Source organism: Lutra lutra, chromosome 16 (genome assembly GCF_902655055.1).
Source record: "Lutra lutra chromosome 16, mLutLut1.2, whole genome shotgun sequence".
In the NCBI taxonomy this organism is placed as follows: Eukaryota; Metazoa; Chordata; class Mammalia; order Carnivora; family Mustelidae; genus Lutra; species Lutra lutra.
The window spans coordinates 20,826,774-20,967,922 of NC_062293.1; the positions used below are offsets into that span (position 1 = coordinate 20,826,774).

The window sequence follows — 141,149 nt, forward strand, 5'->3', positions numbered from 1 at the left end:
TTACAAACAAAACTAATAGAAGCTGGATGAGAAAAAAATACCACCAAATTTAGCATGTATAATATAGCCTAGAGTTAGCCCTCCTTCATTTATTTTCCTAAAATGGAAGACAAGGCTTCCTGAGCTCACTAACTGGGGGCAGAATAAGGTGACTTCAAGAATAAACTGAGCAAGGACAGTCACTGAATTTCATATGTAATTAGAGGATCAACTTACAGATGGGCCAGGGTCCAGATTTACCTATGGGGCCTCAAATACCAGATATTTCTACTAAACAAAGATCAGAGATAGAGAAGTAGTCCAATACAAGGAGAAAGGGAGCAAATTGCTGACTTGGCATCTGGTTGTTGCTTATTCTGGTGAAGTGAAAGCTGGTGTGAGTCCTGTCCTGGATCCTAAGACACATTGTCATAGGGAAGCCAGTTAATCTTTGGAATCAAAGTTGCCTCAGCGCCCAATGGCAAAATGATACCCACTAGGAGTGCTTTGCTAGACCATGAGCAGAATGAGTAGAGGGGCGGAGTCTAGTTCATCTCTGAGGCCAGAAATGAGCACAGTGAGCAAATGAGAATTCTGGTTGGTGAAGGAAATGGGAACGAGGGGCAGCTGAGAGGGGATGTCCTTGGCGTCCTGCTGACCTTGCAATTCCTGTGCTGGAAGGCATGAGAGTGAGCTCTCCCTACGCCAAATGGTGGAGGCAGACATGTGTGGGATGCACAAGCTCATGGATGACCTGAGCCTGGCCAAGGCTGACCTGGAGGCCCAGCAGGAGTCCCTGAAGGAAGAGCTGCTCTGCCTCAAGAAGAACCACGAACAGGTCTGGGCCCGGGGCTGCAGACCCTTGAGGGAGGGCGCTGGGCAGGAAGGAGAGCGCTGCTCACCTTGGGGCTCTAGGATTCAAACCTGGGCTCAGTTGGCATCAGGATGAAGAGTTGATCTGGGTCTGGGAGTCAGGCTGACTGTGTGGGAGGTGGTGGAAGGAGAGCTTCTTGTCTGTAAAGGTTTGCCTTGTCAATTTAGGAAGGCGTCCAAATGGGCTCTTCCCAATGGACCATGGGCAAGACTTTTTACATCAGTGCACGAGTGGTGGCACCCCTAAAGCTGTTTGTCTGGAGGAGGGGTTCAGGTGCCATCTGCTCTGTCAAAAGCCCTTTCCTCACTCAGGATGTGGGTGCTTCTGTTCCTGCAGGAAGTGAGCATTCTGAGGAACCAGCTTGGGGACAAGCTCCAGATTAAGCTGGACGTGGAGCCCACCGTGGACATGAGCAGGGTGCTCCAGGAGATGCGGTGCCACTATGAGGCCATGGTGCAGACCAACCACAATGATCTGGAAGAGTGGTTCCAGGATCAGGTGAGGGCACTGCTTCGGAGCAGGGAGGGACCCTGGCTTTCCCGTGGGAAGGTTGCTGATCAAGTCTCTGTGCCCTTGTGCTTCAGTCTGAAAGCATCAGCAAGCAGGACATGTCCTGCTCCGAGGAGCTGCGGTGCTGCCAGTCGGAGATCCTGGAGCTGAGACGCACGGTGAATGCCCTGGAGGTCGAGCTTCAGGCCCAGCACAGCCTGGTATGGTCCTACACCCTCACCACATTGCTAGTGCCACAGACCATGGCCTGCTAGCAGCATCTCTCAGGAGTCCCACTCATCAGTTCCACTGACAGGCAGAACTCAGGGTCTGGGTCCCTCTGTCCTTGGGGAAGGTGTGTTGCTATTAAGGTTAGTTTGATCCTAAAAAGCGGTTCCTTTTACAACTCAACTCCACTTTCTTTAGAATAACATGTGGAGGTTCAGGCACTCATTCATTCCACAAGTTTTCACTGGGTTTCTACATTGTCAGGTATTGGGAATCCAGGGATGACCAGGACACTGTTCCTCAAGCTAGATTTTTTTTGTGAAAAGTCATGGTGATGTTGGCGGTGATTCCTCTAGAGTTGTGGGAATGTCCTGTCACCTCTTGGAATGTTCCCCATGGTGAAATTGGCCATGATTTTCACTGCTGAATTTTGGGACATCTCGGTCTCTTACCCCATTATTTCCCATTACAGAAAGACTGTCTGCAGAACTCCCTGTGTGAAGCTGATGCCCGCTTCGGTACCGAGCTGGCCCAGATGCAGGTGCTGATCAGCAACGTGGAGGAGCAGCTGTCTGAGATTCGGGGTGACCTAGAGCGGCAGAACCAGGAATACCAGGTGTTGCTGGACGTCAAGGCCCGGCTGGAGTGCGAGATTGCCACATACCGGAAACTTCTGGAGAGCGAGGATTGCAAGTATGTGTGATCTAGGCACTTGGACATATCATTTGCTCAATTCTCATGAGATTCTCAGGGTAATAGCAGTGTTGTCTACAAAGAAGAAGGCAGTCTATGCTTCTGCTGAGTGACCCATAGCTCTGTCCACTGCTCACGCTGTGCATTGTTGAGAGAATGTGAAAGGATTGACTGTCCACTGTCCATTGCCAGGTCTTCAATGGGGCTGCTTGGCTTAGCCACTGACTGGGGAGAGCAGCTATGTAGACATGTGGCTACATTTCCAGCAGGAGATTTGAGTATAGTCCCCAGCAAGACTTGCTTTTGCTCTCTTGTCAACCCTTCTTTGTATTTTCTATCCTGTAGGATAGAACCTGATTCTCATATAGAAAACCTCATTCTGGAAGGCATTTTAAGATCACTCAGTCTAGTCTTAGGGGTGCACAGTAGGGGTCAATGGCCAGGGCTTCTGTTGGGTCCCGGTCTTGTAGCTTTGGAGTGGGGACTCCTTCTTTGTTCTCCATCACATATCACTCATTTCCCATCCCTAACTTTGTTCACCTTTTCTATCTTTCCACAGACTCCCTTGCAATCCATGCTCCACCTCTGCCTCCTGTGTGACTACCCTCTGCACACCTCGTCCAAGCTGCACACCCTGCAACACTTGTGTGCCTGGACCAGCCTGTGGAACCAGCACTGGGAGCCGGTTCTGAATGCCCATGCACCAGCAGGGGTGATTAAAGTGAGGGGATGCCAAGGAGAAATGTTTATTATACATCCAGGCAGTATGGTTTCTAACTATTGCTGACTTTCTCTATTCAGAGGCCTTTCAAAGGCCCCAAGATATCAGGAGAAGTGGAATCTTAGTTGAGAGTCTTCCTTTTTAGCTCTGAATTTTCCCAGATCAGTTCCATGACCTTAGTGGCTGGATCCCAGACACCAGTGGTGGCTTAGGGATATCTACATTGGAGAGACTCATGTATAGGATCAGATTGAGGAAGTATCTTGGAGGAGAGGATAGGGTGGGACCTGAGATTGCATTTGCATTTCAAATACCAATTTTAGTTTGAAAACTTTTCAGTTTGTGACCAGGAAAGTGAGGAACAAACTTCTGTGTTTGGGATTCTCCCCAATGTACTAATTATCACATCTCCAGCCTTGGGTAATGGTTCTTGCAAGGGGGCAATGGAACTAGATACTACGTATCTGACTACTTCCTCTTCTACTTCCTTTCTTCTATCCTCCTGCCTCCCTGCGTTGGAAGTGGCTCCATTTCCTCTCTAGGGTTAAATGGGAACTTCCCTTGTATCAGATTTGAGCCTCTTCACTCAGAGTTCTATCTCTGACAAAGGACCAGACTTGCCTCTTGCTATGTAAAGGGAACTTTCAGATTTAAAAAAAAAAATCTTCTCCAGAAATCTTGACTCTCCTAACAATTATCTGGTTACACCTATCTTTTCATCTAATTTTACAGTAAAATTTGAATGCTGACTTTATTTTTTCTATTACTTTCTCCTGAAATATTAAAACCTATTGATTCAATAGGTCACACTGTCAGACATGATGATGTAGGGTAATCGAAAATACAGCATTACAATTGTTTCAAAATTTTTAGTCTTGCTTACCTTCTATGCCCCCACATCATGTCTTCCCACCCTCTCTTTCCTCATCATGATGCCGCCACATTGGCCAGTGCATTCCTTGGACATGCCTGAGACTGGTCCCTGTTCTTCTTCCTCCCTGGAATGCTTTCTCCCTCTTTCTTGTTATTCAGGCCTCAGCAGAAATGTCACTTCTGAGAGCGCCTGCTTGGCCATCGGTCCACAATGATCACAGCCTTGTCACCCTCTGTCCAGCTTACTGTCACCATGGTAGCTCTCAACAACTAAAATGCCTGCTTCTCCATTGTTTTTTCATTAAAATGCTTCCTGGAGATTAGCGTTTGTCCACTGCTGCTTCCCCAGAGCCTAGCTCACTGCTTGGTAAAGAGTAGATGCTTAATAAACATCTGTTGAAAGAACGAATGTGTCTTCCTGACTTTATCTCTGACTTGTTATGGAGCTTGAGAATCATCATTTAATTCAGCGTTTTTCCCCCTGCTATAAAATGAAGGTTATGTCATCTTTCCTACTTACATCCTAGATCTGTCATGGATTCTATGGGTAAGATGACAGAAATTTAAAAAGTCTGAAAAGGAGAAAGCACCACATTAATTTCATCCAGAGCCAATGTCATATAATTAGGAATGTGAGTGCTGAGCCAAACTGCTCAGAGTTCACCCATGGCCTCGGGTTTTTTCCTCTGGGCAGCTAAAATGAATTTCCTCCAGCAGCTAAATACAATCAGAAACAAAATGGTGCACTTAATAACTTGCTTTCCAGAGCAAATTTTATTTGACTATTTGCATTAGTTCAAAGAAGAAAACTTTGCTCCAAGGGGTAGATAGAGCCTTCTTAGCAACTCCTTTATATTGAATCTATCCAACAATAGGGGCCCAATTTTGTGGGTGCTCTTATTTCCTTTTTCTTCCTTTGGGTCCACCATTGTTGAAGTGATGGGAGAATACACTCTAGTCCCCAGAGGCACTCAGTAATTCTAAAGGACACTGTGATTCTTGTAGAACTCCATTTTGGAGGCTTTGTTTGGGGGGAATAGAGATTATTACCATTTGCAGCCCTGCCTTCTAAATGTGGTTAACAGCTAAAAAAGAATAGCTAAAAAAAAAAAAAAAAAAAGAAAAAAAAAAAAGAAAAAGAATAGCTCCTATTAGTCTCACTGCTTCTCAGGTCTTGTACCATCATAAAAAGCAATAAGGAGAAATGAAGTCACTTTGACCACCCACGTCAGAGTAAAGACTGGGATGGCTCAAGGCAGCCATGGGGACAAACTGCTTGTTGGCATTTTGGGCTACAGATACCAGTCCTGAGTGTGTCCTGGTGCTGAGGGGTGATGCTCAGGAAGAACTTCTTATGATATCAACTCACCATTTTGTCTGAAGTGGATTGACTGGCCTGTGTTGGGGCAGGAACAGGAGTCTTTCCAGAAACTGGTTTGTTTTTTCTTCCCATGAGCTGGAAAGCTTCCTCTGCAACCTTTGCTTTTTTCTGAGAAGTGAAATGAATGAGATGGGACCTGCTGTATTGGTGCTCACCACTGGAGCACTGCCTTTCGGGAAAGATCCAGTTTCCTACTTTTGGCCAGCTTCAGTCCCCTCACTCTGTGGCTCGTGCATTTCTTTCCTTCTTGTGAAAAGCAACATCTACATTGCACAGAGCCTGCTTTGCTCTCCCCTGTCTGATGGTTAAATATTTGAGTATAACTGCACAGTTTAATTTTTTAAAACTTTTTTTTCTTTTTAAAAAATTAATTTAATTTGTGTGTGTGTGTGTGTGTGTGCGTGCGCCAAAATTTATTGTTTATGCACCTCACCCAGTGCTCCATGCAATAGGTGTCCTCCTTAACACCCACCACCAGGTTCACCCAACCCCACCCCCTCCCCTCCCAAACCCTCAGTTTATTTTAACAGCACAGTTGTAAAATGGAGTTTTATATAGTTGTGTCTTCCTCCCATCTGATGTTAAATGCTGTCTCTTCTTCCCAAGAACAGAATACCACTCTCCACCATTCTTGTAGGGCAGATGTTATAACTGCTTTTAAAATATGAAGCAGTGATGCTCACAGAACTTAAATAGCTTGACTATAGATGTAATTTGGCAAGTGGCTGATCTAGGACTCAGATCTAAATTTCACTGGCTGTAAAGCAACTCTCATTTTATCACTTAACACATTTTTTTAATTTTTTTATTTTTTAAATTTATTTTCAGCATAACAGTATTCATTGTTTTTGTACCACACCCAGTGCTCCATGCAGTCTGTGCCTCACTTAACACATTTATCCTCTGTTACTTTGAATGAGTGAGCCGCCTTTTAAAGAGAGACACTTATGAAAGAAATTGAGGAGGGCACAAAAAGATGGAAAAACATTCCATGCTCATATATTGGAATAATAAACATTGTTAAGATGTCTATGCTGCACAGAGCAATCTATGCTTTCAAAACAATCCCTATCAAAATACCATTGATATTTCTCACAGAGCTGGAACAAACAATCCTAAAATTTGTATGGAACCTGAAATGACCCTGAATCACTAGAGGAATGTTGAAAAAGAAAACCAAAGCTGGTGGCATCACAATGGCTGACTTCAAACTATATTACCAAGCTGTAATCATCAAGACAGTATGGTATTGGCACAAAAACAGATACATAGATCAATGGAACATAATAGAGACCCCAGAAATGGACCCTCATCTCTATGGCCAACTAATCTTTCACAAATCAGGAAAGAATAGCCAATGGAAAAAAGACCGTCTCTTCAATAAATGTGCAGGGAAAATTGAACAGCCACATATAGAAGAATGAAACTGGACCCATTTTTTTTTTAGGCCATACACAAAGATAAACTCAAAATGGATGAAAGACCTCAATGTGAGATAGGAATCCATGAAAATCCTACAGGAGAACATAGGCAATAACATCTTTGACTTTGGCCACAGGGACTTCTTTTTAAGACACATCTCTAAAGGCAAGGGAAACAAAAGCAAAAATGAACTTTTGGGACTTCAAGATAAAAAGCTTCTGCACAGCAAAGCTGCAAATGGTAATAATGTAATGTAATGTAAAAAAACTAAGAGGCAACCCACAGAATGGGAGAAGATATTTGAAAATGTCAATACAGATAAAGGGCTGGTATTCAACATCTATAAAGAACTTCTCAAACTCAACACTCCCCAAATAAATCATCCATCAAGAAATGGGCAGGAGGGGCGCCTGGGTGGCTCAGTGGGTTAAAGCCTCTGCCTTCGGCTCAGGTCATGATCCCAGGGTCCTGGGATCGAGCCCCGCATCGGGCTCTCTGCTCAGTAGGGAGCCTGCTTCCTCCTCTCTCTCTGCCTGCTTTTCTGCCTACTTGCAATCTCTGTCTGTCAAATAAATGAATAAAAAATCTTAAAAAAAAAAAAAAGAAATGGGCAGGAAAAGAAGACATCCAGATGGCCAACAGACACATGAAAAAGTGCTCCGCATCACTTGGCATCAGGGAAATACAAATCAAAACCACAATGAGATACCACCTCACACCAGTCAGAATGGCTAAAATTAACAAGTCAGGAAATGACAGATGCTGGCGAGGATGCGGAGAAAGGGGAACCCTCTTACACTGTTGGTGGGAATGCAACTGGTGCAACCACTCTGGAAAACAGCATGGAGGTTCCTCAAAAAGTCGAAAATAGAGCTACCCTATGATCCAGTAATTGCACTACTGGGTATTTACCCTAAAGATACAAATGTAGTGATCTGAAGGGGCATGTGCACCCGAATGTTTATAGCAGCAATGTCCACAATAGCCAGACTATGGAAAGAACCTAGATGTCCATCAACAGATGAATGGATAAAGAAGAGGTGGTATATATATCCAATGGAATACTATGCAGCCATAAAAAGAAATGAAATCTTGCCATTTGCGACAATGTGGATGGAACTAGAGGGTATTATGCTTAGTGAAATAAGTCAATTGGAGAAAGACAATTATCATATGATCTCCCTGATATGAGGAAGTAGAGATGCAATGTGGGGGGTTTGGGGGGTAGGAAAAGAATAAATGAAACAAGATGGCATTGGGAGGGAGACAAAACATAAGAGACTCTTAATCTCACAAAACAAACTGAGGGTTACGGAGGGGGGAGGGAGAGGGTGGTGGGGTTATTGACATTGGGGAATGTATGTGCTATGGTGAGTGCTGTGAAGTGTGTAAACCTGGTGATTCGCAGACCTGTACCCCTGGGGCTAATAATATATTTATAAAAAAATAAAAATTTTTTTTTTTAAAACCAAAAAACCAGACCCTTAAATACAGAGAATAAAAAACAGAAAAGAAATGGGCAGAAGACATGAACAGACACTTCTCCAAAGAAGACATACAAATGGCTAACAGACACATGAAAAAATGTTCAACATCACTAGCCATCAGGGAAATACAAGTCAAAACCACAATGAGATACCACTTCACACCAGTTAGAATGGCAAAAATTAACAAGATAGGAAGCAACAAATGTTAGTGAGGTTGTGGAGAAAGGGGAACCCTCTTACACTGTCAGTGGGAATGCAAGTTGGTAGAGACATTTTGGAAAATAGTGTGGAGGTTCCTCAAAAAATTAAAAATAGAGCTACCCTATGACCCAGGGATTGCACTACTGGGTATTTACCCTAAAGATACAGAAGTAGAAAAGAAGGGTCATATGCACTCCTATGGTCATATGCACCACAATATCCAAACTGTGGAAAGAGCTGAGATGCCCTTCAGCAGAAGAATGGATAAAGAAGATGTGGATAATATACACAATGGAATATTACTCAGTCATCAGAAAGGATGAATACCCAACTTTTGCATCAACATGGATGGTCCTGGAGGAAATTACTAAGTGAAACAAGTCAATCAGGGAGAGAAAATTATCATATGGTTTCACTCATGTGGAACATAAGGAATAGTATGCAGGACCACAGTGGAAGGGAGTGAAAACTGAATGGGAAGAAATCAGAGAGGGAGACAAAACTATATAAGACTCTGGACTCGGGAAACAAACTGAGGTTTACAGAAGGGAGGGGGTGGGGGATGGGGTAACTGGGTGACGGGTATTAAGGAGGACACGTGTTGTGATGAGCACTGGGTGTTATATGCAACCAATGAATCACTGAACACTACATCAAAAACTAATGATGTACTATAAAAAATAGATACCTTCTTTCCTCAAAAATTTAAAAATAGAATTACCATATGATCCAGTAATTCCACTACTGGGTATTTAACCAAAGAAAATGAAAACACTAATTTGAAAAGATATATGCACTTCTATGTTTATTGCAGCATTATTTACAATAGCAAAGATATGGAAGCAACTCAAGTGTCCTTTGATAGACAAATGGTTAAAGAAGAGGTGGTATATATACACAATGGAATATTATTGAGCTGTATAAAAGAATGAAACCTTACCATTTGCAACAACATGAATGGCTCTAGAGGGTATAATGCTAAGTGAAATAAGTTAGTCAGAAAAAGACAAATGCCACATGATTTCACTCATATGTGGAATTTAAGAAACAAAACAAATGAACAAAGGAAAAAAAAAAGACAAACAAAAAACCAGACCCTTAAATACAGAGAATAAACCAGTGGTTGGTTGCCAGAGAGGTTATAGATGAGGAGAGGGTTGAAATAGATAGAGGAGATTAAGAATGCATTTATCATGATGAACACTGAGTAATGTATAGAATTGTTGAATCACTGTATTATACATCTGAAACTACACTGAATCAAAAAACAATACAGGGAGACCCTGCCATGTGAGCCTTGGATAGCCCCATTTTTTATACACAGGGTCATTGACATAGTATAATTTGGAAATGGTCACTGAAACCATGTAAACCATTTGATTTATTTAGTATAAACCTTACAGGACAGTGTATTAGTTCCTGAATGAGCTAATCTGCCCCCGCTCACTGCTGCCTAATTCCTCCTAAATGCCTTGTCTGTTTTGAACATTTCATGGGTCAAATCAGTTATCTGAGAAGGGGTAGAGGATGACTTTGAAGGGGGGAATATGTCATTAGCAGAGAAGGACTATTCCCAGTACAATCAAAGTGATTGATTCTGTCATTAAATAATTCTATTCTTTTCCCAAAAGGACATGGGCTAAATACATAATTCAGTGTGATCTGCTTTTGAATGCTCTGTAGGACTTTTCATAGAAGTATGTTCCTAGATGAAAACAAATGTTATCTTGATTTTGATTTGATTTAAGATGACAGGGTTTAGAAGTCAAGGATTTTCTGTCCTTGGGGCAAGAAGCTATTGTTTGGTTCATACTACATTCATTCATTCATTCATTCATTCATTCATCACATAATTGCTGAGCATCACCATGTACCAGGCACAGTGGAGGATAAACTGAGTGTGATTGGCTCTGAACTGAGTTCATTTAGTTATTTCTTTCATGTTTTCATTGATTGGGCATTTCCTATGATTTCTTGTGTTGGGAATTACAGAGATGAACAAGACAAAAACAATAAGGCAAAATCCCTGCTTCCAAGGGTCTTCCGCATATGCTGGCAACAGAGCACACTATGGAGAGGGCTATGTTTAAGGTAAACTGAGGATTCAGAGTGAGTGGAGAAGAGGAACTGACTGAATGCTCTGGGAACCTGGACAAAGCTTTCTCTTGAAGGCAACTCTTCAGTTGAGAAACATGAATTCCCAGAGATACACTTGACCCTAAGAATGTTTCAGAATTAGGGTATTTAATGATAGGTTTTCAATGTGAAAAATAATGCAGAGTTGTCAATATTTACCTATTTTTAAAGGTTTGTTTATTTATTTTTTTTGAGAGAGAGAGAGAGAGCGAGAGCAAGCAGGGGGAGGGCAGAGGGAGAGGAAGAGGGAGAGAGGAGCAAACAGATTCTACACAGAGAACAGAGCCTGATGCAGGGCTTGATCTCACAACCCCGAGATCATGACCTGAGCCGAAATCAAGAGTCAGATGTTCACCTGACTGAGCCACCTGGGCTCCCCAATATTTACCTATTTATATTGCATAAAAACTGTGAAGTGGACCAAATAAATAGTTGACAATGAGTTATTCAGAATTTCATATTTTCCCAACTTCCTAAATCATCCACTCTACAAGTTTCTACAATTGCATTTTTCTCCTTTCCATTAAACATACCTTTGCCCCAGAACCAAGTCAGTGAGAGATTTGTTAGCTTCACATCCATAGGACATGGTACCCCGAGAAGCTCAGAGAAATGGACTCCCAACATTGGGGGGAGGGAAATCCACAAGCCTTTGGGGGCACAGGATAGAGGACATGGCTCCTAGCCTAATGTCCCAAGGACCTCATCAACCAGAATCACCACTCAAAGATGAGACTGTGGAGGGCAAAGGGGCCTTTGAATGCTGGGCAGAACAACATCTGAACCCAACCAGTTCAGCACAAAAGTCATAGATTCCTGAAAGGGGAAATGGACCCCAAGGGTGTGCAAACTCTCACAAAACACCAAGCATTTTTTTGTTTGTTTGTAGAAAGGCTTCTTAAAAAAAAACTAGCTTACAAAAATTATACACATAGAACATACATCTTGTGAAAACTTGAAACAGAGGTGAAACCTACACCATGGAAATAGTCCTCCTCCACAAATTAAGTTTCTGTATGTATACAGAGGAGAGGAAGCAAATTTTGAGGTTCTAACAGATGATCATCACTATATTTCTCGTACCCTGGGCCCTTCTAATAGCTGTAGCCCAAGCAGCTCTCAGTGATTTGGGAGAAGGATGGCATAGCAGAAGACAGGGAAGAGGTTTTGAGTCTCATGAGTCCAAGCCCTGGGTTGACAAGAGAATGGACTTGGATGAGATGAGTAAGGGGAAACGTCCCACCTTCCAGTCAGAGGAAGGCATCTGGGATTGAGGAACAAAGCGGAGGGGAAGGGAAGAGAATTTAGATGCTGGTAGATCCCCTGTTTGTCCCACCCCTTTACCCAGGCTGGGATACAGAGTCAAGGGGCAGAAGGGTAATAGGTTGGGGAATGTAGGACCAGAGGGCATCTGTTCTCCTTTTCCCAGGTAGAACTTGGAGAGGCAACAAGACCCTAGGGGAGAAATAGTTCATGGGGAATCTGGACAGAGGGCCTGAGAAAATATAGACAATCCCGAGGCCCAGGATGGTACTGAAGCTGAGACATGACTCTGTGGATCAGAGAGTAGCACAAACGGAGCAAAGGGAGCCCCGAGAGCTCAAGGGCCATGTGGGTGAGGATGACGATACCATGGCAACACCGGGGTGTTCTGATAGCTGAGAACTGGGCAGGAGGGCCCACATGGGTCTCTCTTACAGTGTGGATGGAGGAAAATACCAAGGGCTGGTCCCTGCCCACCTCCTGTCTCCCAACATCCTGGAGAAAAGGCCCCTGGAACTCAGGGTCACCTCTCGGGAAGGGGTCCTCAAGATGATTCTGCCACTTGGTGTCATGTGGGATGAAGATTAAAAGTACAATTTAGTTCAAGCACAAGAAAGTAAAGCTACATATCTTTCACACCTAACTTTATGGTCTGAGATTCATTCTCACCATAAATGTATTCCCCTTTGGGTAAATATAAAAAGTAGCATACTGGGTATCTCGTTGAGCATTTGACCTTTTCTTCACTGAAGCTTACATTGCAGGTGTCATTTCTATGTTACTATATCTGTATCTCTGTATATCTACCTCATTATTTGCAATGGTGGCAAGCTTTTCCCTATATGCATATACTACAATTCACTTACCCAGGCTTCTTTCAGTGGGTGTTTCATTTCTCTCTAGTCTGCTATCATTCCCCAGATATTGCAATAAATACTCTTGTTATTCTTATGCACGTGTCTATGTAAGTGCATCTGGGGTAATTCCTGGAAGTGGAATTATTGGGTCACAGGGTATGCACAATTGCTATTTGCATAGATGTTGCTGAACTGCCTTGAAGAGGCTGCATGATTTACTGGCCCACCCAACAGTGTTTGACAATGCCTGTTTTCTATTCATTGCCAACATTGTGACATCAACCTTTTTGATCTTCGCTCCTTTAAATAGGTACAAAATGGTAATTTAATAAGCATTTTAAAATTTCAAATGATGTGAGCATCTAAACCGATGATTAAAAGCCACTGGAAAAAAGCCAGCTAGCACTTATTTTAGAATTTACTCTGCCATGTGTCGGACATTATTTTAAATGGTTTACAGAGATCAAACTCTTTAATAGTTAAAACAAGTCTATGAGCTAGATGCTATTACTGCCTCCGTTTTGCATATGCAGAAATCTCAACACAGAGAGGTCAAGCCACCAGGCCAAGTTTTCACAGCTAGTAATAAAGGGTAGATCCAAAATCTGAATCCAGGCCGGCTGGCTCCAGAGTTCTTGGCCTTCACCACACTGCTATGTTGCATTAAAGGGCTTCATAATGGGCCTGGGTAGGAGATAAATAAGGGCAAATGTGCTGCCCTAGAGTGTTATAAAGGAAACCTGTTATCAGGGGATGGAGAGAGGAAGTACAGATAATTGTTTTTGTCAGCTAGTCTCTGATGCCCTAGAGACTTGGGATAAGAATAAAGCAGAAACTATTAATAAAGACCCTTAAATCAGGGGCACCTGGGTGGCTCAGTGGGTTAAGCCTCTGCCTTCGGCTCAGGTCATGATCCCAGGGTCCTGGGATCGAGCCCCACGTAGGGTTCTCTGCTCGGCAGGGAACCTGCTTCCCCCTCTCTCTCTGCCTGCTTCTCTGCCTGCTTGTGATCTCTCTCTCCCTCTGTCAAATAAATAAATAAAATCTTAAAAAAAAAAACCCCTTAAATCAGACTTAAGATTTCTAAGTAATCATATCATAAAATCCCACTTAATAGAGAAGACAGTGGCAACTTTTGGTCTTTTTCAAAGCCTCTTGAGGTGGCCTTCTGGGTGTCTGTCCTGGAACCCCCTCGTCCAGCATGTCTGAGGATGTACGGACACAGCTGGGTCAGGACGGACCACCTGCTGTGGTTTGACATCTTCCTGGTGTAACACACACACAGCACGCTGCATGCGGACAGCACCTGCTTCCTTAGACACCCTCAGAATCTCCCCTTGGCAACAGATAAGGTAGCTGCAGACTAGATCCTAACCCTGGGCTGCTCCAACTTCACTACTTTCTCTTTCACAAAGAGTTGTCTCGGTAGGTCCCAGCGCCGGCATTGAATGATACTGTTCTGGACCCAGTGCTTCACCTCCCCCTGAAGACAAACTATAACTCCAAAACTTGTACTCCCAAAGAGCGAAAGGGTGGCCCCTGTGAATGAAGGAGAGCTGCTAGAGTGCCTCTCTTTTCACAACTCATCGCCAGGACTTCCCTTCACACAACCTGGCCCATATGTTGCTCTCAGGGTCCAGGGTCTCTTTACAGGGAGTGAAAGGAGGCAGACTGGGATGTCAAGGATGGGCTCCTCCCCAGCTCACAACATCTCAAACACCTGTCTCATGTCTTCCACTTACTACCAGTTCTTTTGAGACAAAAGAAAATCAGCAGAACCCTCTTCTCTAAGAGCAACAGGTGGCATCAGTGTCATTATGTAAAACAGACCACGCTGAGCCCAAGCCAGGACTTTAGAGAGGGGTGTCAGGGAGGGCATCAACACTCCAGCTGTGAAGCCTAAGAAGTAACAAGTGGCGTGTGTCCTGAGATGGAAGGAACCATAATTTCAGTCAATGGGATAAATCCTTCCAGGAAGTAGGGCCACAACGTGGAGCCTATTTAGCAAATCAAAGGAAATGACTGTAATGGTCCAATTCTCTGGATTAAAGTGATGCATTGGGATGAGGCAAGAGAGAAATAAAGAGGTGTTTGAAGATGGAACTTATGCAGATTGGACCTAGAAGCCTCTGAAGGATGGGAAGGCCAAGCCTGGTGATGTCTCCTAATTATAGTGTTTGTAAGGGGTTATTCACTGGTGACCTCAGGGTAACTGGCACTGACCCCACAGTGGGTTTTCCTTTTGGGAAGAATTCCAGATTTCTTTATTTCTTTTTGAGAGAATTCTAAGATCCCAGGTCTCACCAATACTCATACCCACTGCCTCCCATTTGGTTTTCTTAGAGATGCTTTTTCTTGAATTTTAGGAATTAGAGAAAAGACCCATTTATATTCTCCTGGGGTGTTCTCTGATTAACTCTTCCTCCATTCTTCGGTCCGTCTACTTTCCCTCTAGCACTCTGGAGGGGCGACCTCTGACCTCACAGCCCATTGTTGCTTTGGTCTCTAACAAAAATCTCTGGGATGTGAGGCCCACTTTAGACTCTTGACTTTTTATATGACTTTCTGCGTACATCTTTTTTGTCCTTTCTGCTCTGTGTCTAGGCATCTTCTTTTGCTGGAACACAAGGACCCTCAGATATTTTAGTTCTTTTCACATTAGCTTCTTGCCCAACAACTAAGCCTGCGACAACTAAGTCCAACAACTAAGTTGCCCAACAACTAAGTCTTGTGACAAAGCAACAACACAGGCAGTACATAAGTTGTTCTAACTGGGGGTCATGGCAGGGTGGGAAGAGAATGAATGGGCCCTATAGACCTTAGACAGAATCAAGCTCTTGACAATTTATTTCTCTGTGAATTGGAAGATGGACTTTAGTTTCTTCACCTGCACACTGAGGCTATGACTAGCTGCCTCATAGGTAGTAAGGATTAAATAAGAAGGAATACCACAGTATAGCTATTGTATCTTACATCTTCATAAATGTTAGTTCTTGAACTTTTCTTTAGATATCCTTTGAGCTCTGGTCCCAGTTCCCTTTTCTGCAGTCAAATGCTCTACCACTGAGCTATACCCCCTCCCAGTTCCCTTTTCTGGATCAAATAAAGTTTCTTTTAATTGTTGTTGTTTTGTTGTTGTTGTTGTTTGTTAGTAGCTTCACCTAGATACTAGATACATCCTTGGTTAGGACCATGGATCCTCTCTTTCACCAACTCCCATTGATCAATGGTTCTCATTCAAGTTTGTTGAAGATATCCTGAGGTTTCTGGGGTACCCTTTTCTCCTGAAGAATAGGGGCCATTGCATGTTAAAAAACCAGCACACTGCCCAAGTTCTAGGAAATGTTGAGGAAACATGCTGAACAAGTGAATGACTGAAAACTGATTCTGACTAGTCAACCAAAACTTAGCCAGTTCTAATGTTTCTGGATGCATTAATGCTTTTAAGCTTCTCAAGGGGAGTGTGCAGTGTAAAGGATAGAAGAAAGAAGAAATCAGACCTCTCAATAATCAAGTGTCTGTAGACTTACCAGTTTTATAAACTAGTGTTTCTCTTCCAAGGAAAGTCTGCCTGAGTCTAAGCACAGGAGTCATTGTCCCTTCTGCTACAAAGATCACTGGCTGAAAGACTCAATCCTTGAGTGTGTCCACATCCATAGAGATACTGGCCCAGTCCAGAGAGAGGACGTCTGGAAGTTGAATTAACTGCTGGTGATTGTTGGGTAGAAATAGAAATCTCTGACCTTTTGTCAATAGATAACCTGATATGAAAAATCAAAGGACACCACAAATTCATCAACATTCCTATAATGAGGCGGGGAACTCTTAATAGTAAACTAAACAGCTGAGTAACAGGATGACCGTACAACAATAGGGAGAGAATCGAGGCACTGAGGTCAAAGCATGGAGCCAACACCCACCTGGGATGGGGTATAAAAGGCTCAGGAGGAAAGGAGGTTGTCAGACTCAGTGGCTTGACCTTTCCAGCTGCTCTCAACCTTCTGTGCAACCTCAGCCTAACACCATGACTTCCTGCTACATCAGCTCATCCCAGTGTCCGGGCAGCACCAGGTTGCCTGCCCCAACAAATGTCTATGGCCCCTCCATTGACATTGTGGGCCAGCCTGGGGCAGAGGCCAGGGCTGCCTCCCTGTGCCTGTCGGCCACCGTGGCACATGCCAACCGAGCCCGTGTGGGGGCAACCCCTCTGGGCAAACCCAGTCTGTGCATGCCCTTCAGTTGCTGCACCGCTTGCCCCTTGCCAGGGACCTGCAACATTCCCGGCAACATTGGAGTCTGTGAGAACTATGCGGAAGGCGCCCCGAATGGCCATGAGAAGGTAACCATGAAGTTCTTGAATGACCGTCTGGCCAACTACCTGGAGAAGGTGCGCCAGCTGGAGCGGGACAACGAGGAGCTGGAGATCAAGATCCGAGAGTCGAGCAAATGCCATGAGTCTACCATGTGTCCAGACTACCAGTCCTACTTCCAGATCATCAAGGAGCTCCAGCAGAAGGTGAGGTTTAGAGTAGCTTGGGGTGCGCTGGGTCTGAGGAAGGTGGAAGGGCATGGCATTTTTCTCCTTTCCATTAAACATACCCTTGCCCCAGAACCAAGTCAGTGAGAGATTTGTTAGCTTCACACCCAAAGGACATGGTCCTGAAGGCTCAAGGAGCTTTGGGTTCTTGGATTCTCTTGAATATGAGTGTAGAGGCTACCTGTAGAGCTGGAGCCCAGAGTATGATGTTTTGTGTGCAAACTGTCTTCCTGCTTTTCCTCAGATCCTTTGCAGCAAGGCTGAGAATACCAGGATGATTATCCAAGTTGACAATGCCAAGCTGGCAGCTGATGACTTCAGAATCAAGTAAGTAGGGCCAGAAGAGGGCTCAGAGTGACTCCTCTTTTTTGTTCTATTTCTAGGTGCCCATCATGGTACTTGCCTAAAGTAGATGTTTGAAAATAGTTACTGGCTAGAAGCATTAATGGATCAATACCTAAGTGTTCACATTCTTCCTTTCCAAACCATAATTTAACCTATTACTAGAAATTGTCCTTATATAGGAGAAAGAGAACAAAAGCATTGAAACAAAAAGAGGAAGAATCATCTAGATTGGTCAGGTCCCATGTCATTTTCTCCCCACATCTAGAAGATAAGAGAACTTGGTGTTAGAGCCAGAAACAAAATCAAGTCATTGTAAGAATAAACTTTCAGTGCATTGGCTGTTGACAGATGCACTGACTCTTGGCCAAATTCATCGGTGGGAGAAATTGTCACTGTAGTTCCTTGTTTTCAAGAGTTGCAATTGAATGAATGAGAAAGGTGTAAAAATCCTGCAAAATGATTAATCCATGGGATAAACTAGAAAGCTTTAGGTCCAGAAGGCTTACTTTTAAGCCATTCTTTTCCAGCTGAATGATCTTTTTTTAGCAGTATGGACACTGCATTCTTGTTTGAACACTTTGGTTGAATCTGTGTATTTACTATTGACCAAGCAGACAATCCTGGAATATCCATTTATTCTTTCTGAGCCTCAGTTTCCCATTTCATCCCATCCAGTGGGCATAATGATAGTTGTCCTGACCATGAGCTCTGTAGCTACAGGATCCAATAGGGTGAATGTTGATGAATTGAGGAAATGAGGATCCACGTTGGTGGGAACCAGGGGCAGCTGAGAGGACATGTCCTTGGTGTCCCGCTGACTTTGCATTTCCTGTGCTGGAAGGCACGAGAGTGAGCACGCCCTGCGCCAAGTGGTAGAGGCAGACATGTGTGGGATGCACAAGCTCATGGATGACCTGAGCCTGGCCAAGGCTGACCTGGAGGCCCAGCAGGAGTCCCTGAAGGAAGAGCTGCTCTGCCTCAAGAAGAACCACGAACAGGTCTGGGCCCAGGGCTGCAGACCCTTGAGGGAGGGTCCTGGGCAGGAAGGAGAGCATTGCTCAAACTGGATTCAAACCTGGGCTCAGCAGGCATCGGGATGAAGAGTTGATCTGGGTCTGGGAGTCAGGCTGACTGTGTGGGAGGTGGTGGAAGGAGAGCTTCTTGTCTGTAAAGGTTTGCCTTGTCAATTTAGGAAGGCGTCCAAATGGGCTCTTCCCAGTGGACCATGGGCAAGACTTTTTACATCAGTGCACGAGTGGTGGCACCCCTAAAGCTATTTGTCTGGAGGAGGGGTTCAGGTGCCATCTGCTCTGTCAAAAGCCCTTTCCTCACTCAGGATGTGGGTGCTTCTGTTCCTGCAGGAAGTGAGCATTCTGAGGAACCAGCTTGGGGACAAGCTCCAGATTAAGCTGGACGTGGAGCCCACCGTGGACATGAGCAGGGTGCTCCAGGAGATGAGGTGCCACTATGAGGCCATGGTGCAGACCAACCACAATGATCTGGAAGAGTGGTTCCGAGATCAGGTGAGGGCATTGCCTCAGAGCTGGGAGGGACCCCGGCTTTCCCGTGGGAAGGTTGCTGATCATGTCGCTGTGCCCTTGTGCTTCAGTCTGAAAGCATCAGCAAGCAGGACATGTCCTGCTCCGAGGAGCTGCGGTGCTGCCAGTCGGAGATCCTGGAGCTGAGACGCACGGTGAACGCCCTGGAGGTGGAGCTTCAGGCCCAGCACACGCTGGTGAGTTCCTTTGCGCAGAGGCCTAGAGGCCTCTGTTTGGCTCCCACTCCCAAGAGCAGTTCCTGGCTCAGTACCGGCCTCCCTTAAATACAGACCAGGACACAGTTCAAACCTTGGCTTCCTTGCCTGTGCAAGAACCTTCTCATAGATGTGGATGCTGGGGAATGAACATTCGCCCATATGGGGTAGGTCCTGCACACTTGTCCTGGGTCTGCAATGAAGAGCAATGGCACATTGTTAGTTCTTCTAACTGAGGTCTTCTAACAGGAGCTAGATTGTTCTCCAGGTCTGGCAATACCTTGGGGTGTCACAGTCTTACTGGAGAGACTGAGAGCTGCAGTCCACAATTTTCCACCTGCCTCCCCCTTTGCCATTACAGAAAGACTGTCTGCAGAACTCCCTGTGTGAGGCTGACGCCCGCTTTGGCACTGAGCTGGCCCAGATGCAGATGCTGATCAGCAACGTGGAGGAGCAGCTGTCTGAGATCCGGGGTGACCTGGAGCGGCAGAACCAGGAGTACCAGGTGCTGCTGGACGTCAAGGCCCGGCTGGAGTGCGAGATTGCCACATACCGGAAACTTCTGGAGAGCGAGGACTGCAAGTATGTGTGATTGGATCTTTTTCTGCCCAAGATACATACCTGATGGTCAGGCGGGTCCTCAGAGATAACTGATGGGGTTGTGGAAGGAGATGTCATCGGAAAGAACAAGGCTCCCTGTGCATGCTGGCTAAGGGACGCACTCAGCTCTCTGATGTGTGCAGACTGCCCTGTAGGGCGGTTGTTATATGAAGAGCTGATTCCTAAGCCGAGTACCCCCAGAGGGCTCCTGGATGTGGAAAGACATAGATGAGGGTGGACGAGGAACTGGTCATACAAAGTTCATGCGGCCCTGGGACTTGGTGGTAGACCCGTCCTTTACCTGTTTGGCGTTGCCCTTTCTGTGCGTCCCTGAGACACCTTTGCACCTCTCGTGTCTAACTCTTCCTCTCTCTCTCTCCCCCCTGCAGACTCCCCATGAATCCCTGCTCTATGGCTGCCTCCTGTGTCCTTTGTCCAGGCTGTGCCCCTGCCACCTGTAGCCCTCTCTAAGCTGGTGGCACCAGCGCTGAGACCCGATTCTGAAGGTCTGAGTGCCAGCGTGGAAGGTCAAGACTGGCTGCCCTCACCTGCTTAGTCTTCCTTCCAGGAAGACCAAACTCACTGGAGGCATTTTCACTGAATCAAAATGTAACAGAAACTTCTAAGCAGTGGCTCCCTGTGCGACCCTAGGCTGTGTTTCTCCCCCAAAGCTGTAATTGTCTTTCACTTAAGCTATTGTTTGTTCCCAGTACCTCTTCTGGGATTTTGGTTCTAGTCCAATGCTTCAGCCTCTCCTAAGATGTAATTGGATTCCTGTACAAAATGGCCAATAAACCTCCTTCCTGCATTAATTTCTATACTTCTGGTGTTTGGCAATGTATGTGGGGAGATAAAGAGCTCTGGCCCTCAAGACCTTGGGTGGTCGCAGGCTCCAACATGTCTCGTTGCTGCCAGGATCTCTCTGGGGCATTGGGGTCTTAGCCTCTGGATGAAGGCCCTTTGCTGACATGGGATGTGTACTTACCTTGCCCATCAATTCCTATGGACTGGTGAAAGCAAACCATGCTGGTTGCCAGGTTTGAATTCCTTTAGTACAGCTCAGAACTAACATGTCTCTATCATGCTTTTGGCATCTTCAGACTCTTGGTATTTTGTCCAAGAGCAAAATCACACAACTTAGATTTCCAGGCTAGCCAAAGGGAGGTCATGCTGAGAACTGCCCTGGCCAGGTTGCCAAGTTCTCTCTCTCATTCAGATTGTCCCTTTTATGGAGGCATGGCGTTACCACATGCTGTCTTAGATTGGGCTCTGGGGACAGATCTCTGGGTCCTGGGCATATTTTCTTCCAGAGAGATGTGTGCTGGTCTCCACTGCTGTTGCCTTTGGAGCACCGATGCTGACTGAGGAATGCAGTTGGTGTGAGTGCTCTGTATGCCTGTCTGCCTCTCTTGGACATGGCTTTGACCCAGACTCAGGTGGGTCACAGCCAGGCATGTCAGAAGAGCACTTGTGAGATTATGTGCCTTCTTTGCTGTCCAAGTCAGTTTAGCATCTGGCATGGGCTGAGCGTGTCCAAGAATGAAACTCTCAGATTTTGGCTCCCCTGTGTACCCTGGTCCAAAGACCAAGGCAGATTCGGTTCTTCTGTGCGGTAGCATAGTATTGTGGAAAGAGCACTTGCTCTGGAGTTGGGCCGATCTGGGCTCAGATCCCACCCTCTGTGACCCCAGTTCAGTGGCCAGGCCACTACACTCTCTTGAGACCTACTCTTCAGTTGTCAAAGTAGAAAAATGTTATTTCCCCTTCACTGTTGTTGAGGGATAATTCATACAATGCTCTTGGCATAGAGAAGGTGTTCAGTGGATATTGGCCTATGGGGCTCCCTGGGAACCAACAGGGATGATCTTTTCCTCTTAGAAGGAAAGCGGGACTGAAGAGTTGATAGCAGAACCCATTAGCAGGATCAGGGGCCATGTATTTCCAAGTTGGTGGTCTGGAAGTTTGACCACCCTCCTTGTCCATTTCTAAGCAATAAGGAAAACCAACCACTCTTGTTACTGGAGCTTAGTGTTTCTCTCCAAATGGCCTAACCCAAACCAACCAACCAACCAACCAACCAACCAACCAACCAAAAGACATTCTTTGGGCTGTTAGAGGACAAGTGGGCTCTTGTGAGCCTCCTTCTAATGAGTAACTCACAAGAATCGTATGTTATAAGGAGCGGCCAAAACTTTTTCATGTAACATGGTCGTGAAAATCTGGCCTGTTCCTGCCTTGACTGGTCAGGTCACAATCTGCATGCACTCTAATTTGGGACCCCCACGGTTAGTGGGTGTGATAGGAAAGGCTATTCCGACACAGGGGGGACTGCAGGCTAGGGAAGCTGGCAGGTGGCTATCTAGCTGGCAGGTGGCTATCCTGCCTCGCCCAGGGCACCTGGACACTGGTTTTACAATCATCCACAATGATGCCCGGCAGCTCAGGGCGCCCTCTGGTGCCAAAACCCAAGCACTTCTCCATTCACAGACTGGTTTTCGTGTCTGTACATTCCACGCTGGGCCCTTCAGCCTCCCTTGGTTCCACTATCCTCGCATATTGGACTGATAGGAACCCTAGATGCAGTGTCTAGTTTTGTTTTGGTCACAGTGATTTCAATGAGGTTGATTATTTTTTTTCCCCTGAGACTACTGCTCTCTTGGCTTGGAGCCAGATCCTCTTTTGAGCCATCTAGTTAAGTTCCAAGTCCACTAGTTTTCAGATTACTGCCTCTGCACTACCAACGTGCTGATCTGTAATATTTTTTTCCAGACTTCACACAATAACACCAGGCAGGCCTCTGCAGGCCTCTCCACTCTTTGCCTGTTTTTTACTCCAAATGCCATTTCTCCCAAATACCAGTAAAGTGGAAGGAGTGAGGGTAGCTGGCTACAGGCCCCAGGACAGAGGCTGGCAGTCGCTAGGCCAGCTTTGGGGAAGGGCCCACATGTCTGCTCCCACCACTATTTGCTCCTGGAAGCCAAGAGCATTGAGATGGAATTCTGGACTTTTCCAAACAGGAACATTTTTTATTTAGATACTATTTTTTGTGTGTTGTGGTCCATGACATGTGATCGCTAACGCTTTGCCTCACCACTCCTTCATCCTCCTCCCTTCATCTTCCTGACTGAGAACAAAAGCAAATCTGCCCCTTCTGTTGGCCACTCATAATAATCTTCCCGAGTTCATTTCATTGAATCATTTCTTTGTTTTCTTGTCACCTAATTTTGTGTTTCTCAGCCTTTTTTTCTTCCTCATCCGTGGCTTTTCTTTAACAAATATTAAAAAAACAAAACAAACCCCTCACTTCTCACTTAATGTTGTTTTAGCTCTCAAAAATATGAATACCGAGCCCTGTCATAGCTAAAAGCTCATTGAGAACACAGGCAGTTTGTTTTTAAATGACACTCCCTCTAACCAAAATATATTCCTCACCACGTCCCCTCTGGCAGGGAGAGGGGACTCTCCCTTGGAGAATCACTGCCTGGTTCAGATAGGAGCCTCTGGGCTAGCTCAACCCAAGCTCTACCTGCCTGCCAGGTGTAAGAAATCTCAGTGACTCCGGAGAGTGTCTCAGTGAGTCCAAGCCATTCAGGTTGCTCTCGTCTGGCTCCAGGCCTTTCCTTCGGTCCTCCTAGTGGGCAGTCCTGCTGGGCTACATTTCACGTTCTCAAAACTTGAAGTCAGCATCTTCCCCCTCGAGCCAGCTCTTTGCCTTGACTTCCCGGCTTCCCTTACCACCCCATTCTTGTCCCAGGAACCCAGGGACCTCAAAGACTTTTGATGTCCCTCTCTCCTTTGACCCCCATATCACTCAGCCCCGTAGTGTTTTGGTAGAGTCCTCTTGTAACATGTCTGCCCCCTTCTCTTCCTCTCTGTCGGCACTCCTGATTTCACCACATGCTGCTAGGGGTCTTGTAGGAGCTTTCTCCTCTTCCATCTGCCCTGTCTCCTCTGTACTGAGTTTATCCTGCACACACTCCAGTCTTTCACCATTTCATTTAACAGTTCCTGGGTATGTGTTATGTACCAGGCACTGCACTAGGTGCTGGAGATTGTGCAGAATGGAAATTCAGCGTTTCCATCCCAGGGTGCATTCTGGGCGCTGCTTTTCCTAAACTACCCTTTGGTCATCTCTCTTGTCTACTCAAAACCTCCAGAGGACTCTGTCCTTTCCCTGCTATACTTCTAGCTCTCTGGATGGGTGTGCAACCCGGAGGGGACTGCGGCACTGGTTCAATGAGTGGAGCACGTGGATGGAATGGGTGTCAGTGGTGGCTGGCAAGAAGCCTTGGCTTGGGTTTGAGGGTCTTGGTCGACCTGAGCTAATGTTTCTCGGACTTCCTTTTCTAGTTTTGTGAGCACAGACAAGTAACCTAACTGCTCTGAGCTTTTTGCTTATTCTATAATGGGATACTGGCAACCACTTTGCAGTGCAGTGTGATTGAAAGGATTAAAGCCTGAGGTACAATACTGGGGAGCACATAGTAGGTAGTCAAACGTGAGAGTGTGTCTCAACTCTGAATGTGTGTGTGTGTGTGTGAGAGAGAGAGAGAGAGAGAGTCATGAAATTCTGTGTGACTGCCAAGCCAAATTCCCAGCACCTAGTAGATATTAATCAGTATCACTTCACTTGACCTTCATCTGTCCGCTACAGACATTGTTTCTTGTGGACAGACTTCATACCCACAGGTTTAACAAACACTGTATGGGTTTCCCCTCTGGTCCCTCCCTTCTCCTTCTGTCTTAGATGTTCTTATAAAACAAACCTTTGTGAAGAAGAGTAAACTAGGAAGAAGAAAACAAACAGAATTGCTTATTATATTAAAGACAACCCATGCTAACACATTTCAAGTATGCGCAAACATTGGCCCCTCCTGAATGCATCAAATACCAATGTAGCCCAAGCTACGCTGGGCTTCATTTATATAGGATGACGGCCACCAGGAAGCTCTTTTCTTTCTGTAGAACAGAGGTCCTGTTCTCAAAGTGTGGTCCCCAGACCCAGAGTTGGTATCACCTGAGAATTTGTTAGAAATGCAGACTCTTGGGCCTGACCCCAAACCTACTGAATCAGATACCCTGGCATGGGGCCCTGGCAACGTGTCTTTCTGCAAGCCCTCCAGATGATTCTGATACAGCCTAAAAGTTTGAGAATCACCTGTGTAGAAGTTATAAAAATATAAGGAGACCACATTTTTTTTTGCATAAATTAGTATAAATTCCACTTCTATAGGCTTTAAAAAATACGATTTGACTCGGGGTCTACATTTTTCTGTCATTCAAAGTTATCTCTGTTGGGACAGGCCTCTGTTGGCTGCCTGCTCGCATTCCTGAGGTTGCACCCCTGCTTCTTTGGAGCCCACCTATTACGGTTCTGCTTCCGAGTGTGTGCCTGTGGTTATCTTTGTTTTCTAGAAATTCTTTCCGTCTTTCCTCTGCCTGTCCAAATCTTACCTGTCTTTCAGGCTCCAGATGAAGTCTCTTGATGTCCAACTCCCTTACCCCATGCCTGCAGCTCTCTCTGTGACTTTTCTTTCCTTTGAGTGACATGACTATTTCTCTTTCTGCTCTGAGCTTTTTCAGAGATGGGCACTTCTCTGATTCATCATTGCAATCCTCATGGTGCCTTGAAAGGGCTTTGAACATTGGAGGAGGTTATACGAATATTGAATCACTTGGAGTAGCTCACTGGGACAAATTCACAGATGGTGGTAAGCCTCTGTCTTGGTAAATATTGCCCATATCTGTACATAGAGAATTAAGGGGAAGTGTTCCCATGGGTCTCACTGATTGTATATGAGACATGATATTGTAGATGAGAGTTGGAGGGATCAGCATAGAGCACCCAGGAGTCCTGGGCGAGAAGGTTTGCTGGGCCATTTGTTGGCAGCCTCTTAATGCCAGCTCATCAGAAATTCCATTCTAGGGTCCTCACTTAAGAGTCATAGAGGGGGCGCCTGGGTGGCTCAGTGGGTTAAGCTTCTGCCTTCGGCTCAGGTCATGATCTCAGGGTCCTGGGATTGAGCCCCACGTCAGACTCTCTGCTCAGAGGGAGCCTGCTTCCCCCTCTCTCTCTGCCTGCCTCTCTGTCCACTTGTGATCTCTGTGTGTGTGTGTCAAATAAATAAATTAAAATCTTTAAAAAAAGAGTAATAGAAAATAAATAAAAATCTTAAAAAAAAAGAGTAATACATCCATGGGATGTATTCATAGGAATGTATTCAGGATGGCAAGGGGATTAGAAAGAATTAAAGGTCTGCCATGTGGCCAAATGATTGATTTATCCTCTGTGGGACCCCATGGGTAGAACGAGAAAGTAAATTAACTAAAAGGCAAACTCTCTGACTTACTTGCTAGCATACCACCAGCATCCAGCATCAGAGCCTGCCTGGCACAGTATGGGTCCTCACTCAATGTTTATTGAATGAATGCAGGAACAAATGAAAGCAATAGCTATAAATAGCACGGAGGTAGATATGTCTTTCTGCATAAAGGACATTCTAACTCTCCTGTATTATAACTCCAGAAGACAGAGCTAGCTGTTTTTATCTCTTGACTCCAGCATCTTGCTCAAAGCCTGGGAAACTGAGCCACAGGGGCCCAGTTGGCCAATGATGGGAGGGGCCTTCTGGGGAGTGGTGGACTGGACAATGAATTAGAAGGTTATCAGAAGACATTTAATGCCAAAGGGCTTTAGACTAGAGGACTTTGAGATCTCCTTTGGCTCATATTCCATGTTTTAGAGCTACCTAAAACATGTAGCTACTGCCTCAAGGGCCCTCCTGGTGAATTCATTCATCTCAGGAATGGGGTCAAAGCAGCGTCTTCGTTAGCATAGCCTAGAAGCTGGCTGGCTGCCCTTTTCCAGAGCTTACTGAACAACTGGCCACTGGCTTATTTGTTTAGGAATAGAGGAGGCCATAAAGCTTCTGATGCGCTGAGTGTGTCTGAAGATTAAGGAAATTTAAATTTTATTTTACAGTCTGCTAAGTAAAGGACCATAAAGGTAGGTGCATTTCAAAGAAATGTACGAAGTTTCAAAAGATGGAAGATCAAAGTTCTTGAGTACGTATCTTCTTAAACAAGGTGAAGAGGGAGTCAGTGGGTGAGAGGACCAATGTCTTACAAGGAAAGCTGCCGGAAAGGAGGGGGAGGTGCCTGAGAACAGACACCATAAAATACTAATCACTGCCTGCCTTAATTAGCCTATAGACTCTAATACACAAAAACATAATTTTATTTCTTGAGAATCACAGATTACCCTGTTTCATTCATGAAGATTTTTTTCCCCACTTCCCAAGATAATTTATCTCATGCTTGCACAGGGAAGTCTTAATTGCCCAAATCAGTTTGATAGGTGGTATTTTCATTTTAATTCAGTTTAAAATACTTCAATTTCTCATTACCCTTTGACCCATGGTAATTAAAAAGTGTCTCTTCAGTTTTCAGACACCAAAATCAATTTGCAAGTTAGGTTTCTCTTTTGTTGTTTCTGGTCTGATGTTGTTCTCTAATGTTGATACTGGAGACTTTCATCTCTTCTCTATTACTTTCCTTCCTAAGGAACATGGATATTTATTTTTTCTCATATTTGGGGAGAGTCAGCTTCCAGGGACAGATTCCTACCTTTGATTTGGCTTTACTTGAAGGCTGTATATGGGATGGTCCTGGCATTCAAGGCTTCCCACAACCTGGACTGAACACAACTTTCCAGGGCTGGTGTATGTGTCTTCCTTATAAATGCCAGCACAGTTATACTATCTTCCATTTCCCAGACACGTTTGATTCTGTTCATTTTGGTCTCTATGAGAGATGGTCTCTGTCCCACTGTATCCTGGAAACTATCATTCAAAACGCATCTTAAATGCTCCCTGTTCCATGAAGTCTTTTTCTAGTTGCACAGTGTGCTCTTTTCTTAAAATCTATGCAGCTTTTTTTTTAAAACCCCTTCTATTATTGCATTTATAATAAAGGTCATTTACTTTTTTATTCCTTTTACTAAAATCTAAGCCCCTCCCTCCAAGCAGGCTAAGCCGTGTCCCACAGTGGAGATCTCTATACACACCTGCTGAAAGAAACTAATTGTGATTTGTTTTGCTTTCCTCAATGTGCCTGATTGATGACCATTTTAGACTTTGCCATGATGGGAAGATTTGGAGGCAGGAAAAGAATACTGGAGTGGGAGAGATTTTGAGGGGATTTTAGGAGACTCTGGTTCTTGATTATCTCACAGACATAAGCTGACAGAGGGGAAAGAGACAAAAGCCACAGAATGTGGGCCATTTGAAGAAGACTTCTTTTTCTCTGTGTTCTAGGACCCTGCAGTGAGGGGAAGTATCCTGTGTGGGTGAAGGCCTCTTTCATGAGCTCATTAACTCTTTATAAGAGACAAAAATCCCTGACTAATAGAGTGATTGTATGAGAATCAACATAAATATTAATGAGGAAAATGCCTATTTTCTTGTACCAACACCCACTACAGACCTATATAAGGTCTGGAGGAAGAAGGCTTCTACTTCAAGCAAATCTAACTTTAGGCAAAGCACACGTCTGGCCTTCAGCACCATGACTTCTCATCGCTGCAGTTCTCTTCTCAGTGGACAGGTTCCAGAGACCAAGGCTGCCTCTCAGTGCCTGTCAGCCATCCTGGCACATGTTAACCGAGCGCGTGTGGGGGCAACCCCTCTGGGCAAACCCAGCCTTTGTATGCCTTTCAGCTGTAACACCGCTTGCCCCTTGCCAGGGACCTGCAACATTCCCGGCAACATTGGAGTCTGTGAGAACTATGTGGAAGGTGCCCCGAATGGCCATGAGAAGGTGACCATGCAGTTTCTGAACGATCGTCTGGCCAACTACCTGGAGAAGGTGCGCCGGCTGGAGCGGGACAATGAGGAGCTGGAGACCATGATCCGAGAGTCGAGCAAATGTCACGAGTCCACCATGTGTCCAGACTACCAGTCCTACTTCCAGACTATTGAGGAGCTCCAGCAGAAGGTGAGGTTTGTGGTGCTTCAGATCAAGGGTTGGTAAACTATGGCCCACTTGGCCTACTGACTGATTTTATAAATAAAGTTTTATTGGTACATGGCCATGCTCATTCATTAATGTATTGCATATGGCTGCTTCTGTGCTCTAATGGCAGAGTTGAATAGTTGTGATAGAGATTCATGGCCTTCAAAGTCTTATATATTTACTGTCTGGTCCTTTATAGAAAAAGATTACTGACACTTGCACAAAATTTTCAGGGCCTGGATTGGAAGTGGAAACAGCCACAGTTGAAAAAAATTTTTTTTGGTTGTGGGAAGATAATTTCTCAAGTGCAGATGAATGGGAATATGTAAAAGATGAGATGTTGGATTTGACTCTCCAGGATTCTGAGTCTATGTTTACTTAGTCTTGGTACTTAAAATTCTAACATTGGGGCACCTGGGTGGCTCAGAGGGTTAAAGCCTCTGCCTTTAGCTCAGGTCATGATCCCAGGGTCCTGGGATCCAGCCCCACATCGGGCTCTCTCCTTGGAGGGAAGCCTGCATCCTCCTCTCTCTCTCTGTCTCCCTCTCTGCCTACTTGTGATCTTTCTCTGTCAAATAAATAAATAAAATCTTAAAAAAATTCTAACATTATAGTTGCAAAAACAGTGCAACCTAAGTTCTGGCGCAGTACAAGGCAGCGTATTCTAGTGTCCTTTATGAACCAATATATGTCCATTCAGTAGCATTTGTCTCTTCTGCATACTGGCCCCTTTGGAAATCAATCCAATGCTTCTTAAGAAACTACACCTTTGCTTTGGAGATAGGAAGGCAAAGCATGTCAAATAGGGGCCACAGAAACCTGGATAGATTCACAGAAGACCTTTGGGGAAGTTGGCCAACCAGCATAAGGGACTTCTGATTGAGAATGTGTCCCCCTTCATTTAAAGCTTTCATAACCAGCTCATTGTTCTGTGGCCTAGATTTCAGATCTTGTTTATATCAGGCTAAGTATCATGGCTGGCAAAATAAAATTAAGTCTCTGTTATATGTTCAGTTTGCTATTCCTTTCTATCTCCCAGTTCTTTTGGCTGTATGTCTTTTGCCTCTGCCAAGCATCCTCAAGCGTAGCCCCCACCCTGTATCACAGCAGCATTTCTTACGTGTTTGGGAGTTTGTGTTGTCCAAAGGGATGTTGTCGTTTGAATCTCAGCCAATGCAACTTCTTTTGACCCGAGGCCATTGATGGCTCTGGGGATAGTGACTTACTAAACCTACTTTCTTTCCCCAGATCCTATGCACCAAATCTGAGAACAATAAGCTGGTCGTGCAAATAGACAATGCCAAGCTGGCGGCAGATGACTTCAGGACCAAGTGAGTTGGGGTAGAACAGGCAGAGGGAGGAGGCAGGTGCCTAGGCTAACTTCTTATCTCTTGTGATGCAGTTGGCATCAGAGATATAATTGACCAAGATCCCAAACCGAGAGTTACAGCAGGAGAAAAGAGAGGGCATGATGTCCAAGGTCTTGAAAGAACACTCCTCTGCCCCTCAGTTGTTTAGCTTTTATAGTTCACGGCATGTTTGAGAATACATCATACACTTGCTGCTATTGTTCCCAGGACCTGGGGAGGTAGGCAGGGCAGTGATGGCTCCATCCTTGTGAGAGTACCAAAGCTCAGGGCCCTGAAGTGACCTGTCTGAAGCCACGTGGCTACTGAGTGGTAGGACTGTAACCGGCACCACATTTCCTACCCCGAGGCCATTTCCTACCAAATTCTGCTGCCTCCCAGCCAGTTGTGAGCACTAGCACTAGGAACTCACAACAGACATCATGCTCCACTGTCTATGATGGAGGCTTGGGAAGGTCAAAAGATTTATGCCACCTGAGAAGGTCCAACCCAGGAACAGGAAGGAGCATTGTGTTTTATTGTCTTTCTTCAGAGCTCTGTAGAAGCCTCACTCCTCTGGGGCTAAAGAAAGCCATTTCCATCTTCCCATCTGGTGTTTGGCTTCTAATCTGAGACAGGACCCAGAGTCTGCCTTAGTAGGGGGCATGGAAGAGGAGGGTCTGTAGGGATCACCTGGCATGGCAGTTGTCAGATTACTCTGCTCCCTTGCCTTTGGCCCATCAGCCCATGAGGGCAGATGCTGACCATGTGTCTACCCCAGCACCCTCAGTACTGACCACTCTGCCTAGTGGTGCTTAGTGTCAAATGAATGGGGCATACCCCATTGCTTTCTGGGCTGGGAGTGTGCCACCTACAAAATGCCAACTCACAATTAGACTGCGGAAGGATGCTGGTGGAATGGTTGCCAGTGTCCTGGGGTGCCTCTGCTCTCTACTCTCTACTCCTGTATCATTCCTGCTAAAGGTACCAGACGGAACACTCGCTCTGCCAGCTGGGGGAGGCCGACATCTGTGGCCTGCGCAGGGCACTGGATGACCTCACACTCGCCAAATGTGACCTGGAGGCCCAGCTGGAGTCCCTCAAGGAGGAGGTGCTCTGCCTTAAGAAGAACCACGAGCAGGTACATGGCCCTTTGTGTAAGACTTTCTGGGGATGAATTCGGGCTCGTTTGGGGGAAGCAGTGAAGCTCTTCTTCCTACTCAGGATGGAAGCTCTGCAGGCTTTGCCCTGTGGTTAAACCTCACAAGCTATGGAGGTGAGCTCCAGCTTTCAGTAGGAAATTGCTATTCATCCACAGCATTTGGAAGTTGTTAGGCTAATGCTAGGTTACTGCCTTATCTGCAGAGGAGCACAGGGAAATCACTGGGGAAGGTAGATTTGCGGGAGATGAGGCTTTGGGATGGAGGGCAGTGGGGACTCCATGACTGGGATGTCCCCCTCCTGTGCCCACAGGAAGTCCACATTCTGAGGAGCCAGCTGGGGGACAAGCTCCAGATTAAGCTGGATGCTGAGCCCACCGTGGACCTGAGCAGTGTGCTCCAGGAGATGCGGTGTCACTATGAGGCCGTGGTGCAGACCAACCACAATGATCTGGAAGAGTGGTTCCAGGATCAGGTGAGGGTGCTGCCTCAGAGCTGGGAGGGACCCCGGCTTTCCCGTGGGAAGGTTGCTGATTATGTCTTTGTGGCCATGTGCTTCAGTCTGAAAGCATCAGCAAGCAGGACATGTCCTGCTCCGAGGAGCTGCGGTGCTGCCAGTCGGAGATCCTGGAGCTGAGACGCACGGTGAACGCCCTGGAGGTGGAGCTTCAGGCCCAGCACACGCTGGTGAGTTCCTTTGCACAGAGGCCTAGAGGCCTCTTCTTGGCTCCCACTCCCAAGAGCAGTTCCTGGCTCAGTACCGGCCTCCCTTAAATACAGACCAGGACACAGTTCAAACCTTGACTTCCTTGCCTGTGCAAGAACCTTCTCATAGATGTGGATGCTGGGGAATGAACATTCGCCCATATGGGGTAGGTCCTGCACACTTGTCCTGGGTCTGCAATGAAGAGCAATGGCACATTGTTAGTTCTTCTAACTGAGGTCTTCTAACAGGAGCTAGATTGTTCTCCAGGTCTGGCAATACCTTGGGGTGTCACAGTCTTACTGGAGAGACTGAGAGCTGCAGTCCACAATTTTCCACCTGCCTCCCCCTTTGCCATTACAGAAAGACTGTCTGCAGAACTCCCTGTGTGAGGCTGACGCCCGCTTTGGCACCGAGCTGGCCCAGATGCAGATGCTGATCAGCAATGTGGAGGAGCAGCTGTCTGAGATCCGGGGTGACCTGGAGCGGCAGAATCAGGAGTACCAGGTGCTGCTGGACGTCAAGGCCCGGCTGGAGGGTGAAATCAACACATACCGGAAACTTCTGGAGAGCGAGGACTGCAAGTGAGTACCCCAATGTTTGTGCCAATGTCATGTATAAAAACAGAGCCCTTTTGTGGGGATGATTTGAAAGGAGGGGTGGCACGGCAGATTGCATCTCTGGGGACAAACTTGCTACCTGGTAAGCCTGGTGAGCTTCTTGGACATAAGGGAGGGTGTGAGGGAACTTTTCAGCTCATGCCATCCATTTTGCTGACCATGTTATATTCCCAGATGCCAGTCACTGCCACAGGGGGGCTCAGTGTATTTAGGTTTTGTTAAATTCTCTCTGGAAGAAGTATTCTAGTAACAGGGATTCTTCATGCTCAATGTTAAAAAACATTGCTAAGGGCATTTGCAACCATTGTTTCATTTTGTCCTCCCATTGTGCTGTGCAAGAGGTAAGGTGGATAGAACACCCCGTTAAGCAATAAGGAGCAAGACTGGGTACTGTGTGTCAATCAGGAGGGCGGCTGAGCCGCTTTTGCTTGGCCAGCCTTTCTGCCTTTCTCGTCCGTGTTCCTTTGCCTGCAGCCGGAAGGGCTGGTTTTGCACAGGGGCACCACGAGCTCTGGTCCCAGCTCCACTGTGGATTTTCTAGGCCTAGCAGGAACTCCAAGGTCTACAATCCCCTTTTGCTTTTCCGATTTTGAAATGCCTGTGTACTTTTGTCTTTCATGCACTTCTGACATCAGTGTTTCAAACACGTTTTTCTCTCCGCAGGCTCCCTTGCAACCCATGCGCGACCCCAGCTTCCAGCACGCCCCACCCAACCCCTGTAGCCTGTACCCCCTGCTCTCCCTGCCTGTCTGGGCCTCCTCGGGCCTCTTGTGGCTCCAGCTCAACACCTCGATGCTGACACACTCCTCAGCCTGAGGACTCAGGAGATGGGAACCGTCTGCAGCTCTGCTGTCTCCACTCCGCAGGCCCGCCCCCCCGAGGGCTTGCTCCCTTGGCCTATAGGGCAGGAGACTGATGCCCAGTGACCCTTCTCTGCTGATGGGCTTTCTAGTCCAGCGGCTCAGTTCCAGCCCCTGGATTTGGGCTTCCTCTCTTTAGGGTGTCCTGAACACTTCTTTTGCTCTCTCCTGTTGCTTCACGGTCTGAGAAGTGGTAGGTAGCCTTGTTTTTATTTTGCTAATAAACCTCACTTCAGCAGCATGAATAGTGCAGGGCCTGTGGTCAGTGTCTCCATCCTATGCCAAGAGTGTTGCCGAGGGGCCCCTTGAGACAGCTGTTCTCACAGAAGCAGGGGTTGGGGGCTCCCTCCCAGGAGGGGTCCTGGGAGATGGCAAAGGCAGCCAGGACCACAGTTAAAAATCAGCCTGCAGCAAAATGACACTGTTGACAGATACCCAGCTGTAACTGGGTATCCATAGGTATCTAAAGCTTATTAGAGCTGGATTCACAGAGCTTTTAAAATACTCGCACCAGCTAAAATCTCCCCTTATCAGGATGAAGCCTTCATCCTTGTGCAAAGGAGAAGCTCAGGTCAGAGTTTCTGCCAGGACCCCTAGAATGCTCTACTTAAAGTAAGCTTTTGTGATCACAGGCCCATGGCAAGCAAGGCACAGTCCTGGGACTTCAGAGATCTTGTGACAACAGGGGTCTGCCAAAGCCCGCAATGAGGGAGCATCTGGTGGCTGAATCAAGACTTGAACCCTGGTCTCCCTGAGTTAGGCCCAAAGCCCATACTTTGGAAGCATTGAAGGGAAAAAAATTAAACATGAGAAGTTTTGAGGTAGTGGTTCTAAAAGTGTTCCAACCAGTAGAACCACTTGGGGACTTTTAGGAAATGCAAAGTCTTGGGCCCCACCTCCGACTTTCTGAATAAGCAGTCTGATTTATTGAGCCTTCCAGGTGATTCTATGCATGCTCAAGTTTGAGAATCACTGGGTTAGGGCATTTCCTTGGCGACTGAGCCCCTCACAGGCCAGATATGATGTAGAAGGAGTTGGCTGCGGCCTCCTATAGATACCGTGTGTGAGCAGTGTTTCATCGGATCAAGGCAGCGCCTTTCCCCTGCACGCTGTGAAATGCTGAATGTATTAAAGGATGATGGTTGTGGAGCCTGTCAGACTAGCAGTCTAGAGAAGGCCGAATGGATCCACCCAAGCTTCCTCACGGGCTCCACTAGCAAGCTTTCTGGCAGCTGCTTGGCTTGGACCTTCCTTGTAGGCAGTAGACACATGAACCAGAAGCTCCATGTTTAGGCGGCCATGGCCAAGAACAGCGTGTCTCCAGAGAGCATTGTCAGAGCTGCCCAGGGATGGGAAGCAGTGAGTTCCCCATCACTGGAGACATACAAGCAGGTCTTTATAACCACCTGGTGGGGGTGTTGAAGAGGATACTCAGGCGTCTGATGGGGCTGGATGAGATGATTGTAGAGGGTATTCTAGTCCCCAGATTCTATGACCCCCCTGAGGTCTAGGTCTTATTCATTGGGGAGGTTCCAAGTGTTAAAGCAGAGCTGACACACCAACCCCACAAGCTGGTTCTTGTCTTCTCTCTGCTCCATGAGCACTCCAAATCAGAGTAGCCTGCTGAGAAATTTACAAAGTCCAGCCCATCCTGGTGAGGAGTGGCCATAGTCCCAAGCCTGAAGGGTGGAGAGATCTTAAGCCAGAGCCTGGTTTTTGTGTCTCCAACTGCTCTCAAATCCAAAATCCTACCTGTTGGCCACCATCTGTGTGGACAACATTGATTTGCTTGGAAAGCACCAGGACTTCCAACACAGGGAATCTGGAAGGGTCAGAGGCTGTCACACCCTTCCCTCCCTTCTCCTCCGCTCTGCCTCTGTTCTTTTTTCTAAGCTGTATAGGTATTTGGGTACAGGTGACATCTCTCTCTCTCTCTCTTTTTAAGGATTTTTTCCCCAAGATTTTATTTATTTATTTGACACAGAGAGAGAGATCACAGGTAGGCAGAGAGAGGGGAAAGCAGGCTCCCCACCAAGCAGAGAGCCTGATGCGGGGCTCGATCCCAGGACCCCGAGACCATGACCTGAGCCAAAGGCAGAGGCTTTAACCCACTGAGCTACCCAGGCATCCCTTTAAGGATTAAAAAAAAAAAAGATTTTATTTATGTGTGTGTGTGTGTGTGTGTGTGTGTGTGTGTGTGAAAGAGAGAGGGGGAAAAATAATGCACAAGCAGGGGGAGTGGCAGACAGAGCAGGCAGAGGGAGAAGCTGACTCCCTGCTGAGCAAGGAGCCTGACATGGGGCTCGATCCTGGGATCCAGGTCACCATGACCTGAGCCGAAGGCAGACACTTAACCCACTGAGCCACCCAGGTGTCTCAGGTGATACATCTCTGAGGATAGGTCCCAATAAGAAAGAACAATCTTGGTAAGTCTTAATTTAGCACCTGGCCAAAATACCTTTGCTTTTCCTTTGTACTTAAAAAGCACCTTTCATCCAACAAGTTCAAAGCAGTCTAACAAAACAAACCCACTTATTCTTGTACCATGACAGTAGGTAAGCATTGTTTTTCCCTTTTAAGGAGAGGGAGAGAAGGTGAGTCATTGAGTGGTTGAGGGATTCTTCTGGTGACATGAAATGAGTCAGTGGGGCCCCAGGGTAATTGACCTGTGCTTCTTAAGTTCATGTCCAGCCCCCTGATTATAATTAAAAGAGGAGCTTTGATGAGACATTGTGTGTGTCTGTGTGGTACATAATGTATGTGTGAAGTGGTTTGGGTTTCCTGGGAAGAAATGCTTGGTGGAGGCATCACTCTGCTTGGGGTGTGTGTGAAGAGCTTCCTCAGAGACCAAACAGTCCCTCATCACCACCATCATCACCATCATCGTCACCAACACTGAAGCTCACATTCATCGAGCCATGGCACTCATCTAAGTTACAGATAAATTTATGTATATAAACTCATATAATCCCCGTTTTGGAGTGAGAAACTATGGCTCAGAGAGGTTAAGGAACATGCCCAAGGTCACACAGCTAGTAGGTGGTGAAGCCAGGATTCAGATCTAGGCTGTCTACCTCCAGCAACTGTACTCCTAACCACTGTGCTGCACATAGCCCAAGTCTCCGATTGTGTGGGCAGGATGACAGAACCATAATGACCCCATTGTTTTGGTTCCTTTTCCTTGAAGGAAATGGTAGAGTGTTTATGCTAGCAGAACCACTGCTAAGAATCTCTGCCACAAAAGGCAGTACAAGAAATAAAGGTTGTACCTCATTTCAAAATAGTCTGAGAACCATGGCAATTTTAATGACTGCAAATCATGAAAGAAGGTCAACTCACCCCCTGCCATTGTTAAAAACACTCTGTCTACTGAGGAAGAGGAGAGAGAAAAACTGTCAGAATCACTTACCTATCCATCCCTTCACCACTTACAATGTGCTTTCACACAGGCTATCCAGTTTGAAATGCCCCAGACTCCCGGGAGAGGCAGAGCAGGCTCCACAGTCCCCATTTTGCAGGGGGGCAAGTTCAGGGTTGGGAGGGAAATGAGCCTGCCAGATCTCCCTGTGGTCTGTCTCTCAAGCCCTTTGCCCCGTCCCTGCACGCAATTGCTAAGGGCTGGAGGCAGATCTGCCTAAGACTGCCCATTCAGACCTACTGTCTGATCCTGCTGTGAGGTGGCTGGGATGGATTTTACAGGGCCTGGGAATCTCCCCAAGGAGAATCTTCCTGTGTTTATTCCCATCTTGCCGGATCCTCCCCACCCCAACTGCATTTCAGACCAAGATTCTGTCCTTTGGCCGTCCCCTAGCCTTCTTCAGCTGAGGTTCCCCTTTTATGCTGGACTTCGTGTCTAAAGCTCCCTCCCTTGCCTCTCCCTCTCCCTGCTGGGTTGCCGGACATACTAAACACATGCCCCAAGGCCCTCCACCAAGATGCCTCTCCCCGTAGTAGATCTCTCTCATCCCAAGTGTGGCCAGCGTGTGCCTGCTCACCAGCTGGCTCACGCTTCACCCCCATTTTCCCACGTGAGTCTCAGGCCCTTTGACACTTCCTCTTTCACTTGCTTGATTTAATATTGCTTCTTCTTCTTCTGCTACCCCATACTGTGTCCTGGAGACCTCTTCCACGTGCTTGGAAGCACACCCTAGTACCATGATGCCTCTGGGGATCCCACGGGGCAGCCAGACCACTCAACTGTGGTGTCCAAAGCAAAAAGAACAAACTACCAAAAAAAAATAATGACCAGACCTCGTGGAAGACAGGATTCTTAAAGGAATTAAGGCTCTGAGGAGACTGCTTGTTTGAAACCTACCCCTGAGTCACCTAGGGAATAGGGTTTACTACTAAGTCTCCTTCGGGATACAGGTAAATAATCTGAAATGGTCTCATCCCCCATCTCCAGGCAGAGAATCAGATACTGGTTTAAAATGGTCTGACTGGAAGCTGGGACAGGTTTATGTGTGGGAAGAAGTGAAGGAGTAAGGAAGAAACTTTTGGGAGGGTAGGGCCCAATGATATCACCTTATACTAGAGGTTGTTGTGGGCCCATACGTGTGCTCAGCAGGACTGAGAGCTCACAGAGGACTGCAGCATATCATCTCCCCACTGTCCCCGTGTCCCTCTCCCTGTCCCCAGCCCTGGGGCTGGGCCAGGTGTTTGCCAGAGATTCAGTAAATGACTTCTGCCCTTAATCTTGTATATGCAATTTCCTAATTACATTAAATACAAACACATTTCCAGACATGTCCATCTTACATCTCTTAAACATCTCACCATTTTGTTTCTCAGATATTTTGGGGACCCATATGAGCCTGAATTGCTCATAAAAATATAATCCTCTACCAGAACGATGATTCTTCTGTTCCAATGTAGCCCTGTGCCCAGTATGGAGAAGCTGCACCATACATGTGCTTTGAATAAAATTGATCTAAAGAAAGAACGTGGGCTTGATTGTCCCTTGACCACTCAGTTTCTCTTTGAGTGAGTACAATTTACAGATATTTCAATTAGGAAATCAAGAGAGTACACAAAGTTGACTCCTAGCCCGTGTGAGTTCTCGAAGACCTTATAGTACAGGAGTCCCTTTCCCCCCACTAATTCAAGAAGCAAATTCACTCAAGCCTACTGGAATTTTAAAAAACACTGCAAGGCAGAGGCAAGATTTACAAGGGATGGCAGCATTGTGTTCACTCACCAGTCACTCCGTCTGCTGTCCCTCTCCTGAATCCTTGTGCCATTGCGTCTACGGGGTGGCCAGCAGGGAAAAAGGAATCTCTGGTTGTAACCTGTTCATTCCTGTGTCTTTGGTGTGGTTGCTGGTTGGCCATGACCTGAAGCCAATGCAGCTCTGTCCTCCTCTGCTTCTTTCTTCCTTTCTTCTGTTCACACCTTACTCATTCAGGAACAGGAGGCATTGTCCCCTTCTGACCTTATGCTGCCTGGTATAGACAATCCTGTATTTCTCAGCCACAGACAAATCTCAGACAGAATTGTGGAGGTGATGCTCTGGTCTGGGCACCTCAGGAAAGGTCACTTCTTTTGGAGGCCTCAGAAGCTGTGATCTCATGTCTGTAGATCTTTCCTGAATCATCTTGATTTACATCATGTGGGACTCTCAGCAGGGTGGGTCAGTCTTCTGCCCATGGATTTGGGTCGTCTTGGCTACTTCTCAGCATTGCATTCTCCAGGTCCACTTATTTGAAGATGGGCTCACTTTGTTGGAGCAGTGTGGCTGCAACGGTTCTGAGGATTCCTTCCTTGCCTCTCCGGTCCGTTGTTACCTCTTATTCAATGCACTGCTCCTGGTTTCCATTTCTCTGGTTTCTTGGCATTGCATGCAAACTCTAGTTCTGCTTTTTTGTTGACCCAATTCTTGAATCTTCTCTTTCTTAGACCTAAACACTCTCCTTGGACTAAAGCCCCCGTGAGGCTGTGCTGGCTAATCAGTGGGCTCGGCCAGAGAACTTGAAAGACTGCGGCCATTGTTCTGTGCTCAGGGGCCAGTGTCCTTGGGTAGGGAGGAAGGCAGGGGTGAGGAACAGCTCTGGGCTGGAAAGCCAGTGCTCTGGAGCAGGCTGACAAGAGGCAGGAAGCAGGATGCCAGTGCTATTCCCTCTAAGCAAACACTCATCAGTCTGATGGACAGGCCTTTGCATCTGTCCCAAGCCCAGCTCAAGTGAGACAGATGCTCCCTATGCCTGGCCTTGCATCCTTCCTCTGGAAAGTCTCAGTGGTGCCTGCCTCAGGACCCACCTATTTCTGCCCCTTTAATTGCCTGGGAGGAAAACAAAGAAATTTTGGTTTTATTATAAGTCTGGGCTTCTTTGTAGTGTGGTGGGGCTTTCCATCTGAATGCATTATAATAAGTGGTGAGATAATGGCTTTGGAGAGGGTAGATGGAGGACCTTTTATCTGGGACCCAAGCGGAGTGCTGCATGAATACCATCATGAAAGCTTGTTGGGGAGAAGGACTCCAATAAGTTGTCAATAAAACTACCATTCTGGCTGGGAGCCAAAGCCACAATGGAAGTTGAGATGCTGCTACCCAAGAGGCAGGGGGTACCCCAGTGGGGCCTATAATTATGCAACCTTTATATACTCAGAACTTTGGCCACCCCTTTCCACAGACCTTCTGGTGCCTTCCCTCCCCTCCCAAGTCAACCCCGTATGACTTCAAGCTTGTTCTGCCAAACTTGCTTCTGCTCTGTCTCAGCAGTTTCTAGTCCTGGTGCCTTAGTCCTTGGATTCAATTATACCACCACAGAGCCCTCCTTGGTGCCTTTTAACATTTGGTTCTTAAACCAGATTGTGTGTAACTCAGTAAGGCTGGGGATGGGAGCCCAGGACAGGATGTGGTCCATCTTCTGGGTGTGTTGATTTCACTGAGAAGATTGGGCAAAAATCTTAGAAAGTTTAACTGGAAATTATAAAACTGTTCTTTAAAAATATTAAAGCCAACATGGGCATATGATGGAATATAAGGTCAATTCACATGAAGTTTTAAGATCAACCTCCTTGAACAGGCTTCTTTGGGCAATCTCTCGATTTCCCCAATTATCTGCTCATGCTGGTCTAAAGCTAGACCAGTGGTAAGGTTTGACTAGCAGTGCCTTTTTCCTTTCCAAGCCAGTCCCAGATACTTCTCCTGGACAGTTAAAATACTTTTATATGGTTCTCTCAGGAATCCTTCCAAATGATCTCTTCCTCCAGAACCTTCCCTGTTCTTAAAGCAATTATCAGAGCCTCTTCCTTTGAAATGCTTCTATAATCCATGTATACAAAATATAGGAGGCATTCCAAACAGCTGTCCATCCTTCTCAGCCATGGCCCAACTCAGTCCTTATCCACATCAAGGCTTACCAGTCTTGGAATGGTGCACTGTTGAAGGATTCTTCCCCTAAAGTAGATGGAACGGGAGTTCAATGAAACTTCTTCTTTGACTCAATCCCAGTCCCTCCCTAGAAATGCCAGGTGGGCCAGGAAATGAGTCTGAGTATGGGTTTACAGGATCACATAACACAGAAGAATGTCATTGGATGGACCAACTCCCAATTAACAAGGGCAGATACCTGGGCCAGACTGTGTGGCCTCTTTTAAGATCTACCACAAAACTCTGATTTTATGGGTATACTGCCTGAAGAGGAGTCCTGACTTAGCAAGAAACCCAAGTAAAGAATTTTATGGGGCAAGGGACTCTTCTGAGGAAGGCAAATAACAGACTGAGGGAAGGGCATTTGAAAACTAGAGAAGACATAGAGAGAAAAAAGACATTACATACCATGTCCACACCCTCTGTGAAGGGAATATAAATCCTCCTCAGAGGAAGGAAATCCACAAGCTCCTTGGAGAACTTGGACTCTGTGTTCAGCCAGGTGCCTTGCTCCCTCCAGCACCATGCCTTACAACTGCTGCCTGCCCAACGTGAGCTGCCGCTCCACCTGCTCCTCCCGGCCCTGCGTGCCCCCCAGCTGCCACACCTGCACCCTACCCGGGGCCTGCAACATCCCCGCCAATGTGGGCAACTGCGGCTGGTTCTGTGAGGGCTCCTTCAATGGCAGCGAGAAGGAGACCATGCAGTTCCTGAACGACCGGCTGGCCAGCTACTTGGAGAAGGTGCGCCAGCTGGAGCGGGAGAACGCGGAGATGGAGAGCCGCATTCGGGAACGGTGCCAGCAGCAGGAGCCCTATGTGTGTCCCAGCTACCAGTCCTACTTCCGGACCATCGAGGAGCTCCAGCAGAAGGTGAGGGGGTCTTCTGTGGGGGTGCAACAGCAGCTGACTGTCTTTGAACAATAAGACCTTCTTAAGTTCAAGCGGCCCTCACAGTAGAATCTTGCTTTCAGATTCTGTGTGCCAAGTCTGAGAATGCCAGGCTGGTGGTGCAGATCGACAATGCCAAGTTGGCTGCGGATGATTTCAGAACCAAGTGAGTTGTTCAGATTTCACACTGATGTCATTCCTTTTGTTTCATCTCTGGTTAAGTGAAAGGGATTTTCCAAAGCTTTACTGAGCCACGCTTCCATCCATTGGTTGTGAAGAATCCGATAGGGATTGAGGAGAACCAAGTAAAGGAATCACAAAAATAGATGAGGACTCAAATCGTTCTGTTTATTTTTGGATCAATATTTGGTCTGGGCTGAGACTCCAGAACCCTCTGTCTCTTGGGTCTACTCATTGAAAAAGTGGAAAGGCTAAGTGCGTGGGGGCTATCAAAGATCATTTCTGTTCGTCTTGGAGGTCCGCCGGTCACTGATTTGACCTTGTCCTTGTGCAGGTATGAGACGGAGCTGGGCTTGCGGCAACTGGTGGAGTCGGACATCAATGGTCTGCGCAGGATCCTGGACGAGCTGACCCTGTGCAAATCTGACCTGGAGGCCCAGGTGGAGTCCCTGAAGGAGGAGCTCCTGTGCCTCAAGAGGAACCATGAGGAGGTGAGACCAGAAATGAAAAATGAAGTACCCTAGCTCAGCCTCAGGCTGAAGGTGACTTGAACCATTTGGGATGGCAGAAACTGGAATAGGAGATTGGGGCTGACTTTATGATTTTCCTTTAAAAACACCAAAACTTCAGGATGAATGAAAAAACAAGAGATGAAACCTATCCATGTTCTCAGATAAGGTGTATCTTTCACTCAAAACTGGTACGTCATGTGAGTTTCCTGGAGTCTCTCCATCAGCTTCTGATTGATCACTGAGCTGTAGAAAGAGCCTCAGCGTTGCTGTATTCATGCTGTACCAACTCATCTCTCTCCCCAAAGTTCACAGAATCAAGCCTGGTAGATCTAAATCTCCACTCTTTCAAAGTCTTATTGAAAAATGTTCTGGGGCTCCTCCTTTCTCCTGGAGGGGCCATACCATGATCTTATTTGATGGCAAGAATTTTTTGCTATACAATCTGAAATTGTACAGTGAATTCTTTGTATTATGAGGTCTTCTGCAGTCAGTCTGCAAATTGGGAACATTGGGAATTAGTCCATCTTTTGGAGGCATCTGAGCAAATCCTCGGATTTGAGCCCAAGTGCCATGGCACGGTTGTGTGAGGAGGGAGCTCTGCCACATGAGGCACAGAGCACTTTGCCTTGAGTTGTCACAGACTGCTCCACTCAAAGTCTCTTTTCCAAGGAAATAGACTAATGGGGCTCAAGTTTATTCTTCACCGAGGAGAGTCACTTTTGCCTTTTCTGCATCCACAGGAAGTCAACACCCTGCGCTGCCAGATCGGAGACCGCCTCAACGTGGAGGTGGACGCAGCCCCTGCTGTGGACCTGAACCGTGTCCTCAATGAGACCAGGAGTCAGTATGAGGCTCTGGTGGAGACCAACCGCAGGGATGTGGAAGAATGGTTCACCACCCAGGTGGGTATCTCAGCCCATGGCCGCTAAGGACCCCGTGGCCCCTCAGGGCCCTTGAGGCAGGGTCTGACCCTGTCTTCTCCCCCGTGCTGTTTCAGACTGAGGAGCTGAACAAGCAGGTGGTGTCCAGCTCAGAGCAGCTGCAGTCCTGCCAGGCGGAGATCATTGAGTTGAGACGCACGGTCAACGCCCTGGAGATCGAGCTGCAGGCCCAGCACAACCTGGTGGGTATTGTTCCGTCCTCCTGGTGACCAATGTAAGGTTGGGGAACCGGAGTCAGTGGAAGCCTTGTGAAGCCTGGGGCTTCTCTGGAGCCCCATGGGGAAGCTCCCTGAGGAGGGACTCTGTGACCTTCTGTGACCTATTTTCTCCACACAGAGGGACTCCCTGGAGAACACACTGACAGAGACCGAGGCCCGCTACAGCTCCCAGCTGTCCCAGCTGCAATGCATGATCACCAACGTGGAGTCCCAGCTGGCTGAGATCAGGAGTGACCTGGAGCGGCAGAACCAGGAGTACCAGGTGCTGCTGGACGTGCGGGCCCGGCTGGAGTGCGAGATCAACACGTACCGGGGCCTGTTGGAGAGCGAGGACTGCAAGTGAGTAGCCAGCTGGAGATATCTGATGAAACCATGCTCACTCAAGTGTGCTTCTCCATTGGACTCCAGACAAAGATGGCATACTTTCAAAAGGAAATTATGACTCCACACCAGACATGATCAAACAGAACTCAGAAAACACAATATAGGCATCATTAGAAATACAGAAAAGAGAGAGCTGTTTGATGGACAAACTGCAATTGTACAGCTATTTATTTGCATTCAACTGTGGTCATATAGATATAAGATCAATGATGTTTATTGCATTTTACAAGACGGTATTGTGTTGAGGATGCATCTCCATACGCTACCTTATCTGACCTTGTAGTTACTGCCAAGCCGGTTGGATCAGTACTGTTTCCATTCTGTAGGTGAAGAAACTGGGGCTTGGAGAGACTAAGCGACTTTCCTAGTCTCACTAGCTAGGAATGAACAATGTTGGGAGTCAAAGCCAGAGTTCTAGAGTTTCTGTCTAGTACTTTGGGCACTATGTGGTAGGAAGACATTAGCAATTTGATAGGGACCTTTACAGCAGGTGAATCTGTGGCTCTCTCTGTTATGGGTCAAATCCCACAGGCATTCTGCTCTTCTATATACTACAAGCCTCCCTCAATTCACCTTTTCCACATCTTTCTTTTTCTCCAGGCTGCCCTGCAACCCCTGTGCCACAACGAATGCATGCGGATCCTCTGGGTCCTGTGTCTCTAATTCCTGTGCCCCCTGCACGCCCTGTGTCCCCCGCCCGCGCTGTGGGCCCTGCAACTCCTTCGTGCGCTAGAGCCCAGGGGCTGCCAGAGAAGCAAGGAGGCAGGGCACAAGATTCCAGATCTTCGACCCGACACTGGCTCTCTTGACAGAAAGGGGCAGAGAACATGGTTTGCGTGGCTGGAGCCGCCCCAATAAGGCAGCCACGAAACTCATCCCCCCCACCCCCCGCAGGCTCTTCCTTGCCCACCCTTTCCTTCACTGTGGTCTGTTCCTTTTTCACTCGCCCAGGGAACCCTCGGAAGTGCCAGGGCGTTCCCTTGTAACCTGCTAATAAACTTGATTTCCCTGGCAAAGCAGATGCCTTTCTCATTGGTATTCATTCGTTTTGCCCTGCCCATTTCTTGAGCACTCTATAAAAAGCCACTTGAAAGTCAGGCTACATAATGGCCTGACTCTTGGGTACAAGAGCCGTTCTTTGCCTGGCGGGCAGATGGCTGACCTGGCGCCCTGGGTGCAGGGGTGAGGCAGGCTGTCAGAGGGGAGGGCAGAGCAGCCCTAGTGCTGTAACCTTCATCTCTTCTTGACCATTCCTGCATGTTTCCCTCTCTCCCCTGTTGACCTGGACATCATCTAGAGCTGACTGCCTCTAAATTCGAAAGGAGGAGGCATGAGCTGGGCATGAGAAAGAGGCTCTGGAAAGTTCATCTTTTCTCAGCAGGAAGCCTCAGGTCCAGTGCTGTATTTCCTGGTTCCTGGTGGTCCCGGCTTTCCAGGCAGCCTCAGGAACACCCAGCAAAGGGGTGCTCTGGCCTGCCTGCTGTGCCCAGGTCTTCCTCCTTCCTCCTGTGTCAGTGAATCATTATCACCCTGGGCTCCAGGGGTTCACTTCTGTTCGCAACTGATCTGATGCCTTCATCTGCTAACTCCTACCTTTTTCAGTCTATCCTAACCACTACCTGTTCCCTACTCTATGCACATCCTGGATAGTGGGGAAGAGAGACACATGTCAAGAAAGACATAGTCCTGGCTGCAAGTTTTTTTTTTTTTACAACTTGTAAAGGAATAAAACTAGTCCCTAAGTTATGCTATCATAAGGCATTGTCCCCAACACTGAACACTCAGGCTCGTGCTGCAAACAAATCACCAAGTGCTGAAAATGACAGTAGCATTCATCAAGAAAGGCTTGAACTTGAATCTTTAACTTCAAAGAAGAGCCAAGGAAATGTTAAGCATTGGCTTTCTAGAACCCCACAGGACCATTTTGACACGAAACAATCAGAAAGCACTCAGGTTTCTTCCTTTTCCCATGAACTGTCCCATCAAACCAGGCTTTCTGAGGCAGATATCAGACCCCACTTTGGTGAAACACAGTCTTGTGTACTAAAATAACCAAATGGATTGAAATTACATATATATTTGATAAAGCAACTATTTATTGTTTCCACCATAATTGTTACCCCTGACCCTTATTTTTAAAGCTCAAATTCCAGGGTGGATTCAGATATGCACACCTGCTGGGCTCGTGAGCAGCTTCTGACCTGGAATCCCTTCTCTGATGTGGTCTGCTACTATTTCTATGATTTCTTCCAAACCCGAGGTCAAGCTCAGTTCAGAGGCCACCCCTAATTTTGCTTGTTCCTTTATTCCATGTTCTGCTTACATCTATTATTTTACAGTAATGCAAAAGTAATGTTAATGGCTCCTGTGGTAAGCAGAATGACTGTCTCCCTTCTCTGCAAAGATGAGCATATAATTTTCTGGAACCCAGGAATGTGTTAGGTTGTACACAAAGGGAAATTAAAGGTGAGAATGAGATTGAAGCAGCCATCCAGCTGACTTTAAAATGGGGGAGATTAAACTGGATTATCCAATGGGCCCAATATAATCACAGGGGTCCTTCAAAATGGAAGGGGAGGCAGAGGATAGAGAGGGAGATAAGACCGAGGACACAGGTCAGAGCAATGTGATATGAGGACTGGTGCTTTCATTGCAGGATCTAAAGATGGAGGAAGGGGGCCAAAACCCAAGAAAGTAGGTAGCTTCTAGATTCTGGAGAAGGGAAGGAAATGGAGTCTCTGTTAGAGCCTCCAGAAAGGAACGTAGCCCTGCCAACACGTTGGTTTTTCTCTTTTTTTGTGTGGAAAAATACTATATGTATATATAACATAAAATTTACCATTTTGCCTTTTTTTTTTTTTTTTAGTGTTTAGTTCAGGGGCATCAAGTACATTCACATTGTTGTCCATCCACCAGCACCATCCATCTCCAGAACTTTCAAACCAATCTGAACTAAAACTCTATTCTCATTAAACTCCATGACCTCCCTGCCTCAAGCCTCTGCTAACTGCCATTCCACTTTCTGTCCGTATGAATTTGAATACTCTAGGTACTCATATAAATGGAATCATACAGTATTTGTTGTGTGTGTGTGTGTGTGTGTGTGTGTGTGTGTGTGTGTGTGTCTGGGTTATTTCACTGGGTATAATTTTTCAAGGCTTATTAATGTAGCAGGTATCAGAATTTTATTCCCTTTAAAGATTAGATAATTGTACATTGTATATACATTGTATATACAGACATTTCCAAAACACAGTATACATTGTGTATATCACATTTTGTTTGTCCATTCATTCATGGATGGATATTTTGGCTATTGGGACTAATGTTGCTGTGAACACTGCTATACATATATCTGTTCAAGTCCCTGCTTTCAATTCTTTTGTGTCTGCACCTAGAAGTGGAGTTACTGGATCCTTTGGTAACTGTGTTTAATTGTTTGAGGCCATGCCATTTAACATACCTACCAGCCATGCACAAGGGTTCCAATTTCTTCATATCCATGCCAGCACTTTTTTTTCTTTTTTTAAAAAATTAACATATAATGTATTATTTGCCCCAGGGGTACAGGTCTGTGAATCATCAGGCTTAACACAATTCACAGCACTCCCCATAGTACATACCCTCCCCAATGTCCATTGCCCAGTCACCCTATCCCTACATGCCAGAACTTTTTTTTTTGTGTGTTTTTCTTTCTTTTTTTTTTTTTAATTTTTTAATTTTTTTCAGCATAACAGTATTCATTATTTTTGCACCACACCCAGTGCTCCATGCAATCCGTGCCCTCTACAATACCCACCACCTGGTGCCCCCAACCTCCCACCCCCCACCCCTTCAAAATTCTCAGATCGTTTTTCAGAGTCCATAGTCTCTCATGGTTCACCTCCCCTTCCAATTTCCCTCAACTCCCTTCTCCTCTCCATCTCCCCTTGTCCTCCATGCTATTTGTTATGCTCCACAAATAAGTGAAACCATATGATAATTGACTCTCTCTGCTTGACTTATTTCACTCAGCATAATCTCTTCCAGTCCCGTCCATGTAGCAACATGGACGGGACTGGAAGAGATTACATGCCAGAACTTTTTAAATTCTGGATTGTTTGTTTGTTTGTTTTTTGCTAATAGCCATCCTAGTTTGTGTGAAGTGGTACCTCATTGTGGTTTTAGTGTTCATTTCCCTGATGATTAGTGATGCTGAAGCACCTTTTCATGTGCTTGTTGACCTTTTGTATATCTTTGGAGAAATATCTATTCAAATCTTCTGACCATGTGTTTAATGGAGTCTTTCAGTTTTGTTGTTGTTGAGTTGTAGGAGTTCTTTATATACTCTGGATGTTAATCCCTTATTAGAAATATAATTTGCAACTATTTTCTTCCATTCTGTGGGCTGCCTTTTTCACTCCCTTAATAGTGTCCTTTGGTGCACAGAAGTTTTTACATCTTCTGGAGTTCATTTTACTTATTTTTCTCTTTTGTTATCTATGCTTTTGGTGCCGTGGCCAGGAAATCATTGCCACACCCAATGTCATGAAGTTTTTCTCTATGATTTCTTCCAAAAGTTTAACAGTTTTAGCTCTTACATTTAGGTCCATGATCCATTTTGGGTTCACATTTTGTATATGTTATGAGGTAAGGGTTTAACTTAATTATTTGCATGTAAGTATGCAGTTTTTTTCGGCACCATTCATTGAAAAGACTGTCTTTCCTTCACTGAATGGCACCCTTTTTGAAAATCATTTGATCATATATGTGAAGGAATGATTTTTGGATTCCCTATTCTATTTCATTGGTCTATATGTCTGTCCTTACTCCAGTGTCACACTGTTTTGAATATTATAGCTTTGTAGTAAGTCTTGAAATAAGGAAGTGTGAGTTTTCTAATTTTGTTCTTCTTTTTTAAAGGTGAGGCTGGTGGTGGGTATTAAGGAGGGCACATATTGCATGGAGCTCTGGGTGTGGTGCACAAACAATGAATCTTTGAACACTGAAAAAATAAAATAAAATTAAAAAAATAAAGAGTGTTTTCACTATTTGGGGTACCTTGAAATCTTATGTAAATTTTAGGATGAGGTTTTCTATTTCTTAGAAAGACATCATTGGGATTTTGATAGGGATCTCATTGAATCTCTTTGATAGGGATTTCTTTGGGCAATACTGCCATCTTAAACATACTAAATCTTCCACAAACACAGGAGGTTTTCCCATTTACTTGTATCTTCTTTAATTTCTTTTGGTAAAGTTTTGCAGTTTTCAGTGTACAAGTCTTTTGCCTCCTTGGTTGCTTTTATTCCCAAGTATTTTATTCTTTTGGATGTTATTATAAATTTCCTTCTTAATCTTACTCCCAGTGAGAGTAAAACTTGGATTTTAGACCCATGTTAGGCTTCTGACCTATAGAACTTCAGCATAATAATTTGAGTTGGGGGACGCCTGGGTGGCTCAGTTGGTTGGACGACTGCCTTCGGCTCAGGTCATGATCCTGGAGTCCCGGGATCGAGTCCCGCATCGGGCTCCCAGCTCCACGGGGAGTCTGCTTCTCTCTCTGACCTTCTCCTCGCTCATGCTCTCTCTCACTGTCTCTCTCTCAAATAAATAAATAAAATCTTTAAAAAAAATAATCTGGGTTGGATTAAGCCACTACATTTGTGGTGATTTGTGAAAGTAGCAATAGGAAACTAATACAGCTCACATCTATTGGATATCAGCTATGGGTTAAGCAAAACACTAGGAACTTATCTGAATCTTTATAAAATTCTTCAAATTAAACCCATTTTAACAAATGAGGAAACTGAAGCTTGGAAACTTGCTCAAAATCACAGTTTGTTATTAGCAGTTATGAGATTTGAATCAGGTTCAATTAATAGATGCACATGACACTACCACAAAGTATGGAGAGTGATTAAAAAATCAGGACAGGAGGAGTCAAGATGGCGGAGAAGTAGCAGGCTGAGACTACTTCGGGTAGCGGGAGATCAGCTAAATAGCTTATCTAAAGATTGCAAACACCTACAAATCCAACGGGAGATTGAAGAGAAGAAGAACAGCAATTCTAGAAACAGAAAATCAACCACTATCTGAAAGGTAGGACTGGCGGAGAAGTGAATCCAAAGCGACGGGAAGATAGACCGCGGGGGGAGGGGCCGGCTCCCGGCGAGCGGCGGAGCACAAAATCAGGACTTTTAAAAGCCTGTTCCGCTGAGGGACATCACTCCAGAGGCTTAACTGGGTGAAGCCCGGGCGGGGTCAGCGCGGCCTCGGGTCCCGCAGGGTCGCAGAAGGATCAGGGGTGTCTGAGTGTCGCAGAGCTTACCGGTATTAGAACGGGGAAGCCGGCTACAGAGACAGAGCCGAGGAGTGACTCTCAGCTCGGGGTTGCCTTGAACCGGTTGCAGGCTCGGTCAGCTTGGAGCGTGGCTGGAGGCCAGGGTGACGGGAGTCATTGGGCACTGTTCTCTGAGGGCGCACTGAGGAGTGGGGCCCCGGGCTCTCGGCTCCTCCGGGCTGGAGACCGGGAGGCCGCCATCTTCATTCCCGTCTTCCGGAACTCTACGGAAAGCGCTCAGGGAACAAAAGCTCCCGAAAGCAAACCCAGCAAACCCAAGCGGATTACTCAGCCCGGCCCTGGGTAAGGGTGGTGCAACTCCACCTGGGGCAAAGACGCTTGAGAATCACTACAACAGGCCCCTCCCCCAGAAGATCAACGGGAAACCCAGCCAGGACCAAGTTCACCTACCATGGAGTGCAGTTTCAATACCAAGGAGAGCGGCAGAATTCCAGAGGAGAAGAAAGCAAAGCACGGAACTCATGGCTTTCTCCCCATGATTTTTTAGCCTTGCAGTTAATTTAATTTTTTTTCTTTTTCAATTTTTTTTTCTTTTTCTCTTCTTCTGCTAAATTTTTTTAACTTTTACTGTTTTCTTTTTTAACGTTTTTAAAATAGTTTATCTAATATATATATATATTTTTCCTCTTTTTATATTTTTTCTTTATCGGCTTTCTTTTTTTAATAGTTTCATTTTTTTTTTTTTCTTTCTGAACTCTTTTTGTCCCCTTTCTCCCCGCTCATGATTTGGGATCTCTTCTGATTTGGCTAAAGCATATTTTCCTGGGGTTGTTGCGACCCTTTTAGTATTTTACTTGCTCCTTCATATACTCTTATCTGGACAAAATGACAAGGCAGAAAAATTCACAACAAAAAAAAGAACAAGAGGCAGTACCAAAGGCTAGGGACCTAATCAACACAGACATTGGTAATATGTCAGATATCGAGTTCAGAATGATGATTCTCAAGGTTCTAGCCGGGCTTGAAAAAGGCATGGAAGATATTAAAGCAACCCTCTCGGGAGATATAAAAGCCCTTTCTGGAGAAATAAAAGAACTAAAATCTAACCAAGTTGAAATCAAAAAAGCTATTAATGAGGTGCAATCAAAAATGGAGGCTCTCACTGCTAGGATAAATGAGGCAGAAGAAAGAATTAGCGATATAGAAGACCAAATGACAGAGAATAAAGAAGCTGAGCAAAAGAGGGACAAACAGCTACTGGACCACGAGGGGAGAATTTGAGAGATAAGTGACACCATAAGATGAAACAACATTAGAATAATTGGGATTCCAGAAGAAGAGGAAACAGAGAGGGGAGCAGAAGGTATGTTGGAGAGAATTATTGGAGAGAATTTCCCAATATGGCAAAGGGAACAAGCATCAAAATCCAGGAGGTTCAGAGAACCCCCCTCAACATCAATAAGAATAGGTCCACACCCCGTCACCTAATAGTAAAATTGACAAGTCTTAGTGACAAAGAAAAGATCCTGAAAGCAGCCCGGGAAAAGAAGTCTGTAACGTACAATGGTAAAAATATTATATTGGCAGCAGACTTATCCACAGAGACCTGGCAGGCCAGAAAGAGCTGGCATGATATATTCAGAGTACTAAATGAGAAAAACATGCAGCCAAGAATACTATATCCAGCTAGGCTATCACTGAAAATAGAAGGAGAGATTAAAAGCTTCCAGGACAAACAAAAACTGAAAAAATTTGCAAATACCAAACCAGCTCTACAGGAAATATTGAAAGGGGTCCTCTAAGCAAAGAGAGACCCTAAAAGTAGTAGATCAGAAAGAAACAGACACAATATACAATAACAGTCACCTTACAGGCAATACAATGGCACTAAATTCATATCTCTCAATACTTACCCTGAATGTTAATGGGCTAAATGCCCCAATCAAAAGACACTGGGTATCAGAATGGATCAAAAAACAAAACCCATCTATATGTTGCCTACAAGAAACTCATCTTAAACCCGAAGACACCTCCAGGTTTAAAGTGAGGGGGTGGAAAAGAATTTACCATGTTAATGGACATCAGAAGAAAGCAGGAGTGGCAATCCTTATATCAGATCAATTAGATTTTAAGCCAAAGACTATAATAAGAGATGAGGAAGGACACTATATCATACTCAAAGGAACTGTCCAACAAGAAGATCTAACAATTTTAAATATCTATGCCCCTAACGTGGGAGCAGCCAACTATATAAACCAATTAATAACAAAATCAAAGAAACACATCGACAAGAATACAATAATAGTAGGGGATTTTAACACTCCCCTCACTGAAATGGACAGATCATCCAAGCAAAAGATCAACAAGGAAATAAAGGCCTTAAATGACACACTGGACCAGATGGACATCACCGATATATTCAGAACATTTCATCCCAAAGCAACAGAATACACATTCTTCTCTAGTGCACATGGAGCATTCTCCAGAATAGATCACATTCTTGGTCCTAAATCAAGTCTCAACAGGTATCAAAAGATTGGGATCATTCCCTGCATATTTTCAGACCAAAATGCTCTGAAGCTAGAACTCAATAACAAGAAGAAATTTGGAAAGAACCCAAATACATGGAGACTAAACAGCATCCTTCTAAAGAATGAATGGGTCAACCAGGAAATCAAAGAAGAATTGAAAAAATTTATGGAAACAAATGATAATGAAAACACAACAGTTCAGAATCTGTGGGACACAACAAAGGCAGTCCTGAGAGGAAAATATATAGCGGTACAAGCCTTTCTCAAGAAACAAGAAAGGTCTCAGGTACACAACCTTACGCTACACCTAAAGGAGCTGGAGAAAGAACAAGAAAGAAACCCTAAACCCAGCAGGAGAAGAGAAATCATAAAGATCAGAGCAGAAATCAATGAAATAGAAACCAAAAAAACAATAGAACAAATCAACGAAACTAGGAGCTGGTTCTTTGAAAGAATTAATAAGATTGATAAACCCCTGGCCAGACTTATCAAAAAGAAAAGAGAGAGGACCCAAATAAATAAAATCATGAATGAAAGAGGAGAGATCACAACGAACACCAAAGAAATACAGACAATTATAAGAACATACTATGAGCAACTCTACGCCAACAAATTTGACAATCTGGAAGAAATGGATGCATTCCTAGAGACATATAAACTACCACAACTGAACCAGGAAGAAATAGAAAGCCTCAGCAGACCCATAACCAGTAAGGAGATTGAAACAGTCATCAAAAATCTCCAAACAAACAAAAGCCCAGGGCCAGACGGCTTCCTGGGGGAATTCTACCAAACATTTAAAGAAGAACTAATTCCTATTCTCCTGAAACTGTTCCAAAAAATAGAAATAGAAGGAAAACTTCCAAACTCATTTTATGAGGCCAGCATCACCTTGATCCCAAAACCAGACAAGGATCCCATCAAAAAAGAGAACTACAGACCAATATCCTTGATGAACATAGATGCAAAAATTCTCGCCAAAATACTAGCCAATAGGATTCAACAGTCCATTAAAAGGATTATTCACCACGACCAAGTGGGATTTATTCCAGGGCTGCAAGGCTGGTTCAACATCCGCAAATCAATCAATGTGATACAACACATTAATAAAAGAAAGAACAAGAACCATATGATACTCTCCATAGATGCTGAAAAAGCATTTGACAAAGTACAGCATCCCTTCCTGATCAAAACTCTTCAAAGTGTAGGGATAGGCGGCACATACCTCAATATTATCAAAGCCATCTATGAAAAACCCACTGCAAATATCATTCTCAATGGAGAAAAACTGAAAGCTTTTCCGCTAAGGTCAGGAACACGGCAGGGATGTCCGTTATCACCACTGCTATTCAACATAGTACTAGAAGTCCTAGCCTCAGCAATCAGACAACAAAAGGAAATTAAAGGCATCCAAATTGGCAAAGAAGAAGTCAAACTATCACTCTTTGCAGATGATATGATACTCTATGTGGAAAACCCAAAAGACTCCACTCCAAAACTGCTAGAACTTGTACAGGAATTCAGTAAAGTGTCAGGATATAAAATCAATGCACAGAAATCAGTTGCATTTCTCTACACCAACAACAAGACAGAAGAAAGAGAAATTAAGGAGTCCATCCCATTTACAATTACACCCAAAACTATAAGATACCTAGGAATAAACCTAACCATGAGGCTAAGAATCTATACTCAGAAAACTATAAAGTACTCATGAAAGAAATTGAGGAAGACACAAAGAAATGGAAAAATGTTCCATGCTCCTGGATTGGAAGAATAAATATTGTGAAAATGTCTATGCTACCTAAAGCAATCTACACATTTAATGCATTTCCTATCAAAGTACCATCCATTTTTTTCAAAGAAATGGAACAAAGAATCCTAAAATTTATATGGAACCAGAAAAGACCTCGAATAGCCAAAGGAATATTGAAAAAGAAAGCCAAAGTTGGTGGCATCACAATTCCGGACTTCAAGCTCTATTACAAAGCTGTCATCATCAAGACAGCATGGTACTGGCACAAAAACAGACACATAGATCAATGGAACAGAATAGAGAGCCCAGAAATAGACCCTCAACTCTATGGTCAACTCATCTTCGACAAAGCAGGAAAGAATGTCCAATGGAACAAAGACAGCCTCTTCAATAAATGGTGTTGGGAAAATTGGACAGCCACATGCAGAAAAATGAAATTGGATCATTTCCTTACACCACACACGAAAATAGACTCAAAATGGATGAAGGATCTCAATGTGAGAAAGGAATCCATCAAAATCCTCGAGGAGAACACAGGCAGCAACCTCTTCGACCTCAGCCGCAGCAACATCTTCCTAGGAACATCCCCAAAGGCAAGGGAAGCAAGGGCAAAAATGAACTTTTGGGATTTTATCAAGATCAAAAGCTTTTGCACAGCAAAGGAAACAGTGAACAAAACCAAAAGACAACTGACAGAATGGGAGAAGATATTTGCAAGTGACATATCAGATAAAGGGCTAGTGTCCAAAATCTATAAAGAACTTAGCAAATTCAACACCCAAAGAACAAATAATCCGATCAAGAAATGGGCAGAGGACATGAACAGACATTTCTGCAAAGAAGACATCCAGATGGCCAACAGACACATGAAAAAGTGCTCCATATCACTCGGCATCAGGGAAATACAAATCAAAACCACCATGAGATATCACCTCACACCAGTCAGAATGGCTAAAATTAACAAGTCAGGAAATGACAGATGCTGGCGAGGATGCGGAGAAAGGGGAACCCTCCTACACTGTTGGTGGGAATGCAAGCTGGTGCAACCACTCTGGAAAACAGCATGGAGGTTCCTCAAAATGTTGAAAATAGAACTACCCTATGACCCTGCAATTGCACTGCTGGGTATTTACCCTAAAGATACAAACGTAGTGATCCGAAGGGGCACGTGCACCCGAATGTTTATAGCAGCAATGTCTACAATAGCCAAACTATGGAAAGAACCTAGATGTCCATCTACAGACGAATGGATAAAGAAGATGTGGTATATATACACAATGGAATACTATGCAGCCATCAAAAGAAATGAAATCTTGCCATTTGCGACGACGTGGATGGAACTAGAGGGTATCATGCTTAGCGAAATAAGTCAATTGGAGAAAGACAACTATCATATGATCTCCCTGATATGAGGGAGAGGAGATGCAACATGGGGGGTCGAGGGGGTAGGAGAAGAGTAAATGAAACAAGATGGGATTGGGAGGGAGACAAACCATAAGTGACTCTTAATCTCACAAAACAAACTGAGGGTTGATGGGGGGAGGGGGGTTTGGGAGAGGGGGGGTGGGGTTATGGATATTGGGGAGGTTATGTGCTATGGTGAGTGCTGTGAAGTGTGTAAACTTGGCGATTCGCAGACCTGTACCCCTGGGGATAAAAATATATGTTATAAAAAATCAGGACAGAATGAATATATCCAGGTCAATGACATTCTTCATAGTTTTTCCTTTCACACAAATTTCAGCTTAATTTTGTCAGGTATCTAAGAATTGGCTTTCAAATCAATTATAAGCCACAAGCACATGGAGGTATTTTTAAAAATTATATAACTTGATCGTCCATCTTATTCATAAAGTTTCTTGTTGAATGGCTTCCCCCCCAAAATCAAATCCATCCTTAAAAGACAAAGATTTGGTGTTAACAAACTGGTTATTAAAAAAATACAGACATTTCCAAAACACAAAACTCCAAACAAGCTTTGAACAGAGGTCATCACTAGAACAAAGGAGATTCTGGCCAGGAGCAAAGTTTTTTGGATCTGTAAATTCTGTCATTTTTTTTTTTTCAAAACAGAAATCTCAATCCCTGTAGCTGAACTGTAATTTTGTAAGTAAATGTATTCTACATCCCCTCAAATACTTCCATGTGGCTTTTAAATTTTTTCCCAGTACTCTGTCATCGTCATCATACATGATGACAGTTTTTCTCCACCTTGGTGGTACTCTGGAATCACCTGGGAACTTAAAAAAAATGGCAAAGCCTGAGTTTGCCCTTAGAGAATCTGATTTAATTGGTCTGGGATGTAGGCTGGCCGTTGTGAGTTTTCTTATTTTTATTTTTTATTTTATTTTTTAAATTTAAATTCAATGAGCCAACATATAAGTACACCATTAGTTTCAGATGCAGTGGTCAATAATTTATCAGTTGCATATAACTCCCAGTGCTCATCACATCATGTGACCTCCTTAATGCTCATCATCCAGTTAACCCTATCCCCACACCCACCTCCCCTCCAGCAGCCCTGTTTGCTTCCTGGAGTTAAGAGTTTCTCAAACTCAACACACGCAAAACAGATAATCATGTCAAAAAATGGGCAGAAGACATGAACAGACACTTCTCCAATGAAGACATACAAATGGCTATCAGAGACATGAAAAAATGTTCATCATCACTAGCCATCAGGGAGATTCAAATTAAAACCACATTGAGATACCACCTTACACCAGTTAGAATGGCCAAAATTAGCAAGACAGGAAACAACATGTGTTGGAGAGGATGTGGAGAAAGGGGAACCCTCTTACACTGTTGATGGGAATGCAAGTTGGTGCAGCCACTTTGGAGAACAGTGTGGAGATTCCTCAAGAAATTAGAAATAGAGCTTCCCTATGACCCTGCAATTGCACTACTGGGTATTTACCCCAAAGATACAGATGTAGTGAAAAGAAGGGCCATCTGTACCCCAATGTTTATAGCAGCAATGGCCACGGTTACCAAACTGTGGAAAGAACCAAGATGCCCTTCAACAGATGAATGGATAAGGAAGATGTGGTCCATATACACTATGGAGTATTATGCCTCCATCAGAAAAGATGAATACCCAACTTTTGTAGCAATCTGTACAGGACTGGAAGAGATTATGCTGAGTGAAGTAAGTCAAGCAGAGAGAGAATCAATTATCATATGGTTTCACTTATTTGTGGAGCATAACAAATAACATGGAGGACATAGGGAGATGGAGAGGAGAAGGGAAATGAAGGAAATTGGAAGGGAAGGTGAACCATGAGAGACTATGGACTCTGAAAAACAATCTGAGGGTTTTGAAGGGGCGGGGGGTGGGAGGTTGGGGGAGCCAGGTGGTGGGTATTATGGAGGGCACGTATGGCATGGAGCACTGGGTGTGGTGCATAAACAATGAATTCTGTTACCTGAAAAGAAATTAATTTAAAAAAATTAAAAAAAGAAATAAAAAAAAAGAGTTTCTTATGGTTTGTCTCCCTCTCTGCTCTCTTCCCATTCAGTTTTCCCTCTCTTCCCTTATAATTCTCTGCACTGTTTCTTATATTCCACGTATAAGTGAAACCATATGATAATTGTCTTTCTCCAATTGATTTATTTCACTCAGCATAATACCCTTCAGTTCCATCCATGTTGATGTAAATGGTAAGTATTCATCCTTTCTGATAGCTGAGTAGTATTCTGTTGTATATACGAACCAAATCTTCTTTGTCCACTGTTGAAGGACATCTTGGCTGCTTCTGCAGTTTGGCTATTGTGGACATTGCTGCTATGAACACTGGGGTGCAGTGGGAGTTTAAAAATCTCTACTGGCTCTACTCTACTCTAATGAGCCAGTTGTGACCCACTTGCCAGAAGTAGGGTTCTAGTTCTCACTTACCTTCTCATCAGTTCTGTGTCCTTGGACAAGACATGTAACTTCTCTGAGCCTCAGTTTCCCCAGAGTGGAGGTAACAATATCTTCTCCGCCTGCATTATACATTTGCCAAGAGGATTGTGGAAGACTGTGTTTATGGAAAAACTTTGCAAACCAGATATTTTTATTAGGATTATAATTTTGATTATTGATGACTTAACATATAGATAAGCTTCTTAAAAATAGAAAAGCATGGTCATTTTTGTTGTTGTTGTTTCATGCCCAACAGTAGAATTTGTATACCATCCTGTTGTCTTTTACATCATTGTTTCTTTCTTTAAGTCCCCTACCTAGCTCTGGAGTATATATTCTATATAATATTATTTGATACTTTTTGGCTCCACCCCCATCTTCTGATAGGACCCCAGGCCCATCTCATTGCATGTCCAGTGCTCTTTTGTGATCTCTTTAGTTGGCTCTTGGCTGTCCTGGTCTGAACTCTTAGCCCACTGGGAATATCATTCTCAGATACTTGACCCATCCCCAAGCTTATGTCCTGAAAATTTTGGTTGATTCTTTTCCTGAAAATTCTTATTTGTTATGGGTATAGGGCTTTTTTTTTTTTTTTTTTTTTTTTTTTTTTTTTTTTTTTTTTTTTGCATCCGTATATCTGTGGTCAGAGTCATTGTTTGAGTGCTTTGAGGCCTGAGGCTGCTGTCAGGATCTCTAGGAAGAGCAGGACTGTCCAGGAACGTACAGCATTTCTCTCTGTAAAAGCCCATCTCATTACTTCCAGGAGGCGCGCCTCATCACAAGCTTGTGGGATTTGTCACTTTTTAATCTCCAGTTTACTGAGGAGCAAAGCAACATGCAGGAAGCCTAGGTGTGTCTTCCTGTTCGTGCTCAGAGCTGGCATTGGAATTCATGAGCTACCTCTGTTTTCTTCCAGTTCTCATGTTTTGTCACATCCTGGCCTACACCAGTGTCCTATCTTTCTACTTCACAGTGAGGTGTGATGGGCCCAGCAGACTTGAGTCTACTTACTTGTGTCCTTTTAGACTTTACTTTCTTCTCAGATTCTTTTTTTTTATTTTTTTATTTTTTATTTTTTCAGCATAACAGTATTCATTGTTTTTGCACCACACCCATTGCTCCATGCAATCCGTGCCCTCTACAATACCCACCACCTGGTGCCCCCCAACCTCCCACCCCCCACCCCTTCAAAATTCTCAGATCGTTTTTCAGAGTCCATAGTCTCTCACTGTTCACCTCCCCTTCCAATTTCCCTCAACTCCCTTCTCCTCTCCATCTCCCCTTGTCCTCCATGCTATTTGTTATGCTCCACAAATAAGTGAAACCATATGATAATTGACTCTCTCTGCTTGACTTATTTCACTCAGCATAATCTCTTCCAGTCCCGTCCATGTTGCTACAAAACTTGGGTATTCATCCTTTAAGAATCTATACTCAGAAAACTATAAAGTACTCATGAAAGAAATTGAGGAAGACACAAAGAAATGGAAAAATGTTCCATGCTCCTGGATTGGAAGAATAAATATTGTGAAAATGTCTATGCTACCTAAAGCAATCTACACATTTAATGCATTTCCTATCAAAGTACCATCCATTTTTTTCAAAGAAATGGAACAAAGAATCCTAAAATTTATATGGAACCAGAAAAGACCTCGAATAGCCAAAGGAATATTGAAAAAGAAAGCCAAAGTTGGTGGCATCACAATTCCGGACTTCAAGCTCTATTACAAAGCTGTCATCATCAAGACAGCATGGTACTGGCACAAAAACAGACACATAGATCAATGGAACAGAATAGAGAGCCCAGAAATAGACCCTCAACTCTATGGTCAACTCATCTTCGACAAAGCAGGAAAGAATGTCCAATGGAACAAAGACAGCCTCTTCAATAAATGGTGTTGGGAAAATTGGACAGCCACATGCAGAAAAATGAAATTGGATCATTTCCTTACACCACACACGAAAATAGACTCAAAATGGATGAAGGATCTCAATGTGAGAAAGGAATCCATCAAAATCCTCGAGGAGAACACAGGCAGCAACCTCTTCGACCTCAGCCGCAGCAACATCTTCCTAGGAACATCCCCAAAGGCAAGGGAAGCAAGGGCAAAAATGAACTTTTGGGATTTTATCAAGATCAAAAGCTTTTGCACAGCAAAGGAAACAGTGAACAAAACCAAAAGACAACTGACAGAATGGGAGAAGATATTTGCAAGTGACATATCAGATAAAGGGCTAGTGTCCAAAATCTATAAAGAACTTAGCAAATTCAACACCCAAAGAACAAATAATCCGATCAAGAAATGGGCAGAGGACATGAACAGACATTTCTGCAAAGAAGACATCCAGATGGCCAACAGACACATGAAAAAGTGCTCCATATCACTCGGCATCAGGGAAATACAAATCAAAACCACCATGAGATATCACCTCACACCAGTCAGAATGGCTAAAATTAACAAGTCAGGAAATGACAGATGCTGGCGAGGATGCGGAGAAAGGGGAACCCTCCTACACTGTTGGTGGGAATGCAAGCTGGTGCAACCACTCTGGAAAACAGCATGGAGGTTCCTCAAAATGTTGAAAATAGAACTACCCTATGACCCTGCAATTGCACTGCTGGGTATTTACCCTAAAGATACAAACGTAGTGATCCGAAGGGGCACGTGCACCCGAATGTTTATAGCAGCAATGTCTACAATAGCCAAACTATGGAAAGAACCTAGATGTCCATCTACAGACGAATGGATAAAGAAGATGTGGTATATATACACAATGGAATACTATGCAGCCATCAAAAGAAATGAAATCTTGCCATTTGCGACGACGTGGATGGAACTAGAGGGTATCATGCTTAGCGAAATAAGTCAATTGGAGAAAGACAACTATCATATGATCTCCCTGATATGAGGGAGAGGAGATGCAACATGGGGGGTTGAGGGGGTAGGAGAAGAATAAATGAAACAAGATGGGATTGGGAGGGAGACAAACCATAAGTGACTCTTAATCTCACAAAACAAACTGAGGGTTGATGGGGGGAGGGGGGTTTGGGAGAGGGGGGTGGGTTTATGGATATTGGGGAGGGTATGTGCTATGGTGAGTGCTGTGAAGTGTGTAAACCTGGCGATTCGCAGACCTGTACCCCTGGGGATAAAAATATATGTTTATAAAGCTGTAAAAAAAAAAAAGATTCTTTTTTTTAAAGGTTTTATTTATTTATTTGACAGAGAGAGGGAGAGAGTTCACAAGTAGGCAGAGAGGCAGATAGAGAGAGAGGGGGGAAACAGGCTTCCTGCTGAGCAGAGAGCCCAATGCGGGGCTCGATCCCAGGACCCTGAGACCCTGACCTGAGCCGAAGGCAGAGGCTTTAACCCACTGAGCCACCCAGGTGCCCCTCTTCTCAGATTCTTGATCTCTGATACATGGTGACAATAATGGCATTGAAACATCCAGAGTTTGGTGTGAAGATGGAATTTTGTATGTGAAGGGTCCTAGTAGACTACCTGATGAGGAAGTGACATATTGCTATTCATTTCTTTCCTGCCTCACCATCTGAGCCTCAGTTTTCTTCTCCATAAATTCAGGTCTTTCTAGCTCTAGAGTTATTTGATTCTTAGGAAATAGATCCTACTTCTGAGGTGAGTTTTATCGGGCTAAAAATTCAGGGTGAGGCAAGTAGGCTTTCTCTGGCATTCTAAATCACCTTAGGTCATGCCGTTGTGCATTTTGATTTTTAAATTTTTTTTAATTTTAATTTTTATTTTAAGATTATTTATTTATTTATTTGACAGACAGAGATCATAAGTAGGCAGAGAGGCAGGCAGAGAGAGAGTAGGAAGCAGGCTCCCCGCGGAGCAGAGAGCCTGATGCAGGGCTCGATCCCAGGACCCTGGGATCATGACCTGAGCCGAAGGCAGAGGCTTTAACCCACTGAGCCACCCAGGTGCCCCCATTTTGATTTTTTTAGATGCTAAGAAAAGGCAATCTAATTTTCAATCTGGACATAGCAACCAATCATGCAAAAGGACAGCCTTTTGCCTGTGAAGAAAAGGAAATAAGAATAATTTGGTTTTGGTTCAAGAGGGTACCATAGAGTGTAGCTGGGTGAGAGAGGCCTTTGGGCAGAGAGAACTTTGGAAGACTGATGAGCTTCGGGGGTGGGGTAGGAACAGGGCCCTGGTAGGAATCAGAAACAAAAACTATAAAGAGAGGGGCAAGGGGAAGAAAGGAATCTAAGATTTCTTTCCCCTCACAAAATCAGAGAAACTTCTGTGCCAAATGTTTGCACTGTGTTTAGGTATTCAGGGTCAGAAATTAGACAATGAATTGTTCAAATCCCAGCTCTGCCACTTATTGGCTGTGTCTTGGGAAAATCCTGAGCCTTTCCCAATCTCTTAATTTATCTGTAAAATGGGAATAATTTTATAGGCCAATCTTACAGGCTTGTTGGGAGGGTCAAATGAGAAATGTACTACAGCACTTAGTGCCTTGTTTGGCATAGAATAAGTATTCATGAAGTGGTAAGTAACATGGTCAGCATCACCAAAACCACTACCATCATTATTATGGATGTTAGCACAGAAACACACTGGGGGAGTCCCCAGTAGATTCAGTGGACTCCATTTCAAGGCCAGTACAAGAAAGGGGGCTTTCATGGCATTACAACCCTGTATAGAGAACATGTCCTCCTCAAGAACCACCCCAAATAAGATAACCGAATCCACAAGATCATTAACTTTTCAGGGAATGTAGGGATAATGGGCCCTCTGTTAACTTCCTACTCTGGCCACCAAGTTAATGTTAAAATTTTCATTTTTGTTGACTAATTCATGAATATAGTTCTGTGCCCTAGTGTTTGCAAGGTAAATGAGTGAAGTTTTATCACCATTGGGCTGGCATGGGCTGTGTGCCCAGGTGTCTGCTTGACAGAATTGGATTTTCAGAAAATTCTACATCTGAGCCATCTGGGCCAACAGTAAGGAGGAAGATTATGGAAATGATCATCACTCCCACCCCCATCCATATTCACACACAATATTACACACACACACACACACACACACACACACACACACACACACACACATATACATATAAGATTTTAATTACTTATTAGGAAGAGAGAGAGAGGGGGGCAATGACAGGGGGAACAATAGGTAGAGGGAGAAGCAGGCTCCCCAGTGAGCAGGGAGCCTGATGTAGGACTTGATCCCAGGACCCTAGGATAGTGACTCAAGCCGAAGGCAGACACTTAACCAACTGAACGACCCAGGCGTCCCCACACACAATATATTACTTATATTTTACAACAAAACTATGAGGTGGGGAGCATATTACTACTTAAACTTAAGAAATGAAGAGAATGAGTCAAAAAGGGGAACTCACTTCTCTGAACTCATATGATCAGTAAGAATGTGAACTCAGGTAGGTTAGCTTCAAATGTGTGCTTTTCTGTTACCTTCATACTTCCTTTGAAATCTGGACACAATGTTCATAAATTGCTTATATGATGTTGCACAAATAATTTTTGGGGGACTTCTGTCTGAGCCCAAGATTTTGTTTCTGTGTAGAAGGAAGGACAGAAAAAATGACAAGGAATAGAAGGTGAGATGAGGAAGGCTACTTCATTAAGATCCTTTACCAGGCAATAGGGAGACTCCCAAGAGTTTGGAGGTGTCCAAGGATCTCTGATCCCAGAGGTAATATAGAGGTGCATGCTCATCAGAGATGGTGCCCACTTCTTAGGGACGACAGAGTGAAGGTGCATTCTCATGGGTTGTGACTTGTTCTGGGAACATCTCAGGTGGGTAGAGTTATACCCCTAGGGATATACAATGCTCTCAGAAAGAGGATTAGCACTAGGGATAAGGTGAGAGAAATTTCCAGAGACTTTGAGATAAGGTCACCATAGACACAAAGATAACTCTGAGCTCCTCATTCTGGGTTTCCATTCTGTTGAGCCTGAAGTATTATGCTTTATGTTTATGCTTCAACATTGCCACTTGAACTCTCTGTGGACTATTCCAGGCATAATTTTATTTCTAGATATTTCTTCTCTTTCTCATCTTTAGGGAGATTGTTGTTTCAGTACAGATTGGTAAACTTCTTCTCTAAAGAGCCAGATCATAAATATTTTAGGCTTTGCAAGCCGTATGGTTTCTGTTACACTATTCAACTCCGCCATTGTAGGCCAAAAGCGGCCACAGATAATACCTAATGAATGTAGGTGTGTGCTATGTTCATTTATTTAGAAAAGAAAGGGAGCAGGCTGAACTTGGATTGTGGGCCCTAGTTTGCTGATCTCTGCTTCAGTGTTATTCTACCCATTTTAGCCAGTTTCACTTCTCAGCCATGAACAATCCATTATTTTCAATCTCTATGTATTGATAAATTCCTTAAGCCCCAGTTAATACTCTCATGAGTGGCTAATACAGGACAAGTTTCTGCTACGAAGTCAAGTTGAACTGAACACTGAGGAATGGGTAGGCCTGGGAAAAAAGGGCCACCTGGAAGACTGTTCTCTCCAAACTCTTTCCAGGGAACTAGTGGCAGAACCTCATGGGTGAGGAGTCCCAAACAACTCCACCCCATGTCCCTGGATCTCCTCCCCTCTGAGTAATGGGGAGACCATTTGGGTTTGTGATGATTCTGTCTCCTTTGAAGCCATCTGATGAAACTCTGATTTCACCAACCACTAGCACCCAGGAGGAACCTGGTGTGACACAAGCTGAATGGAATAATTTTATGGGTTGAGGGGACTCTTTGGAGGCATCTAACTAGCATATTTTGGAGAAAAAATTAGCTGAAGCATTAGGAAGGGAAACTATGTTGTATGCCAACCTCCACCCACTAATAAGGGTATAAAAGGACCATGGGGGAAGGAGAGACTCAAACCTCACCACATCCACCTGTGTTAGCTTACCTGCTCTCCATCACCTCTCCCTGCACCATGCCTTACAACTGCTGCCTGCCCAACGTGAGCTGCCGCTCCACCTGCTGCTCCCGGCCCTGTGTGCCCCCCAGCTGCCACACCTGCACCCTGCCTGGGGCCTGCAACATCCCTGCCAATGTGGGCAACTGCGGCTGGTTCTGTGAGGGCTCCTTCAATGGCAGCGAGAAGGAAACCATGCAGTTCCTGAACGACCGGCTGGCCAGCTACTTGGAGAAGGTGCGCCAGCTGGAGCGGGAGAACGCGGAGCTGGAGAGCCGCATCCGGGAGTGGTGCCAGCAGCAGGTGCCCTTTGTGTGTCCCAGCTACCAGTCCTACTTCCGGACCATCGAGGAGCTCCAGCAGAAGGTGAGGGGGTCTTCTGTGGGGGTGCAACAGCAGCTGACTGTCCTTGAACAATAAGACCTTCTCAAATTCAAGCGGTCCTCACAGTAGAATCTTGCTTTCAGATTCTGTGTGCCAAGTCTGAGAACGCCAGGCTGGTGGTGCAGATCGACAATGCCAAGTTGGCCTCTGATGACTTCAGAACCAAGTATGTTGAGAATTTCAGGCTATGTGACCTCTAAGACCCCTATGTCTCTCTCATGGTCCTGTGAGACTAACATTTCCTGGAAGGGAAGAGGCAGCCATTTCATCCTTTTCATTTCTCTTCTCAAGCCTGGGTTTGTATAAAGCCATTTTCTAACAGAAATCCATACGCTGCATGCTCTTCAGTTTATAATGGTCTTTCTGGAAGATTTTCTCAAACTCCCAAATTTGGATGACATGAACTATTCTTGGAGAATGGATTGGTTCTTGGGGGATAGTGGTATATTAACCAACAAAATTGAGAGAAGAATTAGAGACTCCATTTAATGAATCCCTGTGGGCACCTTCTAGTGTTAGGGTGAGCCAGGAAGGGTCCTCTCCAGTCTTCTGTGCAGAGCTTGAGGGAAACATGGGAGAAAAGAGGCAGAAAACTGTATTAGCTCAAAGAGATTGAGACCAGCCCATCTACAAGACACACAGTGGGATGGGATTCTTTCCTACCTCATCCTCCCTTTGATCTGCGTGTGCAGGTACCACACGGAGCTGGGCTTGAGGCAGCTTGTGGAGTCGGACATCAACGGCCTGCGTAGGATCCTGGATGAGCTGACCCTGTGCAAGTCTGACCTGGAGGCCCAGGTGGAGTCCCTGAGGGAGGAGCTGCTGAGCCTCAAGAGTACCCATGAAGAGGTAAGAGGAAAAGGAAAAAAAAAGGAGGCTTCAGAGCCATGCCTTTAGCATTGGCAACCAAGAGGCAACTGACATCAGGCTTCTTGGGTTGGGACCCTTCTCTGAAGAGGTCAAGGTCAGCCAGTGAGTGAATCATGGTGCTATACCCATAGCATGGAGTGAGGTGGGTTGCTTATTCTCAAGCAGCTGGGTGAGGGTTGGGCAGTGTTGGAGATGCTGAGGAAGGGCAGCCATTTATTGAGCCCTGCTCTCTCCTTGTCACTGTTAGTTTCTGAATTAGTCAGAGAGATGGAGGAAAAAGAGAAATAAGACATGCCCCTCTCTTCAACAAGCTCCCAGTCTAGTCTGGCGAGATGGCCATTAAAGACAACGATATGAGGCAGGGAGAGGACAAGCAGCATATTCAAGGAGTAATCCAGTCTACCTGGAAAGAGATAAGGAACGCTTCTTAGAGGCATGTCATGGGAAAGAGGAGGAATTCACACTGGGATGTTTCAATCTGGGGGAAGAGGCTGAGCAAAGACACAGAGGTGCTAAAGCATATATATTGAGTTTGGCCCATGGACTGATATGGCTGGGCAGATAGGGATGTGAGGTGAAACGAGGTAGGACCTGCATACACCAGGGGGTTTGGATTTAATATTATTGGAAATGTGAGATACTTTAAGGTTTTTGGGAAAGAAATTGATGTGATCCCTACTTGGGTTTATTCCTACATCATATTTGCGTCAGTCTTGGGGAATGATCAGGATATTCCTTTTCAGTGCATTTTTGTTGTGCATACTTTCCTACAGTAGGAAGGTAGACAGTAGATCCATTTATGTGGCTCATTCATTCTTCTTCTTCCATCAGGAAGTCAACACCCTGCGTTGCCAGATTGGAGATCGCCTCAACGTGGAAGTGGATGCAGCCCCCACTGTGGACCTGAACCGTGTGCTTAACGAGACCAGGAGTCAGTATGAGGCCCTGGTGGAGACCAACCGCAGGGATGTGGAGGAATGGTTCACCACCCAGGTGGGCATCTCAGCACTTGGCCACTCAGAATCCCTTGGCCCCTCGGGGCCCTTGAGGCAGGTCTGACCCTGTCTTCTCCCCTGTGTTGTTTCAGACTGAGGAGCTGAACAAGCAGGTGGTGTCCAGCTCTGAGCAGCTGCAGTCCTGCCAGGCGGAGATCATTGAGCTGAGACGCACGGTCAACGCCCTGGAGATCGAGCTGCAGGCCCAGCACAACCTGGTGGGTGTTGTTCAGGATACTGTCCACACTCTCCTGACCTCGTGAAGCCTGGGGCTTCTCTGGAGCCCCATGGAGAAGCTCCCTGAGGAGCGGCTCTGTGACCTGCCTTATCTTCCCCACACAGAGGGACTCTCTGGAGAACACGCTGACAGAGACCGAGGCCCGCTACAGCTCCCAGCTGTCCCAGGTGCAGTGCATGATCACCAATGTGGAGTCCCAGCTGGCTGAGATCAGGTGTGACCTGGAGCGGCAGAACCAGGAGTACCAGGTGCTGTTGGACGTCAAGGCCCGGCTGGAGTGCGAGATCAATACGTACCGGGGCCTGCTGGAGAGTGAGGACTGCAAGTGAGTAGGAGGCAAAGGAGGCATGTAGTCCCATGTGGTGGGACTACAAGACATTGTGGGCATACACATGTGGGCCACATTTTCAACTCACAGAACATGCATTTATTCAGAATTCACTATGTGACAGTTACGTAGAAATTGAAGGTCAAAGGTGAAGGGCATACATCCCCTGCCTCAGGGAGCTAATAATGGAGAAGTGGGGGTGGAGAGATTGTTACAACAATAACTGTTGGGTAAGGCATATTGTGTTCGTTCCATGAAAGCTCAAGAGCACAAGAACAATTTTCTGCCTCAGCACAAAGCCTTCTCGGATGGGGATAAAGATTTGATAACAATCAAATTTGATTCCAACTATCTCCAACCACTGAGAATTCATGAGTTGTTTCATTAAGCGCCTAGGGCTCTTTCCACAATCATCCCCAATCCATTTTAAACCTCTGTCCTCCCAGGCTCCCCTGCAACCCATGTGCCACCACCAACGCTTGCGGCAATTCCTGTGGGTCCTGTGGCAACTGTCAAACGCGTTGCTCTTAATTTAAGAACTTGCATCCTTTTTGAAGACGACAATGAAGCCATTCAGATCAAGTACAGGAAAGGTCTTTAGGTTTTGCCTTCGTTGGAGCTCAGCTGCCAGTTAGAAGCCTACCCACACCCGATGTAATATTTCTAGACATAGAAATGCTTTCCAGATTCAACAAGCAAAGTCATACATCATTAACTTCCAATATCTGGAAAATCCCTTCCTATTGAAGATCGAGTATTTTTGTTTCTGAAGATGACCAGCTCCCTGTAATCTGAGCTCCAGGTATTACTTTTAGGGCATTTCCTGTATGTATTGTGTTTCCTGCTTTTCTTGCTTCTTTGGTATTCTCTGGAATGCAAGGAAGCTACTTCATTTACTTCCCAATAAACTTTATTTCTCTGGCATAGTAAATGTGTTTCTCATTCATATTTATGTACTGTAAAGAACTTGTGTTGCTGTTTCATAAAAATACCTCTTTGTCAGGAAGAAATGGGTTAAAAGAGTGACCCCAACCATTATATTCCAATGGTAAATACTGATGGGGAAGGGGATCTATCCTCCTGGGAGGCTACCACCAAGGAGAGACCATGCAGAAACCCTGACCTCCAGCACTCATGACCATCTTGCCTTGGCTGCAGGGTCCTAGGTAATACTGAAAGTCTTCCCCAAACCTCACTGCTCTCCCATTGTCACCTTCATCACTCAGGGGTCAATTCTCTGCTCCCCTTCCTCCTAAAGTACTTAAAGACCAGCTTCTGTAGAAACTGCTCAAAGAGAAGCAGTCCAACTTCTCTCCTCTCAGCTTGTCAGCTGTACCTGCATCACCAATATGGATACCTGTCTTTCCCTCAAAAGGTACCTTCAGTGATTTCCATAAACCCACACACTCTGGGCCCTCTTGTTATATCTCCTACTACTTGTTCTCCAGCCCCGGATTAGCCTGACTTCTCCTTTCTGTTGCAACTGGAGGAAATGCCTAGATCCTCTGCTGTGTTTCTTTTTCTCCTTCCCTGTTCTGTGAGAACTAGCATCTCTACACTGATGACTCCCAAAGCTCTCTAGCTCAAGTCCTGGGTCTTGCCCATAGGACAGTTTAGCTTGGTGTTATGTTGCCATTTCACATTTAATTAGATTCCAACTTATCTTTGCCAGACTGGTTCCTTTTGTTACCCACTTGTTATACCCAACACTTTGTAATCCAAAGACCCTTTAAATGTAGGCAAGTGTATCTCCTTACCTGCCTCTTTTTACGTTTACTCATTCCTCTAGGTCTTTATAAATAGGTCTATAATGTTCTCTTGTAACTTCTGTATTACTTTATTTCCTATAATTTTAAGAAAGACCAGTGTTCATAGTCTCCCCCTACAGATATTAATCCTACCCCCACTTGACTCATATCTGAATTATTAAAGCTCTCAATTCTTTTGGCCACCATCTCAATTCTTCATTTAATTTGGCATTCTCTAACCTACACAACTGCAATCAACCATCTCCTTTGTGTTTCACTAGGGTGTAGAGCACTGAGAACACACGGATAAGTGAGACCTAGTCCTAGCCCACAGTATGTTCATAGTCTAGAGTGGAAAAGACAAAGATATAACTGTGCTACAGACAGACATCAATGTGGCTCAAGAAAGGTGTAAATGAAGAATGATGAATTTCTGCTGTGTGAGAGAAAGACTATATTTTCAGGGACCGATTATGCTTCGAAGTGTAAGAGATTAGTAAAAAAGAGGCTCCAAGAAGAGATAGAGCTCAATCAGGGCTGTGAAAACTCAATAATTCTGTCCATAAAAATATTGTCTGCCTTTCCTACAAGAAACTGTATCTTCACCCAATTAAAGCCTAGTGTTAACCATAGAATACTGTAAGAGGAATAAAGGAACAGTAACACTAATAAGTATTCATGAGAAGGTTATTAAAACTTTAAATACTTCCCTTGTTCTGACTTCAATCAATGAGTACTATATGATATTAGCATAATTCTGAAATAAAGTTTGATGGGCTCTGTTTGTACAGATGAGTGTGTGCAGGTATGACAAGAGGGAAAGTTTTTATGAACATGAGCTTTGCCTAGTGAGGAGGCAGGGAAGCAGGAAGTATATCTAGAGCTCGACAGAACAATTTCTAGCTGGAGCAAACCGTAAATACGGGGATGGAAAATGAAACTGCACAGTAGTCACAGATGACCATATCTGGGGGTGTTTTTCATTGTTATCTGTGAGATTTGTTTGTAAGGAAGTTTAGCATATGTTCTGTCAAGCAGCTATGTATAGGCTGGGTCATGATGGGTCCCAGAAAGTGGGCTTGGGTGGGAGAAAAGGAAGAACAGTTGGAAGGCTGATGAGAGACAATAGGGCTGAGATGGGATGAGAGTGGAAGGCTGAGGGAGGGGGTGGATTTTAGAGGCACAGTCCAGGAGGTGGAAGCTGATTAGAGATAGAACAATGGAAAGAGAAGGAAGGAAACTAGTACTGATTAAATATCTACTTTGGGTCAACATGAGGGATGTTTTTGAGCCTGAGAAAATGAAACACCAGTGGGGCTTCAGTGAAGAGAGCTAGAAGAGAATGACTGGATTTGGGAGAGATGTCAGAAATGATCAGTTAGAGCTGAGGAGTTGTTAAGACTGTCAAAGGGATGATGTTAGACTAGGGATAACCTTGAGAAGCACTGGGAGAAAGGATAGAGTGCCCTCAGTCTCTCCAAAGTCTCTGACATGAGGTTCCTTCTTGGTTTGGCCCAGTCCCCAAAGACAAAGATGACATCTGGTTATAAACCGTGGGAAGCAGCTGAAGCAACACAGAAGTCAAAAGAAGTCGGGGTTTTGATGAGGGGATGGTCAATGACATCTTTCTCATGAATCCTCATTAGTGTTACTGTTCCTTATTTATTCCACTTACAGTATTCTATGATTTATATTAGGCTTTAAATAGGTGAACATACTATCTCTCTTGAAGGGTCAGGAATATTGAGGATTCAGACAAGTCAGTGTACATAGCAATAGGGAGATTGCTGGTGACCACAGAGAGAGCAGGGTCTATGGGATCAGGGGGAAGAAGGCATATTTCAGTGGCTCTTTCACATCTGTTTCAAATCACCATCTTGATAGTAAACTTAATGCAAATGTTCAACACAACTTATTCATACTAAATATGAAGCTTACTTTGCTTTATCCTCTGTGTAACTCTTAGAATGTTTTGGTATCTGTTCTTCCCTTTGATCTGTAGAGCAGTCACATAAACAGGTTTTTATCCCTTCTCTGAGTGGTTCCCAGATCTAGCTTTCCCAGAAGACTAGGACTATTAAGTTATATTGTCTTGGATTGTTTCATGTTCTTCTTGACTCCTCTATTCTAGACTGGGTAGAGTGAAAGACATACTGATGAACTTTGCATTTTTCTGATTTGGCTTGGTCCCTGAAGACCTCCAAACTCTATTCCCATTGGGAGTTGAAGCCTGAGCATAAGAAACAATGGCAGCTCTAGAGAGGATTTGAGTAATGAGCACTGAGTCCTATTTTGGGGTGCTGTACCTCTCTTTGCTCAGTCCATATTATTACTGGCTCATTCTCCACGTCCTTTCCATGTCCTCCCCTGCTTGTCCTTCATTGGAAATGTTGTTTGAACATCTTCCCAAAGCCAAACCTGTTGGTTTATTTCCTGGATCACCACCATAATTTCTCCCCTCAACGTGGTAAGTCTGGGTGATTGATAAATTGGCAACAGACACCTTTATGGAACAGCCTATGGAAGCCCTGTATCTTGTTCTCATAAGCAGCTCTAAATGGGGCTGGCTCAACAGGGTGGGCTGATGTTGGTATCAAAGAGTGTTTCTGCTTTTCTAATTCTCCAATGATCAACTCTCCAACTCTATAAGGCAAATGTCAGTATCTTGGCTTGTGTATGTCCAGTGATACCACTCCTGTCCTCTCCTTGCTATTCATCTACATTAAGATAGATTAAATCTGTAAGGGACCCAATATGTTACTTTGCATTTCCTAAAGAATGTAGTTTACATTTCTCATGATGAGAATTTTAAGTGCCAGGTACTGGCATCAGAGAAGATGGTTTTGGGAAGGAGTGGGGAGGCTTCCTAATACCTTTGAAGTTCTGCCTTGGGGAGAATGGTCTTAGCAGATCTGCCCTGATTCCACTCTGTGGTTAAGTGCCGCTGATGAGTTTGCATGTGATCTCTCCTACAGAAATATCCTTGGCTTCCATAATAGATAGTATCTTTAAACCTCAACTGCAATTTTCTCACATCTGGTGACCAGAAGCCTTACCATGGCGTCTGCCACAATTATATGGGCAGGTTTAAACCTTTTTGTTTGTTAGGATTTGATTTGCTCATCGGGTTTATTGAAGGGTCATTGACCAGAGACGATGGCATTGCTTATGTAAAGGTAAAGATGCACATCACGCAGTAAGTGGAATAAATGAAAAGCAACTGCTTTCCAGAATTCCTGGGAAATGACTTGAAACTTGGCTCTTTTCTCAATAAACCCCAAACCTCTCAGCTATTATAACTTAATGATCATGCAGCCAAGCGGCAATAATGGTTATTTCTACTCAAGAGGTGGGAGTGGTCCTGTTTTCTAAACTCTGCTCTTCACTTTTGAAGATACAGAGACACTTATCTCTGGCTCATTTTGCTCCAAGGTTCAAACTGCTGTAATGGTTTAGGGATCCCTAGGGACATTTTTGGCAATTTACACAGCATTCCTTTCCTATTCTTTAAAAAAATTGCCATTGTCTAGATTTTTCTCTTTTGAAGCCTGGGGCATAGAAGAAGGAAGGAAACAGAATAGCTAATGAATCCTGCTATTTCCTTTATGTTATTTGATCTGATCCAACAGGGCTTCAATCAATTTGGTACTGATTTTAAACAAGCACATCCATCTCGTATCTCTCTAAAGGTAGAGATTCAGGCAGGAGGGCAGAGAGTTGTGGATTGTGAATGTGGTTAAGGACTGCATTGTCCTCAAAGCATTATGCTCTGGTAGACCACACATTTACTTCAAATCTGCTGTCCTTCATGGAAGCATATTCAAAGCTCCACGTTGGAAATGACTTTCAGAGTCACCCAAGAAAATGTACATTATTGTTTTACAGTCACAATGTGCTTCTGACCCATTAAAGATGCTACTAAGTTTGGTTGTTTGTTCTACTCACTAGGGTTGCTTCCAAATGGTATCTGGCTGGTTTCAAAAATAAGAACACCCTCAGAAGATGAAGATTTGTCTTCAATGAGGATAACCAAAAGAAAGTGTCCCAGACTGTGAGGTCAACTTTGTAGAAGTGATGATCTGAGTGGTAGCTCTACAGAAGGAATTAGTACATAGCTTTCAAAAGGAGCTGTTTTAAGGAGTATCTGTCCTGTTTTGAGAACTGATGGATTTTTTTTTAAAGATTATTTATTTATTTATTTGACAGACAGAGGCCACAAGTAGGCAGAGAGTCAGGCAGAGACAGAGAGAGAGGGAAGCAGGCTCCTTGCTGAGCAGAGAGCCTGACACGGGGCTCGATCCCAGAACCCTGGGATCATGACCTGAGCCCAAGGCAGAGGCTTTAACCCACTGAGCCACCCAGGCGCCCGAGAACTGATGGATTAAACATAAAAACCTCCTAATTTGTATCCCTATCTGGAATAGCACACAGGCAGAACATCTGTTTGCCAAAATGTATTGAAGGTCACAAGATGCTATTAAGCATGTCATGATGTGGTGGTTTTTCAGGATCACATCATTTGGAGAACTGGGCTCAGAAGTTTCTTCATTAAATCAACCAAGGGTTTCCTTTTTTTCAAGCTTTCAGCAGGTATTACTTACTCACTTACTAGACTTCCTTCCATTAGAATAGAAATGACCTTTGGTTCTTTGATAGAGAACAGGCTTAGGTTTCCTGGATCATTCTAATTTGGGAGAGGATACTGTCTGGTAGTGGTTGAGCTTCATGGAACTCAATTCATTTGTGCATCAGTGAGGAGGTCAGAAGAGAGACAGTTGGTGTGATGGAGAGAGCATGGCTGTTGGAGTCAGAGAGGTTTGTGTTGGAATGCTGGCCACCATGTAGGAGTTTTGGGACCATTGGAAACCTCTCAGAGCTTGGGTCCTCATCTACAAACCCCACAGGACTTTGTGAGGCCTGAAGGAGATGATGCATATGCAGTGCTTGGAATAGTCGTGCTCAATAAGCAGGAACCATCGTGATGACACTCCTGTTGTGTGTAAGCATAGGTGCTCCCAAGTTTGTCTTAATGTTCTATGAACATTGAGTAACGGTAGAAACGGAGCCTAGGGGGATTTCCTACAGTCCCCTAAGGAGAGGGAAGAATTGCCTCCATCTTGCCTGGATGGAAGGGGAAAGGGTTGTTGAACAGGTTGGCCTCATAGGTCTGCTCTGACCTCAGCTTCCAGGATTTTCTACTGAACAGTCTAGTCTCCAGGTGGGCTTCCTTAAATGGCTTTTCTCAGAGTCCTCACTGAACAGGAGCTGGATGAGCACAGATGTTTCCTCCTTTAGGAAAAAGAGGCATAGATATGTCCCTTTCTGGGGTACAGCTCTCACCGCAAATCAACACCCTGTGAACAAGCGCTGTTGTTGGCAAGGTAATGGGTTGGTCACTTTGAAGGTCTTACTTAACCAACCAGCATAATTGGTGAGGAGTCCTGACTTAGCAGGAAGCCAGGGCAAAGCATTTTATGAGGTAAAGGACTCGAGTGAGGTGGCTAAATAACAAATGGAAAAATGGGTAAATAGGGTAAAAGAGGGTAATGGTGCATGTGGTCACCACACCCATGGCTGACAGAATATAAAGTCCTGGAAAGGACCAGGGCTTACACCAGAGAGAGGAACCAGCCTTTGAAACTGACCTTCAGAGCTCCACTCCCTCCAGCACCATGCTTTACAACTGCTGCCTGCCCAATGTGAGCTGCCGCTCCACTTGCTGCTCCCGGCCCTGCGTGCCCCCCAGCTGCCACACCTGCACCCTGCCCGGGGCCTGCAACATCCCCGCCAATGTGGGCAACTGCGGCTGGTTCTGTGAGGGCTCCTTCAATGGCAGCGAGAAGGAGACCATGCAGTTCCTGAACGACCGGCTGGCCAGCTACCTGGAGAAGGTGCGCCAGCTGGAGCGGGAGAACGCGGAGCTGGAGAGCCGCATCCGGGAGTGGTGCCAGCAGCAGGTGCCCTTTGTGTGTCCCAGCTACCAGTCCTACTTCCGGACCATCGAAGAGCTCCAGCAGAAGGTGAGGGGGTGGCCACCACACTGCTGATTTAGTTAACTATTTAAATTTAACATACCAACTTCTGAAATGGATCTAAGACCATTCAAAGCTGCGATGATAGAGATATTGACTTCATTGGTTTAGGTAGGACATATCAAATCATCTTAGGAAATCTATTTGGGAAGCCCCACAGGGAAAGATATGGACTGGGATGGGGTAAGACATTGGACTATGATCAGTCATAGCAATCTTATGTTGCTTCTTACTAAAACCAGAGTGTCTGATTTTTTAGTTCTATTATGATATCTTGGTCTTATTTTTAGGTCTATAGCATTAAAAAATATGCATCTGAATTATTTCTTAAAACTAGTAATTTCCCAAGTGGATCCTCATGTACTTAAAGCCTTCCAAGTCTGTTGCAAGAGACTGTGTCCATAGTAAAGCAAAAGAACTATTGACCCCATAAGCTTCAATAATATACTCAGACCCTGTACCATTCACTAAAGCAAGCACAGGTGAGAATTCAGGGCCAGAAATGCAGGAGTAGAACCGGGGATAAGTAAAGAGCGAGCATAAAGGTGGGACTTAATGTATGGTATAGGACAGGGAGGGCTTCCCAGAAGAGGAATATCTGAGCAGGGTTAGATGGATGAGTAGGAGTTTTTACTCAATGGTGCAAGCCTTTAATTCTCCAAGAAGATTAACTATCCACTGCTCAGCAGTGCTAGCAAAGTGAATGCCAGGAAGGGGCCATGCAATTTGAAGACCATGCTTTCATTTGCCCATATTTACTGAATACAAGGTACAGTACTTGAGCGAGGGATAAAGGACAGTGTGAGACAGTCTGTTTCCTTCAGGAGCTCACAGTCTAATAGGGGAGACAGACATGGCTGGGGTGAAGGGGAGAAGCGTAACTGGCTAATTGCAGTACTGTTGGGGGGTGCATGGAGGAGGTGACCCCCTGCAGCAGCTAAGGGGTGGAGGAGAACGTGGGTCATGCAAGGTGTCTTGCTAGGTGGGTGAGGACATCCCTGAACATTCCAGACAGAAGGAGAAGCTCTGTGCAAAAGCCTGGACAGGGCAATATGACAGAGAGTGGAAAGAGGTCAGCAGGACAGGAATAACGAATGTGAGGTAGGAAAACCAGCCTGTTCTGGTTGGGCTAGGATTTTTCTGGGTTTAGCATCCCAGTTTGCTTATTTCTAAGCAAACTGGGATGTAGGTCACTCTAAGGAAGGCTCAATATCCAGTATGCTCAATTCCTTCAGGAAGCCAGAGGCAGACCAAGGAGAGAAGAATTCATGACAAAGAATGCATTTCTCCATGTTTTGAAATGAACAGTGCTATTAATTAATCCTCCTTTTATCCCCAAACTGAAACTCTGAGAAGACTCAAAGCTATTTGGCAGGAATGTGTATTTGAAAAAAACAAAACAAAACACCTTTTCACTTTAAGGTACAATGCATTCCTTCTTAGTATAACTCCTTTCATAATGAATTGTGTCCCCAGATACTGTGCAGCAAGTCTGAGAACGCCAGGCTGGTGGTGCAGATCGACAATGCCAAACTGGCTGCAGATGACTTCAGAACGAAGTAAGATTTTTCTAATGATCAGAGCAATCTAGTAATGGACAGGCTGACCTGCAACATGATGAACTCTGTCCTGGGTGTGCATAAGCAGAAATTTTTGGGATGGCATTAGGAGGATCCTTGCATTGGGTTAGTTAGGTTAAATGGCAGTTTCCTCTCTGAATGAAAGAATGCTGTGTTTTCAGCTTATTTTTAAGGAGTGAAAGAAATCACCCATTCTTTCTTTTTTTCAACTTACTACGTGAACCACGTATAAAAGTAAATTTCACACCTGCTTCTTAGTATAGGGTCATCACTCTCAGCCCATCAGAAAAAAGTTATTAAATCACAAAAATAGGAGGCAAAATCCATTTCAGAATATAATTTTTTTAGGTGTGATCATTACAATCATAAGAATCCTTTGCATTTTTCTGTGGAACTTTATAGCTTGCAACGTATTTGCAATTACTACGTCATTTCTTCATCTTCAGACCAACCATGTGAAGTGTTAGTTTGGTTTCCATTTTATAGATGAAGAAATCAAGGCTCAGAGACATGAAGGAATTTATCCACGGCCATGACTATGAGGCTGAACCTAACTGATTTCGACTTCAGTGCTTTTATCACAAGATCAGGTTGCTTTCAAGGTGGTTGGAAAGGATGGCGAGACAATCTGTATTAACAGGCTTATGAAGTTCACTAACTCACTTAAAGAAGAAAGACAGGGCTTAATCCATAGCAAATGCTTAAAACAAATGCAGTTAATATCAGACTAAAATTACAGAGGTCCCCCCACCAATACCTTCTCTGTGGATCTCAGGGAGGAAATAGGTCTTTTTACACAAGCACGGTGGTATATTTTTCCCCTTCCACAAAGGGAATTTTGAGAAAAATTCAAAAACTTTCAAAATGTAATGAATTTGACTAGGTCGGCCATGTAAATTCCTGGAAAAAGTCTTCTTTTTTGACTCTCTTTCAACTTCTGCCGTGTGTGCAGGTATGAGACAGAGCTGGGCTTGCGGCAGCTTGTAGAGTCGGACATCAATGCCCTGCGCAGGATTCTGGATGAGCTGACCTTGTGCAAGTCTGATCTGGAGGCCCAGGTGGAGTCCCTGAAGGAGGAGTTGCTGAGCCTCAAGCAGAACCATGAGCAGGTGAGGGGGTCCCAGCCCCCATCATTCTATATGGAGAGTTCCATACCTTTCCTAGCAGGATAAGGTTGGTCTTTGCTAAGCACCCTAGAGCTAACACAACATTTTGCTACTTGCTCAAAACACATTTGGGGGATTTTGGTGGAATGAGTCATAAGCTTACCTCTTTTACCTTAAAGAATGTGGTCAGCTGACTTATTTCTCCTTGGGGCCAGATACATGGCCAAGAGTCCACACAAAGATCTTTAAAGTACTTCCTACTGCTTGACAAAATCTTTTATCTTCTGAAGGTGCCAAATTAAGGACCAAGGCTAGAAGGAGACAGCAAACTTCCTCATATCATATGTCACCTAGATATTAGAACCCAATGGATGGGTGGATGGATGGGTAGATGGGAAAAATGAGAGAGATGAAGGAATTTAAATAATGGTTGACTCAGACTTCATGGTTGAATGTAATAATAGTAGGATGTCAGATGCCTATATTGAATATTAGATGTTTTGAAGAAAAGGAGAGTATCCCAAGTAGACAGTATATAAAAGTAGAAGACCATGAAAAAAACGGAGCAGTTATCCCTGGTTTCTCTATGTTTAAGGAGCAATAATTATAAACTAGATACCATGCCAGATTTGTCCCTGAGCAAAGGGAAAACCAGAAAAAAATGAGAGAATCTTGGGTTGGAAAGGAACATTAGCAATCACTTATTCAAGCTGCCTCATTATGCTGATGAGGAGACACTAAGACAGGAGGCCTGAATCACAGAGGTAACTTAGCTGTTTTATGTCAACTGGGCTTGAACTCATATTTCCCAATTCCACTGCAATCTTCTCCCCACCACATTGGACTCAATCAAAGAGAGTTTAGTTACAGACTTTTTCCCCAGTGGGTTCATTCTTCCCCTTCCTCCTTCAGGAAGTCAACACCCTGCGCTGCCAGATCGGAGACCGCCTCAACGTGGAGGTGGACGCAGCCCCCACTGTGGACCTGAACCGTGTGCTCAATGAGACCAGGAGTCAGTATGAGGCCCTGGTGGAGACCAACCGCAGAGACGTGGAGGAATGGTTCACCACCCAGGTGGGCATCTCAGCACTTGGCCGCTCAGAACGCTTGGCCCCTTGGGGCTCTTGAGGCAGGGTCTGACCCTGTCTTCTCCCCTGTGCTGTTTCAGACTGAGGAGCTGAACAAGCAGGTGGTGTCCAGCTCTGAGCAGCTGCAGTCCTGCCAGGCAGAGATCATTGAGCTGAGACGCACGGTCAACGCCCTGGAGATCGAGCTGCAGGCCCAGCACAACCTGGTGGGTGTTGTTCAGGATACTGTCCACACTCTCCTGACCTCGTGAAGCCTGGGGCTTCTCTGGAACCCCATGGAGAAGCTCCCTGAGGAGCGGCTCTGTGACCTGCCTTATCTTCTCCACACAGAGGGACTCCCTGGAGAACACGCTGACAGAGACCGAGGCCCGCTACAGCTCCCAGCTGTCCCAGGTGCAGTGCATGATCACCAATGTGGAGTCCCAGCTGGCTGAGATCAGGTGTGATCTGGAGCGGCAGAACCAGGAGTACCAGGTGCTGTTGGACGTCAAGGCCCGGCTGGAGTGCGAGATCAACACGTACCGGGGCCTGTTGGAGAGCGAGGACTGCAAGTGAGTAGCCCGCAGGCCATACCCTTGCAGTGCACACACACGGTTTTACTCAAGGACAAAACAGAGACTTTTCAAGTGAAGTTCCAGAAGCCAATATGTCTGTAACGACCAGAGTTTTCTTTGCAGTAGTGTACCATGGAGAGTATTTTTTGCCGTCATTATATAGCCAAAAGGTATTTTCTGTTTCAAAAGATGCTTGTGAGACTTGTTTTCTCCAACTGGTGAGCTTTTCGAGGCTGATGCATAAATAAAGTTTTGTACCTTCACGGTTGGCCTGTTACAACAAAAGGAAAAACAAAAATGCAATGACCATGAAATATATTTAAATAGTCTTTTGGGTTTAACCCACACTTTCAAATCCCCTGTCTCACTGATCTTTGTTGCAATCATTTGAGATAGGCAGAATGGGGATAGTATAACCATTGTAGATGAGCATTTGAATACTGAACAAGAAGACAGTTCATTAGCTTACAGAGTACAGCACTCAGCATCTGACATTATTTTCATGAACACAGTCTGTGTGGTAGGTATTACCAATCCTGTCTTAAAGGTGAGGAGGCAGAGGCTTTGGGGGATAAAGTCACTTCTGCATGACTCCAGGGTAATAGAATGAGGTCTGGAATGCCAACTTCAGTCTTCTTCGCTCTTTTCTGCCACTGTCTCAGAGCTCTGTAAAGGGGCAATGCAGTTAAGGCTTTGGCTTCCTAAGATGTCAGAGAATGGTTTCTACATTTTCTGTCTCCTTGGGTTGAGCTCTCTCCTTTTTAAAAATTATCCCTCTCGGGGCACCTGGGTGGCTCAGTGGGTTGAGCCTCTGCTTTCAGCTCAGGTTGTGATCCCAGGGTCCTGGGATTGAGCCCCTCCTCGGGCTCTTGGCTCAGGAGGGAGCCTGCTTCCCCCCCTCTCTCTGCCTGCCTCTCTGCCTACTTGTGCTCTCTGTCTGTCAAATAGATAAAATCTTAAAAAAAATTATCCCTCTCATGCTGACCAACTATTAATTCTGTGTCCTAGGTTGCCCTGCAACCCCTGTGCCACGACCAACGCATGTGACAGGCCCATCGGACCCTGTGTCACCAATCCCTGCACCCCATGTGGCCCACGCTCCCGCTGTGGGCCCTGCAACACCTTTGGATGCTAGATACCCCGGGGAGCAAGAGGATTGCATGAAGACAGAAGGACCATCGATGGACCAGTCCTGCTTCTCTAACAAGCACCAACCACAGAAGCAGCCCCAGACAGCCTCGTAAATCATGGTCTGGAAGGAGAGAAAATGCCCAGGTGTGGCCTGACTCTGAGCTGAGCCCACCCGATCCCCTTCATTCTATTCTGTGACCTGATGGTCTGATAGGACTGGGCTGCGAAGGTGCCCTACCAGGTGTGTTATGGTTCTCTCTGTTGCTTTGACCTTCCTCGCAGGTCCCTAAATCCCTCTGTAGACCTAATAAACTTTCCTCTTGCAAAGCAGTGATGGGGCTCATTTGTATTCATTCTTTCCAAAGTGTTCACTCTGTATGTGCTTCTTATAAAGCCACTTGAAAGCACAGGAGGACTGTGTCATTAATCCTCTCCCCAGAGGGCTTCATCACCATTAATTAACATTCATTAGGTGCAGTGAGCCTGGCGTTCACTTGGGCTGGCCAGGAACTAGTGGGGCCACTAAGGCAAGAGGCCTCATCCAAATATCATGAATATTCACTATGGGAGCTGACTCAATACGGCACCATGGTTAACGTTTCTAGAAAGTTCCACTTTTTCTTTCCAAGTGCCTGCCAGAAGAGGGACAGAATTTACATTTACTGAATACCAAGTATAAGGAGCTGTATGACTCATTTTCTTTCTAATTCACATAATAAGGAGCTTAGAGTCCATGGTCAGTATGATATGACTGTGAGGGAATGAAACCCACCCTTAATAAGCACCAGGGTCTTAGCTACTCTTCAACACTGTCACAATGGGGAGAGATGATGCTTTCAGCACCCCAGAAACTCTCCTTCAGGAAATAGAATTTGGAACAGTAAAAAGGGCATCTCTTATATCTGAGTAATATCTGACAGATTTTTAAAGTGTTTCTCTTCCTGTTTGACTTTTGTAACCACAAGGACTAAAACTGGATTTTGGGACCAGTTCCCTTCCATACCCCAAAAGAAGTTCTTTAGAATCCAACTAGGATATTAAGTCTCTGGTCTCTGCCAGTGTTAAAGTGACATTTAGGCTGGTGCCCTGCCCCTGCTGGTGTCTACTCATGTCTGGCCATGCCTGATGGCTCCCACAGTGGCCCATGCAAGGCCACTGTCCTGTCTTGGGCTAAACTGCCAGTTAGGTCTTCTCTCCTTGAGATGAAGCTGGTGCTCTGTCCCCCTGCTGTGATGATGGCTGCTCCAACCTTGGTCATAAATCCTTGTCTTAACATACTCTGGTTCTCTTAGTGTCCACTCTGCTGTTGTTGATATTTTGGGTGCTGCTAGAGCTCCCTTATCCAGATGTGCCTCCCAAACGCCCAGTTCTCTGCCTTGCGAGAGCTCCAATTGGTCAGCAAAGGAAATACACCTTTTCTTATTGTTCAATGTGCACAGCATCAAAAAAAATTTTGCCTCCATGTTAGACAGGCTTTGTCAGTGGGATATGTGGGTCTGGGGGAGGCGGTCCTGAGGCTTGGTCTCTGCCACGGTGCTTGCAGAGAAGCAGAGAAAGGAGTGTCAGGGAAATCACTTTGTCCCAGCACACAGCCAAACTGATTTCTGAGATGTCTGGGTGGAGTTCAGTGTTACTACTGACCTCACATATGGGGCAAGACTCATGGTGCTGAAGTCCACTGCCAAGGACCTATGATTTGCAACGGCATAACGAGGCACTGCTGCTATTTCTTATTTTAAATCGCTTATTATGAAATATTTCAAACACCTGAAAGTACAAAAAATAATAAGACACCTATAAATCCACAACCAAGATTTAAGAGTTTTAACCTTGTGCTGTGTTTGTGCCATTACTGTGGGGTATTTTTGTTTCTTTGTTCGGATGGTTGGTTTGGTTTTGGGTTGGTTACGGGTTGACATAAAACTCCACCTTCATCCATCCTCCTTTCCCCACTCTGCCCTAGAGGTAATTGCTATTCTGAACTTGATGGTATATCATTCTCCAGTTAAAACATTTCTAGAAATTATACATGGTTATATCCATATACAGTGTGTGAGTGTTTCACTTTAGCAGTTTAAGCTAGAAAATATAAGTGGTATAGATGTTATCATTAATTTACTCCATTCAACAGTGTGTTTCTGAGATTTATCTGTGTTAATACACATTATTCCTGTCATTTATTTTAACTTCTTTGTAGTATTTCATAAGGAAAACAGATAATGTTTTTATTTACTTACTCCACTGTTGAGGGACAGTTAGGGTCTTTCTTTCTTTTTTTTTTTTTTTTAAAGATTATTTATTTATTTATTTAACAGAGAGATACAGAGAGAGCACAAGTAGACAGAGCAGCAAGCAGAGGGAGAGGGAGAAGCAGGCTCTCCGCTGAGCAGGGAGCCCTGTGCCAAGCTCAGTCCCGGAACCCTGGGATCATGACCCGAGCTGAAGGCAGCAGCTTAACAGACTGAGCCACCCAGGCCTTTCCTTCCTCCCTTCCTTCTTTTCCTTCCTTCCTTCTTCCTTCCTTCCTTCCTTCTTCCTTCCTTCCTTCCTTCCTTCCTTCCTTCCTTCCTTCCTTCCTTCCTTCCTTCCTTCTTTCCTTCCTTTTTCCTTTGTTCTTTCTTCCTTCCTTTTCCCTTCTTCCTTCTTTCCTCCCTCCCTCCCTCCCTCCCTCTCTCCCCATCTTTCTTTCTTTCTTTCTTTCTTTCTTTCTTTCTTTCTTTCTTTCTTTTCCTTCCTTCCTTCCTTTTCCCTTCTTCCTTCCTTCCTTTCTTTTACCTTCTTTCTTTCTTCCTTCCTTTTTCCTTCTTTCTTTCTTCCTTCTTCCTCCCTCCCTTCCATCCTCTCTCCCTCCCTCCCTCCCTTCCTTTCACCATTATAAACGGGTTGCAAGAACATCCTCCCCAATGTCTCTCTATGTACCTGTGTGAGTGAGTCTCTAAAGCAATGGTTCTCAAAGTGTGTCCTGGGAACCTGGGAAACTGTTAGAAATGCAAATTATCCAGTCCTATCCCAGACTTACTAATTCTAAAACTCTGCAGGTGGGGCCCAGCAAATCTGTTTTTGTTTTGTTTTGTTTTGTTTTACAACATTGTAAAAAAGTTCTGTGTATGTATCCAAAGGAAATGAAGTCACTGCCTCAAAGAGATTTCTGCACTGCCATGTTCAGTACAGCATTATTCACAATAGCCATGATATGGAAACAGATGTCTATAGATATGTATAACTGAATAAAGAAAAAAATATATAATAGAAGGTCAAAATAAGGTGACCTTTCTTTAAACTTATTTTATTTGAATTCAGTTAGTTAACATATAGTATATCATTAGTTTTAAATGTAGAGCTCAGTAATTCCTCAGTTGCATATAATACCCAGTGCTCATACATCATGTGTTCTCCTTAATTTCATCACCCAGTTACCCCATCCTCCATCCCCCTCCCCTCCAGTAGCACTCAGTTTGTTTTCTATGATTAAGAGTCTCTTATGGTTTTTCTCCCTCTCTGATGTCATTATATTTTATTTTTCCCTCCCTTCCCCTATGATCCTCTGCTTTGTTTCTTAAACATTTAGAGCCCAGTAAGAAACAGTTTAGCCTTTAAAAAAAATCTTGCTGTGACAATGAGCATGCTTTTTTCTTTTTCTAGTACACCTTTTCGCTAACTTTTAAGAGATAAGGGTTTTCCAGTAGTCTGAGTTCCAGCTCTGGTCATATGGACTGAAGGCCTTGTCCCCTGACCCCCTGACCCCCCATTTCTAATTTACTGCTTTCCAACCTAAACTCTTCACTAATTCTCTGTGTACCTGAAGCAAGTCGCTTCCTCTTTTGGGTCAACATTTTCCCACTTGCAACATATTTGGGTGAGATGACCCTTTGAGCCCTTGGTGGCTCCAACATTCTAAGACTCTAGGCTGCATCTGACTCAGACACTATTTCCAGAAGAGAAATTTTTATCATCCTTTGTTTCTGTGGGAAGTCGATTCTTAGGACACGGCTCAGTGTGAGGTGATCCTAATACATGGGCTGGCAGTCAATTGGCAGAACATTTTTCCAAGTGTTTCTCCTCTTGGCATCATCTTTGCCTGAAGCTCATACCCACAACTCAATCACTTTATGAACTACAGGTTGTTTGATCCCATAGGAAGCTTGGTGTCCCTTCATCACTTCCTAATAGCTCTGCTTCAAAACTGGCAAAGTCAGCAGTTATCACAAGGGTGTGAATGACAATCATGACAAAGTCTTACTTACAGAATAATAAGCTCAAGCATAATTTAGTGATTATATTGGAACAGGAGCCTTACTTGGGTCCTTTTATGACTCTATTTTTTTAGAATACTCATAAGAATTTCCTTTTGGATTATTTATTTATTTATTTATTTTTAAAAGATTTTATTTATTTATTTGACAGACAGAGATCACAAGTAGGCAGAGAGGCAGGCAGAGAGAGAGGAGGAAGCAGGCTCCCTACTGAGCAGAGAGCCCGATGCGTGGCTCGATCCCAGAACCCTGAGATCACGACCCGAGCCGAAGGCAGAGGCTTAACCCACTGAGCCACCCAGGTGCCCCCCTTTTGGATTTTTTAACGTAAATTTTATTTCTTTTGCTGTGTACAAGGAATAGATCAGTTTTCAAAAAATTCGGAGAGAACAGAAAGCTACAGAGAAGGGGGGAAAAACATTAAAAACTCTGCCATTTAAAAGCATCCTATGTTGAGGCACCTGGGTGACTCAGTCAGTTGAGAGTCCGACTCTTGGTTTCAGCTCAGAGTCATGAGATCAAGCCCTGCAAAGGGCTCCACACTCAGTGCGGATTCTGCCTGGGATTCTTTCCCCCTCCCACTCCCTTACCCTCTGTTCTTCCCCCTGTTCTTGCTCTCACTCCAAAATAAATAAATAAATAAATAAATAAAATCTTAAAAAAAAAAAAGAGCATCCAGTGTCGTCATTACAGTGTGATTCTTTTTCTCTCTCAATTTTTCTCACTGTTAAAATCATATAATTTTTAATTTTGTTATGACTATGTGTGCTATATTTTGGGTAAATATACTGTTCTTGAGTAATTACACTATTGTTTATGTTCTAAGTCACTTCAACTGATGGGATATAATTGTATTAAGTTGTTCCAAACTATTGGAACATAATTATATCATCAGTTTAGAAACAGTGATTGAAAAATAAATGATCAAATTCAGAATAGCAATGAGGAATCTTGGTATCACTGAATTCTAACATTTCCATATTCACCCTTTATTCTTCTTTTAACATGACATATCTATGGGTAACAAGTGGGTTTTTATGGGTAACAAGTGAGGGTTTTTTTCTATTTTTTTCCTTTTTCTTATTGTCTCCAATTTTGCCCCTAGGTAGTTGACAGATCATACTGGTTGTGAGATTGTTCAATATTTCTGTGCTATGGTGATGGGAACTGGAAATACAGTGGGGATTAGCAGATTTGGCTTCTAATTATATGATCCTAAGTAAGCCATCTCCATTCTGAGCCTCAATTTCTTTATCTGTAGAATGAAAGATTGGCTATCACTCTTGTTCCAAGATTTTCCCTTTCTCTGACAATTTTGGCATTTAGGATCTACATTAGGAAGTGGAAAGAGGAAAGGAAGAGCTGAATGCATGGCAGTCTGGTTTTGGATCTACAACTACAGCTGACTCTTGGACTCTTGCTTTGAACATACTTCTGTGAGTTCTTCTCTGTTCTCTGCTAGAACAACAATAAGGAACACCCCCCCTCCCCAGACAATGCATCTAGGCACACAACTGAATTCTTCCCCCATATTTCTCTTTAGGATATTAAATAAATCTTATGCCTTGCACCAAAGCAGAAGTTGAATTATATGCATGGACATTTCTAATTGCTTATGCTTCTTGGATAGATGTTCCTAAATCACGAACGATTATGAATCATCAAATCAAAACAAGCTTGACATCTTTAAACTACTTAAAGCACTCTAATTATTGTAGAAATTCTGTATTGGTAAGACCAAAGCTCACAAGCTTTATAATCAGGTGTACAAACTGATTATGTATGGCAGGACTTCTTTAAACAATGGAATCTCAATTCTGGGTGTTTAAAGTGTCAATGGCTTAATGTTCAGTGGAAGTTTCTTGAAGAGTACAGGTACTGTATAGAGTAAGCAGATCTATGTGACCCTGGAAAGGTCCTGGCAATTTGTCGGTCAATGTATCCAAGAACCTCTCCATGGTTCTGATCATATAGGGTCCCTTTGCCACTCTTGACACTTTTGAACTTTACCTCCCCTTTGAAGCTCTCCTCCCTGGGCTTCTCTGATGCTATAAGCTGGCTTTCTTCATTTTCTCTCACCATTTCTCCATTTCTCTTACTCTTTTTCCTTCTCCTACTCTCTGGTTTGGGAAATTCCCCAAAGTTTGGTCCTTAGGCCTTTTTTTTCCTCTTCTCCATGTATATTCTCCCTTGGCTCATTTCTCCAATTCTCACATCTGCAGTATGATCACACCTTTCCTTCGTACCACTGTCAAGACTTCTAGGCTTGCTACTCCAAGGACCTGATGAACATTTACCTGTATATATTCCACCATTCTTTCACAGGTGTCTGATCAAGAATGAAACTAGATCACTCTTCTCCTTAGAACCTTCAATGGCTCCTCGTTGACCTTCAAAGCCCAAGTTCCTCAAGGAGGTATACAAAGTCCTTCACGTAAAAGTCCTTCCATGCTTTCAAGGGAACACAAGTAGAAAGAGAGAGAGAGAACTCATGACAATGCCATGCTGAAGGTGAGATGAGAGCTCACAGAGGAGGAAGAAATGATCTGTCAGAAGTTAGGGAAGGATCCAGGTCATTTATATCTAGGTAGCATGAGATGATAGAAAGGGTTTGTTTCTCTTCCACCTCATCTTTCACTCTCTGGCTTACATGGTGCTTCCCAAACTTCTCTTGGTTCCTCTGTCACTGGACTTTCCAGTCTTACTCTGGTGAATGTGTTAGAGGGGGTCCATAGTACTGGTGCTCTGAGTCCTTGGAGTGTTTGGCCAAGGCAGCCCTGTCACTTTGCCCCCATAAGCCATAAAGTATTATCATTTCTTATATAAGCTTTTGTGTGAAAAATAGGAAGCATGCCTGAATGTAATGTGTACTTCCTCTAGATCTCCACTCAGTCTGGTTAAGTCCCCTGGTGCATGTTCCCATAGCAGCTGGGGCTAGCCCCATCACAGATGTATCCTGTACCTGGTTGGTGTGCATTCTTCACTAAGTTGTAGGTTTGTTTCTCTTGCTCACCTGTACATCTCCAGCACATGATTCTTTTCCAGGCACATGGGAAGGGCTCAATAAAATGTATGTTAAAGGAAGTGGGCTAGTTCATCCTTGATAAGCAAAATAGTCTGTGCTTCTGTGAATGGTAAAGTTTTTCTCTTAAATATATATTTTTTAATTTTATTTATTTATTTGTTAGAGAGAGAGAGAGAGCAAGCACAGGCAGACAGAGAGGCAGGCAGAGGCAGAGGGAGAAGCAGGCTCCCTGCTGAGCAAGGAGCCTGATGTGGGACTCGATCCCAGAACACTGGGATCATGCCCTGAGCTGAAGGCAGCCACCCAACCAACTGAGCCACCCAGGCGTCCCTCTCTTAAATATTTTGATTGCCAAATTCTGGTTTCATTCCTGATTCTCTCCCACATCTCACATTTCTAAATGATTGCTGGTTTTTTATTTTTTAAATTGCTTCTTGGGACATGATGTGATGAGCACTGGGTGTTATATGCAACTAATGAATCCTTGAATGCCACCTCAAAAACTAATGATGTACTATATGTTGGCTAATTGAAGTCACTAAAAAAATAAAAAAATAAATGTTAGGTAGGGAAACAAAAACAAATTGCTTCTTTGAAAATGATTCTTACACCATTTCTTCTCTTATTCATTCTCTGCAGACAACTAAACTTGGTCATTCCTCACTGTTGGCCTGGACTACTGTGATCACCTTCTTGCTGGTCCCTGTGCCTTCAGCCTTACCTTTCTTTTGCTAAAACAGATAAATGTTTACTAAATGTTTCCTAAAACTTCTCCTCCAGGAAAGTCCAAGTTCCTTAGTTTTGCCATAGAGAACTTCTACCATATGGCCTTGACTCACCATACAGCTTTCTTTTCTACCACCTCCCTTCATGCCTCTCTCCTCCCAGCCACTATTCTCACTGACTAGACCTTGGACTCTCCTTCCCATGGTGTGTGCCCACCATTCTTCCATGTGCAGGGCCCATGTCCTCCTTTGTGTCTCAGAATCCTTGTGCCCCAGCACATATCTAGACCCTGTAAAATTCCCATCCTGGCAGTACCCTCTTGCCCCATTACCTCAACCTTACACTTGTCACTTAATATCTCCTGCCTTAGATTATTATCCTATGTTCATTCCTTCACCCACTCAACATACACCATTGACAGTCTACTCAGTACCATGCACCTAGAGCTGAATCCTCAGCTCTAGGTGCATGGTAGAACTAGACCCTTTTCCTGCCTTTAGGGAACTCAGACACAGAGATAGATGAACACAGAAGCTGGGCACTGTGCAAGGTGAGATAAAAGCTCACAGAGGAGGAAGAAATGATCTGTCTGAAGAAGTTAGGGTAGGAGATGGTTAATTTGTATTGAAGTGGTGTGGCATGACGGAAAGAACAGAGATATGTGTTGGAATCCTGGCTTCACAATATATTTCTCCCTACCTACCATTTTACAGATGGGCAAATGCCTCCACTTGCCCATCTGTAAAATGGGAATAATACCATGTACTTTGAAGGGTCATAGTGAGGTGTGAATAAGATCATGTTTGTGGAAAGTGTCAAGTACCAAGAGGAGCCTGTGAATGCACAATAAGGGTGAGCTCCTTCTGAACACAGTTCTGATGATACCATTCTATACAGTGCCCTGTACATACTTTTATCCTGGTGCATATCAGTTATTTGGTTGATTTATATTATCATGGATGTGATGTCTGCTACATCAAGAAACAGGGCACAGGGAACCAAGCTGTTTTAACTATTCTGGAAGGGATCTACTCCTCTTTCTGAGAACCATGAATTTGGTATTTAGCATTTGGCAATTTGAACTAGTGAAAGATACACAGGCAGGAACTGTGCTTTTCCTTCTTAGCAAGAAGAGCCAGGGAATTGTTAAGGAGTCAGGGCCAGCAAGCCAGGAGGCAAAGCAGCAACAGTGTTCATGGATCTGCCACACCCACTAATGAAGGCCAGGGGGTTCATGAGTCCAGCTCTTTGAAGCCACTCCATGAAGCTCTTACTTCATTGATGCACAGCATGGAAGAGGAGTCCTGACTTAGCGAGAAGCCCAAGTAAAGTCTTTTATGAGGTGAGGGACTCATCTGAGGAAACATAACAAACCAAGGGGGAAGGGCTTTTGACAATCACCAAATGAGTAATAAAAAAGGGGCTGCCTTCCATGTCCACACCCTCTGCGGAAGGGGTATAAATGCTCCCCAGGGGAAGGAGACCCACAGCTCTGTGGCTTGGAGAACTTGGACTCTGTGTTCAGCCAGGTGCCTTGCTCCCTCCAGCAACATGCCTTACAACTGCTGCCTGCCCAACGTGAGCTGCCGCTCCACCTGCTGCTCCCGGCCCTGCGTGCCCCCCAGCTGCCACACCTGCACCCTGCCCGGGGCCTGCAACATCCCCGCCAATGTGGGCAACTGCGGCTGGTTCTGTGAGGGCTCCTTCAATGGCAGCGAGAAGGAGACCATGCAGTTTCTGAACGACCGCCTGGCCAGCTACCTGGAGAAGGTGCGCCAGCTAGAGCGGGAGAATGCGGAGCTGGAGAGCCGCATCCGGGAGTGGTGCCAGCAGCAGGTGCCCTTCGTGTGTCCCAGTTACCAGTCCTACTTCCGGACCATCGAGGAGCTTCAGCAGAAGGTGAGGGGATGGCTGCCACACTGTCTCCTGCAGGAAGTTGTAGGGAGGGAATCTAGAATTTGATTAAGAAACAGTACAGATTCTCAGCTAAAGTCTGGCTTTTCCATTTTTTTCTTGAGTACCCATTTTGTGTGAGGCTCAGGACTGTTAAGCCTGAATATTTGCATAGTGCTAGTCTATGTGCAGGAGCAGCACTTTGCATAAATAAGCTATAATTAAAAGCCGCTTCCAAATGTTTGCATGCATTGCCAAGCTCCAGATTTATTACCCTGAGGTAAGAGAAAAGGCCTGAGCTCAAGAAGGAAGCTGAGGAAGCAGAACATTTTGTACGAATTGGACTATTTTCCCTTTTCTTCATCTGGACTTTTGCCTACCTTGACTTCTTGTTGCTGTCTTCTTCTGGGCACCTAATTATCCTGATTGTATTCCTGACCTGGATGCCTCTGGATTTCTCCTCCTGGTGTTCAGTGTCTAGCGAGCGCATAAAATCAGAGTGAGTGGAAACCACCTTGCAGGTAGTGGTGCTAAGCCACCCAGGATGGCTGGAAGGGCATGGCTGCTTCCCTGACCCAGCCCCTGTAATGGCCAATTACATATTTATCTTCCCCACTGGACTAGAAATTTCTTGAGGGCAGGATCTAGAGTTTGCTCATTTTTATATCTTCAGCTCCTAGAACCATACCACATTTATGGTAGTTTTGTTTTGTTTTTAGCAAGAGAAAATGAGCACATATGAGCCAGGGTAGGGGGAAGCAGAGGGAATGGGAGAGAGAGAATCTTAAGCAGGCTCCATGCTCAGTGTGGACCTATGGTAGGTTTTTAAAAATAATTGTTAGTTATTATTATCAGCCCCTTTTGCTCACACATTTCAGTATTCTTTTTTCAATTTGATTTTTCAAACATTTATTGAGCACCTATGGCACATGGACAGCATGTAATAGTCTTACATAAGATTCGCTGTGATTTCTCATTCCATTCCTTCCATGTAAGTGAATTGGTAGGAATTGCTGTTGGTTAAAAATAACCAAGCTCATTCTAGATTGTTTGGGGTCTTCTAGATCTTGTGCAGCAAGGCAGAGAACGCCAGGCTGGTGGTGCAGATCGACAATGCCAAGCTGGCCTCAGATGACTTCAGGACCAAGTGAGTGGGCAATTAGGGTATCCTCTCTCTTCTCTCTTTCCCTTTAACCTCTCCTCAACATTGACAAACACAGACAAAGCTTTTCCCTAGATGTTTTCCCCAGGATCCATAGAACACTGCTCTGCAGAACTCAGAGCTTCTCTTCTCTAGATTGAGACCCTCCCTCTCTCGCTTCTGTGTAAGGTGACATCCTCCAATCTAGTGTAGAAGTCATAGCTGCCCTCCTCCCCACCCCACCCTGATGCTCTACTATGCACAGAAGGCAATCAGGTGAATGTGAGAAGTGTATTAATTTTGGAAATCTCACAGTTTATGAACTTTTGTTCCCTAAATCCACTGGCTCCTTATTTATCAAAAAAGAAAAAAATGATTACCAGTGCATTTTCCTCTAGGAGCTACGGCTTGATGTTAAACACCTAAATGAAACAGAAGGCTGTAGAAATCACAAACCCCAATTTCCAGGTGTGTGACAAACCAATCCACACCAGAGTCAGGGCCAGGTCCATTCCCGTCTGGTGGGTCCCTGACGCCCCTGTACCACAGGTACGAGACGGAGGTGGGCTTGCGGCAGCTTGTAGAGTCAGACATCAATGGCCTGCGCCGGATCCTGGATGAGCTGACCCTGTGCAAGTCCGACCTGGAGGCCCAGGTGGAATCCCTGAAGGAGGAGCTGCTGTGCCTCAAGCAGAACCACGAGCAGGTGAGGTTCTCCAAAGAGCAACCGGCTCCAACATGCTGAGGCCCGTTTCCAACTGCCAGAGGGTATGGGAGAGACTCAACTAACCCGAGGGGTCTGTCCTCCAAACAAAAAGGGATTTGTAGAGAATGAGCAATTGAAAGTTTATGTTATGAGATTAGGAGGTTTCAGCCAGAGATAGGAATGAGAGTAAAGGAAGTTGGCAAGCCCAGGAATGAGGAAAGACCAGCAGCCAGGCGGCACCCACAGCCTCTTCCACTCCCAGGCCAGAGAACACCCCGCTGCAGAGATCTTGTATCCCAATTCCCCATTTAGCAACTAGAGAGGCCAAGATGGCTCCCCAGCAGAGAGGAAACAAAACCAACTCTCCCCCTTCTCCTCCAGAGTTTTCTCTGCTGTTCAGTGTGACCTGGAGGAAATGTTGAGCAAAATGCTCACTGTCACTGCTTGGTCAGTTGATAAAGAAGATGGACATTTTGTGCAAACCTGAAATACCAGAACAATGTAAATGGTGATAGTTAATATTAATCAAGAGCTTATTGTGTGCCAAACATTGTGCTAAGTGCTTTAGAACTCCAGAAGTAGTACTCAGCTTACTGATGAAGAACTTGAGGTTTCTAGAAGCTTCTAGAAGCCATAGACTAAGTGGTAGGGATGACCCTCAATTCAAGTCTGATATCTTCCTAAGCCCAAGTACCAAGCTATGCTGGCTGTGTGAGGAGAATAGCCCGGAAATGAACAGACATTTAATTTCTTCAGAAAAAGCTAGATTGATAGAATTGACAAATCACCTTTTAGATCTATTCCATCCCAGATGGCAGATTTTGAAGTAAGCACTCTTTATTTCCTCTTTAGCCAGACTCTAACTTTTTATTAGTCATGGTGAAGAATCAGACCTAAGAGGCTCTGGTGTATGAGCAAAAACAATGAACTGGGTGCTTGGGGCCCACAGTTTACATTACGGACTATCACATCTCAGTGTAGAGGCCAAATCGCGACTCTAGACGATGGGTAGCACCCCAAATGGGGGGCAGAAAGAGGTCATGGGCGTGAAAGCACTTTGCAAAGTGGAATACACAGGTTAGTCGCTGATCGTAGAACCCAGTTATGAGAGGATTCGATGGAACAGAGAGGCTTAAAGCTTAAGAATGCTCACAAGCTGATCTGTGATCCCTTAGAAGAGAGCATCTGAACCCTCCGTGATACTTTCCATCTTCCCATTCCTTCCTCAGGAAGTCAACACCCTGCGCTGCCAGATCGGAGACCGCCTCAACGTGGAGGTGGACGCAGCCCCCACTGTGGACCTGAACCGTGTGCTTAACGAGACCAGGAGTCAGTATGAGGCTCTGGTGGAGACCAACCGCAGAGACGTGGAGGAATGGTTCACCACCCAGGTGGGCATCTCAGCACTTGGCCGCTCAGAACCCTTGGGCCCTTGGGGCTCTTGAGGCAGGGTCTGACCCTGTCTTCTCCCCTGTGCTGTTTCAGACTGAGGAGCTGAACAAGCAGGTGATGTCCAGCTCAGAGCAGCTGCAGTCCTGCCAGGCAGAGATCATTGAGCTGAGACGCACGGTCAACGCCCTGGAGATCGAGCTGCAGGCCCAGCACAACCTGGTGGGTGTTGTTCAGGATACTGTCCACACTCTCCTGACCTCATGAAGCCTGGGGCTTCTATGGAACCCCGGGGCTTCTCTGGAACCCCATGGAGAAGCTCCCTGAGGAGCGGCTCTGTGACCTGCCTTATCTTCCCCACACAGAGGGACTCCCTGGAGAACACTCTGACAGAGACCGAGGCCCGCTACAGCTCCCAGCTGTCCCAGCTGCAATGCATGATCACCAATGTGGAGTCCCAGCTGGCTGAGATCAGGTGTGACCTGGAGCGGCAGAACCAGGAGTACCAGGTGCTGTTGGACGTCAAGGCCCGGCTGGAGTGCGAGATCAACACATACCGGGGCCTGCTGGAGAGCGAGGACTGCAAGTGAGTGGGAAGCTAGTACTATTTCCCTTGGGGGTTGCATGAAGTTCCTGTGGGAATGAAAAGTTATCCTGGTGGAAACAAATAGATAATTTCAAGCTTTTGGTTGGGGACAGTCTGAGGAAATGCTATATTATATAAAGTGCATTTAGTATTTTCCTATCTCTTCAGCTCATTTCCCCCTAACTGGCCCTCATGGTCTTCTGTCTGCAGGCTCCCCTGCAACCCATGTGCCACAACCAATGCCTGTGACAAGCCCATTGGGCCTTGTGTCTCTAATCCTTGTACCCAACGTGCTCGGTGCGGACCTTGCAACACCTTTGTGCGCTAAAGGGCCCAGTGCCAGGAGGACAAGGGTTCCAGAGTCACATCTCAACCCTACTTCATACAAGGGATCTCCTCTTGTGACCACACATTGGACAAAGGAAGAATTTCTACCAGCACCAGGTTCTGAGTGTCCACTCTGCCTTTCACGGAATCCCCTGGCTTGATCCTTCAGATGGCAAAGTCTCCTCAGCATCTCGTCCTGTCTTCTGAGTGTACAGAGAAATCTACAGCAGGATTGTGCAATATCTATTATCACAATGATGCACTTGTGTAACATGTTATGTTTGAACAAATACTTATCTAAATGTGATTTCAAAATAATTACATGAAAGTGTGAGCCGATTAGGCAGGTCATAAAACTGAACATACTGAGAAAAAACATTTTCCTTGTTCCTCTTTTGGTCTTTGGAGATGCAGTCAGAGTCCCTTGTTAACTTCCTAATAAACTCTTATTCTGGCACAAACATGATCAGTGTCCTTCTTCATTAATTCCCAAACTGGGTGTTTTGTATCAATAAAAAATAAGTGGTGTTCTTTCGTCAGATGAAGGGGTCATGTGACTTCCTTCAAAGGGAAAGTCTCCACCAGACATCACCCACCTGTTGATAAATTTCTTGTGTGGGGAGAAGTTGGTAGCAGAAGCAAAGGTAGATCCACACTACAAGATCCACAAACATTTTCTGCCTAGCTCTGCAGAGGGAAAAGGTGAGAGAACCACAGAAATGGGACCTCATCAGGAGCAAGTGAATGTTGACACTAAGGCCATACCTCTCGGCCACACAAAAACACTGTATCCTAGCAAGAACTGGAAAAAACAGCCAAAAACTGTCTTTTTCTACTTCTATCTTTGTATATTGGAGAGGTTTTCTTCATCACCATCCCAACTGAGTAATGGTGATGTTTGTGCCTAAAATTCCATAACTATTAAAATATGCGGAAATACATTGATCTCAGGTCTAGACTATCAAGTTATGTCCTATAAATGATCAAACCACAATGTCAAAAAAGGCTTATTTTCAATTACACTCCTCTCACCAAAGTGTTATTAATGTTGCTATTACCTGTCATATCATTCAATTACAATATTTTTGGGAGGACAAGTGTTTATGCCCATTTAATAATAACAGCGAATATAATTGAAAAAGCTTTATCATAGACTACTTATTCCTTTAAAAATGTTTATTAGTAGCACACAGTGTATGTTTTATAACACACGTAATATTTTACAGTTGTGGTATATATACATGTTATAAAATGCATATTGATAAGTAAACACATTGCAGGCATGTGCTCAACATTTCTTCTGATAGAAGCAGAAGATGAAATATTCCGAAACCGGGACTCCTGGGTGGCTCAGTTGGTTAAGCAGCTGCCTTTGGCTCAGGTCATGATCCCAGCGTCCTGGGATCGAGTCCCATATCGGGCTCCTTGCTCATCAGGGAGCCTGCTTCTCCCTCTGCCTCTGCCTGCCATTCTGTCTGCCTGTGCTTGCTCTCTCTCCCTCTCTCTCTGACAAATAAATAAAAATAATAAAAAAAAAAATCTTAAAAAAAAAAAAAGAAAAGAAATATTCCGAAACCCAGCCAATTAGGGAGCCTGAATCTCCCAAACTTCTTACACTCTGCACAGACTGAAATATGTCATTTCAAGCTGATGTAAAGTTGTGGGTGGACGTTCTTTAGAATGCTTCATGTGTGAATAAAGAGTTGGAAATAAGACCATTTTGTTTCCATCAAAAAGACCCTTCCTTTTCACAGTGAGGGAACAGCATGTTTACACATGTACAATTTTTTTTGACATATAAATTCCCCTGAGATATTTATACTGTGTGAAATTGGGTGTCTGAAGCACTGAGTGGATACCATGGTCCCTTCTCCCAAGGTTGCTCCGGGCTGTCAGGGCAGAGCAAGTGCCTACAAGTCACCCCACTAGAGTCCTGGATTCACAAAGAGCCTCTGTCCTGTTCACCTGGGCCTCATTCTTCCCCCTAATTGTCTCCTCTCCCTACAGATGCTGCCTGGGTCCCCAGTGAATGTCCTGTTCTCAGTAAGACTGCAAGGAGTCTGAGAGACATGAATGGCTGGGACTTCCCTTAAGCTCAGCACCACTTGCTTGGAGGGACAGACTGCCGCTCATGCGACCCTCCTGGCCGTAGGTTTCTCCTGTCCTTTGTGACAAGGAGAAATCAGTAATGGTTCCTAGTCTATTCTGTGCTCAAATCTGACTCTGCTCCTTACCAGATCTGGCCCTTGGGCAAGTCCTTCCCCTTCTCCAAACTTCATGCCTCCTCACAGGGTTCTCAGACACAATTTGGAAAATGCAAACTCTTAGAGCAAGTGCAAAACCACCTGCAAAGTGCTATGTAGAGGCAAATGGTTATTTTTTGACAAATCCAACTCCATTGCTTGGGCTGTTGATTGGGATACTCAGTTGAAGAAAGTGACTCTGGAACCAGAGTCTGTGGGTTGGATTCCAGCTTCACTCTTTAAGAGCTGTGTCCTTGCAAATAACATAAACACCATGCTCTCCCATTTCCTCATCTTTAGTAGGATGACAATAATAATATGTTTTCACAGGGTGACCGGGAGGATGAATTGAGTAAATACACAGAAGCACACAAGACTGTGCCTAGCAGAAGTAATAGGGCTGTTAGGAGTCACAGAGTGGCTACCCTCTGGGTGCACCTGAGAGAGGAAGACTTGGGCAATGTTGGAAGGGAGCATGAGGGATGTTTCTGACCTAAGCAGAAACTGTTTGTGCACTGTATGGAGATGTAGCAGATGGAGATTCATTGTGTCAGATGCTGAAGACAAGTGCATTTTTTGTTTGTGTGTTATGATTCCAAGGCACATGTTTTTAAAAAGTGTGCCTGGGTATTAGAAAAATTCTTAGAAGAAAAAAAAAAAAGAAAAAATTCTTGGGATGTCTTCAGACCTTCAAAAGCTAAGGAAGTGGTGGATTCCAAGCCTGTATCTCTGGGAAGAAATGGAAGTCCAACTAATATCTGGGGTAAAATTGAAGAGAAAATTTCACAAAGGTAATATAAATCTATCTTATGTACATATATACACACACACCACATACATACTGTATATGTACAGACACATATACACTATATACATATATGTATACATACATATATATTATTCAATTCCATATTCATATACATATTTAATATAATTAAATACATAACAAATAATATATCAATTAATCTATTATATATTTAGACACACACACAGTATGGAGGTAGAAAGCCGGAAAGCACAGGGGTGGGTGGAGGATTTAGTGGCCATGAGAAGTGGCCAGGTCTGCTAGGCTGGATAGGGGTGGGTGCCTTGAATTCACCTTCAACCCTTGCTCAGCCTCCTTTCCACCCCAGGCGCCGCCAGGCCAGCCTCTCCCCTGTATTAGAGCTGATGTGCAGAGCAGAGCCAGGTCTCTGAAAGGCTCTGGTAATGGGATCCTCATATCCAGGGGCAGACTCCTACAGAACAAAGGATAGACATTCTTGCAGATCTGAGAGTCTGTGTCCCTTTTCAGTAGAGGACCCCATTCTTGATCAGACTTTACCAGAGAAGAGTCAGTAGACAATAGTTTTATTAACTTTAAAAACAATTAACATGGTTACAATACAGATCTCAATTAAAGGAAAGTAATCTCATTAACAACTAGTGCTGCTTGCTTAGAATAAGATGAGAAATAAATGAGTCTGGAACTCTTTTTTTTTATAGTTGTTTTTTCTTAAATTGTCTTTCAGCAGCAACACAGAGGCAGGGTAAGAAAAGAGGAAGAGCTCTAACGAAGAATTCTAGTCATCTCTGGGCTCTCCCAGGTTTAGGATCAATTTCTTCTTCCACTGGGCTCTAGTCCACCATTGCTGAGGTCAATGGTTCCAGAGCCAGGTCTTCCCAGAAAACAGTGCTCCCACAGCAAGGAAGCAAGGGCGTCAGAACCCAGGGACTGCCACCTAACCCTGCTCTGCCCTGTGTGTAAGTAAGCAATGATGGGGTTGGGCTCTGAGCCTCACCTGCTAATGACAGTGTGACCCACTGGACGACAGTTACAGGAGAAGAATTATGGGTTGTTTTGGAGGCAGGATGTTTGCCTCATTATTTTGGACAAGTTTTTAACTTCTCCGACTTCCAGACTCTTCGTCTGAGAGAATGCCTGGGCCGCCAGCCTTATGGGGTTGTGATGGTCTCTGTGTCTGGAAGCACTTTCTGAAAACCACATGTAAGCTTTAGTATTATTGTCATTGACCCTTTGACCTTGAATACTGATTCCTGAGCAACCAGAGTCTAATCTTGAGATTGTCTGTTCCTAGTGGAACATCCTTTTTGATGGATGTAACTCGGGCTCCTGTTTTCCCAGCTTGGAGAGCTCCACCTAAACTCTGTTGGGTAGTATAGGACCAGCTTTCTGTTCTGGAAAGGGGATTAATCTCTTCCATTATTCTGGGCCCCCCTCTTCCTCACTGACCCATGGAATTCCAGCCCCTAGTACAGCATGGGTTTGACATGAGAAGAGGCACCACAGGGAATGGAGTGTGAAAGGAGGCCTTGGGGGAAACAATGACAGGAGTGCAGGGAAAAGGGACATGGGCCTGCATGGTCGTTCTGGCCACTTCTCCTCCTGGATGCACATTACAACCTTCATCTCTTCCAGCCCCTGCACAATAAACTCCTTTTAGACGGTAGCTTTATGTGGGTGCTGCTGAGGAGACAAAGAGTGCTGAATCACTCACAGAAGAAGTTATCAAGAGGCCCAAGAAGCATCTGGAAAACACCCAGCAGCACTTTGGTGGCTGAGTGCGAAATTACATTTAAAGCTGGGGCTCGTGGGTGACAGTTACGGTCAAACGCTTTGTTCTGTTCTGTTTTGCTTCAAAGAAGTGTCGCTGATATTTAACAACTACTCACATCCCTCATCAAAACAGGAACATTGAGCAAGAAGGGCCAAGAGTTTCAGGAACTGCTAAAACTGTAGGAAGATAGGATTCATGATATGGCCCGTTTCTTGTTATTGCAAAACTTGTGCTGACACCTTTACGTGGGTTGGTTGACTGTGGCCTGGCCAGCCTCTTATCTGAGCCCACAACAGGTGTGCGAGCTAATGTTCTCTTTTCATTCTTTCACGTACGAGGACAAGCCGGAGTGTGTGTGTATGTGTGTGGGTTTAAAATTTGATTTTATTTTTGTATTTTTATTTATTTATTTTTATTATGCTATATTAGTCACCATGGTGTTTAAGATTTTAAAAACAGCTGAAAGATGAATGAGAAAGACTATAAAGCAAGCCCCAGAAAAATCTTGGGTTTGAAAAGGACTGCCCTAGTTTTCCATCTGAATCGTAACCTCTGCTTGAATCTTAGCCCTCATTGTGTTATGTGGCCTGAGCCTCAGTTTCTTAATCTGTAAAGTGGGGAGAATAATGACCACTTTGTAGCTTTCAAATAAGGGTGGAATGAGATTATGTTGGAAAAGGTGCTGGACTCAATGACCAATACTTACTAAATGCTCAGTAGAAATCATTTCTGTTCACATCCTTAAGGACCCGGAGGAATCATATCTATGTGCTCTGACTCCCTTTCCTACTGATCAGGACAGGGGCTCCACAGCATGTGATCTATTATGTCCTCCTGGGTGTATTCCAGATGCTTCTTGGGCCTCTTGATAACTTCTTCTGTGAGTGATTCAGCACTCCTTTGTCTCCTCATCACCACCCACATAAAACTACTGTCTAAAGGAGTTTATGCAGAGGCTGGAAGAGATAGGGGGTTATAACGTGCAACAAACCATAACTTGCCTGCCTGAAATTAATAACCCATTTAGGGCAGATGAAGGAATGAAGCACAGAGAGGTTGCTTGAGGAATGCCACACAGCAAAAAATGCTTTTAACTCATGGGGAGGAGAAGACTTTGGGTGACTATGAGAGGAACAGGAAGCATGTAGACACATGATTGGCAATTTCTAATGAGAAGGGAATAATTCCTTTTTCTCTTAACCCTAGCGTGCCGTGCTTTGATAAAGCACAGCTTCCTAAGCGTCTGCCATAAAAGGCACACGGAGATCAGTTAAGAAATGTGAAAACTCTTATTTAAACTGTCTGAGGACTTGAGGACCAGTTGAGGAAGGACAGTGACAGTGGAGTCTGAAGGCTGGCTCTGAGCAGGCAAAAGAACACCAGGGGTAGAGTCCCATGGAAGATAAAGAGCAGCATCTGTGCCCCTTGCCAAGGCAGTGTGTCACTCCTACATTAACAACCATGACACTCACGGGACTGGACATGACGTTCGCTGTGAAAGAGCATTGGTGACAAGAACAGGGGCATGGAGTGCAACTTTTGAATTACACCCAGCATGGGGGTGCCTGAGTGGCGGAGGGGGTTAGGCCTCTACCTTCGGCTCAGGTCCTGATCTTAGGGTCCTGGGATCAAGACCCACATCGGGCTCTCTGCTCAGCAGGGAGCTTGCTTCCCCCTCTCTCTCTGCCCGCCTCTCTGCTTACTTGTGATCTCTCTCTCTCTCTCTCTCTCTCTGTGTCAAATAAATAAATAAATAAAAATATTTAAAAAGAAATACACCCAGCATGAAGCAGAAATTAAGAGCTAAAGTGGTTCAGCCGCACAAAGGTGAAATTCATGCCAAGCGTTGACCAGCTCTGTTTTGGAAGTGCTTAAGTGGAGACTCTAAAGGTGACCATCATGCCCATGTCATAGGACCGCCCAGTAAACCGAGCCAAGATTTGAGAGCTTTGGTCTTGCCTCTGTGGCTCTTCTCTCTACAGAGGGGCTGGGTATTGCTTGCTTAGACATAAAACTGGTCAAAGGTGACAAAATGAGGTATACGTTCTAGAAAGTTTGGGATATTAATTGAGAATCAGGGTGTGTTTAAAGAATACTTTTTTCTTTCTTTCTCTCATCAAGCTGTGACTAATAATAAATGAAGACCTGGCGAAAAAGTGCATCTCTTTGGTTGAAACAACCAGTTCTTTCAAACTCATACCAATCACGTATCCAATTAAATAAGCGGATTAAAAAATACTAGTTAATGTTTACGCCTATACTTAAAAAAATCCTGGACTTGTACAGACATTTATAAAAGCACAAAGCACTAACAGGATGTACTTATGAAATTTATGACTGTGTTTGGGAAGAAGGGATTGGAACATGCATGGCTAGGAAAGTCAAAGTTCTTTATGTAATCTTTCATGTTACATTTACTTGTTTTTAAAAAATATTTTATTTATTTGAGAGAGTAAGAGAGAGCAAGAGAGAGAGAGAGAGAATGAGTGGGGGAGGGCCATAGGAAAAGCAGACTCCTCGCCAAGCAGGGAGCCCAGGTTAGGGCTCTATCCCAGGACGCTGACATCATGACCTGAGCTGAAGGCAGACACTTAACTGACAGAGCCACCCAGGTGCCCTCATATTTACTTGATTTTTAAACACAGAGAAAATATGAAAAAAAATTTAACTGCTACTCATCCTGAGTAGAGAAGCATGGGTTTTATAATAAAGTTTCTCTGTTGTGGTTTCTTTCTTTCTTTCTTTTTTTTTTATTTATTTATTTATTTATTTATTTATTTATTTTTATTTTTTATTTTTATTTTTTTAATTTTTTTTTATTTTTTTTCAGCATAACAGTGTTCATTATTTTTGCACCACACCCAGTGCTCCATGCAATCCGTGCCCTCTACAATACCCTCCACCTGGTGCCCCCAACCTCCCACCCCCCACCCCTTCAAAATTCTCAGATCGTTTTTCAGAGTCCATAGTCTCTCATGGTTCACCTCCCCTTCCAATTTCCCTCAACTCCCTTCTCCTCTCCATCTCCCCTTGTCCTCCATGCTATTTGTTATGCTCCACAAATAAGTGAAACCATATGATAATTGACTCTCTCTGCTTGACTTATTTCACTCAGCATAATCTCTTCCAGTCCCGTCCATGTTGCTACAAAACTTGGGGATTCATCATTTCTTTCTTTCTTTCTTTTTTTTTTTACAGCTTTATAAACATATATTTTTATCCCCAGGGGCACAGGTCTGCGAATCGCCAGGTTTACACACTTCACAACACTCACCATAGCACATACCCTCCCCGATATCCATAACCCCACCCCCTCTCCCAAACCCCTCCCCCATCAACCCTCAGTTTGTTTTGTGAGATTAAGAGTCACTTATGGTTTGTCTCCCTCCCAATCCCATCTTGTTTCATTTACTCTTCTCCTACCCCCTCGACCCCCCATGTTGCATCTCCTCTCCCTCATATCAGGGAGATCATATGATAGTTGTCTTTCTCCGATTGACTTATTTCGCTAAGCATGATACCCTCTAGTTCCATCCACGTCGTCGCAAATGGCAAGATTTCATTTCTTTTGATGGCTGCATAGTATTCCATTGTGTATATATACCACATCTTCTTTATCCATTCGTCTGTAGATGGACATCTAGGTTCTTTCCATAGTTTGGCTATTGTAGACATTGCTGCTATAAACATTCGGGTGCACGTGCCCCTTCGGATCACTATGTTTGTATCTTTAGGGTAAATACCCAGCAGTGCAATTGCAGGGTCATAGGGTAGTTCTATTTTCAACATTTTGAGGAACCTCCATGCTGTTTTCCAGAGTGGTTGCACCAGCTTGCATTCCCACCAACAGTGTAGGAGGGTTCCCCTTTCTCCGCATCCTCGCCAGCATCTGTCATTTCCTGACTTGTTAATTTTAGCCATTCTGACTGGTGTGAGGTGATATCTCATGGTGGTTTTGATTTGTATTTCCCTGATGCCGAGTGATATGGAGCACTTTTTCATGTGTCTGTTGGCCATCTGGATGTCTTCTTTGCAGAAATGTCTGTTCATGTCCTCTGCCCATTTCTTGATCGGATTCTTTGTTCTTTGGGTGTTGAGTTTGCTAAGTTCTTTATAGATTTTGGACACTAGCCCTTTATCTGATATGTCATTTGCAAATATCTTCTCCCATTCTGTCAGTTGTCTTTTGGTTTTTTTAACTGTTTCCTTTGCTGTGCAAAAGCTTTTGATCTTGATAAAATCCCAAAAGTTCATTTTTGCCCTTGCTTCCCTTGCCTTTGGTGATGTTCCTAGGAAGATGTTGCTGCGGCTGACGTCGAAGAGGTTGCTGCCTGTGTTCTCCTCGAGGATTTTGATGGATTCCTTTCTCACATTGAGGTCCTTCATCCATTTTGAGTCTATTTTCGTGTGTGGTGTAAGGAAATGATCCAATTTCATTTTTCTGCATGTGGCTGTCCAATTTTCCCAACACCATTTATTGAAGAGGCTGTCTTTGTTCCATTGGACATTCTTTCCTGCTTTGTCGAAGATGAGTTGACCATAGAGTTGAGGGTCCATTTCTGGGCTCTCTATTCTGTTCCATTGATCTATGTGTCTGTTTTTGTGCCAGTACCATGCTGTCTTGATGATGACAGCTTTGTAATAGAGCTTGAAGTCCGGAATTGTGATGCCACCAACTTTGGCTTTCTTTTTCAATATTCCTTTGGCTATTCGAGGTCTTTTCTGGTTCCATATAAATTTTAGGATTATTTGTTCCATTTCTTTGAAAAAAATGGATGGTACTTTGATAGGAAATGCATTAAATGTGTAGATTGCTTTAGGTAGCATAGACATTTTCACAATATTTATTCTTCCAATCCAGGAGCATGGAACATTTTTCCATTTCTTTGTGTCTTCCTCAATTTCTTTCATGAGTACTTTATAGTTTTCTGAGTATAGATTCTTAGTCTCTTTGGTTAGGTTTATTCCTAGGTATCTTATAGTTTTGGGTGCAATTGTAAATGGGATGGACTCCTTAATTTCTCTTTCTTCTGTCTTGTTGTTGGTGTAGAGAAATGCAACTGATTTCTGTGCATTGATTTTATATCCTGACACTTGACTGAATTCCTGTACAAGTTCTAGCAGTTTTGGAGTGGAGTCTTTTGGGTTTTCCACATAGAGTATCATATCATCTGCGAAGAGTGATAGTTTGACTTCTTCTTTGCCGATTTGGATGCCTTTAATTTCCTTTTGTTGTCTGATTGCTGAGGCTAGGACTTCTAGTACTATGTTGAATAGCAGTGGTGATAACGGACATCCCTGCCGTGTTCCTGACCTTAGCGGAAAAGCTTTCAGTTTTTCTCCATTGAGAATGACATTTGCGGTGGGTTTTTCATAGATGGCTTTGATAATATTGAGGTATGTGCCGCCTATCCCTACACTTTGAAGAGTTTTGATCAGGAAGGGATGCTGTACTTTGTCAAATGCTTTTTCAGCATCTATGGAGAGTATCATATGGTTCTTGTTCTTTCTTTTATTAATGTGTTGTATCACATTGATTGATTTGCGGATGTTGAACCAGCCTTGCAGCCCTGGAATAAATCCCACTTGGTCGTGGTGAATAATCCTTTTAACGGACTGTTGAATCCTATTGGCTAGTATTTTGGTGAGAATTTTTGCATCTGTGTTCATCAAGGATATTGGTCTGTAGTTCTCTTTTTTGTTGGGATCCTTGTCTGGTTTTGGGATCAAGGTGATGCTGGCCTCATAAAATGAGTTTGGAAGTTTTCCTTCTATTGCTATTTTTTGGAACAGTTTCAGGAGAATAGGAATTAGTTCTTCTTTAAATGTTTGGTAGAATTCCCCCGGGAAGCCGTCTGGCCCTGGGCTTTTGTTTGTTTGGAGATTTTTGATGACTGTTTCAATCTCCTTACTGGTTATGGGTCTGTTCAGGCTTTCTATTTCTTCCTGGTTCAGTTGTGGTAGTTTATATGTCTCTAGGAATGCATCCATTTCTTCCAGATTGTCAAATTTGTTGGCGTAGAGTTGCTCATAGTATGTTCTTATAATTGTCTGTATTTCTTTGGTGTGGGTTGTGATCTCTCCTCTTTCATTCATGATTTTATTTATTTGGGTCCTCTCTCTTTTCTTTTTGATAAGTCTGGCCAGGGGTTTATCAATCTTATTAATTCTTTCAAAGAACCAGCTCCTAGTTTCGTTGATTTGTTCTATTGTTTTTTTGGTTTCTATTTCATTGATTTCTGCTCTGATCTTTATGATTTCTCTTCTCCTGCTGGGTTTAGGGTTTCTTTCTTGTTCTTTCTCCAGCTCCTTTAGGTGTAGGGTTAGGTTGTGTACCTGAGACCTTTCTTGTTTCTTGAGAAAGGCTTGTACCGCTATATATTTTCCTCTCAGGACTGCCTTTGTTGTGTCCCACAGATTCTGAACTGTTGTGTTTTCATTATCATTTGTTTCCATGAATTTTTTCAATTCTTCTTTGATTTCCTGGTTGACCCATTCATTCTTTAGAAGGATGCTGTTTAGTCTCCATGTATTTGGGTTCTTTCCAAATTTCCTCTTGTTATTGAGTTCTAGCTTTAGAGCATTGTGGTCTGAAAATATGCAGGGAATGATCCCAATCTTTTGATACTGGTTGAGACTTGATTTAGGACCAAGAATGTGATCTATTCTGGAGAACGTTCCATGTGCACTAGAGAAGAATGTGTATTCTGTTGCTTTGGGATGAAATGTTCTGAATAGATCTGTGATGTCCATCTGGTCCAGTGTGTCATTTAAGGCCTTGATTTCCTTGTTGATCTTTTGCTTGGATGATCTGTCCATTTCAGTGAGGGGAGTGTTAAAATCCCCTACTATTATTGTATTCTTGTCGATGTGTTTCTTTGATTTTGTTATTAATTGGTTTATATAGTTGGCTGCTCCCACGTTAGGGGCATAGATATTTAAAATTGTTAGATCTTCTTGTTGGACAGTTCCTTTGAGTATGATATAGTGTCCTTCCTCATCTCTTATTATAATCTTTGGCTTAAAATCTAATTGATCTGATATAAGGATTGCCACTCCTGCTTTCTTCTGATGTCCATTAGCATGGTAAATTCTTTTCCACCCCCTCACTTTAAACCTGGAGGTGTCTTCGGGTGTAAGATGAGTTTCTTGTAGGCAACATTTAGATGGTTTTTGTTTTTTTATCCATTCTGATACCCTGTGTCTTTTGATTGGGGCTTTTAGCCCATTAACATTCAGGGTAAGTATTGAGAGATATGAATTTAGTGCCATTGTATTGCCTGTAAGGTGACTGTTATTGTATATTGTCTCTGTTTCTTTCTGATCTACTACTTTTAGGGTCTCTCTTTGCTTAGAGGACCCCTTTCAATATTTCCTGTAGAGCTGGTTTGGTATTTGCAAATTCTTTCAGTTTTTGTTTGTCCTGGAAGCTTTTAATCTCTCCTTCTATTTTCAATGATAGCCTAGCTGGATATAGTATTCTTGGCTGCATGTTTTTCTCATTTAGTACTCTGAATATATCATGCCAGCTCTTTCTGGCCTGCCAGGTCTCTGTGGATAAGTCTGCTGCCAATCTACTATTTTTACCATTGTACGCTACAGACTTCTTTTCCCGGGCTGCTTTCAGGATCTTTTCTTTGTCACTGAGACTTGTCAATTTTACTATTAGGTGACGGGGTGTAGACCTATTCTTATTGATTTTGAGGGGGGTTCTCTGAACCTCCTGGAATTTGATGCTTGTTCCCTTTGCCATATTAGGGAAATTCTCTCCAATAATTCTCTCCAATATACCTTCTGCTCCCCTCTCTGTTTCCTTTTCTTCTGGAATCCCAATTATTCTAATGTTGTTTCGTCTTATTGTATCACTTATCTCTCGAATTCTCCCCTCGTGGTCCAGTAGCTGTTTGTCCCTCTTTTGCTCAGCTTCTTTATTCTCTGTCATTTGGTCTTCTATATCGCTAATTCTTTCTTCTGCCTCATTTATCCTAGCAGTGAGAGCCTCCATTTTTGATTGCACCTCATTAATAGCTTTTTTGATTTCAACTTGGTTAGATTTTAGTTCTTTTATTTCTCCAGAAAGGGCTTTTATATCTCCCGAGAGGGTTGCTTTAATATCTTCCATGCCTTTTTCAAGCCCAGCTAGAACCTTGAGAATCATCATTCTGAACTCTATATCTGACATATTACCAATGTCTGTATTGATTAGGTCCCTAGCCTTTGGTATTGCCTCTTGTTCTTTTTTTTTTTGTGAAATTTTCTGCCTTGTCATTTTGTCCAGATAAGAGTTTATGAAGGAACAAGTAAAATACTAAAAGGGTGGCAACAACCCCAGGAAAATATGCTTTAGCCAAATCAGAAGAGATCCTGAATTGTGAGGGGGGAGAAAGGGGATAAAATGGGGTTCAGAAAGAAAGAAAAAAAAACTATTAAAAAAAAGAAAGCCGATAAAGAAAAAATATAAAAAGAGGAAAAAAAATATATATATTAGATAAACTATTTAAAAAACGTTAAAAAAAAGAAAATGGTAAAAGTTTAAAAAAATTTAGCAGAAGAGAAAAAGAAAAAAAAATTGAAAAAGAAAAAAAAAATTAAATTAACTGCAAGGCTAAAAAATCATGGGGAGAAAGCCATGTGTTCCGTGCTTTGCTTTCTTCTCCTCTGGAATTCCGCCGCTCTCCTTGGTATTGAAACTACACTCCTTGGTAGGTGAACTTGGTCCTGGCTGGGTTTCCCGTTGATCTTCTGGGGGAGGGGCCTGTTGTAGTGATTCTCAAGCGTCTTTGCCCCAGGCGGAGTTGCACTGCCCTTACCCGGGGCCGCGCTGAGTAATCCGCTGGGTTCGCTTTCGGGAGCTTTTGTTCCCTGAGCGCTTTCCGTAGAGTCCAGAGGACGGGAATGAAGATGGCGGCCTCCCGGTCTCCGGCCCAGAGGAGCTGAGAGCCTGGGGCCCCACTCCTCAGTGTGCCCTCAGAGAACAGCGCCCAATGACTCCCGTCACCCTGGCCTCCGGCCGCGCTCCGAGCTGACCGAGCCTCCGACCGGTTCAAGGCAACCCCGAGCTGAGAGTCACTCCTCGGCTCTGTCTCTGTAGCCGGCTTCCCCGTTCTAATACCGGTAAGCTCTGCGACACTCAGACACCCCCGATCCTTCTGCGACCCTGGGGGACCCGAGGCCGTGCTGACCCCGCCTGGGCTTCACCCCAGTTAAGCCTCTGGAGCGATGTCCCTCAGTGGAACAGACTTTTAAAAGTCCTGATTTTGTGCTCCGTTGCTCCGCCGCTTGCCGGGAGCCGGCCCCTCCCCCCGCGGTCTATCTTCCCGTCGCTTTGGATTCACTTCTCCGCCAGTCCTACCTTTCAGAAAGTGGTTGATTTTCTGTTTCTAGAATTGCTGTTCTTCTTCTCTTCAATCTCCCGTTGGATTTGTAGGTGTTGCAATCTTTAGATAAGCTATTTAGCTGATCTCCCGCTACCCGAAGTAGTCTCAGCCTACTACTCCTCCGCCATCTTGACTCCTCCCAGCCCAGATTTTTTTTTTTTTAAGGATTTTGTTGCTATCAAAATATAAAGCAGAACACAAAAGAACTGGGTGGAAAACTGAGCTAATCTCTTCATTTCAGCCAATGGTGGCTGTGGTAATCCTGGGTATTAGACCTTGGAGTCTTGCTGGTAGTGCCGCTTACCTGATGGAAATGTCTGGTGCTAAGGATAGGCTGAGTAACCAGGAGGATATTCATCCTTGAGTTTGGTTCTAATCACCCACAGCCACAAAATGATGGGATGACATTTGTCCAGCTCCTTGCAGTAAGGTAGTGTGTAAAGGTATTTGTGATTTTCATACTTCCTATAATAAGGAGACAGAGGGACACGTGAGTCAAAGGCTTTTTATAGAAGATCTAACTGCTTTAGCTTTGCCTGCAATATCTGAGTTGTTTGATTCAATACCTCAGGGTTCACTGAAGTCAGGGGAAGTGTGAAGACCAGAAAAGATGGTGCATATTGAATGTATACTCTTCTCCATGGGGGTTCCCCTGGAAGCACTGCATGAGATTTATACATAATGAGTATTTCCCTCTCTGTGAAGGACTGGGAAGCACCATATCCAAACACAAATATGGAAATGCTTTCAACCAGAAAAGCATCCATAAGGGTATGGTTACCAAGAGGGACTGTCTGTGGGTATGCAGATTTCTCTAAGGTATCTGATTTCATGGATTCATTGTCTTAGGAAACTTTCCTGCCTAGAATGGAGTTTTCTTTTTCAAATGCAAATCCTGGATTTTAATTAATATCTTTCAGTGACATCCTTTGTCAGAAATTTTATAATAAAAGTAGAAAGAAAAAGAGGAGTTGTGAAGTATGATGGTTCATTGTATGTGTCAACTTGACTAGGCTGCAGGATGCCCAGATACTGGGTAAAATTATTTTTGGGTGTGTCTGTGAGGATGTTTCTGGAAAAGATTAGCATTTGAATCAGTAGAATGGGTAAGGATTACCCTCACCAGGGTGAGTAGGCATGATCCAATCAGCTGAGGGTCTGATGAGAACAAAAAGGCAGAGGAAAGGAGAACTTGCTCTTTTTATTTGAGCTGGGACATCTGACCTCTCATGCCCTTGGATATAGGTGCTCATGGTTCTTAGACCTTTTGACTCAGACTGGATCATAATATAAGCTTTTCTGCTTTCTCTGGCTTGCAGATGGCAGATGGTGGGACTTCCTAGCCTCCATACTCACGTGAGCCAATTTCTATAATAAATCTCTTCTTATAGTCTACATCTACATCTATATTTATCTACATATATCTTATTGTTTCTGTTTCTCTGGGGAACCCTGATTATACATAGAGGGAGAGTTCCAAGATGGCAGGTAATGGAGTTTGTGGTGGTGTGTATGCTCCAGACATAAAATATAGGCCTGGGAAGGTTTTCCTGGAAATAGGAGACAAGTGTGCCTTCAATATAGACCATCTTTTCTGGTCTTCACACTTCTCTGACTTCAGTGAAGCCAGAGGTATTGCTTTAAATTTGTCTTCATGGCCAGCTAAAAGGGCTTATCCTCCTTCCTTCAAATAATTCCCCTAGGTTCTTGCTAATGAGTAATGAGGGGTGGGGCAAGGTAAGAAATACACCGACTATGCAAAGTTAAAGGGTTATTAGCAAACCTGAGGAAATGGCTGATGCCAGATACCTCTTGGTTTTGTTGTTGGGGAGAAAGGGGAGAAAAGAGGCTGAAGACAATGACCATAGGCCATGAGGATCCCACATGCTGGGAAAGGATTACTGGGAATAAGAGGAAGACTGTATGAAAAGAGGACTATGCAATAATATCTTATTCCCATACTCTTTTTAAAGATTTTATTTATTTATTTGTCATAGAGAGAGAAGCGAGAGTGAGCACAGGCAGACAGAGTGGCAGGCAGAGGCAGAGGGAGAAGCAGGCTCCCTGCCAAGCAAGGAGCCCGATGTGGGACTCGATCCCAGGACGCTGGGATCATGACCTGAGCCGAAGGCAGCTGCTTAACCAACTGAGCCACCCAGGCGTCCCTCCCATACTCTTTTTAGAACATGACTGTGCTAGTCCTTCCATTGACATAGACCCTCTCCTCAAACCTCAGTGAGTTTGTAACTACAGAGGAAATAACACTATGTGACTTCTGAGGATAGATCATAAAAGGCAATGCAGCTTCAACCTCATTCTCCTGGGCTGCCCTGAGGAAGCCCAAGCAGGCTTAGAGTCTTTCCAGATGATGCTCTAGACATCACAGAGCAGAGACAAGCCATCCTACTGTTCTTTTTCAGAATTCCTGGCCCACAGAAATCATGAGCATAATAAAATGCTTTAATCACATATAAAATGTTTTATATCACTGTATTTGGGTTGTCTGTTATACAGCAGTAGCAACTGAAACAAAGACTTTCTCTGGTTTGTCTTCATTGGAAGTGGGAACCAAAAGAAAGCATCAGATGGTTGCACCTTGACTTTCCAGCATCCATGAAATTCTAAGGGGCTTTAAACAGATTTTCTTTTGCCACCTATATTTCCAAAGATCACCCCTATAGATATTTTTCAGCTTGTCTTTTAGTCCTTTAAATATAGCAATGTACTTTATTACAAACTGCATTTGATAAATTCCAGTATCTGAATTGTGGTCTGTTTATGCTCTCTTGTTTCTGCTGGTTCTCACTCACTGTGCCTTGTTTCCTTGTATGCTTAGTTATGTATGACTGCGAATTGTTCACTGTGCCAGTCAAGGTAGGCTAAGCTACAGTTACTGCAGAAACAAACAACTCTCAAATTTCCCAAATCTTATCACAACAAGAGTTTATTTCTTGCTTGTGCTCTCGTGTCTCACATAGCCTAGTCATCATACTTGCTTAAGGATCCCGGCTGACAGGTGCTCCAACTCCAAATACACTTCCAGAAATCCGTTTGGGAAGGTGAAGCCAAAGTGGCAAATTGTGCATCAGCTCATATAGCCTTGGTCTGGAAATGATGTGTGTGATATGCATCCCTTCCATTCATGAGTTGTTTGCCAAAGCAAGTCTCTTGGTCATGCCTAGCTTCACACGGGATGGACAAGTGCATTCCTGTCATATTTCTGGAAGGGAGAGAGACAGAAATATTTGGTGATGACAAATGACTGCCACACTTATGTTCCTCAGAATATTATCTGTGGGTCTTTGTTGAGGTAAGATGGTGGTGTGTCCTCCAGAAAGGATTTGCATTTGTTCCTGTCAGTGCACTAGAGCACTACCAGTCAGAGGCCTCTTTCAAATTATGGCACACAAGTCAGTTGTGAATGACAACTTTCCTTACAGAGCCCTGATGGTAGGAGCGGTTGGGCTGAGTTGATGTCTGGGTCACTATTACACCAAGCTGTGGCCCTTGAGGGTCCCAGATTAAGGGAGGGGAGCATCTCCTAGGGGAATCTCTACTTTGGGTAGGTCCTGGACTTTATTTTCTGTTTCTATCTCCCAAAAAGGACACGAAAACTACAATTCAAGGTTGTCAAATTCAGCAAAAACTCTTGAGGGAGAAGCAGTGTCAGTACTCAGTTCACTTCTCTGAGTACCTATTTTTCTTAGATCTTTGATAATTATTGGGTCATTTGTACTATCTTGTCAGCTCTGTGATGCTCTTAAGAAGATTCAAACTTAGAAAATAATACAGCACATTTAGCTGTTTTCATAATGCAGGTTAGTCCAAATAACCTAGCCTACCATCCCGTCTGAAACAGAACATCTGGAACTATCCCGTCCAATGCAGAAGTCACTGGCCACATGTTGGCTCTTTCAATACAAAGGTATTAACCTTAAATAAAAGTTAAAAATCGGTTTCTCCATCACCTTCACCACACTTCATATGCTTCATGGCCATATATGTCTAGTGGAGTCCATACTGCACAGAGCAGATATAGAACATTTCTATTATTACAGAAAGTTCTATTGGGTAGTGCTGCTTACAGACCTGAGATTGAGTAAAACAGTGATTGATAACAATGAAAGATGAGTAAGGAATGGCAGCAGAGACCCCAGTCTCTTCTAGTTGACACTTTTCACTGGACTGAGTTACAGGGTGTCATTTCTCATTTATGATTTTATTATTCAACAAATATTTATTGAGTGCCTACCTTACAGCATTTAATTAAATGTAAACTGGTGAATAAATCAGCTATGATCTCTGTGGTTGTGGAAAATACAATTACAAAAGATATTCTTACTCTAAGGCTTACCTTAAAATGAAGAAGCAATTCTCCGTGGTTCCTTCCAGAAAGCCTAACATAGAGGAAGAGCGATGGGCTCCAGTAGCCAACAGATCTGGGTTTAAATCCAAGTTCTGGGTTTAAATCCAAGCTCTGCACATTCTAGTTAAAGCAATTGATCTCCATTAGCCTCAGTTTTCTCATGTACAAAAATGAAAGGATCATGATGTTTATTGTATATAGTTATCTTGAACATTAACCAAGAAAACACATATAAGGTACCTAGTGCAGTGTCTGGCACAATGGGAAAGGCTGCTACTGTACTTCCTTTGCCAAGAGATGGCTAATCGAACACATGATTTAAAATCAATTTTGTATAAATATAATAAGCTTCTCACATAAAATCAAGTTTTTGTTGAGTTGCTTCTGGTGAAGCCAGAACCTGCTTGTCTTGACTCCAAACAGAACCAGAAACTGCATGTGTAATGTCACCCAATGAACACTAGAGGCCGCCAAAACAGAAAGCAGAAATAACAGAAAGTTATTATGACTCCTGCCTGCTCTACCTGGTTCTGTTCTTTCTTGCACACTTAGCACGTATTTAATAGGCACTCACGGGCCCCAATTAGGAAAATCAGGTCGTTTTGTCAGCAACATCTGCCACACACCAAAATAAATTCCCGATGGATAACAGCAGTAAGTGTAAAAAAAAAACGCACTTATAAAAACTAAAAAAAAAAAAAAAAAGTTAATAGGTGTCTCACTTAGTGGGAAGACATTTTGAAGCACAAAAGCAGCAGAAAGGAAAATGCCGGTAGATGTGCCTATATAAGAAGAAAATTATGTACATAAAAAAGCCACAGAGGCAATCAAAAGGAGATGATCCTCTGGAACAAATTTTGCAACAAGTGTGAGAAAGGAACGTTAATATACTTAGTATAAAATAAACTCTTATAAATAAGCTAGGAAAGATGATAGCTTCATTTAAAAAATTGGCATGATATATAATCCCCCACAAAAGAAAAAAAGGCCTACAGAATAAATGTGCTAATAATGACATCAATACACACAAATACTACAATGAGTTTGCATGACTGGACTACGTATCACACCACATTTCCTTTTTTCTTTTCTTTTTTTTTTCACACCACATTTCTTGACAAAGAGATTTAAAAAAGAACACTAATTGGTATTGTTGAAGGCACCTGTGAAATGGGTGCAAATGGGAACAATATTTTGGGGGGATGATTTTTTTGTTTTTTGTTTTTTTTTAATTTTTAATTTTTTAAAATTTCTTTTCAGTGTACTGGAATTCATTGTTTATGCACCACACTCAGTGCTCCATGCAATACCTGCCCTCCATAATCCCACCACCAGGCTCACCCACCTTCCCACCCTCCACCCCTTCAAAACCCTCAGATTGTTTTTCAGAGTCCATAGTCTCTCATGGCTCATCTCCCCCTCCAATTTCCCTCAACTCCCTTCTCCTCTCCATCTCCCCATGTTCTCCATGTTATTTGTTATGCTCCACAAATAAGTGAAACCATATGATAATTGACTCTCTCTGCTTGACTTATTTCACTCAGCATAATCTCTTCCAGTCCCGTCCATGTTGCTACAAAAGTTGGGTATTCATCCTTTTTGATGGAGACATAATACTCCATAGTGTATATGGACCACATCTTCCTTATCCATTCGTCCATTGAAGGGCATCTTGGTTCTTTCCACAGTTTGGCGACCGTGGCCATTGCTGCTATGAACATATGGCCCTTCTTTTCACTACATCTGTATCTTTGGGGTAAATACCCAGTAGTGCAATTGCAGGGTCATAGGGAAGCTCTATTTTTAATTTCTATTTTTAATTTCTTTTTTTTTTAAATTTTTTAAAAGATTTTATTTATTTATTTGACAGAGAGAGATCACAAGTAGACGGAGAGGCAGGCAGAGAGAGAGAGAGAGAGGGAAGCAGGCTCCCTGCTGAGCAGAGAGCCCGATTCGGGCCTCGATCCCAGGACCCTGAGATCATGACCTGAGCCGAAGACAGCGGCTTAACCCACTGAGCCACCCAGGCGCCCTCTATTTTTAATTTCTTAAGGAATCTCCACACTGTTTTCCAAAGTGGCTGCACCAACTTGCATTCCCACCAACAGTGTAAGAGGGTTCCCCTTTTGGAAGATGATTTTTTGATATTTATTTATAGCTTTAAAATTATTAACATTCTGAAGATCCAGTAATTATATTTCTAGGGATTTACTTTAGGGAGTTAATTAGAAAGATATATAAAGATTCACATCAAAGAAACTTGGCTCAATGTTTTGCTTTTAATTGGAAAATTAAAATTTCTTTTTATTGGAAAATTGGAAACACTTAGATATCCAGTAATGTGGAAGGCTTGCAATAACTTGAAAATATAATTTTTCTCAGATTTTCATTTTATTTAATAATCAACATCTTTCTGAGCATTTTCTTAGGTGAAGCACAATATTTGATGTACAAATCAACTTACACAGTATGATTTCAATTTTGCAAAAATAGAGGTTTCAGGATGAAACTCTAGAGTATCCAGTGGTCTGGTCTTTATTCTGAACTTTCTTTCACTGCTATTCTTTTCTCGCGACTTGGGCATCGGTGGATGTTTCTCTAGTCATTGCTGCCAGGGTAAGGTTATTACTGTGGCAAAGTAGAGAGAATGAGCCAAGAGAGTGCTTAGTATATGCAATTCAAAATAGACTTCTATGCCAGAGGACAATGTCAGACAAAGTCAGACAGAGGGGCCCTTGGGCCTCCTGGAGGGAGGATGGAAGGATGTAGGATTTATGGAGAATGGGGAGAAAAATATATCAGCTAGTGCCAGCAGAAGGAGGTTGGTGGCAGAGAATAAGAGAGAACCATGTGCTTTTCAGTGCATGCCCACTAGGAACCAACTGCTACTTTCTTTAATGCTGCGATATTGTCCAAGCCCCAGAAAACTCAGATGCCATTTCCAGATGAAGGATGGGGAAGGAGGAATTTTGAATGACTTCTGAATTTTTTTTTAAATTTTTTTATTTTTTTCAGCATAACAGTATTCATTATTTTTGCACCACACCCAGTGCTCCATGCAATCCGTGCCCTCTACAATACCCTGAATTTTTTTTTTAAAGATTTTATTTATTTATTTGACAGACAGAGATGACCAGTAGGCAGAGAGGCAGGCAGAGAGAGAGGAGGAAGCAGGCTCCCTGCCCAGCAGAGACCCCGATGCGGGGCTCGATCCCAGGACCCTGAGATCATGACTGGAGCCAAAGGCAGAGGCTTTAACCCACTGAGCCACCCAGGCACCCCTGATTTCTGAATTTATACAGAACTGACTTTTCTTCCCCCATAAGCTGGAAGGAAGTTTGGAAATAGGCGTAAACAGTCTTAGAAAAAAATAGTTAAGTATTTTTAACATGCCTTGGAACATAGACTTAGAAATTTGTACCTGATATCGATATCTATATCTTTATCTATATATATATTTATATGTATATTTGTGTATGTAGAGCTGCCTGCAGTCATATCAATATTTATATGCAAATCTTCAGAAAAAGCACTAAAAAAGGAAAGTGGAATATTAGCAGGATATCTTTATTGTGGGGTTATAGATGGTTTTTATTTTCTTGCTTTTAATTTTTTGTATTTTCCAGAAATTCCACAATAAGCAAGTATGAAATTCATAATGTAAACATTATTTTATTATTATTATTACTTAATTAAATCATCAAAGGCTAATGATGCTTTACAAAATATATTTATAAATCATCATACGGACCAAGCATTTATTTTCTATTTCACAGAGCACTCTTCTCAAAGTGAAAAGACCAAAAACCAAACAGAAAAATGGACAATGGTTATAAAAAGAAATTTAGAGAAGAGGGAACATAAATAGAATTTAAGCATATGAAACATTGCTTAATCTCATTCACGATAATAGAAATGCTATTTAAAATGATTGTCAGATCCTATCTTTCTTCTATCAGGTTGGCAAGATCACAAACTTTGATTATACATTTTGTCACTGAAGTTTGAGGAGACAGGTCCTTTCACATATTGTTGATGGAAGTGTAATTCTTACAACCTACGTAAAGGGTGACTTGGCAATATCCATTCAAATTACAAAGGAAAAAACTCAATGACCCTGCAGTTTCTTTTCCAATAGTTTATGGGAGGGATGTAGCAAGCTATGTGTAAGTGCACAGTTACATAATAGCAAAATATTTAAAATTAAATTTCATAACACCAAGACATTGGAAATATTAGAAACAGATGTCTTTCAACAGAGGACTGGTTAATTAAATTATCAATACAATACAACAGTATGAAGAACTTTTTTTCCTTTCTTTTTTTTTTTTATTAAGTACTTTTTATTTTTTGTTTTGTTTTTTTTTAATTTTTTATTTTTTCAGCATAACAGTATTCATTATTTTTGCACCACACCCAGTGCTCCCTTTCTTTTTTTTTTTTTAATTTATTTTCAGCATAACAATATTCATTGTTTTTGCACCACACCCAGTGCTCCATGCAATCTGTGCCCTCTCCAATACCCACCACCTGGTTCCCCCAACCTCCCATGCCCGCCCCTTCAAACAATCTGAGGGTTTTGAAGAACTTTTTAATGTACCGATATGGAATGAGCTCTGAGATAACCTTGTTCAGAGGGAAAAAAAAGTTAAAACCAGTGTGTTTATTATGCTATTACACCTGCTATCATATGTAATGAACAAAAATATATCTATATCTCTATGTTTTTCTTGTATATAAATAATATCAAATGTTTATAAATAATGTGGCCAATAAAGTGTTCTAAGTGCTTTATATAACTCACTTAATCTTGAGAACAGTCTATGAGATTGGCATTATTATTATCGTAATTACCACTTTATAGATACGGAAATTTAGGTGCAGAGGGGTGAAGTGAGACGGGGAGCAGCAGGGGGGGGTGGGTGAGAGAACTGACTGGTGGACACAGAAATAGGAAAGGCTTTACACTGCACACCTTTAGGTGCCTTTCTCATCACCTGTCATTACAAAGAAAGGGGGGCATCTGGGGGGGCTCAGTCAATCAAGCATCCGACTCTTGATTTTAGCTCAGGTCATGAACTCAGGGTCCTGAAATTGAGCCTTGTGTTGGGCTCCATGCTCAGTGGGGAGGGAGTCTACTTGAGAGTCTCTCCTTCTCCCTCTGCACTTTCTTTTTCTCTAAACGAAATAGCTGAATCTTTTTTTTTTTAATTTTTTTTTTATTTTTTCAGCATAACAGTATTCATTATTTTTGCACCACACCCAGTGCTCCATGCAATCCGTGCCCTCTACAATACCCACCACCTGGTGCACCCAACCTCCCACCCCCCACCCCTTCAAAATTCTCAGATCGTTTTTCAGAGTCCATAGTCTCTCATGGTTCACCTCCCCTTCCAATTTTCCTCAACTCCCTTCTCCTCTCCATCTCCCCTTGTCCTCCATGCTATTTGTTAGAAATAGCTGAATCTTTAAAAAAAAAAAAAAAAAGAATGAAAAGGATGTGTCTGTCATGGACACCACTGTATTATACTTACCCAGAGGTGTCCATCTGGGGATGTGGAGTGACAGAAGCGACATAGGACCAGGCAAAAGAACATCTGGGCTATGAATCTACTCTATCATTAGTCCTCTCTGGGCCTTGATATCAACTTCTGCAGAAAAAAAAAAAGGCTTGGGGGTGATGGTCATGGTAGCTTTAAATTATATCAGTGTTTCCTAACCTATTTGAGAATTTGAGTCATTTGGGAAACTTTAAAATATATAGTTTCTCAGTCTCCCACGAACACATATTCTGATTTAACAGGACTGGGGTATAGATTGGGAGGTTCTGGATGTTTCAAAAGCCCCTGTCTCAGGCAATTCTGATGTAAAAATCAGGTGTAGAGACCCTGGACTGTATGATCTCTTCCTCCCAGTTCTATATTTCTTCAATGTGAAAAATTTCCCTCATTGTGAAATTTTCTTCAATGTGAAAATTTTTCACGTCCCGTGAAGTACTGAGCATCCTATCAGATCCAAGCAATCCATCATCTGCCCCCACCCTTCTCAGTCCATCCAGCCTGTCTTTAGAGGCTGTCTGTACCTCCAGGCCCATCAAATTAAAACAGAAGGGCGGTGTCTTCTCATCCAGATCTCCACTCCCATTGCCACCTCCACATCCCCACCTCCCACTCCACCCCCTTCTCCCGGTGCTGCCTTCCAAAGGCTGAGCCCTCGTCTCCAGTGTTGCCATTACCATTCCGAGAGTATGACAAGGTACCAAACCCAACGGAGAGATAGGAATTTTGACCCATCTCAGAATTTACACATGGACCTGAATCCTCTGTGGATTCTCGCCTCTTTCCAAAGGTATTTTTTCCTCTGGGATGGTACTCTGGTTGTCTCCTAGTTCCTCATTGTGCCAGATGGTCTGTAAAGTTGGAGCTCTTAAAAAAAGGACACAACATTCCCATTTTCATGTGTTGCTCTGAATATTCGATGATCTTTCTTCCTTTTCCCTTTCCCCTTCCTTCCCCTCGTTCCCCCCCGACTCCCCCTCCATCTCTTTCCATCAAGGAAAGTGTTCCGATCACTGCTCTTCCCACCCACTTAGAGAGGAGTGTGAATGTTCAGTTCACCAGGAGGTCCAGGGAGAACGTGGCTCCCACCTCTTGCAGTTTTATGATGAGTCTCTTTCCTTTTCACAAGGCAGTTATTAATCATGACTGATGCTCACTGACCAAGCCCAAACAATTGTGTGGCACACTCCACATACCACACACAGTCACAAATGTTTGCCTCGCTCACATGGGCTGGCACGAGGATGCCATTGCCGCCTGGGAGGAGCCACGGGACCAGACATTGTATTGCAGTCTCTGCCTGCCGCAGGAGGCACAGGACATCCAGCTTTTACTATTCTGATTTTCCAGAATGATCATTCATGATGAAAGGGCTGGGCTGCCCACTTGCCACCAGAGGAGATGAGGAAGGGGAGCACCCATTCCAGAGCCAGAGTCCATGGCTCTCTCCAACCTGGGCTAATGATGGCTGGCTGGTGTTTGGCCGTGATGACAGGTCTTTCCGAAGATGTATTTTTACCCTCTGGACAAATAGCAGTTGGGACGAGTGGGGCTTTTTTATGAGTTGAGGTACTCAGAGCTGGAAAATAAACAGGCAGCTAATGAAACGTTCTTATGGAAACTGGCATAAATAATAACAAAGGAAACATCCTGTCCCCCGTGCCAACACCCTCGGGTGAGGGGCTATAAAAGCTGCTGGCCACCGGCCACCGTCAGACGTGGGGAACTCCGGCCGCGCTCCTGACCTGCCACCTGACCCGTCGGGACCATGGGGTGCTGCCCAGGGGACTGCTTCACCTGCTGCCCTCAAGACCAAGACTGCTGTGAAGTGTGCTGCTGCCAGCCCGCCTGCTGCGGCTGCTGTGGTTCCTGCTGCGGCTGCTGTGGTTCCTGCTGCGGCTGCGGGGGCTCTAGCTGCGGAGGCTCTGGCTGCGGAGGCTGCGGGAATGGCTGCTGCGGGAGTGGCTGCTGTGGCTCCGGCTGCGGCTCCGGCTGCGGGGGCTGCGGGAGCGGCTGCTGTGGGTCCAGCTGCTGCGGCTCATCGGGGTGCTGCGGTCCTGTCTGCTGCCAGCCTACGCCAGTTTGCGAGACGAAGTGAAGCCCTCTGCCCCCTCCTCGGAGCTGGCCCTAGCAAAGCCTCCACCTGCTGCAGGTGGAGAGACTCCTTGTCTCCAGGACATTCCTGGCTCCCAAGACAGCGTCCTGCCTCCGTGTTATTTGTAGACGAGGGCTTGTTCTCCAATGCCTGCCCTGGTATTTCAAGGTCCTGAGAGTAAGAGCCATATGCTGGTGAGAGAATGGAAACTGGGTCCCATCCAAAGTGATCCCCGAAGCTCGCAGGGTGACTCCCCATGGCTTTATTTTCATGGACTTAAATGTCTTGTCACTGGAAGGCATCCTCTTCCTCAAGGTGGCTTTGGGACTGACCCTTCTCCTCAGCTTTCTGCTGCTTTTGAGTGCAAACGTTTCTCTTTGTTAACTTCTTAATAAATTCGAGCTTGCTGGCATAACCAAATTAGTTCTCCCGCCTCTTCCTTGGCTCCCTCCTGGGCACTGGGCCAGGAAAATTTACTCTGGCATCCACAATTGGGTTTTTGAAATATGGTTTGTGGACCAGAGTCCCCTCGCATCGGAATCACCTGGAGGCCAGTTAAAATGGAGATTCTGAAGCCCACCCCCAGGGCTGTAGCTTGACAATTTTGTTTTAAATAAGAACCCCAGATGTAGACTAAAGCTTCCATGGTCTGCATGAGATTCACTTGGGGAGGTTTTAAAAATACAGATTCTTAGGCTTCACCATTAGAGATTTTTTTAAAAAAAGATTTTATTTACTTATTTGACAGAGATCACATGTAGGCAGGGAGGCAGGCAGGGAGGCTGAGCAGAGAGCCTAATGTGGGGCTCAATCCCAGGGTTCTGGGATCATGACCTGAGCCGAAGGCAGAGGCTTAACCCACTGAGCCACCCAGGCACCCCTAGAGATCTTATCCATTAGCTCCAGCGTGGCTGCCTTGGGAACCTGTATTTTTAAAATGCAGTAAATGGGAAAATGCTGAGGCTGGCCAAGATTTAATCTTGAGTAAGGGGCATGGCTTTCTTCAGCAGTATAGCTCTCCTAGAATGGTTCTGCAGGAGGGCTCCAGGTTTGGTCAGAACTTTCTGGCAAAGTTGGGAAGAGGCTTTGGTAAAACAAGCTTGATTTGGAATGGAAGAGGTTCCTCTGGCAGAACTTCGTGAACACAGTGCTTATGGATGTTATGGGAATTCCAGTTTTTTCTTCTAGCCAAATGCTTTGGCAAAGTCTCCTTCTTCTGGGTTAGGTTTTCTTGTCCTGAAACCAGCTGTATTTCTTCTCTTTGGGTCCCAGGGATGAGAGAGGTGAGTGTTCATCTGCCAGGTGGGGCCTAAACCAGGTGTGCGTGAGTCTGGCCGGAAGGTGAAAATTCAGGATAGTTGATTCAACTTCTGGCTGAACATGATTTTTTTAAAGAGTTTATTTATTTATTTGACAGAGATCACAAGTAGGCAGAGAGGCAGGCAGAGAGAGAGGGGGAAGCAGGCTCCCTGCCAGGCAGAGAGCCTGATGCGGGGCTTGATTCCAGGACCCTGAGACCATGACCTGAGCCGAAGGCAGAGGCTTAACTCACTGAGCTGCCCAGGCGCCCCAAAAGTGTATTTTTTGATTATAAGCATGGCAATGATCTCTAAAAACATGGGAAAAATACAGAAAAATATGAAGAAGAAATAACAGCCACCTGGATTCTCAACGTCAGCTTCAGCATCTATTACTGACATAGGTGTTTCCAGACTCCTTTCTAAGCATATTTACAAATAAAACTGGGATTACACTATTTTTATGTTTTTGCCTTTGAAATATTTGTTTTTTATAAGCCAACTGTATTAAGGTATATTTTGTATATAATAAAGTACACACAATTGTAAGGGACAGTTTGATGAGATTTGACAATTGTATATACTTAAGTAACCACCACAGCACTCAAGATATAGAACTTGCCATCATCCCTCATATTCTCCAGTGCCCCATTTGCAGGCAATCCTCCCCATCTCTGATCCCAGCCTCAGTCAACCATCGATCTTTATATCACTATATTTCACCATTTCTAGAATCTCATGTAGATGAAATCATTCAGTGCGATCTCTTTTCCACTTAGGATAACATTATTTATATTCATCCTTGTGTCAGATATCAACAGTTCATCCCTTTTTGTTAAATAATATTACATTGTATGAATAAAGTTCATAAAAAAATATTCATCTACTGATGGAAATTTGGGTTGTCTCCAGTTTTTGGCTATTATGAAGAAAGCTACTATGAACATTCATGTATAAATTTTTGAGTGTACATATATTTATTCCATGTAGCAGGGAAAGATTCTTTGAGATGACATTCCAGCATACAGATGATGCCATGTTGAATTTCTCAGCTGAGAGAGTTTATAAGGGACTAGTGGGAGGAAGGCCCTCTCCATGTGAATTTCATTGCTGGCTTAGCTGCAGAAGAAAAAGTGCATGGAGAAGAACTGGAAAGGTGGAGATCAGGATCTTGGGGGCTTCTTCTCTGCTTTGCCCTCTGCAAAGTTGTCCCAAAGTCTTCTTTTCCAACTGTCTTGAGAGCTACACCTCAAGGATTTCACTTCTTGTTTCTAATCTTCCACTTTCAACCACTAGCTCTATTGATTCTGGCTCTTTACAACCTCTCATATTGCTCCAGGCCCAAGGCACTGCCCAGTTCAGGTTGTCACTATGAAGATTTTGAGTAATTGCCCCAGACACCTAATGGTCTCCCTGGTTCCAGACTTGCCCTCCTTCTCCCATCTCTGCACCACAGCCAGGGAGGCCTTTCCAAGGCAAACATGGCCAAGTCACTCCCCTGTTTAAAACACCCAGGTGCCAGTGTAAAATCTAACTACTTACCATGGTCCACAAGGCCTTTCGTGATTGAGTACCCAGTATCCTTCAAGTCCCATTGCTATTCCTTCCTGTCCCTTATATCTTTCATCCTGGCTATGGAACCATTTACTGCTCCCCAGTTGTATCATGCTTTTGAGAAGACTTTCTTAATTTCCTAAAAACCATGTTGGTGTTTCCCCTGCATGCGTCCATAGGACCCCAGGCATCCATCTGTCATAGCACTTGTACATATACCGTACCATAATTGCCTATGGATGGGTCTATTTCTCTCCTAAACTTGGCCTCCTTGAGACAGGAATTGTGGCTCATTCTTTTTGTAACCCTTGCACAGAACCAAATGATGGTTGAATTGAATGAATGATTGAAAGAGAAATTGAGTGAGTGATTGCATAAATTAATGAATGAAGGCTGAGATGAATAGATGGCATAATGGTTCAGCTTTTCTAAAGGAGAACTGCATTTGCATTGATGTTTAAAGCACATAGTGGAGACAGCCCTATACTGAGCAAGGATGTTAGGCCTTGGTGTTCAGAAACCTAGGGTACATTTTTCATCTCATGTCTGTAGCATTGACATGCTTTGAGAAAGCATTTGTGTTCTTTGCTTTTGATCACAAAGTTTTTGCAAAAAACTTGTCTTGTCTTTCTTCTTTATCCTTTGGGTCTTGGAGGTGTCTTTGTTTTAAAAGCTATTAAAATCACCAAAATCAAGAGGGATTCTTGAGGGCCACTGAATGCTTGAGGTGTGGGTGGATGGAAGGAAAATAAGGAGGAGAAGCTGAGAGTCTGGGTCAAGTGCTTTCTGGGCACAGGTAGAACCAGTGGTCTGGGGCAGGGTTGTTCATAGAATAGGATGGAGGACAACACAGTGGGCTGAGCCTATGACATGTGGCTTTGATAAAGTCTTTTTTTGATAAAGTCCTTGATAAGAAATGTCAGACTAGACAGAATGGTGAGGAGGAAGGAGGGCAGCCTAGATTAGGGGGCAAGTGGGGTGGGATTGTTAGCAAGTGACTTAAACTTTCTGATTCCTACCTTTTCTTTCCTCTTTTTTACCTATAATGGTGGGGGGGGAGATGAATTCCTATATCAGAGGATTGCTGATGGTTTTAAATAAGACTATTGCTGTAGGGGCGCCTGGGTGGCTCAGTGGGTTAAGCCTCTGCCTTCGGCTCAGGTCATGATCTCAGAATCCTGGGATCGAGCCCCGCATCGGGTTCTCTGCTCAGCGGGGAGCCTGCTTCCCCCTCTCTCTCTGTCTGCCTCTCTGCCTACTTGTGATCTCTCTGTCAAATAAATAAATAAAATCTTAAAAAAAAGACTATTGTTGTAAAGTGCAGTCATTTAAAATCCAGCCCAGACAGCCCCTCTCCCACAGAGCTCACCACTGCTCCCCTCTATTAATCCCTATATGTCTATTGTTGACTTTACCATAGCATTGCAATGAGTTTACCTGAATGCGTGTCTGCCCACCAGAGAGTGAGACCTGTGGGAATGGGTGAGTGGGTCCTATTCATGTAGGCACATCTGTGTCCCCTAGAGAACCTGGTGCAGAGGACTAGAAGATGGACAAATTATAAGTTCCTTTCTGTTCATGATGCTCAGAAACACAGATAATCCAGTTTGAAGGCAATGATGCTTATTCGAAGATGACCTGTTGCTCCAAGGATTCCAAATTTAGCAAGTCAATAAACAAACGCTTCTTGATGGGTAGATAAACAACTTCCAGATCAACAAACCTTGATATAATAAGATGTTCCTCTGAAAACTGCTCAAACAGCAATGAGGAAAAGATGCAGAGGTTCCAAACAGCACATGTCAGTGAGGGGGGTATAAAAGTGAGGGCCTCAGAGAGCTGTCCCAGTCAGGCAGTACCCCTCTCAGCACTCACAAGGGAGCAGAGGCACCTCCACCATGTCTGGAAACTGCTGTTCTAGGAAATGCCCGTCCGTGCCAGGCATCTCTCTCTGCTCCACTGAAGTGAGCTGTGGAGGGCCTGTCTGCTTGCCCAGTTCCTGCCGGAGCCAGACATGGCAACTGGTGACTTGTGAAGGTAGCTGCGGATCATCTAGCTGTGGCCCACAGTGCTGTCAGCCCTCTTGTTCTGTGAGCAGCTATGCCCAACCTGTGTGCTGTGAAGCCACCATCTGTGAGCCCGCCTGTGCTGTAAGCAGCTGTGCCCAACCTGTGTGTTGTGAAGCCACCATCTGTGAGCCCTCCTGTGCTGTGAGCAGCTGTGCCCAACCTGTGTGTTGTGAAGCTACCATCTGTGAGCCCTCCTGTGCCGGGAGCAGCTGTGCCCAACCTGTGTGCTGTGAAGCTACCATCTGTGAGCCCGCCTGTGCCGTGAGCAGCTGTGCCCAACCTGTGTGTTGTGAAGCCACCATCTGTGAGCCTGCCTGTGCCGTGAGCAGCTGTGCCCAACCTGTGTGTTGTGAAGCCACCATCTGTGAGCCCGCCTGTGCCGTGAGCAGCTGTGCCCAGCCTGTGTGCTGTGAAGCCACCATTTGTGAGCCTTCTTGCTCAGTGAGCAGTTGCTGCCAACCTGTGTGCTCTGAGGCCCCTTCCTGCCAGCCAGTTCTCTGTGTACCCGCTCCCTGCCAGTCCATCATATGCAAACCCAGCTGCTGCCAGCCAGTCATCTGTGAGCCCAGCTGCTGTTCAGCTGTCTGCACTGTGCCTAGTTCCTGCCAACCAGTGGTCTGTGAGCCCACCTGCTGTCAGCCAGTCTGCCCCACTCCTAGCTGCTGTCCGTCTGTCTGCTCTGTGGCTAATAGCTGCCAGGCTGTTTGCTGTGACCCCAGTCCTCGTGAGCCATCTTGCTCAGAGCCCAGCAACTGTCAGCCGGCTCCCTGTGTGGCTCTGGTCTGTGAGCCGGTCTGTCTTCGCCCTATCTGCTGTGTTCCAAGCCCTTGTGAGCCACCCTGCGTCTCCAGCACTTGCCAAGAACCCTCTTGTTGCTTCTCCAGCATCTGCCAATCCATCTGCTCTGAGCCCAGTCCTTGTTCAGCAAGTATCTGTGTGCCCAGTCCATGTCAACCTAACTGCTACATAGTTAAGCGTTGCCGGTCCATCTGCCGTGAGCCTGTTTCCTGCCCATCTACCTCCTGCCAACCTCTCTGCTGCCGCCCGGGGTCTTCTGCATCTGCCATCTGCCAACCAACTTGCTCTCGGACTTTCTACATACCCAGCTCCTGCAAACCGCCTTGCACCCCTTCGGTTTCTTACCGCCCATTCTGTCGCCCAATCTGCTCTGGACCCATCACTTACAGGCAGCCATATGTGACATCCATCTCCTATCGCCCTGCCTGCTACCGCCCATGCTACTCCATCCTGCGCCGTCCGGCCTATGTCACTTCTCTCTCTTACCGTCCAATCTCCTCCCGTCTGTCTTGTGCTGACTCCTGTAAACGGGATTGCAAAAAATCTACTTCTAGCCAACCAGATTGCACTGACTCAACGTCCTGCAAGGCCGAGGTCTCACATGCCAGTCCCTGCCAACCCAGTGAGGCCAAACCCACCAGCCCAACCACCCGTGAGGCTGTAGCCAGCTCGCCAACTGCCACCAAGCCTGCTGACCACTGATCTGGCCTCACCCCACCGATTCCTGCAAAGCAAACCTCCAGCTAGAAAGAAACCTTAACTACCCTCCCCAAAGATCACAATGACTTAAAAACTTTCTGCACCATCACTCGCCATCTTCTTACACTTTGAAGAACTCATCAGAAATGGCAGTCTCTTAATGGTCCAAATGAAGGTGATCTGGGCACCCGGTGAGGGGGTCATTCTGGGTTCCTGCCTGCTGCTGCCATCGAGCTGAGAAGAGCTGCTTCACCACATCATCCCGAGTCTCTTTCCCAGCACTAAGTCCTTTGTCCTCATGCATGTGCTTCCTTGCTGGGTGTGCTCACGTTCCTTGGGGACTTCTTCCGTGAGAAAAAGATTTTTAACTGTCCAATAAAGTGGCTAAGTTGAAGTGATGCGCTTTTCTCATTGCCCTGTTAACGTCATATTCTCATCAGCTAACTTGGTTTGCCTTTGAGAGCAACTTCATTTATTGATCTATCCAACAAGCTTTATTAGAGAGCCATTAGCCAGGGACTGTGTTAGGCTGTAGGAATGAAAGGATGTATGTCTCAGTCCTTGTTCTCAGGGAGCTCACTATCAGGATGGGGGTGGGGGAGACAGATAGGCAGACAGACGGTTACTTCATTGCCTTGTGCTAAGTACTTGGAGAAAGGCAAACGTAGGGCAGTTTGAACCCAGCAGGCAGGGGGAGATATAGGGAAGAGTTCTTGGGGAGTGTGATACTGAAGCTGAGTCTTTCAACACAAATAAGAATTAACCAGTTAAAAACCAGAAAGGTGGCTGTTTTTCAGGCAGGGGAAACATAGAAATGAATGGGGCTGTGAGCACACCATTCATTAGGGAGGCTTGGGTAGAGGTGTGCTTAGAGGCAGGTGAGCTCTGAGATCAGCTAAGTAGACAGTGACCTGCCTTGTCAGGCCTTGTAAGTTAGACAGAGATATTTTAGTTTGGTGCAGGGCTGACATGAAGGCATTTCGGGGCCATACGCTGGGCAGTGACATGAAGAGCACCTGGTTTTGGTATGTCCCTCTGTCCTTGGTCTAGAGAATTGAGTGAAGGAACATGGACTTGGATGTAAGGAGAATGGGGAGCAAGCCAATGGCTTTGGGGTTCACAGTGGGATAAAAACAAGTGGGAGGGCACCCTTACAATAAGGCGGATAACCTGGATTTCTTGTGCTGTGAGCCCATTTCCTACCCATCTACCTCCTGCCAACCTCTCTGCTGCCACCTAGGGTCTTCTGCATCTGCCTTCTGCCAACCAACTTGCACTCAGATTTCTACATACCTAGGCTGGACAAAACGCCTTGGACTTTATGTTCTCCTAGTCTCTGCAAGGCACGCTCCTTGTGTAAACTCCATTCATACTTCCTTCCAATCCTAAGGACTGAGTCTCTTCAAAGTAGTCACTTAGTGCATGGCATAAAGGGCTATCCCTAGGCCTCAAGGTGCAGTGAGGGTGGACCAGGGCTTCTCAGCTTCAGTGTTATTGACATTTTGGGCTGAATAGTTCTTTGTCGTGGGGACCATCACTTTCACATTGTAGGATATTAAGCAGAATCCCTGACCTTTACCAACAAAATGCTGGGAGCATCCCCTGAGTGTGATGATCAACAATGTCTCCAGACATTAGCAAATATCCCTGGGGATAGGGGGCAAACTTGCCCCTGTTTGAGAACCACTGGGTTATACAGTGGCAGAGGGAGAAACTCAAAGGTGGAGCTTAACCAGTACATTGGTGTCAGGGTTACTGTCTCATCAGGCCATTGAGATTTGTCTCTATCTCCTAAGAGAGTCCAGGGGAGTTGGCCAGGGTTTTAAATCTCTGTCCTGGCTCCTGGGTTGCTCAGTGGGTTAAGTCTCTGCCTTCAGCTCAGGTCATGATCTCAGGGTCCTGGGATCAAGTCCCACATTGGGCTCTCTGCTCAGCGGGGAGCCTGCTTCCCTCTCACTCTCTGCCTGCCTCTCTGCCTACTTGTAATTTCTCTATCTGTATGCCAAATAAATAAATAAAATCTCTAAAAAAAAAAATCTCTGTCCCAAACACAGTCCTAGTGATTCATGTGAATCATAGCAATTCCGTGAAGTAAGATTTCTTTCCCTCTGCTTTATAAGATGAATATGAGCAACAATCCAAGGGCCCAAAAACAGAGACGAGAAAATTGTGGTATAGTCACACAATAAATACAATACTGCAGTGAAAACAACTGGACAGGGATGCCTGGGTGGTGCAGTCGGTTAAGCCTCTGCCTTTGGCTCAGGTCATGATCTCAGGGTCCTGGGATCGAGTCCTGCATTGGGCTCCTTGCTCAGCAGGGAGCCAGCTTCTTCCACTGCCTGCTGCTGCCCCACTTGTGCTCTCTACCTCTGACAAATAAATAAAATCTTAAAAAAACCAACACCCCCACCGCCAAAAAAACCCCTACAACTGGACAATAGCCATATGCAAAACAAGGGTGAACCTGACCAGAATAGAGGTGATACCAACAAGCCTCAAGACCACATATATGTTTAAACCTCAAAACAACACTCATACATATATGCATATACATATGTATGAGTATACACACATGTACACATATGTACACACACATACAAATGTATACCTAACATATATTCACAAGGGAATGCTAAACACAGAATTCAGGATAGCCACAGGGAGTGAGAAACACAAAAGTAACATACCAGTTAAATATATATAACATGCAGAACATAGGGTTCTGTCCAAAGTTTGTGTTTTTTATGCATCATGATTCTTGATGCGATCACAACAGTCCTTGGTGGTATACCAGATGTCTTTAGTGCCTTGAGCCACAGTAAAATGAAAGATGTCCTTCTTTTTTCCATCTTTATTGAGGCGTCATTGACAAAACTGTAAGGTACTTGAAGTGTACACGATGATTATTTCATATACATAATATATCATGAAAAGATTCCTCCCGTCTAATTAACACATCCATTAAATCATATTTTTGGGAGGGAAGCATTTGAGAACATTTAAGTTCTCTTAGCAAATTTCAGTTATGCACTACAGTGTTATTAGCTAGAGTGACTATGTTATATGTAAGATCCCCATACTATACTCATCTTATAGTTGAAAGTTTGTACCACTTTTTTTTGTTGTTTCTAGGTGATTTTTTTTAAAAAAATTAAATTTCTTTTTAGTGTTCCAGAATTCATTGTTTATATACCACACCCAGTGCTCCATGCAATACGTGCCCTCCATAATACCCACCACCAGGCTCACCCAACCTCCCACCCCGCCTCCCCTCCAAAACCCTCAGATTGTTTCCCAGAGTCCACAGTCTCTCATAGTTCATTTCCCCCTCCAATTTCCCCCAACTCCCTTCTCTTCTCCAGCTCCCCATGTCCTCCGTGTTATTCCTTATGCTCCACAAATAAGTGAAACTGTATGATAATTGACTCTTTCTGCTTGACTTATTTCACTCAGCATACCATTTACCAACCACTTGAGAAGTTTCTTTAGAAGGAAGAAAGGCAAGGACAGAATCAGACAAAAATGGGTGTAAAAATGGGTTGCTTTAAGATGGGATTGGGAGGGAGACAAACCATAAAAGACTCTTAATCTCACAAAACAAACTGAGGGTTGCTGGGAGGAGGGGGATAGGGAGCAGGTGGGTAGGTTATGGACATTGGGGTGGACATGGGGTTATTGGGGTGTGTATGTGCTACGGGGAGTGCTGTGAAGTGTGTAAGCCTGATGATTCACAGGCCTGTACCCCTGGGACAAATAATACATGATATGTATTAATAAATTAATAAAATTAATAAAATAAATTAATAAATTAATAAAATAAATTAATAAATAAATAAAAATTAATAAAATAAATTAATAAAAAACGGGCTGTTTTAAAAACAATAAAAGTGGTAGGTATGAGCATGGGGATTGATACCTTTTCCAGGTTGAGGTTAACATTGTTTCTCAAATATATTCATGTTCCCATTACGACTAACCTATTTGGTGAGACCAAAATATTTCTTCTGAAAGTTGAGAGCTTTGGGATGTAGATAGGAATAAAATGGAGTGCAGTGATCCCTGCAGTTTGCAAGGTGCCAAAATGACTAGTGATGAGTTGGACGGCAAAAGAAATAGTCGGTGCTGTAACACAAAAAGCAATGGTAGAAAAAAAAAAGGCATTTGAATGACAAGGGTGAAGATTTCCTAGGCATCATTCTGATCAGAAAAATTTTTCTTCCTTTTAAAATGAGGGTAAGGAAGAGGGTGCCAAGGAGAAGGTACTCTTTAGCTGGTACTTTGAAAAGTACCTTCCAGAATTTCCAACATTTTTAGTAATTGTGAGGCAGTTAATAAAAATAAAAACAACCTGAGCAACAGCAATGTGGTTAATTGATAAACTCTCAGTACTTTGAATACTTGGGTAATGAACTAACACATCCCACAGAGTGAGTTAGTAGCCAGAAAATGGCACTAACCCTATTGGGATCCCAAGGCCATGATCTTTCTATTCTGTTGTGAATCTCTGGTGTGAACTGGATCAGACATGGACCAGTGTGGGATGCTGAAGATGGCTGGTGACACAGAGCCGGGATGAGCCTAGAGAAAGAGGGGAAGAATTAGGACAACCAATGCCTCATAAGTCCCTCTTGGAAGAGGGTGATTTAACACTAAAATTATTTTGCAGTGATGTCCTAATATAGCTATTGGTTGTTGTAGTTTTATATTTATAGAATTTATATGTTGTAAACTCCATAATATGATTTAATCCTTGGCAAAATATTTTGTAGTTATTAAAATTTCCAGATTAAAAGATTGTCTTTAGGTGTATGGATAAGTAGAGGTAAGAACTCATACTGGTTTAATCTAGTCACTGGAGTGGATGAATGGTCCCTAGCATAGAGCCTGGGCCACCTGCCCAAGAGTCAGCATACAGCTATACAAATGTCAGTCTTCAATCACTGGGTTATAGTCTTTTTCTTCCACTCCAGAGTTAGGAGGTCTAACAGGTAATTAAGACCAGAGGTTTTGGGGTCAGCCTAAACTAGGTTTGGACCTTATTTCAACATTTTATCGCTTGCAAAATTTTGGGAACAGGATTTAAACTCTTTGAGTTGGTTTTGCTATACTTCTAACATAGTAGTGAGAATCAAACCTTCTACTTAAGGTTATTGCAAGATTCAATGAGAAACGAAGTCAATGACTTGGTATATAGTAAGTATGCTATAAATGGAATGGAAACCTTTCCTACTACTACTGCTGCTATTATTTTTAGTGGTACTAATAAAACTGAGTTTCAGGAAAACCAAATGGGAAGAAGGTTCTTAGAGGTGGAGATATTGACGTGCCCTTGGGATGCACTGCCTGGTTTTCTATTCACCATCCCGTACATCACCCTCTTTGAACTGGGTCAAGGTTTCATTTCCTGATCATCTAAATGGTGCAGAACTGCATTCCTGGAGGAAGAACAGGCTGCTTTGGCTGGGCTGAGGCCTCCTGATGAGAGGTTAGTTCAGAGAAAGGCCTGCTTCAGGGCAGCTGGAGAACAACCTGTAAAAGAGACAGCTCATCCCAGAGCAGGAACCATCAAGGAATCCAAACTCAGCAAAGAGAACTCTCAACTCAACCGACAAGTTTTTGAAGTGGGGACAATATCTATCCAGGCTCATGAAGCCTGCTAATCAGATGTTTGTAGGCAAATGAGTAGAAACAATAACAAGGAAAGATGCTCTAAGTTGTACCAACACCCCTAGTGAAGGACTATAAAAGCCCCCATGTATTAGATGTCTTTCGCACTCAGGTATACTGAGTTTGCAACATCCTAGCAAGGTTAACACCAGTGCCATGGGGGACAGCTGTTGTCCCGGAACCGCCATAGCCATTCCAGCCGTGCCCACTTTCGTGTGCTCAAATGGTGGTGGCTTCCGAAATGCTATTTGCTTGCCTAGTTCCTGCAGGAGCAGAACGTGGCAACTGGTCACATGCCAAGAAAATTGTCAGCCATCCAGCAGTACCCCCAGTGCCTGTGAACCTGCTTCTTGCCAACCTACCTGCCTTCCAGCAACTTCTTGCGTTGGTTTTGTCTGCCAACCCATTTGCTCCTGCACAGCCGGCTATGAATCTGGAACTGGTCAGCCTCCTTGCCTGGTTAGCTCATGCCAACCCTCCTGCACGGAATCTACCAGTTGTCAGGCAAATTGCTGTGAAGCCAGCCTCGACCAGCAAAGCTCCTGCCAAGAAACTGTCTTTGTGTCCAGATCATGTCAGTCAGCTTGTGGCCAATCGGTCTGCTGTGACACTGTGTCCGGCCAGCCATCCTGCTCTGAGGTAACTTCCTGTATTGAAAATTCTTGCCCACCAACCATCTGTGCAGCTAGCCCATGCCAGCCAACTTGCTGCCAGGCAGGTTCTTGTCAACCCATTAATGGTGAAGATCAGCTCTGCAAATCAACTTATTACCAACCCATCTGGTACATTTTCAAGACTTGCCAGTTGGTTCCCTGCATGCCTGTTCCCTGCCAGCCATCAACTTGTGTGTTAAGTTCTTGCAATCCTACATGCTGTGTGTCCTCACCTTGCCAGCCACTTCACTGCCAACCAATGTCTTCTATATCCTTCATCTGTCAGCCAGTGGCTAACTGCCAGCTCCCATGTTCTGTAAACAACCCTTGCAAAAGAGTTTCCTGTGGCACTGTGCTTTCTGGCCAACCAACTTGTGATGGATCCACTTCTTGCAACCAAGGTGGCTACAAATCTCCTTCCTGCCAACCAGCTTGCTGTGTGACAGGTTTAGGCAAATCATCCAGCAGTGGCTGCAATTGCTTTCGGCCAACTGCCCCAAGTCTCTGCAAAACCAACACCTGCTCGCCAACTTCCTGACCACCAGTCACGAATCCAGCTTCCATAAGGCAACAATTCACTGATGCAGGACTCTTCCCATCTACCCTGTGGTCTGCCACTATCTGCAAGTGCATTGCCACCCCATGGTGCTCTCTTCTGGCTGAGGGCAAATTCTATCTGTGTGCTAACTTCATTTTGAGTCCATCCCCACATTCTCACCAGGTGCTGATGAGGGAATTTTTCCAGCCACTAAGAGATCTTTCTTCATCAAGGAGGACATTTCTGTAAGCCTGGTCCACACTACAACTTGCATTTCCTCATTTTGTCAATTCATTTCACATCAGCAGGGCCTTCTCTCCAGTCTTTCTTTCTTTCTTTCTTTCTTTCTTTCTTTCTTTCTTTCTTTCTTTCCTTCTTTTTGGTGTTGTCCAGTCTTTAAAAAGACTCCTTTGTTGCCAACTGCTAATAAAAATGTGAGTGATTGAACAAAACTTTCGGAATGTTTTCATTCCCTTCAATATACCCCTACATAGATTTCCTTCAGGTCACATTTGGACATGATGACCTCGGGCCCTCTAAATTAGTGGATCTGCTTTAGTCTGAAAGGGTGGTCGGTGTCTGCAATTACAGATGCTCAAGTTGGAAGGGAGAAAGGACAAACAATCCCCTGGCTTCCAATCTTTATATCACCAAAAGCTCTTTTGAGTTGAGTAGACTCCATTTCCCCACAGTGAACAGACTTGGGAAGCCGAAGACTGAAATGGTCTAGGGAAGCCATAGACTAAAAGAAAGTAAGCTTTTTGGCCATTGAGAATAGCTAAGGGTTGATTAACTTAACACTGTTTTTTTAAAAAGATTTATTTATTTATTCCAGAGAGAGAAAGAGAGAGAGCAAGCAAGAGCAGGGGCAGAGGAAGAGGGAGTCCTAAGTAGACTGCGCTGAGTGCAGAGCCGGATCCTACAACCCTGAGATAACAATCAGAGCCGAAGCCAAGAGTTGGACACCCAAATGACTGCACCACCCAGGCACCCCTTGACCCTGGTTTTAATGATCAGTTCACCTAATGGACAATTTAAATAAAATGTAAAATTTGAAATTTATGGCTGTTGTTTGTTTGCTTAAGTTTTTGACATTTTAAGAGGCAGTTTTAAAAATAATTAGTCTAAGGAAATACCTGACCAAATAGTCCTATTATGTAATTATCAAAACTAAACATTTAAGAAATGGCTGGACTGGTTTTCTTTTCTTTTCCTTTCCTTTCTTTTCTTTTCTTTAAAGATTTTATTTATTTATTTGCAGAGATCACAAGTAGGCAGAGAGGCAGGCAGAGAGAGAGAGAGGCGTGGGGAATCAGGATCCCTGCTGAGCAGAGACCCTGAAGCGGGACTCGATCCCAGGACCCTGGAATCATGACCTGAGCTGAAGGCAGAGGCTTTAACTCACTGAGCCACCCAGGCGCCCTGTACTGGTTTTCTTTTGGGAAAGATTAGAGGGAGGTTTGCAGAGTGTACTTGTAGCAATTATGTAGAGTCCTTCCTCAAGGGGATCTGGCCTCCCCTTTAACCAAAGGCTCTGGGTCTGTGAAATGATTTAAGTCTGAAACTCAGAACATTCTTACATGGGTCTATAAGGGGGCATAGTTGAGGATGCTCACATTTCTGTGATAATACAGATTTTAAAGGAAATCTGTGTCCACCACTAGGACGGTGGGTAGGCAGCAAGAGGTCATTCTTTCCATGAGGTACTCTCTTGGTCTGGTTCTCCAGAGAGAGCCAAAAGGATATATATAAAGAGATGTAACAAGAGGAATTTTCTCATATGATTTTGGAGGCTGGTATGTCCAAATCTGTAGTGTGGGCCAGCAGGCTAGATATCAAGGAGAGGTGACAGTGAAGATGAAGTCTGAAGGCTGTCTGCTGGAGGATATGCTTTAAAGAAAATAAAATAGCTGCCTATAGGAAGATAATGGGGCATAAGGAGAACAGGAATTAAATTAATTGGTATATAAGTACATAAAGAAAAAAGTAAGACCGAGATCTTGCAAGGACAAAAAATGGCAATATGCCACAAGGAATATAATTAACTCAATTATTTACAACTGAAGTCCAAAAAGAAAATTAAAAACAGGAAGAAGAGAGGAACCTTGATACTGCAAAAGAATGACCATAGATAGAATGTCTTCTAGAAATGACATTTTGATGGATACCCCATTTAAATGATCTCTCCACATCTTCCATGGAGATTTCAGTCATGCCAGAGGAAGAATGAGGCTCTGGAAGGTGTGATGAATCTCACCTCAGTTCTGGACAGAACTGTCAACACTTTCTTACATTATAAATTTAAGGAATTATATCTCTTCAAATAATTTGCTTTCTAATACCAGAATTCTTGGCATAGCTAGAATTTCAAAGTTCATTTTGCAATAGTTTTTGACCCATCTCTATGTATGTTAATTTTTTCCTTTTTTTTTTTTTTTAACCTTTCCAGTTGTGGATTTCTCTGTTGTACTGGTAAGTGTTTTACACTGGCTACCTGCCAACATGCAAAGCCCACATTTTAAATATAGCAAGTGTAAACAGTGTATTGGGAAGCTGTTCACTTCTTCCATACTTGGCAATAGTTTAAATAATGAAGCATTTATTAGCTCCTTTCAGGTTTGCTAGTACTTGTCCATAACACGTCTGAACCTCCTATTAGAGACAATGTTCTGCCACACCTGAACATGCTTATAAGTAAATCTTTATTTACACTTACATCCCAAATGGGAGAGCAAAATACAGGGAAGTTTTGAGAAAAATATTAGAAATGCCCACCACTCAGAATGGACATTTTCTTATATCTACTTCAGATCTTTAAAAAGCATAACTTAAGTAAACATTATTGATAAAGTTGAAGTCCCTTTTGTATAGGTCTCCAGCTCCACAACATTTACCTTCTTTCCTTCTCAGATACAACCTTATGTAACCTTCCAATTCCTGTTTATATAAAAGTATAAACAGTGACTAATATTTACAAAGTAGCTAATATATAACAGTAGGGTTTGGAAATATAAGAATTCACATGTACAATGTAAAATTATGTAATCTTATTTTTTCCTTCACTACTGCTTTTAAGAATGACATTTTTAAAATCAAGAATTAAGATTTATATCAATCATTATTATAGTTCTTTATTAAAAATTAAAAATATATGTGTTTTATTCCATTTTGATACATGATCTGTTTCATTATAGTAGTTATTGCTGCATAAAAAATGACCCCAAAAGTTTGTGACTGAGAACAACAAACATTTATTATCTCACTGTTTCTGTGGTTTAGAAATCTGTGGCTTAGCTAGGTACGTCTAACTCAGCTTCTCTTATGAGGTAGTTGTGGAGGTGTTGGCTGGGGCTGTGTTGATTTCATAACTTGGTTAGGGAAGGATTCACTTCCAAGCTCACTCATGTGGCTGTTGGCACACTATAAGTTCTCACCAGCTGTTGGCCAGATATATCATTTCCTTGCTACATGGGCTTCTCCACACACTGGCTGATAGTCCTCATGGCCTAGCAGCTGGATTCTCCTAGAGCAAATGGTCCTAGAGGGAGAGAATGAATACCTAATATGAATGTCACAGGTCCTTTACAGACTAATCTTGGAAATGAGAACCCACCACATTCATTGTACTCTCTTCGTTAGAGGCAAGTCAGTAAATCCAGCCCACACTCAAGTAAAAGGTATTGCACAAAGGCATGAATACTAGAAGGTGGGATAATTGGTAGTCATCTTAAAGATTGCCTACTACACTCTGCTTTTTATCATCGCAGTGATCCACATATTAAATATACTCACTCACTACTGAAGTCCTCCCAGATATCATCTAATTACACCATAAGCTTAAAGTCCAGAATCTCATTGCTGAAATCAGGCCCAAGTATGGATGAATCTCCTTGGGTGTGACTCCTTAAGTAAAGCTCCAAAGTACACTTCTTCTAGATCTATAGACTTGCGAAATGAATGGGATAAATTATCCAAAAGGAAGGATAATGGCAGTGAATTTGACGGTGTGAACGTCAAAGCAACTAAAGTTTTTGAAGAAGGAAAGAGAAAAATGACATTGTTAGTGGCAAAGCCAATGTGAGAAGTAGGTTTTCTACTCCAACTAGTGCCTTGGTCAAAATTCAGGACAGTGACGCCTAAGTGATCATTGACTTCATCAAATCTTAACAGCTTAAAGAATCTTGCCAGTCAATTGGCCAAATTATCCATTTATTTACACAATCATTCTGTGACATCCTTCTTTTTTTTAAAATATTTTATTTATTTGACAGACAGAGATCACAAGTAGGCAGAGAGGCAGGCAGAGAGAGAGAGAGAGAGAGAGAGAGAGAGAGAGAGAGAGAGAGAGGAGGAAGCAGGCTCCCTGCCGAGCAGAGAGCCCGATGTGGGGCTCGATCCCAGGACCCTGGGATCATGACCTGAGCCGAAGGCAGAGGCTTTAACCCACTGAGCCACCCAGGTGCCCCTGTGACATCCTTCTTAACTTTTATTTTAGTCTATGTTTGACCATCTTCAGAGAATGGGATGCGTCACTTCCCAAGGAAACACTGCATTGCTGGGCAGCTCCAAGAGTGAGTTTTATCTTATTTTTGTCTAAATTAATATTCATAGTCCCCATGATTGGTCTTGTTACTTGATTCCATAAGGCCAACAGAATCTAAGTCTTCTGCAGACAGATATTTCCATATTCATATACACTGGGGCACTCTTCTCCTAAAGATCTTTTCTCTGGGATAATTATATCCAGATACCTCAATTCTTTTTTTGTTTGTTTAAGATTTTATTTATTTATTTATTTGCTAGAGAGAGAGAGAGAGAGAACACAAGCAGGGAGAGAAACAAGCCGAGGGAGAGGGAGAAGCAGGCTTCCCACTGAGCAGAGAGCCCAATGTGGGGTTTGATCCCAGGACCCTGAGATAATGACCTGAGCCAAAGGCAGATACTTTACTGACTGAGCCACCCAGGCATCCCACAGATACCTCCATTCTTCATGATGTGATTTGAATTCCAGTTCCATTCCCAGGATAGTTGCTTTCCTCAAGACACTTTTCAATTATTCAGTATTCCTTTAAAAAGGGCATGATCAGAACCCAAGTCAAGATCCAGTTATTTTCTAATTAGCCCAGTATATGTAGAAATCATCTTACTCTTCTGAGTATAGTTCATTTTCTCTCTAGATCACGTCTGTCTGATGATGTAATTAAATACTATTCTCTGAGTTAGATATCTCATCCCCCACCAGGAAATTTTAAGGGATTTGAGTGAGTAAGTGAGGTAAGAGTGCATCTGTCCTTCCCTAGGGGCCACTTCTGTCACTCCTCAAGTGGTTTCTTGGTCCCTTTATTGATATCTCCTGCTCCTGCCTTGGCATGCCTGTTGCTAAGTTTATATTTCTATCCCAGGAATACTGATGTCCTTACTGCCATTGCATGGAAGAGAGAGTTCTTCAGGTTCATGTCTAATATCAACTTCAGATATATGGCTCTTTAACTCTGAGTTAACCATAGTGTCTCCTCCTTAGAAACCTTCACATGCTTTGAGTATCTGCAAAAAATACTACCCAGTGGATCTTCCTCAAGTTGTCTGCTTAACTGCCCTCCTAGTACATCTCTTATCCAGAATCTAAGCTTGAATTTGGGGTCAAGTGCTCATTATTATTGTGTGAAGTAAGATGCTCTCATTGGAAATGAGCATATTTTGGCATCTGCCATTCAGACCATGCTTCTGCACTTTCCTCCTAAATTGAGAGTCCTTTTCAATTACCTTGCTGAAATCCAGGTTCATGTTCTACTGAATTTCTTTGATCAACTAATCAAGCAAAAATAACAAGTTAAATTCTTTGATATGACTTGGTTTAAGTGGCCCTATGTTCTATCTTTCTCTAGGAGTTCACAAAGGGTTTGGTTTTTTTTTTGTTTGTTTTGGTTTTTTTTTTTTTTTTTTTTTTTTTTTTTTAGGCAAGATCAAACTTACAGCTGCATGGTCTACAGAAAATTGAAAACAGAAGGACATTTGCTTGTCTCAATACATTTAGCATTGCTTGTTCTGTAAGATTCCTCAAATATCAACGTGTGTTTTACTTCTAGTCTTTTGGTGCTCTGGGCTATAATGCGCATACCACACAGTGACATGAA

General features: G+C 44.1%; 10 protein-coding genes across 11 annotated transcripts in view; all 10 read left to right on the plus strand.

Annotated features, from left to right (window-relative positions):
* Window positions 1-4,198, plus strand: part of KRT38 (keratin 38) — a 5,131-nt gene extending 933 nt beyond the window's left edge. The window contains exons 3-7 of the mRNA XM_047707576.1: window positions 661-817; window positions 1,190-1,351; window positions 1,438-1,563; window positions 2,043-2,263; window positions 2,823-4,198. Of these exons, the coding sequence (XP_047563532.1) occupies window positions 661-817; window positions 1,190-1,351; window positions 1,438-1,563; window positions 2,043-2,263; window positions 2,823-2,955 (799 nt within the window). The 3' untranslated portion in view covers window positions 2,956-4,198. The remainder of the gene's footprint in view (window positions 1-660; window positions 818-1,189; window positions 1,352-1,437; window positions 1,564-2,042; window positions 2,264-2,822) is intronic.
* Window positions 4,199-16,588: 12,390 nt separating this feature from the next.
* LOC125087349 (keratin, type I cuticular Ha7-like) lies at window positions 16,589-20,630 on the plus strand. Its single transcript, XM_047707578.1, has 7 exons — window positions 16,589-17,120; window positions 17,386-17,468; window positions 18,328-18,484; window positions 18,848-19,009; window positions 19,096-19,221; window positions 19,601-19,821; window positions 20,229-20,630. The coding sequence occupies exons 1-7, from the start codon at window positions 16,629-16,631 to the stop codon at window positions 20,308-20,310; spliced, it is 1,323 nt and encodes a 440-aa protein (XP_047563534.1). The 5' UTR covers window positions 16,589-16,628; the 3' UTR covers window positions 20,311-20,630.
* Window positions 20,631-28,404: 7,774 nt separating this feature from the next.
* LOC125087350 (keratin, type I cuticular Ha7-like) lies at window positions 28,405-33,531 on the plus strand. Its single transcript, XM_047707579.1, has 7 exons — window positions 28,405-28,833; window positions 30,100-30,182; window positions 31,182-31,338; window positions 31,671-31,832; window positions 31,919-32,044; window positions 32,424-32,644; window positions 33,344-33,531. Exons 1-7 carry the CDS (start codon window positions 28,405-28,407, stop codon window positions 33,477-33,479), a joined length of 1,314 nt encoding a protein of 437 aa, XP_047563535.1. The 3' UTR covers window positions 33,480-33,531.
* Window positions 33,532-41,394: 7,863 nt separating this feature from the next.
* On the plus strand, window positions 41,395-45,040 carry LOC125087351 (keratin, type I cuticular Ha1). The gene is made up of 7 exons (XM_047707580.1): window positions 41,395-41,784; window positions 41,886-41,968; window positions 42,317-42,473; window positions 43,235-43,396; window positions 43,492-43,617; window positions 43,772-43,992; window positions 44,638-45,040. Exons 1-7 carry the CDS (start codon window positions 41,437-41,439, stop codon window positions 44,768-44,770), a joined length of 1,230 nt encoding a protein of 409 aa, XP_047563536.1. The 5' UTR covers window positions 41,395-41,436; the 3' UTR covers window positions 44,771-45,040.
* Window positions 45,041-65,415: 20,375 nt separating this feature from the next.
* LOC125087352 (keratin, type I cuticular Ha3-I) lies at window positions 65,416-95,988 on the plus strand. 2 transcript variants are annotated; one of them, XM_047707582.1, is made up of 8 exons: window positions 65,416-65,457; window positions 91,049-91,396; window positions 92,455-92,537; window positions 93,081-93,237; window positions 94,467-94,628; window positions 94,723-94,848; window positions 94,992-95,212; window positions 95,423-95,988. In XM_047707582.1, exons 2-8 carry the CDS (start codon window positions 91,049-91,051, stop codon window positions 95,538-95,540), a joined length of 1,215 nt encoding a protein of 404 aa, XP_047563538.1. In that variant the 5' UTR covers window positions 65,416-65,457; the 3' UTR covers window positions 95,541-95,988. The 2 variants fall into 2 exon arrangements, with proteins under 2 accessions (XP_047563538.1, XP_047563537.1); XM_047707581.1 differs by lacking the exon at window positions 65,416-65,457 and adding an exon at window positions 75,612-75,674.
* On the plus strand, window positions 65,443-69,185 carry KRT34 (keratin 34). Its single transcript, XM_047707584.1, has 7 exons — window positions 65,443-65,805; window positions 65,907-65,989; window positions 66,516-66,672; window positions 67,525-67,686; window positions 67,781-67,906; window positions 68,031-68,251; window positions 68,701-69,185. Exons 1-7 carry the CDS (start codon window positions 65,458-65,460, stop codon window positions 68,783-68,785), a joined length of 1,182 nt encoding a protein of 393 aa, XP_047563540.1. The 5' UTR covers window positions 65,443-65,457; the 3' UTR covers window positions 68,786-69,185.
* Window positions 75,672-81,805, plus strand: LOC125087354 (keratin, type I cuticular Ha3-II-like). Its single transcript, XM_047707585.1, has 7 exons — window positions 75,672-76,022; window positions 77,511-77,593; window positions 78,567-78,723; window positions 79,633-79,794; window positions 79,889-80,014; window positions 80,139-80,359; window positions 81,371-81,805. The coding sequence occupies exons 1-7, from the start codon at window positions 75,675-75,677 to the stop codon at window positions 81,495-81,497; spliced, it is 1,224 nt and encodes a 407-aa protein (XP_047563541.1). The 5' UTR covers window positions 75,672-75,674; the 3' UTR covers window positions 81,498-81,805.
* Window positions 95,989-121,397: 25,409 nt separating the features above from the next.
* LOC125086601 (keratin-associated protein 17-1) lies at window positions 121,398-122,137 on the plus strand. The gene has a single exon (XM_047705854.1). It carries the CDS (start codon window positions 121,410-121,412, stop codon window positions 121,737-121,739), a length of 330 nt encoding a protein of 109 aa, XP_047561810.1. The 5' UTR covers window positions 121,398-121,409; the 3' UTR covers window positions 121,740-122,137.
* Window positions 122,138-126,486: 4,349 nt separating this feature from the next.
* LOC125086669 (keratin-associated protein 16-1) lies at window positions 126,487-128,157 on the plus strand. The gene is made up of 2 exons (XM_047706018.1): window positions 126,487-126,678; window positions 126,787-128,157. The coding sequence occupies exons 1-2, from the start codon at window positions 126,487-126,489 to the stop codon at window positions 128,155-128,157; spliced, it is 1,563 nt and encodes a 520-aa protein (XP_047561974.1).
* A 5,823-nt stretch (window positions 128,158-133,980) lies between these two features.
* KRTAP29-1 (keratin associated like protein 29-1) lies at window positions 133,981-135,015 on the plus strand. The gene has a single exon (XM_047706019.1). The coding sequence runs from the start codon at window positions 133,981-133,983 to the stop codon at window positions 135,013-135,015; it is 1,035 nt and encodes a 344-aa protein (XP_047561975.1).
* The last annotated feature ends 6,134 nt before the right edge of the window (window positions 135,016-141,149 follow it).

Bases quoted from the DNA above. Each gene is read 5' to 3' on its own strand.
- LOC125087349 (XM_047707578.1), top strand. From the start codon at position 16,629: ATGACTTCCTGCTACATCAGCTCATCCCAGTGTCCGGGCAGCACCAGG. The intron at 17,469-18,327 runs GTAAGTAGGGCC...CTGTGCTGGAAG, and splicing joins GCTGATGACTTCAGAATCAA to GCACGAGAGTGAGCACGCCC. The intron at 19,010-19,095 runs GTGAGGGCATTG...CTTGTGCTTCAG, and splicing joins AAGAGTGGTTCCGAGATCAG to TCTGAAAGCATCAGCAAGCA.
- LOC125087350 (XM_047707579.1), top strand. From the start codon at position 28,405: ATGACTTCTCATCGCTGCAGTTCTCTTCTCAGTGGACAGGTTCCAGAG. The intron at 31,339-31,670 runs GTACATGGCCCT...CTGTGCCCACAG, and splicing joins TTAAGAAGAACCACGAGCAG to GAAGTCCACATTCTGAGGAG. The intron at 32,645-33,343 runs GTGAGTACCCCA...TTCTCTCCGCAG, and splicing joins CTGGAGAGCGAGGACTGCAA to GCTCCCTTGCAACCCATGCG.
- LOC125087351 (XM_047707580.1), top strand. From the start codon at position 41,437: ATGCCTTACAACTGCTGCCTGCCCAACGTGAGCTGCCGCTCCACCTGC. The intron at 41,785-41,885 runs GTGAGGGGGTCT...TCTTGCTTTCAG, and splicing joins TCGAGGAGCTCCAGCAGAAG to ATTCTGTGTGCCAAGTCTGA. The intron at 43,618-43,771 runs GTGGGTATTGTT...TTCTCCACACAG, and splicing joins TGCAGGCCCAGCACAACCTG to AGGGACTCCCTGGAGAACAC.
- KRT34 (XM_047707584.1), top strand. From the start codon at position 65,458: ATGCCTTACAACTGCTGCCTGCCCAACGTGAGCTGCCGCTCCACCTGC. The intron at 65,990-66,515 runs GTATGTTGAGAA...CTGCGTGTGCAG, and splicing joins TCTGATGACTTCAGAACCAA to GTACCACACGGAGCTGGGCT. The intron at 67,907-68,030 runs GTGGGTGTTGTT...TTCCCCACACAG, and splicing joins TGCAGGCCCAGCACAACCTG to AGGGACTCTCTGGAGAACAC.
- LOC125087354 (XM_047707585.1), top strand. From the start codon at position 75,675: ATGCTTTACAACTGCTGCCTGCCCAATGTGAGCTGCCGCTCCACTTGC. The intron at 77,594-78,566 runs GTAAGATTTTTC...CCGTGTGTGCAG, and splicing joins GCAGATGACTTCAGAACGAA to GTATGAGACAGAGCTGGGCT. The intron at 78,724-79,632 runs GTGAGGGGGTCC...TTCCTCCTTCAG, and splicing joins TCAAGCAGAACCATGAGCAG to GAAGTCAACACCCTGCGCTG.
- LOC125087352 (XM_047707582.1), top strand. From the start codon at position 91,049: ATGCCTTACAACTGCTGCCTGCCCAACGTGAGCTGCCGCTCCACCTGC. The intron at 94,849-94,991 runs GTGGGTGTTGTT...TTCCCCACACAG, and splicing joins TGCAGGCCCAGCACAACCTG to AGGGACTCCCTGGAGAACAC. The intron at 95,213-95,422 runs GTGAGTGGGAAG...TTCTGTCTGCAG, and splicing joins CTGGAGAGCGAGGACTGCAA to GCTCCCCTGCAACCCATGTG.
- LOC125086601 (XM_047705854.1), top strand. From the start codon at position 121,410: ATGGGGTGCTGCCCAGGGGACTGCTTCACCTGCTGCCCTCAAGACCAA.
- LOC125086669 (XM_047706018.1), top strand. From the start codon at position 126,487: ATGTCTGGAAACTGCTGTTCTAGGAAATGCCCGTCCGTGCCAGGCATC. The intron at 126,679-126,786 runs GTGAGCAGCTAT...ACCATCTGTGAG, and splicing joins GCTGTCAGCCCTCTTGTTCT to CCCTCCTGTGCTGTGAGCAG.
- KRTAP29-1 (XM_047706019.1), top strand. From the start codon at position 133,981: ATGGGGGACAGCTGTTGTCCCGGAACCGCCATAGCCATTCCAGCCGTG.